Raw genomic sequence first — 144,179 nt, 5'->3', positions numbered from 1 at the left:
TACTCACTAAACTAGTTGTGTTCTTATTGTTTTTTGCTTGTAGGAGTAGGATACACATTAAGGTCTGGCACTACAGGGAATAGGGCCAATGCACGATCTTCCATTGCTTCTTCCAATGTCCATCAAAAGCAGGATATTTTGGGTGATGTGCATGAAGAAGAGGATATATTGAGTGATGTGCATGAAGAAGAGGTGTTCATAGATATTCATGCTACACAAGGTGAATTGGTGGCCCAAAGCATGTCTGAAGCAACCACAATTGTTGCTAAACCTGCCGATCATCCAACAGTATTTGGAAAGGATGTTCATGGTTGAATATTGGAGGAGATTGTAGAGGGTTTTATTGTAAAGAGAGGTGGGGAACCTCCTCGCATTCCTCTTTGCAGATTGATGGAAAATGAAACCATTAGGCGGTGGGTCTAGGCCACTGAGGGCTTGGTGAAAAGGTTTGAGATGTCTGAATACAGTGTGCTTGGAGCTCCATTTCTTGTGTCATTTAAGAAGCCAGGCCATGATCAACATTATGTTTCCAACTTAGAAAAAGATGAATGGGGGCCTATTTGGCAAGAAATAAGCGATGATTTTGATAATTCCCTTCCCCTTGAGTGGGAAGACTTAAGGGGAAAAAAATTTATCGTTTGGGATGGTAATCACCATTTGAAAACTTGGATGTGCTTAATAAAAACCCGTAAGTGATTTCTTTTTTGTTTAATGTAAAGTTGTCTTGTATTACTCTATGCTTTCTAATTTTCTTTTTTGTTGTTGTAGAATTTTCAATGATAAAGTGAAGACATTGTTCTGTCAAGTGTCAATTTGTCTACGTTGATAGAAGTGCAGCGGGGGAGCTTATGCTAGCTTTGCGCTCTCAAAATGAGTAGGCACATTTGTTGTTTTGAAAGATATTGCTATTACTTTATCGATGTCACTCTCTTGCCATTTAATTTAAGATATTGTGGTTTAGGATTGGTAGAACCACTGTGAGCACAAATTTTGGGCAGGAGATCTTCTTGTTCCAAAAATTGGCTGTGGCAAGCAAAGATTCTTTAATGAAATATTTCCCCAAGATTGGGTTCGATGGATAGAGGTAGAGCTTGCTTGTGAGAAGAAGGCATCTAAAGGGAGTTGGTACAACGCTCCTGCTCTTTTATTAGCAATGCTCATATGGAAGGTATATTTTTTTGCCTTAAAGTACACTTTTTATGTAATTTCTAAACCTTGACATTATTTTGTAAAATCTTACTTATTTTTTCATTTGCTCTACAAAAGGAAGACTTTGACTTGTCTCTTATCAAAGAGATGCAAGAGATCAATGATCCCTCGATTTCACTGCCAGAAAAGGAAATGGTTTCTTGAGGAAGAGTAGAAAAAATATTCAAAGAAAGAGATTATAAGGTAAACACTTTCTCTTCTCATCATTCATGTTTGAATTTCTACAAAATTGTAGGTTGACATGTCAATTGAATTTGATTTATTTGATTGAAAAATTGATTTGATTTGATCTCGTGCTAATGCAACATATATGTTGGCCATTGCCAACCCCGCCAATGGCCAGGGGTTCTTCTCTTTGTTATTTAACTTCAATTGGATAAGAGAAAAGGATCAAGTGGGCCTTACAAGAGACAAGGTCCACTCTTTGGCAACTTCTTAAATATCACCAGAGAGGTAATAATTTTTGGATAAAAAATACACATGAAATCATCAAATGAATCAACGCATTTATGGTTTGTTTATTGTTTGCTCTATAGGAAAAAGAAAATATTGCACTCTTTGATGCATTACCGTGTAGATGATGTTACTTCTCAGCATTATATTAGTGCAATGAAATTTAGAATGTACTTGCGTAAAGAGTGGTATTGGGGAAGTATCTTGAAACAATGCTTGAGGATCAAAGGGAAAATGATTGAAGAAATGCCGGAGGGATTTGAAGCATGGTTTCATCACCAATTGAGGGACCACATTGATAAAGCTTTTGTGGAGCTTTGGAGTAAGCTCAACACAAAAGAGTCGGATGAAAAAATTCCAGAGCTTATGGAATCTTCGAGGAGAGTATTATTCAGGTAATACAATTGATATCTTTATGGTTGTTATTCTATTTTTTACTTAGAGTTTGTATAATAAATAAATCACTTAGGAAAGGAGCTCAAATAAAGTTAGCTGCATTTTATGTAGATGGCTAATTCACCTTTATGATCAAACTTTGTTGGAGAAGTTGCCAGTTGTTGTTGAAAGTTGGAGGGACCTCTCTTGTGAGGAGTGTATGTATCCACTATGGATGATAGATTATGGTTTGATTGCTTGGGAAATTGAGTATTGACCTTGGTGGCTAATTTACACTCGAGGCACCTACCCACGTGATGAAGGGAACTTATATAAAGGTTATTTTTTGGCATTTATAAAAACTACAAAATTGTTAAAGTTCTCATACTATTTAGATTATGTTTGTGAGAAATATATTTTTGTTTTTTTTAGAGCACGTTCTTGAAAGAAATGAAAATGGTATTGAGGAGATTGGCTCAGCTTCCAAGAAAGCCACCTCTTCGAAAAGAGTAAACAATAGTACAACCTCCTCTATAAAGAAACGATTGGATTTTGTTAGATCCAAGAAGCCCAAGAAGTCTCCCAAAAAGAACAAAAAGGGTGCTCAAGGCTCCATAGGTAAACTTTCTTGTAAAGATATCTACCTGTCACTTTCTTTCTACTCAACAATTCTTGATGAAATATTTTATTTTTTGATTATGCAGTGCCTTCCATAGATTGTGATGTGATCGTTATTCGCAACATGCTAGATGTTTACAAAATTTCTCTCGATGGTGAGAAATGGTAAACACATGTGAAAAGAAAGACTAACTATGTGTGGTGTGTGTTGTGAATGTTTGAAATACATGTATTTGATCGTATGCAGTATCTTGGATTTTCTTCATTCAGCCCATGTTGATGGGGAAAAGAGCAATGAAGTGGCCTCTCTTTTGTTTGCGGATTTTCCAACAAATTTTAAAGTTGAAATTTTTTCGGAGAACGAGGTATGCATTCTTCAAAACCACAACGGACAATCTATCATCGTTTTGGAACTTTAATTAAATTAACAATGCGTATTATGCAGGTCCCTCCATGGAATCAATTCTCTCAAAAATTAAGTAAGAAAGTGGCCATAAAAGCTTCAAAGTATGTGGCAGACAATGGGTGGAACATCACGTTAAGCTTCACTGATCATTTTGGCCTTGTGTCTAGCCATGCCATCGAGATGGGATTCAAAATAATGCACACCATCCTTATTTTGATCCCCGATGGTTATGTGCAAAAGACCATTGAGATTGAGAGAGAAAGTAAATTTATTTGTTGATTATCTATCGTTTTTTCTAGTTTGTGATTTTTATGGAACGACCTGTGACCATGGTGTTTGGGTGCCACTTTTCGGTATTACTACAGACATGTTGTTGGTACGTGTTGATCGCCCTTATCAATTCAGCCATGATTTCATATTTATTATGCTAGATAGAAATTATTTGAGAGCTTTGGATTTACCAAAGTAATATACCAGCACATTGGCTACTGCACGGAAGCAAGTATGGAATGGGGATTTTTTTTGTTTGAATTTTCATGCCGTTATGCTGCCGAAATTTTGATTGCTTGTCAATATAATCATGCTTTTTGTTCATGTTTGGAAACATAATCATGGTTTCATGTATACATAAAAGTTAGGCAAGCTTCACGGAAGCCCGGGGCAGTCACTTATCAAAAGCTTCCTATATTACGTGCGTTCAAGAGGTTATTAATAATACCTCAATATACATACTATATTTACACTACATGCCTATTTAAAAAACCCCCACCCCCCTCTGTATGTATACATTTTGATATTTTAATAATCCTCTCCGGTTAACTCACGTGATAGCATACACATTCTAAAAAGTGACCGCCCTGGGCACGGAAGCAAGTAAGGAATGGGAAATTTTTTTGTTTGAATTTTTGCACCGTTATGCTGCTGAAATTTTGATTGCTTATAATCATGCTTTTTGTTCATGTTTAGAAACATAATCATGGTTTCATGTATACACAAAAGTTAGGCAACCTTCACGGAAGCAAGTATAGAATGGGAAAGCTAACGAAAGTTAGGCAAGCTTTCATGGAAGCAAGTATGGAATGGGTTTCTTTTTATTTTTCACGTTGTTATGCTGTCAAAATTTTGATTGCTTGTCAGTATTTCTTTACATTGTCGGTCTAAGAACATATATATATATATAAAATATCTTTTTATTTATTTATTTATATATGTGTTTTTACGTACGTAAGTAGTTCTTCAACTTGGTAAAGTGTTTTTAAGTACTTGTTTATACAATATATATAGTTATTTATATGTGTGTGTTTATGTATGCATGCAGTTATTCAACTCACTAAAGTGCTCTTAATTTTTATTTTATATGCAAGAGTCTATGCGTGTATCATTACTTTGAGGTCTCTGCCCAAACAAGTACAACCATCAATATTTTTTAGATTCCTAGTTTCAAATTGGCTTATTAGGCATTCATCCTTGTTTGCAACAACACCTACATGGATAGGAAACAACATTCTACTAAAAGTAGGGTAAATACTAAAGACATGCTCATCTTTTTCTTGCATTATATAAAAAATCACATAGATTTTCTTTACGTTGTGGCTTTCAAACAGCTTGTAGTTACATTTGGCGGTTCAGTTTAGCTAGAAGATATTAACAATACCCTAAGATATGACAGATCTTGAAGATGTGTTAGTAGACCAGGCCGATTAAAAGTATCACAGCTACTTCAATAATAATAAGTCAGTCAGAGGGAGGGGACGGTTCCAAACCTTGACATATGAATTATTCTCGCCAAGGCACTGAAGAGTGGAACACCATCATATAGTTAAAATAAGCATCATATTATTAAAATAATTTGTTTACATGATTAGGTAGGGAATCAAACCTGCACACACACACACACAGTACAACTTGCATCACACTAGTACAATTTATCATGTGCTAGTGCATATTTATTTAAATATATAAAGTAGTGCATAATTATTTAAATCTTGCCTCAATCTTCTACCACATTAGAGCCAGAGATGTCGACCAGGTTGATTGTGTGTTTGCAGACAAGCAAATGGTCAATCTCTGCCTGTAAAGCGGCCCTCCGAGAGCTGTCTATGTACCCTCATGTCTCCCACTTGCCCAGAGATTCTCGTATTGTCTCAAAGCCATCATTGAGTTCCTGGTCTCTAGTGCTGCTAGCGCAATTAAGGTGGTTGAACATCCAGGTTGCCTTGTTTGTGTCACGCTCTCTCTGTGTAAACATCTTCTTTTCTTCAAGGGGTGCGTTGGGGGGAGTTTGTGAATCTCTTCATGGATTTTTCCAACTACCTCATTACCAGTAGTTGCATATCCTATAGGCATTGTATAAGTAGAGGGAAAATGAAAAAATCTCTCTTGATTAGCACCTCCGATTCACTTGTGCAGCATATGCTGCTTGCCTTGTAACATTTATATAGGCTAAAACAACATGCTCTCAAAAAGCATTGATAATGATGGAAGAGTGGCATGTGTTAGTGACATGAGGGGTCCCACTTCTCGAATGCTAACTACTAAATTGGAGCATGCAATAATATATGCATGGTTTGTCAATATGAATATTATGTCCCTATGAATATTATAATCGTCTACTTGTCCACCACTAACTTTTAAAGTGGGGCGTGCAATAAAATATGCATGATTTGTCACTATGATTATTATTCCCCTATAAAATTTATAAGCATCTAATAGTGCAACGAGTATCCACCACTAACTGCCTCGCTAAGGGCTCGGGAAACACTATGATTATTATTCCCCTATGAATACTATAAGCATATAATAGTGCAATGAGTAACCACCACTAATTGCCTCTCTAAGGGCTCGGAAAACATTATTTGTGGACCCGGCTTTGGAACCTTTTAACACGCATATGAACGTGCAAACTCTCTCTCTCTCTCTCTCTCTCTCTCTCTCTCTCTCTCACGCACACACACACACACACACACGTGAGTAGATAACGTGCACACAATCTCCTTCTTCACAACAAAACTCCACTTTTACTTAACTCCACTTTCATCTTAATTAAAATGTGGGATATTTATAAAATATATACATTAAACCAACACATAAATAATTCTATACCAAGTTACTAAATGAAATAATTTGAACCGGCTTGAGAACCTTCTTGCCCAAACTTGAGCCGGACTTTTTCATTTTGAACCTATCTGCCTTAAATCTCATGTGAGATCCTACATGGATAGCATGTAGGAGGCGTATACATATGGTTTTTCTTGAAAAGTTTATGTTAAAACGAAGGGAACTCTGCCGAAATTTCCGTGGGAGCACGGTTGATTTTGGTGCTGCTTGCTTTCTTGGGTAGAGGACAGGCAGTCTGGCTGTGGCTGTGTCCATCTTTTCACTGGGCACATGCCAGGCTGCCTGTCCTCTGCCCAAGAATTTTTTTTCTGTTATGGTTGTCACAATATGCGTCGCTAGGTGCATCGAAATAGGCGTTGATACTAGTGCCTTTCGACGCGTATATCGATACATAATGCGACGTTTTTGCAACGACGGATATTTTGATGGGTTTTTCGACGGAGGGTGTCAAAACCTACGTCGAAGGCCCCCTTTTTTGTTGTAGTGATTGCTTGGCATCCCATGAAAAGGTGGGCTAGGTCTTCACTGGCTATTCTGCACCCCGAGCAATGATCGAACTCGATGCCCCTTTCTTGTATCTTTACGTCCGTCGACAGAGCACCCCACATCACTTTCCAGAGAAATATCTTTATATACTGAGGAATCTTGGCTTCCAGATATTCTCCATGACTCCCTCCCACCGTTTTTCCGTCTAGTGCCTCTTCCATAATTTGTTGAGGGGGCTACACCAATTAGCCTCGTGCATTAATGCATGGTAAATGCCTTTAGACTATGGTTTCCAAAAGAGGCTACTCCCGGGCCATCTCCAAGCATCCCAGACAAAGTGTACAATAATTCTTAAGAGATTTTTTGTGGATCCATACGAGCTTGATTGCATGGTTGTAATATTTTGTAGGTGTCATGGTCCACGTAAAGCAACTTGTTGAGGTTTTTCAATTATCGTTGTTTTTAACTGGTTGCTTTATATTTTGGAGCTCTTGCTTGGGGAAAATGGCATTATGGAGGGGCCTAAAATCCATTTCTATAGTGTAGTATGGCCATGTTAGTTCCTTTTTGCTAGGTGTATTTTCCTGGTCTTAGGACTCTTCATATTCTCACTTACGGGTTGTGGGGTATTGTACAAGAGTTGATCAGCTGGCAAGAGAGAGAGAGAGACACACAGAGAGAGAGGCCCTTTTTCTTGAGTTTGTGTGCAAAAATAACAAAAAGTATATGCATGTTAATAGACTTCATAGTTCAACTTGATTTTAAAAAATAAAGATATAAAGTTTTTTTTGCACCTACCATGCCAATACTCTCATCGTCTTTTGCTTTACATCTTCTCTCCCAATATTTATGTTCATTATCATATCTGGCATCACACCCACCCACATAGGGACACATTGATATGTGTACACACATAAGATTCATATACACCCCCCCCCCCCCCCCCCCCCCCCCCCCCCCCCCCCCCCCCCCCCGCGTGTCCCCCCAAAACACACACACACTCTCACTCATTTGCTCACAATCACACTGACTAGATTGTCACCCTCTTTATCGGCATCAATGTAAGTGACTGAACAAAGGTGACAAAAAAACCAATGTAGCAACACAAATCTCGCATGATATGTGACATGATCATTCTCATTGGACAACACCGTTTTCCCATTACGTACATCATGCAATGAGTCTTTCTCTTCTTAGGCATATGCATGAAGGCATGTTCTTACCAACCCACAATCTCTCACACATACCCACACAAATAGAAACAATGCATTGCATAACATAGAAATATGCATGTTAGTACACTACAAGAGGTACTTCACATTAGCGACGCTTGCACTCTGACGCTCAAAAGTGAAATCCACGGCATTGCGATGAGAGATGCTATGGACGTTGCTATTTTCTTTGTTGCATAGCAACACCGACAGGGGTAAAAAATAAACTGAGAGCGCCCAAAACTCAGATCTGAGTTTGGTGCTCCAACGAAAGAGGTAAACCCGTGCTTTCCCTCCCTTTCTCTTTCTTCCCCCCACACACACACACACGAGGAGAGGATGGAGAGCCAAACATGCTCCTTCCCTCTCCTCTCTCTCATGTTCCCTTCCCCTCTTTCTCTCTCTCTCTCTCTCTCTCTCTCTCTCTCTCTCACACACACACACACACACACACCCACACACACACCCACACACACACACTGAGAGAGGAAAAGAGAGAGAAATAAAGTAAAGAGAGAGAGAGAGAGAGAGAGAGAGAGAAAGCAAAGAGAAAAAGGGACAAAGAGAGAGAGAGAGAGAGAGAGAGAGAGAGAGAGGAGAAAACAAAGAGAAAGAGAAAGAGGGGGGGGGGGGGGGGAGAGAGAGAGAGAGAGAGAGAGAGAGAGAGAGGGGGGGAGAAGAAGAAAAGAGAGAGGTAAGGGGAGAAAACAGAGAGAGAGAGAGAGAGAGAGAGAGAGAGAGAGAGATAAAAAGTAGCGAAAATATGAAAAATGTTATATTAAAATTTAGGGCTAGGTTAGATTACAGTTAAAATTAGGTTAGATTAAGATCTAAGATTAAGTTAGATTACATTTAACTTATATTTCAAATTTACGCTAAATTTAAAATTAGGTAAAACTTAAGATTACGTTAAGATTTAAATTAGATTTAAGATTATGTTAGATCTAGGTTTATGTTGAGTTCAAGATTAGGTTAGATTTAAAATTAGGGCAAGATTTATGATTAGTTAGGTTAGATTTAAGTTAGATTACATTTAGGTTTAGGATTTAAGATTAGATTAGATTTAGCTTTATGTTGATCAAGTTTAAGATTAGATTAATTTGAATTTAAGATTAAGACAAGATTTAAGATTAGATTACATTTACATTTAAGTTAGATTACATTTAGGTTTAGGTTAGATTTAAGATTAGATTGGATTTAGGTTTATGTTGAGTTTAAGATTAGATTAGATCTAGATTTATGTTAGATTAGATTAGATTTAGGTTAGATTTTAGGGCATGTCAATGAAGGCTTTGCCCAAAGAGCAAACACTAGGTACACATTGCAAGTGCATGCACTATGTGTGCAGGGAGGAGCATAGGTGTGTGATGGGCTCAATAGCTGGTGTGGTATAGCGGTTATAGTGATAGTTATTAGCATAAGGGTTATAGTAGTAGGGTTGAAGTGCGCCTGGCTCAAGGGGTGGTGGTGGGTCCTCCACCCCAATAGTCTGCACCCTTGTATGTTGTATAACGCTCTTTTAATTTTGCACTCACATCCTGGGCAATCCATGGCCACATGCAGCTCCACCACCTCGTTTTTTGACTCTATTCTCTTCTCTCTCTCTCTCTCTCTCTCTCTCTCTCTCTCTCTCTCTCTCTCTCTCTCTCTCTCTCCCCTTCCTTGCCCATGAAGGCATCCAATATGCCCGTGAAGGCATGCTACCTTATCAACTACTCTGGACCCCTCTCTCTCTCTCTCTCTCTCTCACACACACACACACACACACTGGATTAGTTAGCGTCATAGCAGTCTCTCTCTCTCTCTCTCTCTCTCTCTCTCTCTCTCTCTCTCTCAAACATGCATACACATACACAGAACAAAAATACAAACTTGCAGAAATACATGTACACTAGGCAAGCCGCAATAGGATTATGCAGCCCATTTCATCTGGACTCTCTCTCTCTCTCTCTCTCTCTCTCACACACACACACACACACACACACACACACACACACACAAGCTGAAAATTTTGAGTTATCAACTTGCCTCTTCCATCAGTCAAGTTGAATAGAAGAAGAATGCGTTCTGTTGCTACCTAGCCTTTGAACATTACAGAGGTAAAAGCACCTTCAAGCTCTAGGTCAAAAAAGAGAGAGATGGTTGGGATTCTTGTAGGCTTAGATTTCCTTGCAAGCTCAATCATGCACTACTTTGAAGAGATGTTAAGATGCTGTGAATTGGTATAGCTAGAGAAGAGACAAAGGGTTTTTTTCCACTACATGCACTATCATGTAGACATGGGTGTGTAGATTTCTCATCGCCACAAATATAGGCATTGACCAATAAAGACGAGATTATAACTCAGTGGTTCTCATCTCCATGCACCTCTAGACCGAGGCGTGCGAGGATCGCACATGACTAGAGAATGTGAGGTAGTTTACAGTGTGAACAAATAGAGAGAGAGAGAGAGAGAGAGAGAGAGAGAGAGAGAGAGAGAGAGAGAGAGAGAGAGAGAGAGAGAGAGAGAGAGAGAGAGAGAGAGAGAGAGAGAGAGAGAGAGAGATAAAAGACGGAAGATGCCAATAGAATATTAAATTTATTTTTAGATTATAAGGTTTTTTACATTCAATATGAGTAGTGACGAGGATGTCGGGCCGTCCAGCCGAAACACCTATCTCTCAAGAAGAATCTTATGTCCTTGTAATCAATGCAAGCATGTTGTGCGATGGACAACACGCATTTCTTTGCAGCACGTTTGTAAATTTGGCGCGTTTGATCCATCTATTATAGATCGAGTTGTTGCCAATTATAACGCGTCGGACTCTGACGCTGGCCAACAGGCAGCAATCTTACTACCCAATAGACGTGCTCAAAGGCACTTTGGTGAAGCAGCATACGTGAGGCCACAAGATGTAGCTTCTGACAGCTTGGACGATGATCATGTAGACCAAATTACCAATGAGGCAATGTTTTAGTCCAAGATTGATGAAATGATCGAGACGATCATAGATTCAAAAAGGCTTATCTATGATGATATGAAAAGTAAAGCTGATATGCCATTGTATGATGGAGCACGTGTGTCTAGATTGAAGGCGCTCTTGGTTCTTCTCAACATGCAGGCAAAGTTTGGATGGAGTGACACTAGCGTCACAGTGCTTCTCAGGTGATCAATTACAATGTGTTTACTTCAATAAAAAACTTTAGTTGTATAATGATCTGATGCCGATGCATTATCAGGCGGGTTTGGAGAGCCTACCAACACTCATGAGCTTCAGATGGTTGCACTACCAATTGAAAAGCACACAACAGTGTGGTGAAGAAGTGACTAAGGAGGAGTGGGAGTTGCACGACCAAGGTAAGTTTGCAATGTACGACTCGCGACTTTCTAGATGTTTGAACGGCCACTCATAATCTTTGTTGGTTGTAGTATAAGTCATACACAGTAGCATGGTGTAAAGGTCGACATTTTAGGGTGGAACCGATTGACAAAAACCATCTTACTCAAGATTGTGGAATCATGGCAAAATTTGAACAGTCTTGTCGATGACGGTCCTCTGATGAAAATCCTGTGGTGGCGGAATTCACTTACTTCGGCTTAATACACGAGATTTTGAGGATCAATTATAGAGGATTTTTGGTCGACTTGTTCGACGTGCAATGGTTTAAGATAAACATGGAGGGTCGCAACGCTACTGTGCGCAGAGAAGAGTTAGGTTTCCTTGAGGTGGATTCAACTAAAAAATGTCTGACCTAAGAGACACTTTTGTACTACTTGAGCATTTTGAACAAGTAAGTATACAAATATACTACAAAGTCTGCATCAAACTGGTGGTACGTCATAGAGGTAGCCCCTCGTAGTGTACAGACGTATGAGGGCTACCATGTACCAATCACAGCGGCATCAATGGAGGAGATCAAAGAAGATTCTCAGTCAAAAGCTGTTGAGGTGGTGCCATATGAGCATCAAGCTGCTACTCTCTATGGGGTGTATACAGAGGATCTACAAAATGAAACGGAGGACATCTGCCTAAATGAAGTGCTCTATATAGACATATGGAGTTATGATGAGCTATGCAAGGATGAGAGAGAGACCTCTTCAGGCCATAAACATTGTATTTGAACAATTTTGCAATGTTTTATAATATATATTGTATTCATGTGGCTTTTTTTCAATTCCTGTCTATATGCTATACTTGAGAAATTTAAATCGTATTTAATCATCATTGCTTCCACTGCAGGTATGCTCCAGGTATGTTCTCACAAGCAGAGACACTCCTCAATGTGTCACGATGCAACACTCTACTCTGAGTGCGATGGAGACTGAGGTTGCAATGGCAAAGGAGGTGATCCGTCTCTGCTCATAAATGTTGTATCTATGAGCACGGACGGATCACCTCTTTCGAGATTACAGCCTGAGTCTCCATCGCACTACAAATTTCATGCTTTTACAAGATATGTAGAATGCACACGAGAGACAAATTCACAAGAACTTCACAGGAATCCCTCCCCCTTTATGAGTCCTCTCTCTCTCTCTCTCTCTCTCTTTCTCTCTCTCTCTCTCTCTCTACACACACAAGAATCCCTCTCCCTATTATCTATAGTATAGATTATAACTTGTCCATGTTTTCTTCTCCATTCAATATTAAGATTAAATGTTTGCGTGTTTAATGAAGGTATGGATGATGATGAGTTTCTTCTTCTTTGTCACCCAGTAGAGGAGGTGGTATGAGGAGCGTCATCGCTCTGGAGCACCATCACCTCTTTCCACTCCTTCAGCGTGCTCCAAAGCTTTGGTGTTGACGAGTTGATCTTCACACTCGTCTAGGCACCGATGCTTAGTGGTGGCGGCAGCGGTTGCTATGGGGATGCCACCGGGCTGATGCCTCGACTACAAGGGGTTCTTCACACTTGTGACATCCATATCAAAGCAGATGAATTTTGTGTTCTCCTTTTGGGACATCAATATCAGCGTCAAAATCAGTGTCGCAAACAAAATTTGATATATAGAGTGCTCTGTGTGCATTGCTATGTATATATACCAATGCCTATATTGAGTGTGATATTGATCCTGCAATATTACCGTGTATATTGATGTTTGCAAATATAAAATTTGGGGGGTGGTACAATTTCGTGGTCTCACCCAATTAACCATTGTAAAAAAATTGACTTTCAAAAAGAATAAAAAATTGACCAACACCAACTTAATTTGAAAACATTGAGATGGCATGGAATTTGTAGAGAATTTTTATTTCACTGATATAAGGGAAAATTACCAAAATACCCCTCTACTTTGTGGAAATTCCCAAAATACCCCTCAAGTTTCAAAAATTTCCCAAATACCCCAATATTTTATCGTAAATTCCCAAAATACCCTTCAAATTTATCAAAATTCCTAAAATACTAATGGTTGTGAAATTAAATATTTCCAAAGATAAATTCTTTCATATATTTTCATAAGAAAATTGTTTTTTTATCAATAGAAGATGCTAGGACATGATTTGAGATGGTTATGTAGGCTTTGGAGATGATTGCTTCATTATTTTTATAAATAATTGCCTTTTTTTCAAGGTAATTTTTGATAAATTACATGTTAAGCACTCAAAAAGGGATCTGAATTGTCAGAAAAAATAAAGATTAGAAAATCTTGACCAATCCAACCAAAATAGATACAAGGGTATTTTGGGAATATTCAAAATTTCAGGGGTATTTTGGGAATTTCCACAAATTAGAGTGGTATTTTGGTAATTTACCCTTGATATAAATGCATTATCTACAAGAGATTGCCATGCTAAATGTAAAAATATTTTTGTACAATGTGAAAGTATACATTACAAAAAAGGGTAAATATCTCAAACTAAAATGACATATAAGAATAAGTAGAACGTTGAGGTACAAAATGGGAGAATCTCATCATTCCTTCTATAGGTATATGTACATAAAACTAAGAGTTATGGTAGTGCATGAGCATGCTACTTTGGTGAGGGGTTTATACCCTCATGCTGCAAGGGCACAAAATTGGATTCTGCAAAACAAAAAAAAGATAATAGAAAAGTTTGGGTAGCAAAACTATATACAAAGGCACAATTTAACATAAATGAAATTAGTGATCAAAGTGTATAGGTTTTATCTCGGCAATCAAGATCTCAAAATCTCCATGATCTCAGCAAGACCGTGGCTTACACCATAACTGTGCTCAATGGGGTAGGATTGTGATGCTTTATTGCCCACTATTTGAATGCATTGAAAGCAACACAAAAAGTAAATTAAGAAATTAAAAATTGATGAACCATACATGCAATGCAGTTCTACTTACAAAATCATAACTGCAATGTAGTTGTACTTGATCACAATGACAAATTGATTAAATGCTAACCATAAATGCAGTGCAATTGTACTTATAAAATCCCTCTCGAAGCTATCCCTTTCCTCACTGTCCACCAAGTAGTGCAAACTCTGTGCTCCACTCACATTTTTTCTACTTCTTGTTGTTTCTTGTACTCGTCAGTAATTTTGAATGATCCTAAATTTGACTTCTTTCAATCTTCTTTGTAAATCCAAGATGGCTTGGGCAGGTCAATCTTCAATTCTTTTCGTACCTTTGTGTAATTTTGCTTCAAGTAGTCGCACATTCATGTATGCATCCATTTAATGGAGAAACAATACTCTTCCTTTTTTACGTGAAAGGAACTATGAAGCATATTGATTGTCTTTTCTTTGAGCTCGCATGATATTTCTTTACACTTCTTCATGAGGTAGTGACAAAATACCTATCCATAGAAGAGGTGCATGGTAGAAGTCACATTCCTACCATTCATCTGCCCAAACCTTGTTGGTGGTAGGATCTACGGTGTAAGGGAGATCCAACCACATGGCCAAGTGTTATCAAGGGGTCACATCGAGAGTCTCACTAGGATGAGTCTAGGAGTGGCAAGCGGTGTGAGGTGAGGTGTGTTCTATGGTATCAAGTTAGAAGTGGTCGACTATTGAGAAAAAGATATAGTACATGGCAACTATGTCGGAAGTGTGAGAGTGTCCAATGAGGGGGCAGGATTGGGCACTCAATGGTGGTGAAGCACTATGGAAGCATTGGTGGTGCCACCACCTCAACATTCTCCTCCTTCACCACACTCAAGCATTACGCACATGATGTCTCATGTGAGTGCCTAGTGGAGATGGATGATTGAAAGCACTGTGATCCGTTCAAAAATATGAACTATGAAAAGTTGATGGTCTTTGTGAAGTGCCAACACTTTTGTGGTAAGATGAAGGGATGGTCAGTGTGCAATGCCAACATCATGTGATGGTTTTGTGGATGATAATTGTGATGGGACAACGCATTGAGGTAGGCTTGAGTGAATGTTCTCATAACATCTCCTTTGTGTGGGTAACAGAGATGCTAAAAACTCATGCATGCCTTTCTCACTATAGCCCCCCATGTGTGAACATGTGTGAAGATTAAACAATGTACAAAAACACATATAAACTTACAACTATTTTTATTTTTTAAAACTAACACAACTTTGAATTGTATCAACATTTTGGACCTATTTTTGAAACAAATATTTGAACTTAAACTTAAAAATAAACAATGTTAGCTAGTTAATGTCTCAAATACAAAGTATTTTCACTTTAAGTAGACTCTCTCTCATCTTCACACAATTCATCATAAATCCCTATATCTATGAAATAATCTCTCACTAAAGACATGTCTTCTAGCTTTGTCACTGCTATCTTTGCAACTTTCCTTGTGCTTTCCTTACCATTTATGTCTATTTGCCCTCCGCATTCTTTATAGTATTTTACTTTGCGGTTTGCTTTGTATTTTTCTCTACATTTCCTAGTACTAGAACATTGTAGCCCTCATAGATGCATACACTTCGTCTTTAATGGTACACCACCAACTCAGTTTTTGCAAAGACTCGGGTCTCAAAAGCAGAATAGACCTCCTCAAGGAAAATTTCCAGGAGTCAGAAAGTTTCAATGCTATTTGTGAAGATACCATCTCTATGTTTCTTGAAGATGTCAATGATAGAGATGAACAAATCCAGAGGTTGATAGAAGAAAAGCAAGATTCCCTGGAGGCAGTCAAAAATTTACAACTCATAATTGATGACTTACAAATTGAAGTGAAGGGTTTGAGAGCAGTGACGGACATACAGGCAAGGGAGATAGAAAGAGAAAAAAAGAAAAAGACGTTGCTACCAGCAACACCAGTGGCCCAACTACAAGAAGACGTGGAGGCACTAAAGAGAGAGCTAGAATTGGAACAAAAACAGAGGTTGATGATAGCTGAAAGTGCACTTAGAGCTGAGCATCAGTTCCAAAAGCAAATAGCAAATTTACAAAGCGAACAACAGCAAGGACCAGCTCAAGACATTGAAAGAGAAAGCCTCGCTTTCAAGTCCATCAAGGAAGAAAATGAGAATCTTCACAACAGAGTAAGGGAATTCGAAGATGCTGCAGTCCAAAGGGAGATGGAATTCCAAACACTCCGAATTGATAATCAATCAATGGCTGTACAAATTGCAAATCTCCAAACTCCAAGCAAACCCCACGGGCAGTTGAGGGTGCACATAGTGCAAGCGGCCACGGATTTGGCTAGCTTGGAAGAACTATATGGGGGTGATGATGATTATGAGGAAGGATCAGTGGACCACGGGCCCCCAGATACTCAGAATGATCAAGTTGACCCCAACAACTAAGAAGAATACGAAGATTCAATCACAAAACTTGAAGAGTAGAAGCTGGCCGAAGAAATGGAAAAGCAGTCAGATATGATGTGGTACAAGGCCATGAAACTAGAGACGGAAACGCTACGAGGAATCTCTAGATCAGGCAAGACAACAACGAAGCTACGGGAAGAGTGGAATGCCCCGATGTTACCATATGCTCTGCTGAAACATGAAACACTGACACATCAAAACGACAGCTAGCAAATGAAGAGCAAGTGTCACTATTTGAAGGAGATTAACAGGTTCGGGAAGAGCAAAGCAGAATCATAGATATCCAGCCAAAGTGGAGGTGTCACTGGCTATTGTATCATCCTAACAACCTGATCCACTTAGTAAATGCACCACTTGAGCTCAGAGATGATAGAACTTTTTGCCCAACACCAAGAACATATACTTACAGCCAACATAAAGCATTACAAAGCAGAAATCCCACATGGCTGAATTATCCAATTTTTCCAGGACCGGCCGAAGCAGAGAGAATATCCGATGCGTACATGGTGAACACCCTTCAGGGTGCCATTGCGGAATTCGGAGGCTCTCTCGACATATCTTGCAAAATGTATTGTAAAATAGCTAGGATGTTTTTGGCCTGTCTCACAGCGTTTTCAAAGAGCTGGAGTTCAGAATTCATGGATACGGAAAGAAACATATCGGAGCTATCATATGATCTTAGTATGCTACCTATAGAGCCAATTTTGTATGCATACTTTAGAAGGCTCATGTTTTTGCCCAGCTACCATCTCCAGACATTCGAAGAAGCATTTTACACCGGCTTCTTCATGTACAAATCACAAATTTTTGGCCCATTAATGGCGAGAGAATCTATGAGATACGATGCCTTTCTACATCAAATAAACAAGGCAAGAAGATAAAGACATTGAAGAGGAAGCCAGTCATGTCGTGGTAGACATGAACTAGGAGGTGGGGAGTGTTGGATCCCAAGAGTTGTATAAAGCCCCTTTGTAATGACTATCAAATTCCCTTTGTAATGCCAATGATGTCTACCATCTTTATCGAATTGCCTGGATTATGTATAGATTTATTAGTTGGCCAGGACGCAATGCGTTTCCACTTTGTAATTATGATGAGTAGAACTCAATTAAAACCCAATGTACATTTTGAGCTAAGGTGACTAAAGTATAAAGGTCACCTTAGAACCATTTTTAAACAGAATTTTTGAATCATTAATTCGGTGTCGTACGAGTTTGTGTGTGAGAGAGAGAGTGTGTGTGATGTTATCCTGTTCGCTATGCGCATCTCCCTCACCGGATTCACAAAGCGACCACAACATCGCGGTAGCCTCTCCGAGAGCTACGTGCCCACGCCATGCATTTGCATCTTCGAGCTGTTCGTGAGCGATCTTCGCACGAGCTTGTTTTGCTTGTAAGTAGCACAAACGGTGTCTGTTTTCAACAATCAAGTAATTTATGGAATGAGGGCGAGATTAGCTATGCATAGATGTTCATAGACTTAGGTCTCACACACTTTTAGGTTATGACCTGTGAGTCTATCGCGATTGTATTTGAGATAGCTAGGGTTATAATCTGGTGATATTGGACTTATAGGTAAGTGTATCCTAGTGAGGGGATGGTTCCTAGCATGTTTGAGGTGATTGCGAGTTCATTTGATGTGTAAACGGTGTTATGAGTGTTTAGGGATAGAGTGGATTGGAGCTAACAAGGATTAGTGATTGATGCATCATAGAAGTGCATATGTGTAGGTTGGTCTCAGCCTGACAAGCTAACGAGATTGCCTCCGTGCACCTACGGGTTAGTCGTATCACCGGATGACAAGTATGTTGTCTGTTTCGTGCTTGTGATCATGAACAGGGGAATAGTTAGCCCCAAAACATTGGTGCCATTTCCGGGGACACAAGGCCTTAAGTAGGGAGATCTACGTCACTCGTGTGATGGTTAGCTTACTTTAGTTTCGACTAGAGAGAGCTTAAATTTTAAGAGAAGATCCAGGAGAGGGTATCCTGAGGTCTAGTGGATAGCCAGGAAGCCTGTGACTTGCTGAGGGTCTACGACTAGTTAGAGGTAGTTAGGTAGGATAAGGTGGAGTTAGGATCTATGGTTCTGAGTTATAAGTGATGTTTGTGTGCGAAAAGTGTAGAAAACACACTGTAAAAATGCAAAACAAACAAAGAGAAGAAACAACGAGACTATTTGCTTTCCTTGAAAGAAAAACCCACACCATACACTCTTTAAGGGTGTGAATAGAGTATATATTTGGATTTATGATCCAGCGCTTGAGAAAACGTTAAAGTTGCGACCAAAACCAACAAAAAGAAACAAGGGATTGCCATAAGAAAACACTAAGTGAACCTAAAGAAGCCAAAAAGAGATATAACCACTAGCCTTGGGTAAACTGATTGTGTCATGATGTACAACTGATATTCACAAGCTTAAGTTTGAATTATCATCAATTTGCATCACTTCAAGTGCACCTGAGCTGTGAATTTGATGGATATGAACCTCTTACTGGATGAGATGCTAGGTTATCTGGTCTATATGTGTTTGACATGTTGCTTGGTGAATGCCAAGTTATGGCACATCAACACTTGGTAGATGTTGGATATCTCCAAGGATGCAAGAGTGTTTGACTCAATTATGGCAACAATAATTGGGTGGGAAATTAGGTGTAGACTCTACCTGTTCACTCTTTTTTGACTAGAGGTACATGAAAAATGTTGAAATATTTTTCTTTTTTTTTCATAGCTGAGTGTCTCGATAAAAATTACACCGACTTTGTAACAATTGTGTCCACCTTGCTGGTTCTTCATTAGGTGCAGATTTGAAAGCTGAGCCAAGTTGACCTTACCTATGGTTGAGAAATGGCGATCTACATTCTAGATTTTGGCAATGTTGAAGGGAAAAGATTTTTGATGCAGTATGGTTGAGGCTAGTTCAACACCAGATATTTGGAAAGATAGTTCTTGGACAGTAAGCTCGATTATATTCATCATCTCTTCCAAGAGCAAAAGGAGGGTATCGAACAAGAGACCGTGATGATAGAACTAGTAGGGAGACTGTTTTTTATCAGAATCTATTTTAGGTGTCAATATGAGCTTGATGAACATGTATATAAGGTATGCTAGTCTAGAGGATGCACACACAATCTTTGAAAGTTTGCTAACTTGAGATGTGGTGTCATGGTCCGTAATTATCTCTATATATGCTTTGCATGGTTATGACATGAAATGCTTGGAGATTTTTGAGGACATGCAGTTGAATGGCATGCAGCCCAATGAGATTTTTGAGGACATGCAATTGAATGGCATGCAACCGAATGAGATTATAGTTCCATATGTTCTCAAGGCTTGTGCAAGTTTGAAGAGACTAGATCATGGGAACCTTTGGCATAACTATCTCTTTATTCTTGGACTTGAAAATGACCATATAATTGATCCATATGTATGCCATTTGTAGAAGAATGGAAGAATCCTTTTTAGCCAACTCCCCTACAATCAAGATGATGTTGTATGGAATGCATGAATGGAGCATATGTTGAATGTGAGCACAAAGCACATGCTTTGCATTTGGATGCACAAATGTGACCAAGGTAAAGCATCAGGGTATATTTAAAGATTAGCTGATGGACATGGACACACATTGGTAGATTTTTGACTAGTTGATATTGCTAAAATTTGTAAATGTTAAGTGGTGTTTATGCCCTATCATTTTTAGTCTTGTTGGTTTAATGTTTTTCTTTATTGCTTGGATTCATTATGGTTGAGTTTGCCTTGCATATCTGAAGCAATGACAGAAACTCAAGTTTTTAGAGCTTCATAATTGTGTGTATGCTCGTGTGTGCATGGGTAGGGTGTCATATATGGTTCTTCCCCCGCTATTGTGCGTTGATGATGTAAATGATGAGGACGTCATAGTAGTTTGTCAATACTATGCATGATGAAACTGATGGTCATTATTTATATAGTCGTGTAATTCACTACCATGAGCTTAAAACTAATTTTTTCTTTGTGGATTCATCTAGGCATGATGTTTTTGTCATAATAGCGGTGACTCTAGTGTACAATTTTCATTTGAAATGTAGTATATTGGTATTTCTTAAATCTTTCCATGTTTAATAGTGTGTATGCTCTGTCATTTGTATCTTTACTGGTTCACTTTTTGTTCATTTACCTTTATATAATGTTTTTCTTTATGTTAAGCATCATTATGGGTGAGACGCAAGAAAGCAATGGAAAAAATTAGTTTGTAGAGCTTCTTATGGGTATTTGCGCACATGTGCATGCACACACACGTGTGTGTGTGTGTGTGTGTGTGTGTGTGTGTGTGTGAGAGAGAGAGAGAGAGAGAGAGAGAGAGAGAGAGAGAGAGAGTATTCATGCTTGGTCTTACACCCTCTATTGGTTCTATTGGTGGCCACTAATGATGTCAGTGGGGATGTCGTAGTATTTTTTTCACTCATGATGGAGTTGATCTTCTGTAGTCTTGTGGCTAACTACCATGAACTTATAGCTACACTTTGCTTTATGGGTGAGTTTTGGCTTTTTAGTGGATTCATCTAGGCAAATAGTTAAGACATTAGCACCCATGTAGATTCCAAAGTTTGAATTTCTTTGTCCAAGTTGTGACTCATTGATATTGTAAAATCTTCCATGTTGAGTGGTACATATGTCCTATGCTGCTTCAACAAAATTTTCTTGATCTAAAAAAGAGAAAGATTTTGATCAAATCCAAAAACTTCGAGAGCTAGAACGATGTTACATTTTCACCATATATCTATAAAAAAACAAGATGCATATATTATTTTTGAAGACTCATTTTGCATAGAGGAAGGGAACCCATGCACTTTTGCATCTCATAACCTTCTTTGTTTCATATTGTAATGCATAGTGATAGTCTATTTTAAGAAGGCTTTATCAAATTTTCAAAGTTCAAACCATAATTAAGTTTTTCATGAGTCTTCATGTATGTATATGTGATTTTTCAATGATAGTAAAGGTCAACCAACCAAAATGCATCATGATTTAAGGATGCTAGTTCAATCTTTTACCAACTAGTAAATAAGCACTCTAACTATGTTGATATATCTATAAATTGTATATTGAGAATAGTTAGCAACTAAAAACAATCCCTTTTGTGTGAAGTATTCAATATGAAATTGAATGGCACTTTAATATATTACCAAGATTGAAAACTCCTAGTACTTTGATTACGTCAATATCATTGCAATGTGAAGTTTTAAAAATGTCAAAACATCAAATTTCACATGTAGCAAAAACTATTGTGATTGACATTTGATTTTAGTTGCATTTGATTGTATAGGATGGATTTAGAAAAACACTTTCTGTTTATATTTAAATTAACTGGAAGTATATAAAAATTGAGCAAAACATCCACAGGAGGGGTATGGTAAATAGGGGAAAAATTTAAAAGAGGGGTCTTTATACAATCCTACGAACGCACGTTATATATATGAACTACTTAAGGTGCACCCCCCGAGACTACAATAGATGAGGAAACACCACCTCCATCTCCAAGGCTAGAGGCAAGTGAAAGGCAACCGACTCCACCTGCCGACTCTCCTCCACATCCACTGGAACAGTATCACACCTTGATAAAGGCAAGCACATAGAGGTAGATCTGACAAGAGAACAAGAAGTTTCATCTTCTCAAGTAATTGAGTTGGGAGCTAGTATCAGCATGGATTTGGGGGCAATGGAGACTCTACTAAACCAAGTAAGACTACAAAGTCGGTTGTTAGCCGATCAGAACAGGGCTAACAAAAAGAGATTGGAGGCAACCCAGCAACAAGTTCTGAAGTTGCAAGAGCAAAGAGATGACAACCTTAAACTGGTCAGCATTAAAGATACTGAGATCTCGGGTCTCAAAAGCCCAATAGACCTTCTCAAGGAAAATTTCCAGGAGTCAAAAAGTTTCAATGCTATTTGTGAAGATACCATCTCTGTGTTTCTTGAAGATGTCAATGATAGAGATGAACAAATCCATAGGTTGATTGTAGAAAAGAAAGATGCCCTAGAGGCAGTCAAAAATTTACAACTCATAATTGAGGACTTACAAATTGAAGTGAAGGATTTGAGAGCAGTGATGGACATACAGGCAAGAGAGATAGAAAGAGCAAAAATGTAAAAGATGTTGCTACCAGCAACACCAGTGGCCCAACTACAAGAAGACGTGGAGGCACTGAAGAGAGAGCTAGAATTGGAAAGAAAACAGAGGTTGATGATAACTGAAAGTGCACTTAGAGTTGAGGATCAGTTGCAAAAGAAAATAGAAGATTTACAAAGCGAACAACAGCAAGGACCAACTCAAGACATTGAAAGAGAAAGCCTCACTTTCAAGTCCATCAAGGAAGAAAATGAGAATCATCACAACAGAGTCAAGGAATTGGAAGATGTTGAAGTCCAAAAGGAGATGTAATTCCAAACACTCCAAATTGATAATCAAACAATGGCTGTACAAATTGCAAATCTCCAAACTGCAAGCAAACCCCACGGGCAAGTGAGGGTGCACATGGTGCAAGCGACCACGGATTTGATTGGCCTTGCAGAACTATATGGGGGTGATGATGATTATGAGGAAGGATCAGTGGACCACGGGCCCCCAGATACTCAGAATGATCAAGTTGACCACAGCAACCAAGAAGAAGACGAAGATTCAATCACAAAACTTGAAGAGTAGAAGCTGGCCGAGAAATGGAAAATCTGTCAGATATGATGTCGTACAAGGCCATGAATCTAGAGACGGAAACGCTACAAGGACTCTCTAGATCAGGCAAGACAGCAACAAAGCTACGGGAAGAGTGGAATACCCCGATGTTACCATATGCTCTGCTGAAACATGAAACACTAACACATCAAAATGACAGCTAGCAAATGAAGAGCAAGTGCCACTATTTGAAGGAGATTAGCAGGTTCGGGAACAGCAAAGCAGAATCATAGATATCTAGCCAAAGTGGAGGTGTCACTTGCTATTGTATCATCCTAACAACCTGATCCACTTAGTAAATGCACCACTTGAGCTCAGAGATGATAGAACTTTTTGCCCAACACCAAGAACATATACTTACAGCCAACATAAAGCCTTACAAAGCAGAAATCCCACATGGCTGAATTATCCAATTTTTCCAGGACCGGCCGAAGCAGAGAGAATATCCGATGCGTACATGGTGAACACCCTTCAGGGTGCCATTGCGGAATTCGGAGGCTCTCTCGACATATCCTGCAAAATGCATTGTAAAATAGCTAGGATATTTTTGGCTTGTCTCACAGCATTTTCAAAGAGCTGGAGTTCAGAATTCATGGATACGGAAAGAAACATATCGGAGCTATCATATGATCTTAGTATGCTACCTATAGAGCCAATTTTGTACGCATACTTTAGAAGGCTCATGTTTTTGCCTAGCTACCATCTCCAGACATTCGAAGAAGCATTTTACACCGGCTTCTTCATGTACAAATCACAAATTTTTGGCCCATTAATGGCGAGAGAATCTATGAGATACGATGCCTTTCTACATCAAATAAACAAGGCAAGAAGATAAAGACATTGAAGACGAAGCCAGTCATGTCGTGGTAGACATGAACTAGGAGGTGGGGAGTGTTGGATCCCAAGAGTTGTATAAAGCCCCTTTGTAATGACTATCAAATTCCCTTTGTAATGCCAATGATGTCTACCGTCTTTATCGAATTGTCTGGATTATGTATAGATTTATTAGTTGGCGAGGACGCAATGCGTTTCCACTTTGTAATTATGATGAGTAGAACTCAATTAAAACCCCATGTACATTTTGAGCTAAGGGGATTAAAGTATAAAGGTCACCTTAGAACCATTTTTGAATCATTAATTCGGTGTCGTACGAGTTTGAGAGAGAGAGAGAGAGAGAGAGAGAGAGAGAGAGAGAGAGAGAGAGAGAGAGAGAGAGAGAGAGAGAGAGAGAGAGAGAGAAAGTGTGATCTTATCCTCTTCGCTATGCGCATCTCCCTCACCAGATTCACAAAGCGACCACACCATCGCGGGAGCCTTTCCGAGAGCTACGCGCCCACACCACGCATTTGCATCTTTGAGATGTTCGCGAGCGATCTTTCCACGAGCTTGTTTTGCCTCTAAGTAGCACAAATGGTGTCTGTTTTCAACAATCAAGTACTTTATGGAACGAGGGCAAGATTAGCTACGCATAGATGTTCATAGACTTAGGTTTCACACACTTTTAGGTTATGACCTGTGAGTCTATGAGGACTGTATTTGAGGTAGCTAGGGTTATAAGCTGGTGAGATTGGACTTATAGGTAAGTGTATCCTAGTGAGGGGATGGTGCCTAGCAAGTTTGAAGTGATTTCGAGTTCATTTGATGTGTAAACGGTGTTATGAGCATTTAGGGATAGAGTGGGTTGGAGTACAAGGATTTGTGATTGATGCATCATAGAAGTGCATATGTGTAGGTTGGTCTCAGCCTCACAAGCTAACGAGATTTCCTCCGTGAACCTACGGGTTAGTCGTGTCACCGGATGACAAGTATGTTGTCTGTGTCGTGCTTGTGAGCATGAACAGGGGAGTAGTTAGCCCCAAAACAATGTCCTTTATTAATTGCTAACCATGGTGGAATATTGTAGTTTACAATGAAAACTGACCATACAATGTAAGATGTTGATCACTCCACAAATGTATTTATGTCATCCATAGCCAAACTGAGGTATAAATTCCTCGCATTATGTAAGAAATCCAACCACATTTCATCAATGTGATTTCAAGGCACACTATCTACATGAATCCTTAGCACATGATTTGAAGATTGATTCTCATTATGCTACAATGCTAGAGTAGCCATGATTTTTATTGGGAAAGATCTTGATGCGAGGTAAAAGAGAAAATTTTATAAACATTATTTGTGATACTTTTTTATCTTGAACATATTTTTGATATCTATCTACTTCACACTCATGACATTTCTCCATGTCTCCATACTCCCCTCTAAATAGCATGCAATTGTTAGGGCAAGCATGAATGGACTCTTAGTTCATTCCTAAATTTTGTAGGACATTTCTTGCATCATCTCTTCAGGCTCACATCACATTACCAACTGACAACATGTGTTCTTTAAATAGCCTATATATACAGAAGCATATTTAGTTGCTTGTAAAAAAACATCATCATTACACAAATAGAGCTAAAACAGTGTCAAGAATCACTTGATTAGTTTTGTAACACTCCTTTTGGTCCTTCCAATTTTTTCTTGAACCAATAGCATCTTCCATTTGGAAACTCTAATTGATTTATGTAGTGGTATGTCAGCCCCACCTTTCATATCACCATAAACAAGTCGTTCTGAGTCCATGGTTGTTTCAATAATTTCCTCAAAATCTACCTCATACATGTCTTGTGCAAGAAGCTACTCTGCATTGTCACCTCCCTTGATGACATTTCAAACATAGCCATGTTTTCTGTTTGAATTATGCATTTGCCATGTAGGTTGTAGGATTATTATATGATGTCCATCGTTTGAGTCCTACACAATTGAAGAATTACAATTTTGAGTACAAATTAAGTTCATAAGTGAGATAGACTTCTTTTACTACTTTTGTTCACCCTTATCACCAAATTGCAATTGGCAATAATTCAATCTATAATTGATGTATCAAACTTGCCATATTCATGGACATGATGTAGTGCAATATATTATGCTTGACGCATTAGCCCATTTTCATTGATTGCAATGGGCATGAAGCCCTAACTTAGGGATAGTCATCTAGATTAGATGAGGTCTCACACCGTCTTAGCTACTCATAATGCTTGTGAGCACAACCGTAAACATAAAATTAATTTCAAACTTATACTTGGATTGAAAAACGATACATAACCCTAAATTTACACGTTATCTTTCAAAGAATGCAAATGGATTCAAGAAATGGATGACAAGAATACAAATGGCTTGCCCAGACCATCAATAAGCAAGTGGGCAAGTGACAACTAGAAACGGTAAGAGGGAAAGCCGTTTTTGGAGTTCGGTTACATTTTTTCTCTAACAAGTGCAAATGAAATTTAGAATCGTCTTGCATATTTGCCATTTTGCTTCTGTGTACATAGATTTCTCGTGTGTCTATTGATGGTTTGAACAAGCAATGTTCAAAGTGGCAAGCACAAATGGAAAGAGGACAAGCCATTTCAAAAGTCCATTTATATTTTAAGAGAAGAGAGAAAACGGGCTCTAAAAATGGCATACTCTCTTGCGGTTTGTGCCAGCAATAATCCTTACGGCTTGCCCAAACCAAAAATAGGCAAGTGGAACAATGCAAATGGACTTCAAAAATAGCTTGCATACTTGTTATTTCTACTTGTCGCTTTGCATACCACTAATAATTGTTATGTGCACAACTTGCCATGCATGCTTTCCGCTTTGTGTTAGGAAATAAGACGTAGCTAAATAGATAATTGAGTAGATTACTTAATGGAGAGAGACAGATTTATATACACGAGATTATAGAGCAGAGCAGAGAGAGAGAGAGAGTACACACGATATACGTGGTTCACCCAATGTGAGCTACGTCCACGGGAAAGCAGCCACTCAATGGCTTTAGTACTTCAAAACAAGAAGTAGTTTACAAAGGGATTATACCCTTAATGGAGCTCCCGCCTTGCTTCACTCTCACCACTTCACACTCACCTTGTTGCATCAACTTCACACTATGAAATGTGTGTAGAAATGGCCTCCTTTTATAGGCCAAAAGGGCTGCCCTCTCTTATGAGAGACAGCCATGTGTAGCCGCCCTTGTGCGAATAAGTCCAAATCGGACCCTCCAATCCGCCCATGTGTGGCCGCCCTTGAGAAGACAAGTCCACTTTTGAATTTGGCCACCGGCCACTGGCCATTGAATTCCGACCACCGGCCACCGGCCATTGACTTCTGACCACCGGCCATCGGCCATTGACTACCGGCCACCGGCCAACCGACCGGTTGTTTTCTGACCACTTTCCGGCCGCCGTCCGACCATAATATTCCGGCGAAAAAAAGTCTGGGGGGCCTCCGCCCCCGAGGCCTTTAAAGTTCCCCCTGATTCTTGTCTGTGAAAATTTTGGTTTTCGGTGAGTGATTTTCCTTCACGCACGATGGCTTCTCCTCATAATGGGGGCCTTACAAATGTGCGCTTTTACCACAGAAAATTACAAGGGTAAATCAGGCTCCATACTTAAGAATCTCCCACTTGGAGACTGATCTCCAAACCAAACCTGTGACTGCCTTCCATTTTGGCTTCTTATCCTTGAATGGCGATTGAAGATGAGCGAAAGCTCAACTTCTCCTTGTTGACCACCTTTGTAAACATGTCTGTAGGATTTTCACTTGTATGCACCTTTCCTAGCTTTAGTTGTCCCTCTTCCAAAAGAGTGCGTATGAAGTGATATCTCACCTCAATGTGCTTTGTCCTTGAATGAAAGGCTGAGTTCTTCTCAAGATGGATAGCGCTTTGGCTATCACTGTACAAGACACAATTGTCTTGTTTGAATCCAAGCTCTTCTAAGAATCTGTGAAGCCACAGAATTTCTTTGCTTGCCTCCGTCATTGCTACATACTCTGCTTCCGTGGTAGAAAGTGAAACCACTTTCTGCAGCTTTGAAGCCCAGCTTACTGCTGCGCCTCCAACCGTGAACACATAGCCACTAGTGCTCCTTCGAGTATCTTTGTCACCTGCCATATCTGCATCAGCATACCCTTCTAGAAAAATATCAGTTCCTCCAAAATACAAAGCATTTGTTGTTGTCCCTTTTAGATACCTAAGTATCCACTTCACAGCTTGCCAATGCTCTTTACCTGGGTTGTCCATGAACCTACTCACAACTCCCACTGCATGTGGAATGTCTGGCCTTGTACAGACCATAGCATACATTAGAGAACCTACCGCTGCAGCATATGGAACTTTAGACATATAGGCTATCTCCTCTTGTGTCTTTGGACACATAGCCTTCGTTAGTTTAAAATGACCAGCCAAAGGTGTAGAAACTGGTTTTGCATTTTTCATTGCAAACCTTTCTAGTACCTTCTTGATGTAATCTTCTTGAGATAGCTTTATTGGCTTCTTCGTCGTGTCGCTTGATATTTTCATACCAAGTATCCTCTTTGCAACACCTAAATATTTCATTGAAAAAGATTTGGATAGCTCCTCTTTTAGGTCTTTGATGTCCTGCATGTTAGCACTTGCAATCAACATGTCATCAACATACAACATTAGGATGATGAATTTCCCATCTCCCAAATTCTCCGTGTAGACGCAGTGATCCGAGTTGCATCTTGTGAATCCATGATCCAACATCCATCAATCAAACTTCAAGTACCATTGTGTTGATGCTTGCTTTAAACCATACAAGCTCTTCAAGTACCATTGTCTTGATGCTTGCTTTAAACCATACAAGCTCTTCTTTAATCTGCAAACCATTTTCTCCTTACCTTTTACTTCATACCCCTTTGGTTGAAGCATGTAGATTTCCTCCTCTAAGTCACTGTGAGGGAATGCCGTATTTACATCCATTCGCTCGAGATTTAGATCATGAGCAGCCACAAGGCTTAAGACAAGCCTAATTGAGTTCATTTTTACAACAGGAGAAAATATTTCATTGAAGTTAATACCTTTATTTTGAGAAAAACCTTTTACCACAAGACTAGACTTGTACCTTTTCTTCCCACCTTCTTCTTCCTTTAGCTTGTACACCCATTTGTTTTGAAGTGCCCGCTTACCTTTAGGCAACTCAACCAACTCCCATGTTTGGTTGCGATGTAGTGAGTCCATCTCCACTTGCATGCTCTTCGTCCATTCTTCTTTGGATTCATGTTGCATAGCTTCTTCATATGATTCCGGCTCTCCAGAATCTGAGATCAAGAGATGGTTGAAGGAAGGAACAAACCTTTCTGGAGGTCTACTTGCTCTTGTAGATCTTCGGGGAATAGGTTGAGGCTCCTCATTTGGTTGACGTTGTTGCACATTGTCACCATTTGCAGTCCTTGAGTCTTCACCGTCCTCAAGCTCCATGTACTCATCACCTCTTTCTTTTGTTTGTTTTCTTTCCAAGTAATCTTTGTACATATTTTGTTCGTTAAAAATTACATCCCTACTCCTTAATATTTTACCATCTTTAGGATTCCATAGGCGATACCCAAAGTCTCCTTCTCCATAGCCAATGAAGAAACACTTTTTGGACTTTGCATCTAACTTTGATCTTAGGCTTCTATCTATGTGCATGAAATCCTCACACCCAAACACTTTGAGAAATGCATAATTCACCGGTTTACCTGTCCATGCCTCTTCTGGAACTCCCCCATCCAATGCCGTTGAGGGTGACCAATTGATTAAGTACACAGACGTACTTACAGCTTCCGCCCAAAGCTCAAGCGGTAGGCCTGCATGTAGCCGCATGCTTTGTGCTCGTTCCATGATTGTCCTGTTCATCCTTTCCGAAATCCCATTTTGTTGAGGTGTCCTTGGGGTTGTCCTTTGCCTCCGAATGCCATTGCTAGCACAAAAGCTTTCAAAAGCTTGGGTGCAATATTCGCCTCCATTGTCGGATCTGAGGCATTTAACCTTGGTACCTGTTTCATTCTCCACAAAGGCTTTCCACCTTTGAAATATGGAAAATACATCGGATTTATTCTTCATGACATAAACCCATGTTTTTCTAGTCGCATCGTCTATGAATGTTACATAGTACAATGAGCCACCAAGTGATGGTGTACTTGCAGGATCCCAAACATCAGAATGAACCAACTCAAGTTTTTTATTTTTTCTTTCATTTCATGATTTTTGAAATTTTACCCTCTTTTGTTTACCATAAACACAATCTTCACAGAACTCTAAGTCCACTTCTTTCAAACCTGGTAGAAGCTTCTTTGTTTGAAGGATTTGCATTCCTTTGGCACTCATATGCCCAAGTCGGTAGTGCCACACCGCACTATCAACTTCTGTAGTTGCTGCACAAGCTGAAGGTTGCGTGTTAACAGTACACAAGTAAAGTGTATCGACTTTTTCACCCTTGGCAACCACCAAAGATCCCTTATATCTTTCACCGTTTGTTTCCGAATGCAATGTTGTGACCTTCATCGTCCAATTGTCCTGTAGAGATCAAAGTTTTGCGAAGAGAAGGAACATGCCTAACATCTTTAAGCTTCCATTCATTTCCGTTAGCAGTTTTGACAGAAACTGTACCTTTGCCGACAATCTCACAAGCTTCATCATCTCCCAAGTATACATACCCAAAATTACCTTTGGTGTAGTCTTGGAAATGTTGCTTGTGTGGTGTCGCATGGAATGAAGCTCCGGAATCTACTATCCAGGAATTAGACACATTGTCTAATGAGAGAATTAGAGCATCTTGCTCTACTTTACCTGCCACATTGGCCTCCGATGTTGGCTTGTTGTCTTGAGACTCTGTCTCCTTCTTCTTCTTCGACCAGCAATCCTTCTTGATGTGACCCTTCTTGCCGCAGTTCCAACATTCAAGAACTGACTTTGTGTGTGACTTGCTCCGCCTTGAGCGATCACGACCCTTTTGGTTTTTGAACCTCTCCTTAAGCCTTCCTCTTGTTTCCACTGATAGTGCAGCACTTGATGATTCTCCTGTGCTTCTCCTTCGCATTTCCTCGCTTAGGAGAACACCCACAACATCATCAAACTTAAGATTATTTGTGCCAGAGATAGAATTACTTACAGCCATCACAAGGCTCTCCCAACTATCCGGTAGAGATGAAGTATAAGGAGAGCTCGCACTTCGTCATCGAAATTGATTTTCACTGATCGAAGTTGACTTATGTTTGTGTTAAAGTCATTTAGGTGTTCTGCAACTGAACCATTCTCTGCCATCTTTAGATTGAACAAGCGCTTCATAAGAAATACCTTATTGGATGCCGATGGTTTCTCGTAGAAGTCGTCAAGTGACTTCATCAAGTCCTCCGTGGTCTTCATCTCCGAAACATTGAAGGCCACCGTTGACGCCAAGCTTAACCGGATTGTTCCCAATGCCTTTCGATCAAGGACAATCCATGCTTCATCTGCCATTGTTGCGGGCTTCTTCGCAAGACCACCTAGTGGCAAATAAAGGTCCTTCTGGTAGAGATAGTCTTCAATCTGCATCTTCCAATGTTGGTAGTTTTTGCCATTGAACTTCTCAATCTTGAGCTTCCCCTCCCCTGCCATAACTCCCACTCAATTCAAGGAATCCTTTCCTTGAGATAATTTAGCTACGCGCAAACCTTGCTCTGATACCAGTTGTTAGGAAATAAGACGTAGCTAAATAGATAATTGAGTAGATTACTTAATGGAGAGAGACAGATTTATATACACGAGATTATAGAGTAGAGAGAGAGAGAGAGAGAGAGAGAGAGTACACACGATATACGTGGTTCACCCAATGTGGGCTACGTCCACGGGAAAGCAGCCACTCAATGGCTTTAGTACTTCAAAACAAGAAGTAGTTTACAAAGGGATTATACCCTTAATGGAGCTCCCGCCTTGCTTCACTCTCACCACCTCACACTCAACTTGTTGCATCAACTTCACACTATGAAATGTGTGTAGAAATGGCCTCCTTTTATAGGCCAAAAGGGCTGCCCTCTCTTATGAGAGACAGCCATGTGTAGCCGCCCTTGTGGGAATAAGTCCAAATCGGACCCTCCAATCTGCCCATGTGTGGCCGCCCTTGAGAAGACAAGTCCACTTTTGAATTCGGCCACCGGCCACCGGCCATTGACTTCCGACCACCGGCCACCGGCCATCGGCCATTGACTACCGGCCACCGGCCAACCGACCGGTTGTTTTCTGACCACTTTCCGACCGCCGTCCGGCCATAATATTCCGGCAAAAAAGAATATTCCGGTGAAAAAAAGTCTGGGGGGCCTCCGCCCCCGAGGCCTTTAAAGTTGCCCCTGATTCTTGTCCGTGAAAATTTTGGTTTTCGGTAAGTGATTTTCCTTCACGCACGATGGCTTCTCCTCATAATGGGGGCCTTACAAATGTGCGCTTTTACCACAGAAAATTACAAGGGTAAATGAGGCTCCATACTTAACACTTTGCATATTGCTTTTCCATTTGCCTATTGATGGTTTGGGAGAGATGTATAAATTCTTGTTCACACAACGGAAAGAGATTAAGATGTTTCTAAAGTTCATTTATGTTTTTAAGAGAAAAACCACAAAATGGCCTTCAAGAATGACTTTCCACTGGCTTTTTGTGCTAACCACTGTGCATATGGTCTTTCTAAACAATCATTAAGTAATTGCATAAGCCATTTGAAAAGAGTCAACCATAGCTAGCAAGAGGACAAGCCTTATGCAAAGTTTTTTTGCATTTTTTTGAGGAAAAACAAAAATAGACTTTAGAGATGGCTTGTACACTTTTTGTTTTGCATATTCCTTGTCCACTTACCTATTGATGGTTTGAGAAAGCCCTAGGCTAAAAGCAAGGGATGGTGGTACAAAATTGGTTGTCCTTGACAGTACCTTTTGATGGTACTTTGACAAATCTTTGCAATGCGATTTATCCAAGTCATAAAAGAAATTAGTTATGATATTATATATCATTGGATAAATCTTTAAAAGAGGAACATCAACATAGAATGTCGGACAAGTTTTGACACAAACTACAAAAATTTTACCAGTCCCCACTTTTTCAGTGGTACCAATAAGGTGGAAAAAAAATTGGTCCTTTTTTTGTACCACCATCTCTTGCTTTCAGCCCCTATGTATTCTTGTTAACGCAAATGGTAAGATGGAAAACCGTTTATGAAGTTTGTTTATGTTTTATGAGAAAAACACAAATGAATTTAGAAATGGCTTGCCATTTTTCATTCATGCTAGCTGCTTTGCATACGGCTTGTCTAGACCATCATAGGTAATTGAGAAAACCATATGCAAAGTGGTGAGAACAAATGGCAAGTGTGATAGTCATTTTTTATATTTGTATACATATTTTATTTTGTAAATACAAGCGGACTTGTTTCTTGGTATACAGCTTGTCCACTTGCATGTTGGTAGTTTGGGCTATTAGCTGCTCACATCACTATCATTTTTATCACCACTTATTGTACCAAAGCCTCATTTATTAATTTGAAATGCCGTAAAGTACAAACTTGTTATATCACAACTATTTGCCAAAGAGTGTAAAGGGACTAGGGGCTTCTAGATTTGTAATTATTTGCAGTTTCTAGCATTATTATTGAGCCAATTAGTTAGGGTTTTATTTCTTGAACCTTGGTTAAGGTATACAAGATAGTTTTTGTAACTCTAGACCCACGTTTTTTGGATATTGAAAGTGAGTATATGCTGCAATATAGTTCAGTGAGCTCTCCTCTGTTTCAATCCTTTGTGTCTTGCTTGTGTGAAGTTGCAATTGTCAAAAATGACTTTTGAGAATATGAGGATGGTGAGGATACTTTACAGATTCTTGGTAGCCAGTTTTTCGCGTTTGAAGTACTATGCTATACAAAATCACCGTATTAGGCTTGCGGTAAGAAGATTAGCTTTTGGTGTTTGACACATACATGAGATTGATCTAGGTGAGAGTGCACTAGACTTGGGTTTTCTAAGAGATTAGCTATCTCTTGTAGCCTCCATACACTAGCTACGTACCATGGACTGACATTTTATGTATGTGGTTATAGCTTTGATAGCATCGATATGGTGAAGCTTAGTAGCCGACCGACATTTTGGTGTTGTTTCTTAGGACGAGGCAACCTAGCCTAGTGAAAATTCAAAAGCAGTTCACTAAAAATTCCATTACTTCCTCTATGTTAAACTAGAGTAAAACACCTTTTGACCTTATCACTATTGAGAGGTGCTGGAGAGTAGGGATACTTGGTGAGGACCTTGGTAGCATTAGATTAGCTGGTAGCATTGGGCGAAGCGTCCTTGAGACTAAGAATTAGTTGAGAATGATAACACCTAGGTAGAATTAGAAATTTGGTATTGGAAGTTGATTTTTTTTAACATGCTTCACTCTCTTTTATGTTCAATAGGAGTAGGGCAAGTTGAAAATAGTCAGGATTGCATTTGATCTAAATTCCTTGGAAAAACACCAAAAATTTGTCAAAGTTATCTTTGTTGCACCAAAGATAAATAGGGGCTTTTGGGAGGTTGAATTTGGGAAATTGAACTTGCAGGGAGTTAGACCACCTTTTTTTGACCTTCCCTATTAATTTTGGTTCAATTTGAACCACTAGAAAACCTGGTTAGGCTCAAAATTTGTAAAAATTGCTATTTGTGAGAAAGTTGGGGAGAGTAAAATCAACTTTATGGACAAGCATTGAAACCAAAATAAGAGTAATCTTTAAACATTAAGGAAAATCAAACTATGAAATAAAATTTTCAAAAAGACTAGATTTTGGAGAATCTTATCTTTGGCGCGTGGAAGATATATTCTCTACGAGAATTTGGTGAAATTTTCAATAATTTAGAACATTATAGAGATTTTGGGCAAGTTTGAACGACTTTGAAACTGCTCAAAGGCTAGAAACACCAAAGAAATTGGAAACCTTAAAAACGGGACCAAAAGGGGTGGTAAAATACTTACATGTAGTCAAAATTTTGAGAAATTCAGTGGAGAGACTTGAAATTACATGCAAAAACCCATAAAAATCATATTGGGAAAAATTCTCTTGAAATAGTGAAATTTTATCTTCAACACACCAGAGATAGAGAGTCTACCACATGGGAGATTTTTGTGATTTGACACTAGGGTTAGCCTTGTCTGATCATAGGGACCCTATTCAAGTGGTCGAAGTCAGAGTCCAACTCTCAAAAAGGGTGTACCCATCATTGACGTGCCTAAGATAACTTGCACACAACTACTCGATTTTGAGCTCAAAGAGTGAATCTAGTGATTAATGATAGCAATTGTTAGATACTTTATGACTTCAGTTTTAGCATTTGTGAAATCACATTTGATTTGAAGTGCCCGTATGCAAGAAATCACTTCTTGGAAGAAAAGAGAAAAGCAGGGCTCAAAAGCATTGTTTTTGAACCAAAGAGTATCTTTCTAGGCTTGAAGTATCTATTTAGCTAATTGCTTGTGTCCATTTATGAACTTGAGATCTCGTGTAGGGTGTTAGGTAATCTTGGTACTTTGGGAGAAAATTTGAGTAGGGAATCCATGGAAGAGAGCATAAACCAAAGGAGACCTTTAGAGACTATAGTGGAAGATGTGCAAGACACATACTCCAACTTGAGTTTTGAGATGTCTTCTTTTTAAACCCAATCGAGGACTGGAACCTCACTCAAGTTCAAACGTGTTCTGACCTTTTATATAAGACTAACAAGCAATGGGCTCATATTTATCTGGATCCTAACGAGGAATATGTCATAAGCGTAGATGACTATACCATGAGTTTGAAGGAGGCTAGAGCCAAAAAGGAAGATGCCTTCCACATGGACCAAATTCTGGTTTTGATTGAGTTATTTGTGTAGCTAGGAAACTTGGCTCAATTGAGTCGGAAGATTGATTTTCTTGACACTATAGAAAGATGTGGATTGGAAGTTGACGCTCTGATTCCAAACATGGCCATGAAGGAAGGACCACCAGTGTTAGAATTGGAAGGACATGACTTGATAGAGCCATTTGGACTTCTCATGCCAAAGCAAGATATTTCATAGATTTGAAAATTAGGTACATTTTCAAGATAAGGGAGAAGGCTGAACAAAAATTCTTGTCCAACTCTTTAGGGATTGTTATAACAAGAACTTTGTTATGATGACTTCAAAGGAGATTGAGTAGACAAAATATCAATGATACTCAATTTGCAAAGTCATTATGGGGACAATACCTAAGACAAAACAAAACTTGGGGTCAAATGAGAGAGCCCATGGTAGCATGCACAATTAGGGGGGGAGGACAATCCGAACCATCCACCTCCTTGATGGAAATGGGGATAGAGATGCAAAAACCATCTTTAATTGGAAAAGAACAACTGACACAAGGATTAGAAGAGGTTCACATGATTCACACCTACCAAGCCACTGGTTCGATGGCTTAATGGGAGGAACACCACTCAAGAGAGGTGGTGTTGAGCATCACCGTAGAGTTAGACCATCAAATTTTCAGAAATGGGTCAAAAAATGCAGTGGGTCAGAAGATCTGTAAACCAACTTTAGCAGAAAAGTTTTGAGAGCTGAATGTAAAGCACACTTCCACATGCAATTTGAGGGGTTTTGGATGACTTTAGAAGGAAAACCTTTGACCTGGTTTCAGACCATACCTCCTAGTTCAATAACTGATCTATCGACTTTGGCTATGAGATTTGTTGTCGCTTTCTTAAAGATGGGAATCAAGCATAGCAACGTGGCACAAGTCTACAACTTCAAACAAAAACATGGAGAAATTGTAAGAGATTGTTTGAGTCAGATGAGGCAATACATCGATAGATGCTTGTAGTTGGAAATTCCAACCAAGGAGAGGCTTGTCACTTTGTTCCTAGAAGGACTACTTAACAAGGATTTGCATGCCATTTTATGTAGTAAAAAACATACAAGGTGGGAACATGCAGCCTAGATGCAATTGACTTGGGGTGAAAGTTGTAAGATTTTCAATGAGAAAAGCATTGTTAAGGATACATATAGTAGGGCCAACTGTGGCAACTCCTGTCAATTATTTGGAGGACATGCTTAACCTCATGAATGACATGACGAACAACATGCAAGGATACCTATGATTGGGCCGAGGCAGGGTCCACCATAGGGACAACCTATGAGACAACATACACCATTGAAATGGTGTGTGATCAAAGTAAAATGAACAAATCACAAAATGAACGTGCTATTACAAGACTAAATATGACAAAAATGTCCAGTATGTACCAATGAAACCACAAGGACAAACCATGTATATATATCCCCCAAACATGCACTGATTCAAGAACTACCTATGGCTATGGAGAGACCACAATCCGTTGACGGACGCAAAGCGGACCCCAAACCCCGATGGCCTCTAAAACGCCAGGGGTCGAATGGGGCGCCTCGCTTGCCACGGTAAAGTGAACAGGGGGCGCCACCTAGCTTTGAGCGGCTAGGACGCAAAACCCATGATGATATGAACACCGCAAGCCTACACGCAGAGAGAGAGAGAGAGAGAGAGAGAGAGAGAGAGAGAGAGAGAGAGAGAGAGAGAGAGAGAGAGAGAGAGAGAGAGAGAGAGAGAGAGAATACTTGCGAATGATGAGAACCCTCGGGGGTGTGAGGGTGAATTATTTATGCAATATTTACAAGGTGGCATGCCGTGGTGGTGGAGAGGTAGGGAGAGGAGGTGTGCAACATACTTGGTGCGTTCTCTAAAGCGGCTCAAAGATTGTGAATACTCACCACCAAGAGCGTGCATACGTGTGTGTATCGGCCATTGGAGTCGAGAGATGGATGTGGTTCCCTTCGTATGGTGCAATTCCCAAGGCAAACCCAACACACAAGCCCCCTCCCCGTGATGGTGATAGTATCAATCCTTCCCTCTACACTCTACCAAATGCTTGGTTCCTCATGAATTGCCCCCCCCGATAGTGACCTCTCAGTGCCAATTTATAGGTGTTGGCTACTTGGATTGTGGTAATCTCAGTGTGGTTAGAGTAAGCTTAATCGGGGAGACAAAGCAAGTGGTGGGCCTGGTGTGGTTGACCCTTTCTTTGTTTTGGGAGGTTATTAAAAGATGGGAATCTCTAGGCGGGCCTTTGTGACCATCACCTAAAGAGAGGATATTTACAAGGAATGGAAATTTACAATGGCTCGGGTGAAAACTGAAGATAATGATGAAAATAACCTATAAATTACTGGGATGGCGTCGTGGTTGCGTGTTGCCGGCGAATGGTGTGCTGCCGGTGCGTCGGTGTCAAGCGTACTTCTTTTCGGAGTCGGCCGGGGCATGCCTTCGGCGCATTTTCTCTTTTTGTTGTTGGCGGCGTGTGCTTTGGATCCTTCTTCTTTTGTTTGTTGATGTCGTAGTCGTTTTCTTCGTTGTATCTGTGGTGCGGTGAGTATATGCGTGTGTGTGTGTGTTTATGTATTTGTGCATGAGGGCGGGTGTGTGTGTTTTGTATAGGCATGTGTGTGCAAAAACGTGCGTGGGAAGGGGGGCTCTATATATATAATACATATATAGTTTTTTTGTTTTTTGTTTTTTTTCTTCTTCTGGCGGATGGCCGCCGGCGGCCTGTACTCTGCGCAAGGCGGATTGGGGGGTGGGGGGGGGTAGAACAGGGGTAGAGAGTGTGTGTGTGGTGTGTATGTATGTGTGTGCATGTAGGTAGGGTGTGTGTGTGTGTGTATTGTGGACTGCGCTGCCCGTGGGGGCGTGTGTGGACTGATGTGCGAGCGTAGGTGAAAGGGTGGGTGTGTGCGCATATATGCGGTCTGCTACGCATAGCGCGATGGGAGAGAGGGGAGAGGGGGGTGATAGTGTGTGTGTGTGTGTGTATGGTGTGTGAGGCGAGCCTATGATACGCTGCCCTTGAGCGGGAGAGAGAGAGTGGATTCCTTGCTTGCATGGCCTAAGCGCCCGGGTGAGAGAGAGAGAGAGAATCCGCGCTAAGAGAGAGAGTGTGTGAGGGAGAGGGAGGGGTGAGGGGGGTTGTGGGGTATGGGAGATGTGTGGGTGAGAGGGAGAGAGGGGGGGGGGGGGATGAGGCAGATGGAGGGTGAGGCGAGCGGGTGGGGAAGAGGGAGGAGGGGTCGGGGAGGGAATATTAGTGGGCCAAAGGGGGGGGTGGGGAAGAGTGGTAGGGGGGGTAATGAGAGGGGGAATGTAAAGGTGAGGGTAATAGTGAGTGCAAGAATACGGAGAGCGGAAGGGGGGGGTTTCCATGCGGCTCACACAAAGGGAGCATGAGAGAGGGGTCGGGAGTTTTTTCAAAGTTTCTTCCTGGCCGGGGAGGGTAAATTGGAAGAGAGAGATATTAGGGAAGGGGTATGTAGGGAAAAATGAGGGAGGGAGAGAGAGAGAGAGAGAGAGATTTTTTATCCAATGCCCGTAGGGCGGGGGGGGGGGGGAGGGGGGAATAAGCTACGATGGGGGGGTTACTGAGAGTGGGGGGGTGAGATGTGTTCTTTTTTTCTTTTTTTTCTTTGATTTCCGAAATTCAGCTATCATTAGATCTCTCCCTTTTGGCTAGAGGGATTTATGCTTCTAGCCCTTCTTCTGCTTCTTCAGTTGCTGTAGAGTTAGAGGGTTCTCCCTCTTCTGGAATGTCTAGCACGAATTCTGGGTCAAACCTAAGAAAATACCTTTTCAGTCTCCATCCATTGACTCTAGTCTTGTGAATTCTCCCATCTGCTTCCATCAGCTTATAGCTGTTGTTCTCGTAGCGCTTCTTGATGATGAATGGCCCTTCCCATCTGGGTTGAAATTTCTTATCCTTCCTAGTGTCAAATCTGTTGTCGTATTGCAGTACTAAAATTCCTTTTTCTAGTCCTTTCTCTTTAAGCCCTTGATTGAAAGTGAGTCGGCGTCGTTCTACCTATGCTGCATAGTGATTGATTGCTTCTTCCCTATCTAGTTGGAGTCTCTCTAGATCCAAGATGTGGTTTCGGAGGTTTACAATTGGACGGTGTGTCTGGCTAGCCAAGACTCGTAAGCTCGCTATTTGTACCTCAATGGGTAGAATTTCCTCCTTCCCATAAACTAGATGGAAAGGAGTGAAACCTAGTGATGTTCGAAACGTTGTTCTGTAGGCTCAAAGAGCTGCCATAAGGTGTTTATCCCAGTCTCCTGTGTGGTTGTTCACCTGTTTTGTGATGATTTTGCAAATCATTCCATTTACCTTCTCTACCATACCATTGCATTGTGGGTATTATGGTGTGGAATGCCAACGTGTGATGCCTAACTTCTTCATGAGTTCTCCCACCAAATCACCTCTGAATCCTGTCCCTCTATCTGATATTATCTCAAGAGGAGTGCCAAAACGGCATTTACGATATGCTCAAAAATGAACTTTGCCACCTCTTGGGCTGTAATGCGAGTGGTGGCCATTGCTTCTGTCCATCTCATCATGTAGTCTACACCCACTATGATGTACAGTTTACCTAATTGGGCCCTTGGTAACGGACCGATCGCATCTATTCCCCATTTCTCAAAAGGACCATATGAAACGATAGGGGTTTGTGGCTCATAGGTTAACGTGCGATCACTGGCCACTTGACAAGATTTACATGTTTTACACCAATGGTGTACATGTCTGTTCAAACTAGGCCAAAAGTATCTTGCCTCTAGAATCTTCCTACTAGTGATATCTAGAGCAAAATGACCGCCGCAGACACCGTCATGGCAACTTGAAATTACCTCTATGATTTCACTGGAGGTTGGCACCCGCCTGAGAATTTGATCTTTGCCCTTACAATACAAGTGGTCGACTATAAGGCGGTACCTAGTAGCCTTCCTTACCAGCCATTGTTTTTGGCCTTTAATGTGTCCTGCTGGACATTCTCCTGTATCTAGAAAGCCGATGATATCAGGCATAGCATCACTACCTTGGAAGCGGGGTAGTTTTAATTTGATTGCTCCTACGGGAACATCTTGTATTCTTTCTTTAGCTAGTGCATCTGCCTCTTGATTTTTTGCTCTGGGGACATGGAAGAGCTTCACTGCTTCAAACTTCTTCAAAAGGTCCTCAACTTGGCGAAGTTGACCAAGTAAAACCTGATTTTTGCACTCCCAAGTGCCATTTGTCTGCCTTATCAAAAGCAAAGCGCCGCCGAACACATTCAAGCGCTGAATTCTTTGTGAAATACATTGTTCCAACCCAAGGATTAGGGCTGCATATTCTGCTTCATTGTTGGAGTGGGAGTGTAATAACTGCCCCATGGAGAATACTCTTTCTGATGTTCATTGAAAATGACCATGCCTGCTGCAGACTGATCCATTATTCTCTTGTATGCTCCGTCAAAGAAAAGAGTGTGAGCTCTCTCTAGCTTAGGACTTTCTTTTGCTGGTGTTTCCTCCTTTGCTTCCGTGTTGACCTTCAGCTTCTTCTCATAATGGCGATGAGTGAGAATTCCCGCTAAACTAGCCCTGGTGGAGTTTCCTACTTGCATGGTGTAGTCAAACTCTTATAGTCTAATTAACCAATTTGAGATCCTAGATGAGACATCCATGTGTCGCATTACATATGGGAAAACCTCTTCCATTGTCAGGATTACAAATGGTCTAGGTAGGAGATAGGAACGGAACTTTGTGGTAGCAAACATTAGTGCCAGAACCATGTGTTCTACTTTGGTGAATCCTTTTTCTGATGGGGTCATGACTCAACTAGAGAAGTAAATAGGGCGCATGAAAGAATATTTGGGATCCTTTTGCATTAGCACTGCTCCTAGTGTATCAATTCTCACACTAGGGTTCACATAAAATGGCTCGTCCCACTTTGGAGGTGAAATAGTGGGAAGCTTAGCTAGGATTTGCTTCACCTCAGTAAATTGCTGCTCATTCTCTTCACTCCATGAGAAAACATCCCTCTCGGTGAGTTGTTGTAGGGGAAGGACCACTTGAGATAGCAGGTGAATGAACCTTCTTATGTATCTTACCTTCTGAAGGAAAGAAACCAGCTGCTTGGCGGTGGTGGGTGATGATAAAGATACCAGAGCCTGAATCTTGCTAGGGTCAGCCTCGATTCCTTTTGCTGAAATTACATGACCAAGGAGAGTGACTTTGCTCTCACCAATGTGACACTTGTCCACGTTGAGTTGGCCACCCAGGGTTTGCATCTTGGGTAAGCCATCATAGACTGCTTAAATGAAGGGTTCGTGAGCTATAGATGCAAAATCATCTATGAAAACCCGTATTGATGTTCCAAAGTAGGGTTGGAAAACAAAAGTCACATAGCGTTGAAATGTGGCTGGGGCGTTAGTGAGGCCAAACGGCATCACTCTGTAGGAAAAACATCCCCAAGGTGTGATGAAGTTTGTCTTCTTCTGATCCTCCTCCGCAATGCTAATCGAGAAGTATCCTGAGTAGACATCGCATACTGTGTAGTGTTCGTGACCTGCCACTTCATTGAGTATTTCATCCTGGAATGGGAGGGGAAAGTGGTCTCTCTTTGTGGCTGCATTGAGAGGTTTATAATCCGCGCAGACTCTCCACTTACCATTTTTTTTTGGTGTGACTACTACTGGGGAGACCCATTCCGAGTCTTCGACAGGGTAGATGAAGCCTGCTTGTAGCAAACTTCTCACTTCTTTAAGAAATGCCTCTTGTTGGATTACTCCAAGTCTTCTGAGCTTTTGTACTACGGGTTTACTGCCTTACTTGAGCTTTAGGTGGTGTTGCACTACTGTAATCCCTGTGATCTTATCATAGCCATCAATAAACAGAGTAGTGAAGTTACCTAACATGGAGATGTACTCCTTACTTTCTTCATTGGTTAACTCATTTGAGAGCATTTTTTGTAGCTTACCTACATCCTCTAATGACTGCATACCTGATGATGCCTCTTGGTTTGCTGAGGTTGCTTCAGATTGTGCTAATCTGTCTAGGATTTTAAGAATGACTCTCATTACTTCGATGCTACTGTCACTCTCGTCGGTGGTGGTTGTGTCTTCTCCTGAGGTAGACGAGTAGTCGCTGGTGGACTTGTCTTTTGAAGCCTCCAAGATCATATTGTGCTGTTTTCCAGTCCTCATGTCATAGAATATGGACTTCCATTTAGCATCCTTCACCTGGATGATCCCGGTGCTCCAGTCTTGTTTATCTTCCATAGCCATAAGCCAAGGCCTTCCAAGAATTATGGGGTAGCCCTCCCCTTTGTGTGGCATGACGAAGATGTCTACCTCCACTTCTGTATTGAATGCTTTTACTTTGACCGCATTTACAATGCCTACGCATTTTACTCTTGCATTGTTTGCCATCTTGGCTTGGTAGGGTGCCGGCCTACTTGCCTCTAGACCTAGATGGTGCATCATCTTTTCACTCATGACGCATATTTGCGCTCCACCATCTATGTAGACGTTTGAAATCCGTTGCCCTTTGATGTGAGCATCCATGGTTGGCAGGATGTCGTCGAGATCCCTCCCAGAGATAGCCCCAGCTATCCGTGGTCTTGATTTCTTGGTACTTACCATTATCGTCCATTGCCTCCTCATTTTGGGTGCAAGCTGGAGTAATTGGGGCCAAGTTATCTTCGGGCCTTGCATTAACATATCCTGAACTAAGTCATAGGGTTGTGCATACTCACCTAGTGACAAGTCCACGATGTCTATCTTCCGCTGTGGTTTAGCTGCTTGCTTGCTAGACTCGGCCTTCCCTTTCATCTTCTCTTCTTTTTGAGAGGCCTCCTCGTGCCTTGCACGCTTCACTCCCATAGCATCCACTTCTTCTACCTTCGCTTTTCCTTTGTGCTTCTCTCGAGATGACTCTTCTACCTTCGCCTTCCCTTTAGCCTCTAAGCTAATAACACTCACCGCTTGGTTCACAGCAGGTGGTGGGGGTAGTGGCGGAATGAGAGGTTGGGGTGGTGGTTGCTGTTGAACAGGTGGTCGCAGGATTTGGACCGATGGAATTGGTCCTGGATGCCTAGGTGGTGGTGGTCTTGCTCTTGGAGGAGAGATCTGATTCTGTCTCCTCTCTCTATTGAAATTCTGCCTCCTTGGGTGTGGACAGTAGTACATTCCATGGACGTCTTCCCCATAGTTGTAACAGTGGTACTCTGGGTTCTACCTTCGTTGTCCCCTTCCTTGTTCTGGGTTTCTGCCAGATGCATGCCCTTGCTGCACCAGATGCACAGATAAACTCTCTAGTTGGGTGGTGATGTGACTCAGTAGGTCTTGCTGTTCTTCTGATGCCTCCTATGGTTGGACTCTATGATTGGTTGTTGTGCAGCCACTGGGGTTGGTCGGTCTGAGCTTGTTTCCTCTGACTCATTTACTCTTGCTTGCATGCGCAGCTTCTTATCTTTAAGGTAGGCTACTTCGATTGCCAACTCATATGTTGCAGGAAACCTTCCCTTCACCTTATCTCTAAGCGGCGACCATAGACCAACAATGAAACGGTCCTTCTTTAGGAAATTAGGTGCTCCTTCGCCTTCCTCCAGTGTGACAACCCATCTCTCCCATAAGTCCACAAACTTTGACTCGTAGGTGGCATACTCCAGCAGGCCTCCCTGCTTTAATTCTATCAGTAGCTACCATAGCTTCTCCGAGGTTGTGCCTCCACCAAACCTCTTTACAAAAGCAGCCCTTAACACATCCCATGCATTCTTGGCAGCCTGGGGCAATGCATTATACCAGGACTTGGCCTCTACTTTCATCAGTAGAGGAAAAATTCTAAGTCGTGAAGCGTCGTCATCTTTGTTGGAGACGACACAAGCAATGTCAAAATCATCCAAAAAGTCAGTGGTGAGATCCTCACATTTCTTTCCACTGAACGTGGGGAAAGAAACACTTGCCATGGTGGTGACTTCGGAAATTACAAACCTTTTACTTTTTCCTCTTTTTTTTTACATCAACAGCAGCGGCTTTTTACAGGGGTGGATGGATAGGTTAAAACAGGATAACAATAGAGACATTAAAGGAATGATGGTAATCTAATATGGGGAGAATGATAGGGTTCGGGGAATTGAGGATTTCTCCTAGTACCGCCGCACCGAATAGGTAAACGATCCTCAGTTGGTAGAAGACTTTCCTATCTACATAGATATTCACATGCATATGCTGCAGGAATCTGAACGGGAATGCCGTCGGCCCGTTTTCCATCATGCACAGAGGGTGGAATACTTACTTATACTCTTACCGTGCCAGTGTTTATGAGTTAGTACATTCACAAGAGGTTGTCACCTTTCATGGGCTCTACCTTTCATTCGTTGCTCAGCACGTACGGGGTGATAAAGACGCATCTGACCACTCCCAGCCTTTTGGCTAATAGCACTGGTAGGTAATTTCCGTAATCGGCGTGTTGCATGAATTCTACTCCATTCAACTGCAGCTCGTCTCCAGCCCACTGGGTCTCTCCCATGGTAGAAAGATTCTTCAGGATAAGTTGTACAGGGAGAGGAGGAAGGTCCTCCACTCGCTTCCCAAAAAAACGAGAGTAGTAGCCGAACCACTCTTCTCTAGGACATGGGAATCTTCTTACCACTTCTTCTTCTAGATTGTCGAAGTGGATTGGTAGCACTCGCATGCGTCGTGCAAATCGGTAGGTGACCTTCTGTCACTTAGCTTCGGATGACTTCTTCTTTGACAAAGTGGGTACAACCCGGCTCTCTGAGCTTGAAGCACTTGCTTGGCTAGATGCCTCTCCCTTTGGGGTCATGTGTTTTGAGGCTAGCCTATCTTCTCCTTGCCTTTGGCTCGAGCAGCCCCTTTAAGCCACTTTGGAGGTATATCTTTGATTGCAGTTTCTTTAGGGAAAAGAGGCCTCTCCGTTTGCTTCCCTTCCTTGACATGAATGATTTCCTTGCGATGAATGTTGATGTAGATGACTTCAGCCCTTTCGTTGCCTTCGTTGCTGGAACTCATCGACCGTTTGCCTTGGTTGACAACAATGATGGAACTTAACCAATCTCCCACTTGACGCTTTCGATTTATAGCTAGAACGAGCGACACGGGATGGAGAATTTACCTCTTGAACGTTGATGACACTGCAGCATGGCAGTAACACCTCAATGAAGGCGGCTAGTGCCTCCTTCGTCTCCTCTTCTTCCGTCCTACAGTTAGAAAATTCCTTCAGCCACTCGTCCATGATTGATAGTGCGCGTCACTTTCAGCATTGTAAACTGAAGGGTCTTAGAAAAACCCTCCTCCGTGGGGGCACCAAATGACGGATGCAAAGTGGACCCCGAACCCCGACAGCCTCTAAAACGCCGGGGGCCGAATGGGGCGCCTCGCCTGCCACGGTAAAGTGAACACGGGGCACCACCTAGCTTTGAGTGGCTAGGACACAAAACCCACGATGATATGAACACCGCAAGCCTACACACCGAGCGAGAGAGAGAGAGAGAGAGAGAGAGAGAGAGAGAGAGAGAGAGAGAGAGAGAGAGAGAGAGAGAGAGAGAGAGAGAGAGAGAGAGAGAGAGAGAATACTTGCAAATGATGAAAACCCTTGGGGGTGTGAGGGTGAATTATTTCTGCAATATTTACAAGGTGGCATGCCGTGGTGGTGGAGAGGTAGGGGGAGGAGGTGGTGCAACCTACTTGGTGCGTTCTCTAAGGCGGCTCAATGATTGTGAATACTCACCACCAAGAGCGTGCATACGTGTGTGTATCGACCATTGGAGTCGAGAGATGGGTGTGGTTCCCTTTGCATGGTGCAATTCCCAAGGCAAACCCAACACACAAGCCCCCTCCCCGTGATGGTGATAGTGTAAATCCTTCCCTCTACACTCTACCAAATGCTTGGCTCCTCATGAATTGACACCCCCCCCCGATAGTGACCTCTCAGTGCCAATTTATAAGTGCTGGCTGCTTGGATTATGGTAATCCCCATGTGGTTAGGGTAAGCTTAATCGGGGAGACAAAGAAAGTGGTGGGCCTGGTGTGGTTGACCCCGGCTTTGTTTTGGGAGGTTATTAAAAGATGGGAATCTCTAGGTGAGCCTTTGTGACCATCACCTAGAGAGAGCGAAGCAGACACTAGAAACAAAATGGAAGAACTACCCCACACTTGACATGGAAGCCTCCAAACTTGAATCTTCCAAACATTTAGTGAAAATCATGCAATCTATACTGGAGAAACAAAAGCCTCAATTGAAATCCTTAAAAAAAACAAGCACAAATTGAAACCAGATGTAACAAAGTAAAAACACATGATGATAAAGAGTTGAGGGAAACTTTAGCAGAAACTGATGCACCTAAACTAATATTTACAGATAGTGAGGAGGGGCAAGATGGAATTCCTTTAGTTGGACAAGATTGGACAAACCACCTTTGGGAACGAGTAAGGGAAGTAAAATACAGGAGTCTGACTCTAAAATAATCTCCAATCAAAGATGTATGCTATATCAACCATCCATGGAATTAGATGAACAACCCTTGTATGGAGATTGAGGATCAAAGAAATCAAGCTTATCAAAAGCTCAAACACTGTAGACACTACCTTCATACCTATGTTAAAATGCAAAAAAATCATTGGTCTATAAAACTGCAGAATTGAATATACCTAAGCAAACTTTAGATTTGGTGAGTTTGGAGTCAATTCTGTAGACTTGTACAATCACACTTGGTGTGCTATTGAAGATAAGACAACATCTATGGAAGGATATTCAATTTTTACCATGGAAAAGATAGGCTTTAGGGAGTGACCCAAGAAAACCTAGTAGATTTACAAGAAGAGGAATTGCGGGCTAAAATTGTCAAATCTATGCCCATAAGCAAAGTTGATGATTACTGTGAGGGACCCTTCCGATACAGTACAATGATGTAATAACCATGGTTGCTCTGGATAGTGGGGCACGCATTGCCATAGAGAGAAAGTTGTCTGGCTTGGGAAAAATGAAAAACCAACAATTAGACAAACATGCATCAAGTTGCAACTGGTAGATAGGCATATTGAGAATCCAATGGGCTTATAGGAAAATTTGATAGTCATCATTTGTGGAATCGACTACCAACACAATTTTGCCACTATAGATTCTAAGAAAAAACTTAATAATGAAATCATCCTGGGAAGATCTTTCATGATACATATACAATTGATATAGGATTGGAAAAATGATTTACGTGAAACAAGTTGAATAAATCACTCGGCTAAATTTGAAGGATCATCCTTACAAGGATATTTTGAGGACACCAATCCAGGAGTTAGATTAAAAAACCTCAGCTAAAAGTAAACTACCGTCATGGATATGTAAAGACACTCCAATTTGGATGTGTGGAGCTTTCAAGTCCCTTTCGAGTCAGGTAGTTTACACAGAGAAGGTTTCACATTAAATCAAGAGGTAAACGATGTTGAATATGTGCCTAAACCCTTTCCTTAGCATCTATTTGAATCATTTGAGTGGACTCAAATTTTGGCTACTATGGATGTATGCATTAACAAATCCACATCCACCCACTTTTTGATAAGAAAGGTTACGACATAATTCCTATTTAGATAGTACCTATTGAAATGATTGAGGAGAAGCAGGTTTTTTGCGATCTTTATTATGGTGCCATGGATGAACTAGAGGACAACACGGTCACAAAGGACGAAACGGATTGTAAAGAAGAACATGCAATGACCAACTGCAATGAGAGGAGAAATTTAATTTTTTTGTTTTCTGAATCAGCATCGTAGATGCCAACAAAGGTATTACAAAAAATGAGAAAATAAATGAAAAGAAAGTAGTCAAAATGAGCAATCAAGAGCAAAACCCGATTCTTGATGATGAAAGATGCATTGGATCACATCAAGGATAAAGTAATGGGAAGATATCAAGGCATGAAAAACACTAATCGATGAACCAAAACAAATAGAAATTGAGCAAGTCTAACAAAACCAAGGAAAAAGAACCTCCCTTGACTTAAATTGAGCACAAATCAAAGTACAAAGATTTGAAACAGACGTTAAAAAAGGTATGGAATATTGAAATGAAGTTAGAGGGTGACAAATTAGGGGCAGTCGATCAGTGTTTCCTCACACTAGAAAAATTACATTTTTGCAAGATCAATGAATCATAATAGAAAATCCATTTTTTCAGTCAAAAGAACTAAGTAAATTCTATGAGGGACCAAAAAATGCCAAATGAATTGACCTTGCAGAGCTATGAGAAGACTCAAAGCCAGCATACATAGCTACAGATTGGTCTATAGAGAAGGAATAAATTCTCATGCGGCTGTTAAAGGAGTATAGGTATGTTTTCACATGGTTCTATATAGATATCAATGGAGTGGATCCTAAAATATGTCAACATATTATCGGTATGAGAGATGATGCTAGGCCAAGTAGACAACAACCATACACCTAGAATATGACCTTTGCTAGGAAGATGAGGGAAGATATCAAGAATCTCAAGGAGTCTAAATTCATCTATGAATTAGATCACACTAATTGGGTATCACCTATTGTGGTAGTGCCAAAAAAATAAAAGCAAACTCAAAGTGTGTGTGAATCTCAAGAAGGTGAATGCAACTATATACAAGATAATTATCCTCTTTCTATCATGGATCATGTTTTAGAATAAGTAGCTGGGAAAGAGGCTTATATCTTCTTGGATGGGTTCTTGGGATACAATCAATTAGCCATAGATCCCAAAGATCAACAGAAAATGGATTTTGGAGTGACCAATGCACCAACAACATTCCAACGACTAATGAGCTATGCATTTAAGGAATATCTGTGGAATTTCCTAGAAGTCTACATGGATAATCTTTTTGTGCATTCTACAAAAAGAGAGAGACATTTCAAACACTTGGAAATGTCATCTACATAGGATTTGTTTAAATATGGAGAGATGTGTATTTATGACTAGACAGGAAAAAATTATTGGACATATTGTATCAACAAATGGTATTGCCGTAGATATGAAAAAAGTAGCAATAATTGACGGAGATGGTTGGACCAAAAAATGTCAAGGAAGTTCGGGCATTCATGGGGCATTGTGGCTATTATAGTAGATTCATCTACATGTATGCAATCATTTTAGAACCCATTTATGTCCTTATTACTCATTTCACTTGGACAAATGAATGTGAGGAGTCATTCCAAAAGCTTAAAGAAACCTTGACATTAGCACCAATATTGAAGACTCCAAAGTGAAACAAAGTTTTCCATGTGCATGTGATGCTTTCAATTTTTATATCGGTTGTATATTAGCTCAGCCAAGAGAGGAGACAATGGATTTTACTATCTCCTATGCCATCAAATAGCTAAACTTAGTAGAAAAGAACTACACCACCACTGAAAGGGAAGGCCATGGAATGGTGTGTACGGATAAGGAATTTTGACACTACTTGCTAGCTAACGAGTTTGTCTTGTTTATGGAACATCAAGCCTTAATCTATCTAGTGAATAAGCCATGCAATACTGAAAGAATAATAAGGTGGTTTATTATCCTACTCGAGTTTGACTTCATAATGGTAGTCAAGAAGGGCACCACACATCAAAGAGAAGATAACCTATCAAAGATCCAATCTTTTGGGGAAACACTAAAAGTGGTAGATAATGATTTGCAAAATGCTTATTTGTTCTTCATGGAAATGGTTCCTAGATGGTTGGATAAACTTGTATCTTTAATGACCATATCCCAAGTAGATTCATAACTACCACTTCCTATCACACCATGATTAATAGAGAAATCTTCCTTATATCAATTGATGGATGAAAGGTTGTATTGAAAAAACAAAGATGGGACTCTACTTTTGTGCATTGGACTTGAGAAACATGCAAACTATTTGAGTCAAGCTCATACAATGGTTGTAGGACTCCACTTTGCAAAATATTAAACCTTACGATGATTAACTGGTTAGGTGTTTATTTGCCTACTATGAGGAAATACATTCAAGATTATGTAAAATTTTTTTCTCAATGTAAGGAAAAAGCCATCATACCCCATGCCACATTATATTAAATCTATGTGACACCACAATGGAGTAGATATCTGGTAGAATGTCTAACCAATAGGATGTCCCCTAAAGATATGAATAAACATAGACAAAGAGAAATCAAGACAAAAGAAACCAACTACGTGATGATCAGATGTCAACTCTATCGAGGGAAGGACCAACAACTCAGACTATGTGTCAGTGAAGATGAATACCTTCCTATCTCAGAACAAGTACATGTTGTTCTTTCAAGAGGTCATTTCTCTCATAAAACTATAGCTAGAGCAATATTGATGGTTGGAATCTTGTGTTCAACTGTGTTTGCTAATGAAAAAGAATTTTTTCAATGATGTGATTCATGTCAACGAGCAAAATAGCCAACAAGAATCGACAGTATGCCATCGCGACCACATGCCAACAAGCAATATTGATGGTTGGAATCTTGTGTCCAACTGTGCTTGCTAATGCAAAATAATTTGTTCAATGATGTGATTCATGTCAAATGAGCAAAGTAGCCAACAAGCATCGACAGTATGCCATTGCGACCGCATGCCCAACAGCATCCCATTGCAACCTATGATGGGAGCACGGGCCTTTGCTAAGTGGGGTATAGACTTTGTCGGTCCAATACAACCACCAACATATAAATCTCAAGTGCAATATATTATTGTGACCCATAGACTGCTTGACCAAATGGGCCAAGGAAAAAGCTAGTAGAAAGAACGATGCTTGAACCACTGGAGGATTTTTGTATGAGTGCATATACATGGGGTATGGACTCCCTATTGAGCATGTAAGAGATAGAGGAACACATTTTCTTAATGTGGTGATAGAAAACATGTTGAATAAGTTTATGGTGATCCATAACAAATGTGCTCCCTATCATCCTCAAGAAAATGGTCAAGAAAAACATACAAACAAGATATTGAGCTCAGTACTTGCCAAGATTGTTAGCTCAGGAAGAGTTCATTGAGAAATGCCTCTTCATTTTGCCTTGTGGTCTTAGAGAGTGTCATTCAAAACAGTTTTGAATGCTACTCCCTTTAACTTGGTCTATGAACAAGATGCAATATTTTCCATGGAATTCTTGTTACCCACTCTTAGAGTTCCACGCGGATTGGAATGGAAAGGCCACGAGTTGTCAGAATAGCTAGAGGATTTAGAGTGGCTAGATGAACAAAATCCAGTGACCATAGCTTATATATATGAACAAAAACAAAAACAAAAATAGTTCTTTGACTCATATTTGTTAGCAAAGCTCATCAAACAAGGGGATTTGGTACTAGTTTACTCACTGAAACAACATATCCCTAATTTCAAAAAGAAGGGACATGGCCCAATTTTCATTGAGAATGTTTCGCAAAGTGGGGTTGTTAAACTAGATACCTTAGATAGAGAGGTTATGGAAAACTAGATTAGTGGATGTCTTCTTTGAAAATACCATCTACCATTAACTAATGACCTCTTGCAAATAATGCATACAACAAAAGAACGCAATCTCAAATGACAAAATGTGATTGAATAAGCTCAAGAAGAGGCATGCATTTGGATTCTGAGGTGAAAAACGGCAATGCGACCAATCCCTGAAGTTTTTCCACTCGATACCCTTCAAATTCACCATCACTACTTTACTCAACCCCTAGCCAACGATGAAGTGGATACAAGTGATGAATGGCTCGATAGAAAAGATATGAGAATAAGAGTGACCCTTAAAGATGGATTCAAAGTCAAAGCAATAGCTGGCACAAGTGCACGACTCAATGCCATCAACTCTTCAACATATGAAAGAACGACAACCTAGCCTCTAGAATACTACAAAACTAAATTCAAGGGTTGTCATAAAGAATTCACAGATCAACATTGGGTTTAATTAACCTCAACATCTTTGTGCATAGATTTTTGTGCCACACACCTCTTTTTGAATTCCCGATGACCATATGAACAAAGATATGGTGCTAGGAGTCCCATGGATGCAAAATTATAAAGCTGTCCAAGACTAGGATGATAAGGTTTAAGCTTTAACACTCAAGGGTGGATATTTAACAGTGTCATACCGCTCAAGTCCCACCTCTTGCGACACATAGTGTTTAAACTTGCATTACCTTCAATAGCATGGTAGATCCAATCGTAGCTATGTATAGACATGACATAGTTGCCCATGCAGTTCACAAATTGGGCTACACTCTGCTACCCGTGGGACTTAGGCAAGGAGGGGGAAAGGCATTCTAAATACAGACCCATATATCTGAGGCAGATTAGGAAAAGGGCAATGTTCTAAAGTGCTTGAATGTTAACGTGTAGACTTTGTAACTTGTAAATAAAATGTCCCCCATGAGTAATCAAAATGGGAAATATATAATATGATAGTCTGTAGGGGTGTATATAGTGTAAATATCTCCAAAAAAAGAAAAAATATTGCAATTTTTAGTCTTTTAATGTGTTCTTTGGCCAAAAAACATGATCAAGCAAGAATGCCAACATTAAAATCTAACTTGAAATGCAAAATTGCAGAGCACAATGGAACAACAAAGAATTTTTTTGGAACAATTCTGATCAAATTGATCGACGGCCACTTTGACATACTAAATTCTTTGGACAACTTTTTGCAATAAGGTCTTCAGATGTCAATTTTCAAAAAAATTCAATCTGGGCATACATTGTGAGGGTTACTTGACTCAGTGATTAGCTAAAAGATGGGGAGTGTCTGAAAATTCTAGGTATGTATAGTTCACTAGGCCATTTCTACCCTCATTTGCATTGTAGTCCTTTGTGTGAAAGCTCTAGCTAGTGGATTTCAATGATCTTTTGCGAGCTTCTACACGTGTTCTATCAGCTCTTACTCACTCCATCCATGAGGGTTAAGTTTCTAATTGTTACATAAATCATTTTGATTACCACTTTGTCTACCACCAAGGTTGTAGGAGGCACAACAACACATGGTATACTTGGAGTTTCTGGGAAGAACAATACTTGCATTGGCCACACTAGGAATTTAAATCACAAAAGACTTGAACCATGGGCTCACCTCAAATAAATGAATAGTAGGAAGGGAATGGGGTCTAAGGGGGCCTCTTTATTTTCCATGGGATTAAAAAGGAGATTATGGAAGGGACAAATGCGTGGATGCCATGTGTAGTACTGAAATGGTGGGTATGGTAGGGCCTAAAAGTAAGTGGTCAAACTTGTACTCTCTTATAAAATATAAAGAGAAAATCTCTTTTAATTCAAAAACTAAACTTTTCTCAAAATAGTTGAGTAAAAACCACTCCTTTCTCTCTCTACTGGTTGCGAGTTTCTCCCCCCCCTCTCCTAAAAGGGGGTCGCTCCAAAAACGTGTTGATCATTCCCTCCCTCTCTCTCCAGTGTACCATCTCTCACTTTTCTTCACTTCACCTTGTTTCTCTTTCCTTCCTTTCAGTTTTCCCTCCCAAAAGTTTTGCAACAGAAGTTTGAACCTCCTTTCCCTCCTCAAGCTTACTGCATTCTTGAGGGCTGCATTCTCCTCAAGCTGAAGTTCTCCATTTCTCCATGGGCTTCACTAAACACCTCTAGCTAAAGCTAAAGAGTGTCATCGACTCCATTTCATGCAACAATGTACAAGACGACAAATTGGGTGGCGATGGAGTTAAAACAAATGATGTGGGTGACAATGCAACTTAACTCAAGAGGTGCACACAAGGTCTCAAGGAGACACATGGCTTCTTGAGCACACCAATGGAAGGGAAGAATCATGGAGTTCAAGAAAGCACAATACGACAAGAGGCTTGTGAGGGTGCAGCATGTGTATGTTGCTTCACAACTGAAGCTAGAGACAGTAGTGGCTCCATCGAGGTTTCCTATAAATTGTAATTTTTACTCCTCTTTCAAGTTTTTTGGTTATCTATTTAGTATTTTTGCCTTGTGTGTTTCTTTTCATGACTATAAGATTTCCATTGCTGTTTGTTCATGTTTACAAATGTTTTTCCATCCGATTTTGTAGAGTGGAAGCGAATAGAGTCCTTCACAGGAACTTTTGAGGCCATCCACATTGAGCTTGGAAAGTTGCTCTATGCTGGTTGTCAGTCCTCTGAGCTTGCCTCACGTGACATTTTTTTTTATAATCATACTTGTATCACACCTAGGCGGAATGGATATGGTAATCTATCTTTGGTTCACTCACCAACCTTAGAGAGTTTGGAATGGACTAAGCTAGACAGTGCCTTGATAGCAGCAACCAAAAGGAGAATCGAGGTGGATGTGCAAGCAACAAAAAAGTGCACCTATAGTTCCCATAAATCCACGGTAACATGGTTTAAGTATCTTCATGTGTTTGTGTTTATATTTCGACTTCAGAGTGTTCACATGACACCAACAATGTGGACTTGAAAAGAGGGAAGTGTGATCAATGGGTTTCTTGCAGCAGCTGGATGGGAAACTAAGGTGGTCAACCATCAGAGAGATAGAATCAAGTGCTCTGTAGTTGCTGACAAGTTGGTTTTTAGATACCATATTGCGAACCAAAGCTTGTCAATGGTCTTTCCCAATAGAAGATGGAAGCTGACGATGGGAGAATGGGAAGCACTAGACTCTGAGGTTGCTGCTAGAGAATCAGTTGACTTGTAAATACATCTCCACAATGACGCAGTGCACCAATTACAATGAACAATGACTGGCATCTCAGTCACCTTCGCAAGCATCTTAATCTTAGATATACCTTGCCCAAGCAATATCTCTTTGTAATCAATGAAAAGATTGTTCACTCGAGAAAAGAGAAGATCTTTCTGTGTGAGAACGTTCCGTTTCCGTGATGTATTTTTGTAAAAGCTTGTAACTGACATGGATTCTGTCCACATTAGTACATACGGTGTTTTGAATCTCGTTTCTACGCATACTTGTTTATTCTCAACTTGTTCAAGTTTTGGATTGAAACGTGCAATTTATTTGATATGTAGCACATATGTTTTCAATGTTGGTGTCTTCAATGCTTTGTCGCGTGATTTTGTTTAAAATTAAAATTTTAAGTTATTTTGACATTAATTTAAGTGTTTTATTAAAAGTGACTTTGGGTATATAAGTGATTTTCTAGTTTTTAAACTTCATTTCTCACGTTCACAAAACTCTAGCTCTAAGCTCTCTTCGCATCTTCCTCGCAAATGAACCCATGTCAACGTCTACTGATGCACTTCTCACTAAATTAGAAAAGGTAGGACTTGCAGATCGAGAACATGAACTACTCGGTGTGTTTGAGGGGACAATTAACATGCAGGCCACTACCAGCCTTCATACAGAGGCATTCAGAAGCTTTCTTGACTATATGTTGCAGCACATGGAGGAATATGCCATAATCTTTGAGGGATCGGACATGGCATGGTTGCGAATTGATTTCTTGAAGCATCTCTATGCGACTGACAAAAACTTATGGTTTCACTTGTTGAGGTTTATTGAAGGTCTCACGGAAGGGGACTACAAGATAGAGGATGAGGATGATCTCATGGATTTGGGCATGGGGTGCATAGGCAACCAATTTAAATCATGGGACATGGTTCTCGCATTACTTGTGCTTGAGGGCATGGACAAGGGAAAATCAAAGGAAAAGGTCAACCAAAGACCTCCTGTGACCATTGTGGAGGAATCAAATGAAGTTATCAAAGATATAGATCCGAAGCATCTATGGAACTCGTAATCTTGCAAGATCCCAGCTCCACTAAGCAGGAAGATCGAATTATAGAGGGAGATGAGGTGCTGGAAGCGGTCCCGAAACTCCAAATTCTCACTTCGCATCCGGTGGTGGTGGATGATCGTCAGTTTCTGTTCCTTGATGACATTGCCGAAATTTTAGGACTCAGAGAAGATGAGTCGCTTGCAATGCTTGCTATCTATGCGGGCATGAAGGGTCCCAATGGAAAGGAAGAGAAAGTTAATTTTTCAAATTGACTTCAAAGACTAGGATATCCTAGAAAGCCTCTCTTTCCTCCCCAGTGAAAACGATCAATAGTTGGTGCAAACAGTAGCAAGTACACTAGTGGAAATAAAATCATGTGCCTCTTTCTACAAAAGCGTACTGTAGAGTGCATTTTATCCACACAAACAACTGATTTCAATTGGTAGAGATGATCGATCTAGCATCGATCTTACAAATAAAAATCTTAGAAGTCTAAAGAAACTGAGGTCACAAATCTTAACCTACTAGAATTTCTATTATTCCTTACTAAAAGTGATAACACTAGTTTTGTAATTGGACACTTAAGTGTCCTGAGACACTAAAGTGTCTTGTTGTCTTTCCAAGTTTTGGCAATTTATTTGTCAAGCTACAAAGAAGTTTTGTATACCTTTCTTCTACCATAGGTTGTTTATGAGGGAAAGAAAACATTCAATTTTTATCCATGTCAAAATACAATCCATATGGACAGAATTTTGGTAAGTTCTAACTCATAAATTATAGTAGAATTCAAGCTGTTTTGCCCAAAAAAATCATAGAATTCTTATATCTTTTTGTAGAGATGGCCTTTTTTATGTTTGTAAAAGCCAAGTATAAGTGCTTAGTGTTATAAAACAATGGAATGCACTTTAAAGACAAGTCTCCAAGTCATAGACATAATTTCATACTTGAGCACATGCTGAATAAGAGCATAATTTTGGTCTTCCAAAGCTCCCCTCATTGAATTGGGGCTATTCTAGTGCAATTTGACAACTACAAGTGACTTTAAATGTTGAAACCAAGAAACTACATATTTTTGGGGCTCCTAACTCAATTAAATTTCATTGCTTGAACTCTATCTTAAATTTTTTATCGTGCAAAAACTCATGAAAATCTTGAGTTTTCCATAATAACATTAAAACCAAGGTTTTGGGCACCCCAATTGTGTATGTACCACGTACTTTGATACATTTAGTTGATCCACATAGAAAGTTTGATATTATTTAAGGTTTTGAATGAATATGTCTCAAGAATGAAAGTATCAAAGTTCTTTCTTCTGCAGTTTTGAATATTTAAAATAATCCAATAATTATTGCATACCATAGCCCTTCTACTTTCCACCTTGAGTCCTCAATGGAAAGGGTAAGCAATGTACCACTTTCTAAACCTCACAAATACATCAAAAATATATTTTTCTTTGTTACAACGATATGCTTGAAATGGCTATATCAAACACATAGAGCATTCCATTATTTTATATACTCCCAAGTCAATTTCTATATACTTTCAATTATCTATAGCAAAATTGTGGAAAAGACACATAAAAGTTTCTACAAGGTCGCTTCATTTTTTCTTGAGCTTATAAAGTTGATTTCTTCAAACCATCAATCATAGTCTTACGAGGGTCAACTTAATGAGTATAGTTCTTGATCATAGTAGATTCTAAAATGCAAGGTTATATTTTTAAAAGACCCTCTAGCTAGCATATATAAGAATATCAAGAGGTTTTTCTTAAATAATCCGTCTAATGCAAGTAGCATTTAATTTAAATTTGTAAAAAAAGAACACTTAAGTGTCCTGTTTTGGTTCCAAACTAGTGTTAATATCAATTAAAATGCTTTGTAGACGGCTTATCATGTTGATAATTTTGCAATGCGTATTGGAGGTTCGCGCAACGTCTCCATGGGTAGGGATAGCTCTCTTTGGCACTACCCAAGCCACCTAGGGCCATCGATTCTTAGAGTTGCTCACACAGAGTTCTCCAAGAATGGTTCTCCAGAGCTGCTAAAGTCTAAAACATTAAGTGGAATACTTGTTGAATATTCTCTCACCCTAAACGCTCACAAATGTATATTGGTGGACCAAGAGGCAGCATTGTATGCCTTTACCTCGGTCCTCTCCCACTGCGCTTTGAGCCTAGGTCAAGGGTTGACAAACCCAGAGGAAATTGTAAAATCCCTTGGCGCCAAGTCATCCATTCACCCCATACCCACAGATGTAATTCGTAGAAAAAACAGTCGACCATGATGTAATATCCAAATCAATAAAGAATAATTGTTTTTGTCAATGATTTCTTGTCACCATTTTTTTTTTCATATTGTTCAATAATTTCCATTTTTGCACCCGAGGCACACACATGCACAAAACCTCAAACATGCAGCCACCAGGTGGCCGGGGGGCGCATCTCGGTGATACTTTTGTTAAACAGGGCAACGGGGGGGGGTGTACGAAGCCAACAAGACTAGGTAACACATCGGCGGTGTGGGGAGGGGTCAGGAGAGGCAGAAAAAACCCTGTGCGCCATGGTGCAATGCAGGAAGCAATTCTGGGCCAAAATTGCTCTTGCATGCCGTGGCACACATGGGTTTTTTTTGCCCCTCTCAGCACCACCGATGGGTTACCTAGTTTTCTTGACCCTGTAGCTCCCCGTGTCGGCCCGTTTTGTAAAATTATCACCAAGACACGCCCCTCGGCCTCCGATGGCTGCATGTTTAAAGTTCTGTGCATGTGTGTGCCTCAGGTGCAAAAATGAGAGCCATGGTGGTCAACTTAAATTTAACATATTCAACAATTCAAATATTGATAAAAAACAATGTACAAATTAAAATTGAACAATTTCACGGAATGGTTTTCCATTTGATATTATAGACGAAGATTAAAAATCTCATGAAGAGAGAGTACATGAGATAAATTACACCTTATGAAGGCATCCTTCATTTCTTAAATTTTTTGCTAAGGCTAAATCCATATTTTTTAATGTTACATGCTTTGCATGTGTCATTACAGGAGATGACATTCTAAAAAAGTTGCACCAAAATGTCTTCAGCGGCATCCTGTAGGGCCTGTAAAGTTGCACGTTGTATTCTTGTAACGGAGTTTCTATATTCATCGATCATCTCTCTCACCACCCGAGAGAAGGTCGCTTTGGGTATGATTGGCTAAGTGCTCTTTTGATATATTTCGTTCTCATGCAGAGCCACTGTGCCTGGCTTCCATCTCCGCTTTTTTTGTGTTGTTGGTGGTGGTGTAGGAGCCGCTTGTCTCTCCTATTGAGGAGGATCATCTTTATATTTTTTCCTCCTCTCCTCTTGGGTTTTTTTCTCTTTAAGTGTCACCTTGTCCCTTTTTCTTTTTGCACGTTGCTTGGCTCTGAGGGATTTTTGAAGGCCTTGAACTCCCATCCTTTGATTGTTGGGTGACTTGAGCTCTATGTTGTGCCACCTTTGTCCTGCCTTTGCTCGTGCTTGTAAGTTGGCCAAATGAGCTCTCTCGGTCTCAGCTCTCTGCCTTTCCTCTTGCTCTCTCTGTCTTCTCTGCTCTTCCTTCTCAGCTGCCTCTTTCTTTTGCTTCTCCTTTTTCCTTTTCCTCCTCTTTGCCTCTTTTTCTTTAGCAACCAAGTCTCCTGGCATAACCTTGATTACTCTTTCTTTGATTCGCGATGGAAACTTTGGTGGCTTAGTAGTTGAGGTGGCCTGAGTAGTAGTGGTTGTGGCAGGAGGCGATTGCGGTGGATTTTCAAGCGTACATCGATATTCTTCTTCTATTTCTCTAGTTCTTGCATTTCTCTGTGAAGAGTTGAAATTGGTAGGGGATCTGGCAGAGGTGTGCGATTGGCATGGGTTATATCGCTAAGATATTCAAATATGTGTTGCATGTTGCTTAGATTATCTCGATTTGATGGTTGGGGAGGCTTTTGGGTGTTTGGAGCGGGATGGGGTGTTGGGTTATCCACTTGTGGTTGCGGATATGGATTTGAAGCCGTAGATTCTTCATGGGGTTCGGACTGTTGATTTTTTGCAGTGTGAGGGGCTGTGGTGGTCTTGTTGTGGGCAGTGCTAGTCTGCTCGTGTGAATCGTCCATGTGGTGCAAGATGTAAGTGCGTGTGTGTTTGTGCGTTTTGACTTATAAAGTACTATTTTTTTAAAAAAATAATAATAATCAAGAATACCATTAAAAATAAAAAATAACTCCAAAATTATCAAAAATTGTTATATGGAACCATTGATTGAGGCATCAACAAATCATGTGGCATTACAATGTTTGCCAAATATGGGAATGTTTAGTGTCAAAAATTTATTGGTTTTCCACCCAACGTCTGCCATTTCGTCGCCTTGTCGCCAACCACCACTGGAATCGATCTTTTGCACTAGAAGCATGATATGATTGCAATTGCCTCACGCTAACCACAAAGTTCATGCTAATAAATTCCTATTTCATTTGGGGAAAATCTAAAGGATGTAGTTTACCTAGAATCTTCCGTATCTCCACCTTAATCCTTTGACAAGACAAACACTACTTGACATAGAGAAGTACATTTCCCTTCATACCTTGCCTCTATTCTGCATTTCAAGCTTCTTTGCACTCTAGTCTTCTTCCTTTCTCTCCCAGCTAAAACTCTATAGAACCAATTGAACATTTTGTGTAGGGCATTGCTCTTTTTCCTCCCACCTACATGCCTTGTATTTTGAAAATACAATGCTTTTGCTTGATAGTGTGAACGCTCCATTCCTTGGCTACTCCAAATGACCAATGAACCAAATGTGTTGAGAAAAAATGAGCTATGAGCAAAAAGAATGTGCTGCAAAAATATAAAACTTTAGTTCAAACAATGATGTTTGTTTACTGCAAAGACAAAGTGTTCAACCCACCATGTAATGTGTTATGTGTGTCTCCCCCCAGGCATCCACCATTTGCGCTCTGAAACTATTGATTACAAATTCTCAACAGAAGTTAGATTTTCCTTTTCAATCAAATGAAAAATATCACCTACAGACTGCCACACACGAGCACAATTAATTCCTAGGGCTGTTTCGTTACCTCTGTAGATGGTAATGTCACACGTCTTTTTCAACAATTGAAACTCACTAGAACTTTGGGAGTCAAAATAGTCTAAAATCATATGCCTAGCCTTACTACCACCCATACATATTTTATTAGGACGATTCTGTATAGTTCTAGATGCCTTCCTGTCCTTTGATAGCTCTACTACACCACCATGTAGGCCAACGCTTGATAGAATAGATTCAAGTTCTCTAATACACTCTTCCCTTATTTTTGCAAGCTCCATATTCCAAGCATAATTAATATGGAGCATAAGCAACTTGTCAAGAATTTGTAGATGGGCATGAAGAGTGCACACATGCACATTTAGTAGAATTGCATCCCAATTTGGATCGTCCATGTCTTGATTAGGGGGTACACTCTAGTTACAACTGAGGATACCTTGAAACCATTGTTGTAGTGCTTTACCCATTTTTTGTGTAGTGGTCACATCTTTCACAGAATTGATTGCAGCTTTTCCACCCTTACCCTTACCCTTACCTTTTGCAGAGTTGACTGCAGCTTTTCCACCCTTACCCTTACCCTTACCCTTACCCTTGCCCTCAATTCCTAATGAGACTTTACTGTGGCAACAATAAATGCATGGAAAGAGGGTCATTGCACCTTGCTTGCATCCTAACATATACTTGAGAGTTTTCAAGTCTCCTGCCAAATGCTACTCCACTTGGAACATACCCAGACCTGAAACTTGAAATCGTTGTCCTTCTTGTTGTTTCTGAATGACGTCAACAATTGGGGTGTGATTAAAATACCATTTGAGGGACTCATGTGTCTCATGGGGGAGATGAAAAGCTTCCAGCCACCAAATATTATTCTTGGACTGAATACCTAAACACGTGTTTCCCTTCTTGTTGTCATCTAGCTCAACATCGATGCCCACCAAGGATCTGTTCATAAGCGTAACGCTTACCCTTTCTAGTCGCTTTCCTTTGACAATCTGGCACTCATCAAGCTTCATCACAGATATAACTTTGCCATCACACTCTTCCTCTGTCAACCATAAAATCTAATCATTGACTCTTGGAGCTTCAACAAGTCAACAAACATTATTGAACTGGTTTTAACGAAAGGATTTGTTGTGTTCTAATGGAATGGCATCCTCCATATATTGAAATCCACCCAAAAAGCTTGCAACATAATTATTGGTGCACCTTTTTGCGACGCTAACACTGTAAGGTGTTGGCAACAGCCTAAACAAAACTTTTTCTCTATGATCGAGTGTGACAAGTCTATACAAAGCTTCGTAGGCCTTGAAACCTATTCATGCACTGTTGCACACCTCAATCATCTCTTAAGGTGAAACAATGCTCTTTCGCTCACTAAAATACTTCTGGCGCAAAACTTTAGCAATGCCAACATTGGATGGATCATCCAATAGCTCCACCAACTCCTTTGGTTTGGTGATATGTTGCAACAAAGTATATGCGATTGTTTGGTCCAAGTTTAGTTTACTTTGGTGCACTAGACTGTTTGCTAATATGGTCATTTTTTCATCTTTCTACCGGGAGGATATCTTGTTGACCTAGAGTTCTTCTTGGCTATCCATTTGATAATCCAACAATAAAACAAGTTTGTTATTAGGTTAGAAACTTACCCTCATGTCTCATGTGAGACTTGCATTGTGGGGTCCATTGGAAGCTCGTAAATATGCGTAGAAAAGAGGTCTTTGTGAGAGCTCTCTAAAAAATTATAAGTGAAAATGAGACTATATTTGGCCTACTTGCCCAAGCATTTATATTTCTCATTAAACTCACCTTATTGGCATTATGGATATCGGTCAAAGCATTGCCAAACACAACAACTTGCATGCATGTTTATCAAAACATTGCAAAACACTACACCTTGTCATGTTGAGCATAATCTTGCATTCAATCTACTCCAAGAAACTCCGTTTCATAAAAAATCTTTTTAAAATATTTTTAAGAGCTCCAAATTTAGCTTACATATCGTCCAAATCATTGTTAAGTACAACATATTTTGCCTAAAAACTGGCCAATACACTACAAAGTACAATTGCTTGTGTTGTTGGGCATGATCCTATAATCAACATAATCCAAATGACACCATTCCGGTCAATAAACTCCTCAAGGACTTATTGTGCTCTATGAATCTCACTAAATTTGGCATATATATCTACCACAACAAGAAAACAATCACTAATATCCATTATCACTTTCATATAGGCATTCCTTGAAATCATTACAGTAAAAACAACATTCTTTTGCCAAAAAAAATTAACTAAAAAATTCTTATTAGTATTTTTTCTTCTCTGCTAGTGGATACAAAGAATGACAACATCCACCTCCTCTGAACTTGCACATCCGTTGGCAAGTATATTTCCTCATCAAGCCATTGTCCCACTTTAAGCATGGTATCAATAACCTCCCAAAATTTGACTTCATGTAAGCATAAACCTCCAAGATCAAAGGAAAACCTCAAGAATTTACCTTCAGAGAAGAAAAACCATCCAATATAATTAAATTTTCTACATCAATTAATTTTACAAATAAATTCCATAACCTATAATAATCGTGAGACTGCCAATTGGATCACATGGAATATAAATCAACTTCCACAAATCATCCACAACCATGTTTGCCTGTATCAAATTGAAAAAGAAAAAAAATTGCTCAAAATTGGAGCTTCATAGAATCCACATAAGCATACATTAATTTATGGCTACCGACATCATATATTCTTGGCGTAAGATTGCTAATCATGGATCAAACATCAACCGAGGACATTATGCATGAAAAAGAACCCATCCTATCGAGCCTACTTCTAAAGATCCATAGAATCTCTTGGATCAAATACCATTGAGAGAAAATAATATCCACGACCTCCACAATAAAGTAGAGCTACCCTTGAACCACATTGCAACACCCACATCTCATAAGAATTTGGCACCTTTTTCTCATTACTTGCAAGCATTTAGGAACACTCACTCCTTTCGACCAACATCCATAACATCATTGACACAAGCATCAATAGAAAGAGAATTTAAACCCAACCATACCTACTGCATCCCTTGCAATAACCATAGTAATCAATAATCAAATGTTATATTCACTTGAGATTTCATCCATGAAAAATGAAAATGATGCATGTACTTGACATTTCCATCCATGTACAATACTTTACAATGTCAAGTAAAGTTATAGTCAGCAACAAACAACTCTTATCCTGCTTCAACTTGACAAATAGTCTCAATGCATATATGGCCATATTCTTCTGACTTGATGTGTGAAGAGGTGCATTTATGCCAAGGTGTAAAATTTGGATCAAATGTATAGCGTACGTTGGGACAGAGATTTGTACTATGAGAACTATTTATATAGCCTGACACGTTTCTTTCTTCTACACAACCAATAATGTATGATTGATCTTCCTCTTCTTCTATGTTTGGATCCTCTAGAAGAGAATATTTATAAGCTCTTGGAAATATTTTGCATATCTTTTTCCAGTCTTGAAATCTATACTTATGCCCTCCATAGTTTAGAATAGTCAAACCACTTTCCAGGGTAGTATGCAAAAATAGCCCATAACCAGCTCCTTGAATACATGAAGGTCGCACTTCAAAATCCACAACGTTAATATGGAAAATTACATCTTTGGGAATAGTAAAAGTTGGTGTCCCAAAAGGATCTGCATGCCAATCATAGTGTGAAATACATCTAGTTTTTATATCACTTAACTCCCTTGTGTCTGCAAAAAGAAGAAAATATTATGCATAAAATAATGACAAGATCAAAGAAAGATATCATCATTTTACAGTCCATTTGTATGGAAAACATAGAGTGCCTCTTACATGGTGCCTCCAAGGTTTCCAAAAAATAAAATCATTGAAAAAAAAAGGCCACTGTGTCTCCAATCTATTGCCCATTTGAAGCATAGAGAGAACCAAGGTCCACCACTTGTCCAAGTTAGACAAGGAGCATTGACACAAGATCCAACACTTATTCAAGAACGCTATAGTATATGTGGTAACATGGGATGCGTTGATGCAATAAAAGTAGTCTAGCCTCCTCATCCATCTCTTTTTTCTTGTAGCCTAGAGGGACTAGTTTCAAGGTCTATCACTAGTCAAAAACTACACATAGAACATTGATACAAGGTTCCACCACATGTGAAACCTATTGAGGCGGTCCGGGGCGGGCAACAAGAGAGGCGACCTCTAAACACCCCTCAAGGCTCCCGTGCTGCTCAATTGGGGCTGGGGCAACCACAAGCACAACACAACAACAAACCCACAGCCAAACCCAAACAAGATAGGGGCACCACCTAGTTATGGTATGCGAACTAGGACGCAAGAGAGATTTTGGCACAACCAAGAAGATGCACCACACAACACACACAAACAACCTCACACCAAGACACACACAAACTGGACCAGAGAGAGCTAGAGCAAAGGGAAGAGAGAGAGAAAAGGATCTTGCGTAATACCTTATTTGTGACTTGCAAATGGAGATGGTTCGTTATGATGGTATTGTAGAACTTGTATAAAACTCACTCAATGCTTAGTGATTGCTAAACATTGCCAAAACACACACACACTGTCTTAGGGTGTCGGAGACCTCTCACCACAATACCCTCTTACAATGGACACAAAACTGGCAATGAAAAAACACACTAAAACACTTTCTAAAATCAAGATCAACTAATAAAAACTCAAAATACACAAGTCACCTTGAATTCACCAAACCGTATTGCACAAATGGAAGGACGAAGATTTGAACGTCGAATCACGCCTTTGATGCACCAAACCTCAATTTATTGATGATAAAGGATCATATACAATAGTGGTTTTGAGATTTGTGAAACTCACGCTCTCTCACTTGCAATGTGTAGCTTGAAAGCTTCTCTCACACCAAGAGTGAAGCTCACAAGTGGTTGCTACACCTAAGTCTCTCCTCACGCATAGAGTGTTGGGGTGCGGGTGCTATGTGAGATGTTGGAGGTTGTTTTACAAGAAGGAGAGGGGCCTATTTATAGGTTGGAGACCCCTCATTAATATTATTGGAAATCCTAATTTACAAGCTAACAAATCAGGATTATGATTTTTTTGAATATCAAAACATTGCGGGCCTTCTTTCTCTGCTTGAGTCATGGGTGTGGGCTCAAAAGAGAGCATTATTGATGGTAGATAAGGTGAAAGTAAGTTTTAAGGAAGGGGGGGGGGAGAGAGAGAGAGAGAGAGAGAGAGAGAGAGAGAGAGAGAGAGAGTTACTATACATGTCTTGAGGTGAGGTGTCTTTTATGGTTAGGTCAATGCTATTTTGTGTTAGTATGTTAGTCGTTAGTAATCACTAGAAAGTTAATGTTACATTTACAATGGGTAGAGTGAGTTGATTTGATGAAGGAAGAGGGGTGAATTAAAAGAGAATCATTGAGATGGTGAAGCTTTGAAGAAGCTTGAACTCACCCTTGTGTAGATTGTGGAAAAAATGACCGCTGGTCTTCTTCTTCTTCTTCGCTTCTTTACGCCGCCGCCACGGTTGACCACCACGATGAAAAGAGGATTTGTTGATGAAAAATCCTCAATTTGCAGAAGTTATCATGGTTAAGATGCTGAATTTTAGATATTTTAGGAGAGGTAAATGAAATTGTAACATAGAAGCAATAGAGAGAGACATGGAGAGGGTGTATGTAGGTAGAGGTTCATAAAAGAACTATAGGGATGAGAGAGAAGGGTAATGGTGAAGAGGGTGGGAGAAGCCATGGAAATTGCAGGTTTGAGTGAGGGAAGGAGAGGGAGGGATGTGTAAGAGTGAGTAGGTGTGTGGAAGGGTGAGAGAAGACTAAGGGCTACTTGTGAGAAAAGTGGGCAAACTGGGGTCCACTCAAAAAATTATAGCTCACCGCTGGTAGCTCCAAAAATCATGAAAAAATTTGAGGTGATTATTCAGAGCGTAGGTTACATTTTCTCTTTTGACCACCGCTCCAAATTCGGAGTGGAGATAGGTGTCAAAATTCTCACCAAAAAGCCTGTTTTTTATGCCTGCAAAAGTCTTTTAGTGGCCCCCTCCTTTGTTGAATTTGTACAATGCATCCAAGAGTGAGCCCCTCCTTTGTCATATTATAATACAAAGCATTCAAGTTTCCCTTGACCCATGCATGGAGGAGGATTATTGGTGAAATAAGAAATATATACATGGTGGGACTAGTGTATGGACTATTCATGGACTTTAGCTCAATGAGCACATGGTGTTAGAATAATGAGTAAAAATAATAAAAATATGGAGGAGTTATGGATATGGAAAGATATTGGAATCATATGATATGGTCCCTCCTTGAATTATTTTGGGTGAAAGAGAAAAATGTATGCAAGTAAATAATATAATAAAAGAAACCAATGAGTAAAAATCAATTTTTTGTTTTCACGAGGGTGAGGGTGAAAATGTGGGAGTGATTTGTATAAAGGAAAAATATGAGATTAGAGTATGTACATATTGGCAAAAAATATAATTATGGTGTAAGAGGATGAAAGAAGGTGTACATAGGTTTAATAAAACACACACCTAAGTAGAAATATTTAAATAAAATACCAAAATAATTATAAAAAATCCCTATATTTAGGCCATATATACAATGAAATATTTACACACAAAGAAGCCATAATATACTTTTATTTTTTTATTTTTTTTATTTTTTTTGGCTCATCTAACCCAGTGACTAGCTAGCTGAGGGTTTTTAAGAAGATATGGGAAAAGCCCCCTAACTCACACACGCCTATGTACAGTGAAATGGTAGGGATAGCCATAGCGTTTGGGTGAATTTGGTAGGGTGGAGTAATCTAGTATGGCAATTATGGAGAGCCGAAAAACGGCTATCACTATCATCTCTAGTAGCATGGATGGTTTGATATCAAGGTTCACCACGTGTCCTACCTATTGTAGCATAGAGATTCTTGTTTGGTGGTACTACACTTGTCAAAACTTGCTTGTTGTTGATATCTGGAGGTAATCAAGGGTCCTCCACTTGTCCAACTTAGGCATATAAAACAGTTGCAAGGTCCACAATGTGTACAACATATGATTGATTATAGCATGCATGGTCTTATTTCATGGGCAACCATCTTCTCTCCAACATGTGTCCAACCTCTGCTCCATTGAAGCATGGAGAGAAGCAAGGTCCACCACTTATCAAAGCTATTATTTTCTCCTAGTACTTTCAAAACCCATAATACATTGTACATGGGGGGGGGGGTTCTTGTTTCAAGGTCCACCACTTGTTGGCTAAGATTGGATCCATTGAAACATAAAGAGAAGCAAGCTCTACCATTTGTCCAAGCTAGGTGCCATTGAAACATGAAAACCCCATAATATATTGTATACGGGGGGTGTTTTTCAAGGTCTACCACTTGTCTAAGCTATGGTCCATTGGAACATGGAGAGAAGCAAAGATACACCACTTCTCTAAGCTAGGATCCATTGAAACATGGAGAGAAGCAAGATTTATTGTTTGTCTAAGCTAGGCTCCATTGGAACATGGAGAAAACAAGCTCCACCACTTGCCTATTATTGCATAGAGATTCTAGTTTTAAGGTCCACCACTTGTCCAACCTTGCCTTCATGTATGGAGATAATCAAGAGTTCAATGCTTCTCTAAGCTAGGGACATAAAAGAGTTTCAAGGTCCACTACATATACGATCTATGATGGGTTGTAGCATGGGAGGTTTCATTTTAAGGTTCACCACTTCTCCAGCTCCGCTTGTCCAACCTCAGATCCATTGAAGCATGGAGAAGAAAGGTCTACCAACTCTCCAAAATAGGCAAGAAAATCTCTATAAAACCCATGAATTGTTAATATATGCTATGCTGTGGAGTTTTGTTTGAAGGTCCACTCCTTATCCAAGCTACAATCCATTGAAGCATGGAAATAAGTAAGATGTATCTCTAGTCCAAGATAGGATCCATTGAAACATAGAGAGAATCAAGGTCCACCACTTGTCCCAGCTATGCATGGGTAATTGATATAAGGACCGCTACGTTTTCACCTATACTATGCTCTATCATGGATGGTTTCATATCCCACCAATTTTCCAACCTATTTAGTAGGTTGTATTATGGGGGTTTGGTTTCAAGGTACTTCACTTGTCTAAGGTGGGTTCCATTGAACCATGGAGAGAAACAATGTCTACCACTTGTCCAAAATATGCTCCTTTAAAACATAAAAGCAAGGTCCACCACTTGTCCAAGCTAATGTTTCTCTCCATTGAAGCATGGAGAGAAACAAGGTCTACCACCTGTCCAAAATATGCTCCATTGAAACATAAAAGCAAGGTCCACCACTTGTCCAAGCTAATATAACAAATGGGTGTTGGTTACAAGGTGTACCACACTTGTCTAAACTAGTCTCCATGAAAGGCCCACCACATGTCCAAGCTATATGAGCTTGGTTTGAACGTCTACCACACCTCTTGAAATTAGGATCCATGTAAGGTCCACCTTTTGTCAAGCTATGCCTTTAGTGAGTACTAAAACTAAGTAAATTGCAGTACTTAAATACCTTTCCAAGCTCATTAAGATTTTGGTCTCTAATGCCACCACCACATGTCTAATCTATGCTCTAATTGATTACTTATGCTAGTTCTCATAGTCCAAACATAAGCTCCCTTGTAGCAAGGTTAGTTTAAATTTAGGCTCCAGCACCTGTCTAAACTAGGTTCAATTTATGAAGCATCACCATTTAACCATTCTAGGATCTAATGTATCATATCAAGGGGGTATTGATAAAAGGTCCAAAACTTATTGAGTTCAAGCTCTTAAGTAATTAAGTCTTTGTGAGTATTAAATGTTATAGTTTTAGTCTAAAGATCCACCATTCAAAAACTCAAGTAATTTACTATTTACATTCAAACCTTGAGTGCTTGAGATAAAAATTACAAACTCAATCAATACTATATAAAGCAAAATCTAACATTAAGAATATCAAATCAGTAACAAGAAACACTAACATGCACAAGAAACTCAAAACATACATGTCTCCATTTCCAAAAAGTCCTCCATTGACAAAGGATGTTGTTGTTGTTCTTCTTCTTCTCTTCGTGGAGAGCACTCCTCTGTAATAGGCACAGTGTCTTCTGATTGCGAAGTGGATTGTTGAAGTCCAGCCCATTTTTCTATATCTTCATGAGACTTAACAAAGTCTAGCATCATGGTCTCCACGTTTTTTGCCTCCTCCACACTATCAACTAAGCATATAACTTCTTTTTTCTGTTGTATTCCTTCTTGTGCAACCAAGGAGCCATCACCAAAAACATCAACAAGCTTGCGGTCTTCAAAACAATATGTACGAATGTAGTGCTTGACCAAAGCTCTTTTTTTGGCCTCCAAATATTGCAAATCTGACATATCGTTATCTGCTACTTGAAAAAGAGAACAATCAATTGGCATGGGATGTTCCTCTGATCTTCTTCTCAGGTCTTCAAATGCATTGCCTTGTCCCAAGAAGGCAATAACTGTTAGGAATTGAATTGCTCCTTTGCAAGGAGCTGATGGAAAGTGATGCAATGCACCACAACAATGGTAGCTCAGATTATCTCACATGGCGTGAAAGGCACATTGAAATTTAGTGAAGTAAGTGAAATCCACAAATGCAAGAAAGACAAATCCGGGATCTTTTGACCCTCCAGCAATAGCCAAGATCCCATCCAAAGCATTGTTAAATGTCTCCTCACTCCACTTCAAATTGCCACCAACGTTTTTTGTCATATCTAAAACACATAAGCCAATAGGCACTTTATTATTGAAGTGGCGCATCAAGTAGAGATTGCCTTCCATTTGTAGGCTCACCACATAGATTGACCATGGCAAATCTCTAGGCTCAATTTTCTCCTTTTGAAGGTGAATTGCCCATTGCATGTATTTTATTGCTCCATCTGGAAAATCCATTTTCTTTGTTCCACGCATCAAACTAGATCTGATTTATTCCTCGCATAGCCTTAAAAGTGTTTTATAAACAACATCATTGATGTTATACATTTTGACCACCTCCTCCCAGTCTTTACATGGTGAAGACTCATTCAAATTGTTGAAGCCTTCAAGAAGTGCATCTTGAATCAATTTGTCTTTCTTCAACTGCTTAATTCGATCATACATGTCAGTTGCATCACCATCCTTTGCACTCTTTGACAGTAAAATCTTCTCATCTCTAATATATTCTTGAATAGTATTTACCTCTGATTCCTCAAGGTCACAACGGTATCTAAATACAGTTGTTGGGGGTTTCTTATTCTCCTCTTCTAGACTTTCAATGATTTCTATCCAACAATCATAAAATTAAATCAGAGTACGTGACCATGTGTGCCTGTTTAGCAATCCAACTTGCTGTTGCACTCATTCTTGCCAATCGAAGAAAAGCCTAGAAAGAAATAGAGAAATAATTAAACTATTGAGCAAGATTTTTTAATTAAACACTATCAACAAGACAAAGAAAATAACTTCCATCCCATCCGGCACGAGATGCATGTCCCTCTGCAATTCCACTTGCTGCCTTTGGTGGTCGTCCTAAGAAGATCCATTGACTCCGTAAATGTCTCAATATTTGGCTGTAAGGTTGCTTGACATACAATGCCTAAGCCTCCTCATTTGCAATGTGAGATATAGCAATTGCAACAAATGGAGGAGCATTCACAACAATGCGAGCCTTTCTAAATTTATACACGCTAATCAATCTTTCAAATATCTCTTTGTTGTTTTGTTCATTGTGAAGCAAAACTTTTGTAGCATAGATTGAATGCTGCCCATCAAGAATCCAATAATGATAATCTTTAATTTTTTGCTCTTCTACCTCTTCTACTGCCAAAGGAGTCCCCTTCTTTGACTTTCCATTTCGAACAGGCATCAAATATGCACATGCTGCAGGCTTGGTCGTACTCCGTGAAAATCCAAATAACACACTTTCAGCGTGTTTTTTATCAATAATACGTGCATTATAGTGATCAGGAGCAAGCCAACAATTTTGAATAGGGATATCAAATTCCCTATATTGGAAAGGAAAATAGTTTATGTACTTATTCATTCCACGTGTATCTTTTTCTTGTCCTTTCATGGCCTCAGCTTCTAAAACATCTGGATCCACAATTCTCATCTTTGACATTAAACCCTCTGTTGATGAGGATGCCAAAGATGCCTTGTCTACATCCAAAATGGAACTAGTTTGCTTAGCTACTACTTTCTGCACTTTTGCTTGCTTCTTTGTGGATGGTGGTCGTGAAGTTTTCACCTTTTTTCATTGTAGTGTGGCAATGATGGAGCTTTGAAGTTGATCTGCTGTGATATTTAGATTTGATTCTACAAACTTTCATCCTCGAGAAAACATTGTCTCTTCTTTGTTTCTAGACATGCGCTCCAATGCATATGCTCCTGGAGATAGTTGAAATTCTAGATTCATTGGAACTAGAATGTCAATGCATTCCACCTCCGGATGACTATCAACTACAGAGACAGATGCTTCCACAACTTGTGCAACATCTTCAAACAAGCTGTCATTCTCCTTTTTGGCAATAAATAGATTCACCTTATGAAATTGTGCACCCTCTATACCATGCATGTCCAAATACCATTTCCTAAGATCATTGCAAGTATAGTCAACTGAAACAGCAACCCTTTCAACTTGTTCTTTTGGAGCCATCTTTCCTGAAACAAAAAAAAACCAAATGTTATTTTAACAGATACTTTTTTGTAATGGATTAAGTTTGTGTGAATACAAGGTCCACCACTTGTTCAAGCTAGATCTAAGCAAGTATACATAGTGATCTTTTAAGCTAGTAAACTAAGGGAAGGGAGAAGTAAGGTCCACCACTTGTCCAATCTCAGCTCTAGACAACATGGAGAGATTCGAGGTCTACTAATTGTCTAATATAGGCTAACTCTATTGAAACATAGAGAGAAGAAAACGTCCACCACTTGTCCAATCTAGGGTCCATTGAGATATGGAGAGAAGGATGCTCCACTATATGTCCAAAATAAGCTCCATTGAAACATGAAGAGAAGCAAGTTGCACCATGTCTCCGAGATGCAAGGCTCCATTGACATACCTTAAACCCACGATATTTAGTATATGCGGGGTTTAAATTCAATGTCCACCACTTGTCCAACCTATTATCCCTAGTAGCATGAGTGGTTTGGTCTCAAGATTCACCACTTTTCCACTCTATGTAGTATATTAAGAACATCTGGGTGTTAAGGTCCACCACTTGTCCAACCTATAAGGCTATATCTTAAATGGTATTATTTACCAGCACTTGGAATGCACATGATAGGTTTTACATAGGGGTTTGGTTCCAAGGTCCACCACTTGTCCAAGCTAACTCTATTGAAACATAGAGAGAAGCAAAGGTTCACCACTTGTCCAAGCTAGGCTCCATTCAAACATGGAGAGAAGGATGCTCCACCATTTGTCCAAGCCAGGTTCGATTGGAACATGAAGAGAAGCAAGCTGCACCATGTCTCCAAGATGCTAGGATCCATTGAAATATCTTAAACCCATGATATTTCGTACATGGGGGGTTTACATTCAAGGTCCACCATTTGTCCAACCTATTATCGCTAGTAGCATGAGTGGTTTGGTCTCAAGATTCACCACTTTTCCACTCTATGTCATTATATTAAGAAGATCTGGGTGTTAAGGTCCACCACTTGTCCAACCTATAAGGCTATATCTTAAAGGGTATTCTTTCTCAACACTTGGAATCACCATGATAGGTTTTATATGGTGCTTTGGTTCCAAGGTCCACCACCTGCCCAAGCTAACTCTATTGAAACATAGAGAGAAGCAAAGGTCCACCACTTCTCCAAGATAAGGTCCATTGAAACATGGAGAGAAGAATGCTCCACCATTTGTCCAAGATAGGCTCCATTGGAACATGAAGAGAAGCAAGCTGCACCATGTCTCCAAGATGCTAGTCTTCATTGAAATACCTTAAACACACGATATTTTGTACATGGGGGGTTTACTTTCAAGGTCCACCACTTGTCCAACCTATTATTGCTAGTAGCATGACAGGTTTGGTCTCAAGGTTCACCAATTTTTCACTCTATGTCATTATATTAAGAAGATGTGGGTGTTAAGGTCCACCACTTGTCCAACCTTATAAGGCTATATCTTAAAGGGTATTCTTTCTCGCCACTTGCAGTGACAATGATAGGTTATACATGCGGGTTTGGTTCCAAGATCCACCACTTGTCCAAGCTAACTCTATTGACACATAGCGAGAAGCAAAGGTCCACCACTTGTCCAAGCTAGGGTCTATTGAAACACGGAGAGAAGGATGCTCCACCATTTGTCCAACATAGGCTCCATTGAAACATGAAGAGAAGCAAGCTGCACCATGTATCCAAGATGATAGGCTCCATTGAAATACCTTAAACCCACGATATTTCGTACATGGGGGGTTTACTTTCAAGGTCCACCACTTGTCCAACCTATTATCCTTAGTAGCATGAGTGGTTTGGTCTCAAGATTCACCACTTTTCCACTCTATGTCATTATATTAAGAAGATCTGGGTTTTAAGGTCGACCACTTGTCCAACCTATAAGGCTATATCTTAAAGGGTATTCTTTCTCGCCACTTGGAGTGACCATGATAGGTTTTACATGGGAATTTGGTTCCAAGGTCCACCACTTGTCCAAGCTAACTCTATTGAAATATAGAGAGAAGCAAAGGTCCACCACTTGTCCAAGCTAGAGTCCATTGAAACATGGAGAGAAGGATGCTCCACCATTTGTCCAAGATAGGCTCCATTGAAACATGAAGAGAAGCAAGCTGCACCATGTCTCCAAGATGCTAGGATCCATTGAAATACCTTAAACCCACGATATTTCGTACATGGGGGGTTTACATTCAAGGTCCACCACTTTTCCAACCTATTATCTCTAGTATCATGAGTGGTTTGCTCTCAAGATTCACCACTTTTCCATTCTATGTTATTCCTTTAGGAAGATCTTGGTGTTAAGGTCCACCACTTGTCCAACCTATAAGGCTATATCTTAAACGTTACTCTTTCTCACCACTTAGAGTTACCATGATAGGTTTTACATGGGGGTTTGATTCCAAGGTCCACCACTTGTCCAAGCTAACTCTATTAAAACATAGAGAGAAGCAAAGGTCCACCACATGTCGAAGGTGGGCTCCATTGAAACATGGAGAGAAGGATGCTCCACCATTTATCCAAGATAGGCTCCATTCAAACGTGAAGAGAAGCAAGCTGCACTATGTCTCCAAGATGCTAGGCTCCATTGAAATACCATAAACCCACGATATTTCGTACATGGCGGGTTTACATTGAAGGTCCACCACTTGTCCAACCTATTATCCTTAGTAGCATAAGTGGTTTGGTCTCAAGATTCACCACTTTTCCACTCTATGTCATTATATTAAGAAGATCTGAGTTTTAAGGTCGACCACTTGTCCAACCTATAAGGCTATATTTTAAACGGTATTCTTTCTCACCACTTAGAATGACCATGATATGTTTCACATGGGGGTTTGGTTCCAAGGTCCACCACTTGTCCAAGCTAACTCTATTGAAACATAGAGAGAAGCAAAGGTCCACCACTTGTCCACGCTAGGCTCCATTGAAACATGGAGAGAAGGGTGATCCACCATTTATCGAAGATAGGCTTCATTGAAACATGAAGAGAAGCAAGCTACACCATGTCTCCAAGATTCTAGGATCCATTGAAATACCTTAAACCCATGATATTTTATACATGTGGGGTTTAAGTTCAAGGTCAACCGCTTGTCCAAGTTATTATCCCTAGTAGCATGAGTGGTTTGGTCTCATGATTCACCACTTTTCCACTCTATGTCATTATATTAAGAAGATCTGGGTGTTAAGGTCCACCACTTGTCCAAACTATAAGGCTATATCTTAAAGTGTATTCTTTCTCGCCACTTGGAGTGACCATGATAGGTTTTACATGGGGGTTTTATTCCAATTCCACCACTTGTCCAAGCTAACTCTATTGAAACATAGAGAGAAGCAAAGGTCCACCACTTGTCCATGCTAGGGTCCATTGAAACATGGAGAGAAGGATGCTCCACCATTTCTCCAAGATAGCTCCATTGAAACATGAAGAGAAGCAAGTTGCACCACGTCTCCAAGATGCTAGGCTCAATTGAAATACCTTAAACCCATGATATTTCATACATGGGGGATTTACATTCAAGGTCCACCACTTGTCCAGCCTATTATCCTTAGTAGCATGAGTGGTTTGGTCTCAAGATTCACCACTTTTCCACTCTATATTGTTATATTAAGAAGATCTAGGTTTTAAGGTCGACCACTTGTCCAACCTATAAGGCTAGATCTTAAAGGGTATTATTTCTCACCACTTGGAATGACCATGATATGTTTTACATGGGGGTTTGGTTCCAAGGTCCACCACTTGTCCAAGCTAACTCTATGTAAACATAGAGAGAAAAAAAGGTCCACCACTTGTCCAAGCTAGGCTCCATTGAAACATGGAGAGAAGGATGCTCCACCATTTGTCGAAGATAGGCTTCATTGAAACATGAAGAGAAGCAAGTTGCACCATGTCTCCAAGATGCTAGGATCCATTGAAATACCTTAAACCCACGATATTTTTTAAATGTGGGGTTTAAATTCAAGGTCAACCACTTGTCCAAGCCATTATCCCTAGAAGCATGAGTGGTTTGGTCTCAAGATTCACCACTTTTTCACTCTATGTCATTATATTAAGAAGATCAGGGTGTTAAGGTCGATTAGTTCACTACAAGAGGCTATTCATATTAGCGACGCTCACACAGCGACGCTCAAAAAACAAAATTCTCGGCGTCGCTATGAGCGTCGCAAATTTCTTTGTAAATTTGCGACGCTCATAGCGACGCCGACTGGGCTAAAAAAATAACAGAGAGCACCCAAAAACTCAGATCTCAGATCTGAGTTTTTCGGCGCCCTCAAGCAAGGAGCAGGTAACGCTCTCCCTCTCTCTCTCTCTCTCTGTCTCTTTCTTCTCCACACACACACACACACACACGAGGAGAGGAAGGAGACCCAGGTATGCTCCTTCCCTCTCCTCACTCTCATGTTCCCTTCCCCTCTTTCTCTCTCCCTCTCTCTCTCTCTCACACACACACATACACACACACACATAGTGTTTTTGAGAGAGAGAGAGAGAGAGAGAGAGAGAGAGAGAGAGAGAGTACAAACATAAACAAAAACGCACACACACATACATAAACAAAGAATGCACACACACATTGAGAGAGGAAAAGAGAGAGAGAGCATGCATAAACAAAAAACACACACATTGAGAGAGGAAAAGAGAGAGAGAATATGCATAAACAAAAAACGCACACATTGAGAGAGAAAAAGAGAGAGAAAACATGCATAAACAAAAAAACGCACACACATTGAGAGAGAAAGAGAGAGAAACTAATTTAACGTCGTAGGAAACTAATTAAAATTAAAAGACCTAAAGATCTAGCCGACGAGGAGTTGAACTCAAGACCTATTATTCAAGAGGGAAATGGCATAACCAATCTATCATACTTGGCATGGGTGATAGAAAGGTTATACCATTTATCTCTTTTTATTGGCACACACATCCACACACGCACACACACACAAGAAGAAGAGAGTTATAACGTCGTAGGAAACTATCCTAAAAGACGTTAAAGATTAGGTTAGATGTAGACTTACGTTAAATTAGATTTAGGTTTATTTAAGTTAAATTAGATTAGATTTAGGTTTATTTTTAATTAGATTTACGTTTGTTTACGCTAGATTTAGATTTACGTTATATTAGATTAGATTTAGGTCTCCATAGACTGCGATGCCTGTATGAAGCGGGTGAAGAAAGCCCTCAGTGGAATATAGGGTATTGCTGCCTTCACTCATGGTGGGCTCCGTCAATCCAAAAGTACTGGTGAAATGTCTTCAGAGATAGGGAAGAAGGTGGATCTTCAGGGCGGCAAGAGTCACTACATCCCCGACACAATGACCATCTAGACAACCTCTAGTCATTCAACAGCAACTTCAAAGTTAGTAACAAGAGCAAGAACGGTCTAAAGAGCCAATTGCTGTCGTCAGATGTGGATGGAGATGAGGCAGCGTCACTGCCGGAAGTTAACTCTCACATCTTTAGTGATGAGAATGCCAACTCTTGCCGAGTTATGTGAAAAATTATGTGTTAAATCAGTTTTAAGGTTCTTATAATCCCTGTTAGTTTAGTTCTTTGTTTTTAATATAGCATAATTTACGTTAGATTTAGATTTATGTTATATTAGATTAGACTTAGGTTTATTTAGGTTTATTTAGGTTTACCCACACACATACACACACACACACACACACACACACACACACACACACAAGAAGAAGAGAGTTTTAACGTCGTAGGAAACTATCCCAAAAGACGTTAAAGATTAGGTTAGATGTAAACTTACGTTAAATTAGATTTAGGTTTATTTTTAGTTAGATTTACATTTATTTAGATTTACGCTTATTTACGTTAGATCGAGTCCACGCAAGAATTACTTACGGTTTAGGGTTTAGAGTTAGATGAACAGTGAAAAGATGTTAAGATGCTATGAAGTGCTACAGCTAGAGAAGAGGCAAAGGGGTTTTGTCCACTACATGCAGTATCATGTAGACGTGGGTATGTAGATTTCTTGTACCCACAAATATAGGTATTGACCAATAAAGACGAGAGTATAACCCGGTGGTTCTGATCTCCGTGCACCTCTAGACCGAGGTGTGCGGGGATTGGACATGACTAGAGAATGTGAGGTAAAGAGAGAGAGAGAGAGAGAGAGAGAGAGAGAGAGAGAGAGAGAGAGAGAGAGAGAGAGAGAGAGAGAGAGAGAGAGAGAGAGAGAGAGAGATAAGACAAAGAATACCAATAGAATATTAAATTTTTTGTCCAGGTTATAAGATTTTTATCCTCATTATGAGTAGTGACGAGGATGTGGGACCGTCCAACTGAAACACCTATCTCTCAACGAGGGTCTTATGTCCTTGTAATCAATGCAAGCATGCTGTGCAACGGACAAGACGTGTTTCTTTGCAGCACGTTCGCGAATTTGGCGAGTTCGATCCATCTATTATAGATCGAGTTGTTGCCAATTATAACTCGTCGGACTCTGACGCTGGCCAACAAGCAGCAATCTTGCAACCCAATAGACGTGTTCGCAGGCGCTTTGGTCAAGCAGCATATGTGAGGCCACAAGATGTAGCCTTTGACAGCTCGGGGGATGATCATGCAGAGCACATTCCCAACGAGGCAATGTTTGAGCCCGAGATTGATGAAATGATCGAGACGATCATGGATTCAGAAAGGCTTATCTATGATGATATGAAAAGTGAAGCCGATACGCCATTGTATAATGGAGCACGTATGTCTAGATTGAAAGCACTCCTGGTTCTTCTCAACATGCAGGCAAAGTTTGGATGGAGTGACACTAGCATCACAACGCTTTTCAGGTGATCTATTACAATTAGTTTACTTTAATAAAACTCTAAATGTATAATGATCTGATAGATTTTTACACGATTGTATCGTATTTTTATGTTGTGTAGATTGCTTAAAGAGCACATACTACCAGCTGACAATGTGATGCCAGATTCCTGAGATGAAGCAAGAAAGATTTTGCGAAACTTGGGGATGGATTACAATTCTATCCACGCTTGTCCTAATGACTGCATTCTTTTCAGAGGGGAATACATAGACATGGAGAAGTGTCCGAAATGTGATTCCGAAAGATATCGAGTAGATCTCCACGGGACAAAAATTCCACAAAAGGTTTTGCGAAATTTTCCTCTGCTTCCTCGCATCAAGCATTTCTTCGAATGTAAGTCCATGGCCGCCCTAGCATCATGACATGAGGAGAATAAATCTTCGGATGGTGTGCTATGAATTCCTGCAGATTGCGCAGCCTGGAAACATATAGATGGAACATGGTCGGATTTTGCCACGGAAGCTCGAAATTTGCGCTTAGGCCTGGCTATGGATGGCGTAAATCCATTTGGTCAAAGATCAACATCTTAGAGTGTATGGCCCGTTGTCATCGTCAACTACAACATTCCCCCGTGGTTGACTACGAAGAAGGGGCACCTATGGCTAAGCTTGATTGTGCCAGGGCGATATAAAGTGGGGAATATGGATGCGTATCTTCGTCCACTATTGGAAGAGCTACAACAATTGTGGATTGGCATAGAGGTGGTGGATATGAGCCGACACACAGGACGACGGAATGCTTTGATCAGAGGCATTCTAATGTGGACCATGCATGACTATCCCGGGCTAACAGAATGCTCAGGTGATCTATTGACACTCCTCACTCAGACACTGTAAATCTTGTTTTTTCCCATAGTTGATCTATTATCATGTGTATACATGCAGGGCTTCAAACAAGCGGATACAGAGCATGTGTCACATGTGGACCTATACTGAATGCACGTAGGGCGCCCTCACTGAAGAAGCAAATCTACGAAGGTCATCAAGCGTATCTTCCAGAGAATCATGTGTTACGCGACGGCTTTTTGGGAAGAGAGCCACCAAGGATGTCTGCACAAGCATGGTTAGAGGAGAAGGAGATGTGCGATGATGGATTGCCTCCAGGGATGAAGAGACTATCTCTATGGTACGAGTTACCATACTGGCCCCGACTCATGATCAATCACTTGCTCAATCCAATGCACATATTCAAGAATGTGGGTAATCTACTATGGGACCATCTGACCGGTAAGAAAGATACTTTGGGAGCCAGAGTTGACCTTAGAAATGTGGATCGTATGGAGCAATATTGGCCGCAAACAGTGTCTGATGGATCGATAAAACTCCCTAAAGCACCATGGATTTTCACAGGAGCCCAAGAACGCAAAGTAAAAGAGACCATTTGATCTTTGCGGACCCCCACTGGCGTAATGCACTCGCTCCGAACGTGTTTTACTAAAGAAGGAAAGCTTACCGGTTTGAAGTCACACGATTGGCATAAAATGTGTCAGGTATGTTCATAGTTGACTTTAATATCATTGCATAAAATGTGGACTTTAATATCATTGCTGCACATACTTTATAGTTTATTTTACCGGCTGCCATTGAGGGATGTTTGTCTTTCGACATCCGTAACACAATCTACAAACTTGCAAAGATGGTGCAATGGATCTCACAAAAGGAGATCAACGTAGACTCCATACCATTCGCCAAACTAAATGCTGCAGAGCTTGTGTGCATGTTTGAGAAACATTTTCCTACTACCATGCTAACCATTCAGGTGCATCTTCTTGTTCACATAGTTGATGAGGTGGAAATAGCTGGCACAGTTCATTCCAGATGGATGTTCTTCTTAGAACTGCGTCAAAAGGCACATCCGGAGGGTAGCATGGCAGAAGGTTGGTTGGTATCAGAGTCCCTAGTGTACATTGGAGAGTGGCTAGACGGATTTGATAAAGCCCGGGACATGCTATGGCGAACCATAGATGATGAGCGCATGTCTGGAATTGTCATGTGCAATCTCGGTGTTGAGAAGAAGATGACGGAAGATCTACAGGCTAAAATCAACCGATTTTGCATGCTTCACAATCCAGTGATGCAAAAGTGGATTTCACAATATGAGGATGCAAAGCAAGAGCGACAAAGGGCACGAATCGAGTGGAGACGGGGAAGACGACCACCGATGCACTATCCGACGGTTCTGGAGAGCCTACCAACCTTCATGAGCTTAAGATGGTTGCACAACCAATTGAAAAGCGCACAAAAATGTGGTGACGAAGTGACTGAGGAAGAGTGGGAGTACTCTCGGGGTTGCGCGACCAAGGTAAGTTTGCAATGTACGACTAGCTAGTGACTTTATTTCTAAACGTTTGAACGGCCACTCATAATCTTTGTTCGTTGTAGTATAAGTCATACACAGCAGCATGGTGTAAAGGTCGACATTTTAGGGTGGAACGAATCGACAAAAAACGTTTTACTCAAGATTGTGGAATCATGGCAAAATTTGAACAGTCTAGTCGACGATGTTCCTCTGATGCAGATCCTGTGGTGGCGGAACTCACTTACTTCGGCACGCTGCAAGAGATTTTGAGGATCGATTACAGAGGATTTTTTATCGACTTGTTCGACGTGCAATGGTTAGATAATCATGGAGGGTCATTACGTCATTGTATTTAATGGTCTTTGCGTCATTGTCTACTCTATTCATTCAATATTAAGTTTAAATATTCGTGTGTTTAATGCAGGTATGGATGATGAGGAGTTTCTTTCTTCTTTGTCACCGCAGCAGAGACAGTGGTACGTGGAGCGTCATCGCTCTGGTGCATCATCGCGCGTTCCTACTCCATCCGCATCTCCCTCTATTTTGGAGCATTCGGCGCGCTCCGAAGCTTCGGCGTCGACGAGACGAGCTTCACACTCGTCTAGACACCGGCGCTCTAGTGGTGGCGGTGGCCGTTGTTGTGGGGATTCCGCCACCGATGCCTCCACACCGCCTCATGTTCGACGAGGCTCTTTACCCTCCCCTTCTTTGCCTGCCCCCACACCAGCCACAGCATCGCCATCTACGCCAGGTTTTGCACGGATGACTGTTCCTAGCAGCTACACACCTCTACCTACTCCGCCAGGAGCCACCCCACTCGACACTCCTCGCTTCGGGGCCCAGACGCCGGTGGAGACACCTGACGTCCGTACCCCCATCGCCACGCCGCTAGAGACCCCTGCCGGGACACCCAGGTTCACGCGTCACCGGCCAAAGGGCTTGCCTTACTCCGTCGACTTCAGCGGCGGAATCATCATGGATGATGACGGCAAGAAGGTGATCTCACGCATGCGTGGTCTTTGCTCTCAACTGTTTAGACACTACATACTAAACAAATGGAGTGAAGTACCAAGTGATTTAAAAAACAGAGTCATCAGCATACTTCATGATGAGTTTCCCGTTCCAGCACGGGATCAACGCTTCAATGAAGACCTGATGAAGATTCAAATGCGCGAATACTGCAAACACAAGCGTTCCGAAGTGCAAAAAGAAATCAAGCATGGGTGGAACAGGCCAGATTGGCTAGCCAAATTAGAAGATTGGAAGAATGCGAAGAAAGCAGCGCGCGAGAATCCCGACAAGTGGAAGCAACAAAAGGATGCAGCCAGAGCGCGAGTAGAGGCAGGGAGCTCGCACCACTTGGGGAGCGGTGGATGGGCATCATTTGAGGCCGATTTTGTAAGTGTTTTCGCATTTCTCTTTATGTTCGATAGTTTAGGGTTTATGAGTTTTTTAATTCTAACATAATGAATTCTTTGTATGTTTTGACAGTGGTCGATGACAGGACGTGATCCCACACCGTACGAGCGCGAGTACGCAGGAAGGAAGGGCTTAAACGCCCTGATGGACATTCTCAGTTCTCGCGGTGGCATGGTTAGTATTAGGGTTTACTCTTTTCTTTTTTTTGTATTGTTTTATAAATGTCGTTATATGTTTATACTTATTGAAAGCTGTCTTATTGTCTTTTTTTGCAGAATCCGACAGATACGCCGCTTGGACGTGATGAGACGTCTGACTAGACGACGTCAGTTTAGCCGTAGCTAGATAGCATTAGTTTAAGGTTTCTCATAGCTTATGTATCATGAGACGGAATTTATACGTCTTTTTGAACCATGTATATTATTACATTTGTCACCGCAGTTCATTTTGCCAATCAATTATTTATGCCTATGATGTTGTACAATTGTCATTATTACATTTGCCAATCAATTCATTTTGCCTATGATGTGTACAATTGTCAATTTTACGCTTGTCAATTTTGCAAACAATGCGTCTTGTGGGTGACTATTTTGGGTCTATTATCTACCCTTGCACTTTTTTTAAAAAGTGAATCAAGTACAATATGGTTGATGGGTGGCAGGGCATTCAATGCCCTGTCACCAAAAACAAATTCTCTCGGGCATCGCTATAACCGTTGCTATTTATGGCTCTGTAGCGTCGCTATGAGCGTCGCTATAGACTTCTGTGTAAACGTCGCTATAATCGTCGCTATGACCGTCGCTATGAGCATCTCTATATAGCGACGCATATAGCGACGCTCTCGTAGCGACGCTATTAGCGACGGTTGTAGCGACGCTGGGGGTTATAAAAACCCAGTGTATTTTCGTCACTAACAGCGTCACAAGAGCACACAACCTCTTGTAGTGCTTGTCCAACCTATAAGGGTATATCTTAAAGGGTATTCTTTGTCACCACTTGGAATGACCATGATATGTTTTACATGGGGGTTTGGTTCCAAGATCCACCACGTATTGAAGCTAACTCTATTCTTCTCATAGAGAGAAGCAAAGCTCCACCACTTGTCCAAGCTAGTAGGCTCCATTGAAACATGGAGAGAAGCATGCTCCACCATTTGTCGAAGCTAACTCTATTGAAAAATGGGGGGTTTACGTTTAAGGTCCACCACTTGTCCAAGCTATTATCACTAGTAGCATGAGTGGTTTTGTCTCAAGATTCACCACTTTTTCACTCTATGTCATTATATTAAGAATATCTGAGTGTTAGCAGTAGGTTGGTAATGGGACACTTTTATGTCCTGGGACACTTTTATGTCATGTTAAGTGACCATTTTCCTTGAATTATGTCAAGAGTTTCAAAATGGATTTGGAGGTGATATCTGTCTAGAAAGTTGTCTCATGAGCTGAAAAAAACTTGAAATTTTTTTGGAATATCAATTCCATCTTTAACCTTGTCCTTGCACAACATTTCACAACCTAAACTGTCTGAAAAAACGGGTCCTGTTTTTGGCTTTTTTCAACTTTTTGCAACTATACCACTCTAGAATTAATGTTTGTGAGGTCTATAATGCTAAATAACTATGTTTAGTAGTCCTCAACATGGCTTGATGCTTCTAGGAAGAAATAAATGTTAAAGTTGTAAGTTATGACCATATTACAAAAATTGTCAAATCCTGTTATTTAGCAAATTTTAGCTCTTCTATGATTTTTTTGGTGGCTTTCATGATATCCAAATGCAGTTTTGATTTTCTATGTCACATATTGTAACCTAAAGCTAATATTCCTTGAGTTTTGGGGCACCTAATACCCTATTTTGCATAGTAGACAACGATGGTTGATTTTTTAAATTATAGAAGAAAACGAAACATTCTAGTATATCACAAATAGCTTTTTCAATATTGTTAGTTTCTTGTGACAACTACATGCATAATGTTGAACCCAATTTTTTCATGTTTGCTGTATTTAGCACTTCATCTTTGTCCCCAAGATTCCCCTTGTTAGGAGATGTATTATTCTTTTGACATGCTCCATGGCTCCCTATGAACCTATAGGACAATAGGAAACTTAGAAAACATGCATATATTATTTGTATTGAGCGTGGTTATAGAAACTTTGATGATAGGTTTGCAGAATGGTAAAAAATCAACTTTTTTGTACCTATTTCTTTTGGCAAAACAAAAAATAGTGAGTGAGAAGCAATCATATGTTCTGATCACCAACCCATTGAAGTTAACTAGGGAATTTATCTCAAGTCATACAAAAATCCCTAATCTTAGTTTTATGCAACAAAACCTAAGAAATGACTGTTTTGATGAAAATGTACTGGTCCATCAACTTTGGAGGCTTGGTGTGACCAAAAGATGAGAAATTTTACAAGTTTCTTATTTTCTCCATGTGTAGTAGGCCTTGAACTATAACCTCATGAAAGGATTTTACAAAATTAGTGGATCTACTATGGTTTTGGAGGTTTGTTTCAAAACCCTGAAAGGACACTTTTATGTCTTGCTAGGTTACCAACTTAGTGTTAAGGTCCACCACTTGTCCAACCTATAAGGCTATATCTTAAAGGTTGTTCTTTCTCACCACTTGGAGTGACCATGATAGGTTTTACATTGGAGTTTGGTTCCAAGGTCCACCACTTGTCCAAGATAACTCTATTGAAACATAGAGAGAAGCAAAGGTCCACCACTTGTCCAAGCTAGGGTCCATTGAAACATGGAGAGAAGGATGCTCCACCATTTGTCCAAGATAGACTCCATTGAAACATGAAGAGAAGCAAGCTGCACCATGTCTCCAAGATGCTAGCCTCCATCCAAATACCTTTAACCCACGTTATTTTGTACATGGGGAGTTTACATTCAAGGTCCACCACTTGTCCAACCTATTATCACTAGTAGCATGAGTGGTCTGCTCTCAAGATTCACCACTTTTCCACTCTATGTCATTATATTAAGAATATCTGGGTGTTAACTTCCACCACTTGTACAACCTATAAGACTATATCTTAAAGGTTATTCTTTCTGACCACTTGGAGTGACCATGATAGGTTTTACATGGGGGTTTGGTTCCAAGGACCACCACTTGTCCAAGCTAACTCTATTCAAAGATAGAGAGAAGAAAAGGTCCACCACTTGTCCAAGCTAGGCTCCATTGAAACATGTAGAGAAGGATGCTCCACCATTTGTCCTAGATAGGCTCCATTGAAACATGAAGAGAAGCAAGCTACACCATGTCTCCAAGATGCTAGGCTCCATTGAAATACATTAAACCCACGATATTTCTTACATGGGGGGTTTACATTCAAGGTCCACCACTTCTCCAACCTATTAACCTTAGTAGTGATCTGAGCCTATTACAAATTTTTTGTTTACTATATTTTGTTGGTTTTCCCTACTTCTAGAGGTTTACAATAAAAGAAAGAGTGAGAATAACCTCTTGGAAAAAATCAAAAAATGACTGGATGGGAATTTTTCCTTGACTAGTTCACCAGAGGGGAAAGGTAGAACCTAGTGGTAAAAGGAAGGGAAAATATGTAAATGTGAAAATAAAAGATATAATGTGGTTGTGGAGCCATGCACCCATGATTCAAGGGTCATGAGTGGCTCATATCATCATGCCTTTGGAGCCATATGATGATTCAAACAAATGGGACCCAGGTGGAAAACTTGGTAAAGGAAGGAAACAGACACATGATTTTTTTGGATTTTTAAAAAATACTTCCACTCCGATCCAAGAAAAGTTGTCTTCATCAACGTTGTAGCTTATGAGTTGGAGATTCTGACCATATTTGTTTTATAATTTTTGCATCTACACTCTAGGAGATATGGCCAAAATGGCGGACTTCAGTTTTTTCACCTGTGGTGGAGACCACCCCCTCTACCTTTACACACACACCCTTCCTTTTCCACATTGAGTTCTTCTCTAAAAATCAGCCATTAGTCTTCTCACCCTCCCCTCCTTCCTCCTCTCTCTCAAGCTCATAAAACCATCACAAATTCCTCTTCTAATCACCTCTCAATTCATGCTTAATCTTGTTGTAATTCATAAGTTCTCATTCAACCCCTTTCTATTATTACTAGATATGCATTGATTTTATGTAGATTCTTTACATTTTAAAATAAGGAAGCTCTTGGACTCAAGCTATGGAGGAAGGAGTGAAGACAACACAAGTGATGATGGAGCCAATTAGTTGCAAATTGGTCAACAAATCACTTGGAAGGAGCTTCTTCATTGGTGGAATGTCCCTAATCAAGCTTCATTTGTACAAATTGCACTTGGATCTTAACCTCACTCCTAATCACTCTCTTTCCTATATAAAGAGGCCCCACCCTTTGTAATTTCAAGTCTCCCTCAGCCCCATTGAGTCTTTATATCACTCATCATGAGCCCATAAAGCTCATTCATTCACTCTATTCTTGCACATTCTAGAGTGCAAATTATTTTATGCTAGTAACCTCCCCTCCTCTTACTTATGTTAATTAAGAGAGATCTTTTATGTGTGTGTGAGAGTGCTTGATGTGATTTTGGCTAATTCTTGAGTTGTTGTTTAGTAATCTACATGCTATTTGTGTTGGGAGTGCTTGAAGTTATCCATTCCTTGTACACACACTAAGGTTAATGCTTCATTCATAGTGATATCTCTCTCTCTCTCTCTCTCTCTCTCTCTCTCTCTCTCTCTCTCTCTCTCTTTGTGTAGCGGTCCTAGTCCACGCTTCCAAGACTAGGTGGTGCCCTCATCTCATTTCCCTTGTGGCGGAATGGAGTTTGTTTTGGTGTAGAGGCCGCCATTCCAAATTTCCTTCGTCATAAATTGGTGCCCCCACGGAGGAGTTATCAAGCAGCGCTCTGTCAATCCTATGAAGGAAGGTCCATCAAATTCTCCGAGACTTCCACTATGGTCTCCCCAAGAAGCTCAAGAAAAGAAGCGTCTTTATTGACAAACGGCACGTATGCGGGTAAAGAGAGTAAACTACATACACCCTTCTTTGCTTCAAGGAAAATCTTGTAGTCATCAAATCCCTAGGTCAAATCATTGTGTTGAGTGCTTCGTGGCTAGTGTGAAGACACTTCCTTTGAAGCCTCGACTTCAGGTGGTGAAAGCACTCTCAAAATCGGGTATTAACAAGTTTTTGGAGGGGGGGCTACACATCAATGGTGTGTGGTATTGGCAAGAGGCTACATATGGTGATGCACTCCAACTACTACTAGCAAGAAGGCTCAAGGTGGTTGAGAAGGTAACCATTGAACCCTATGAACTTTACAAAGCTGAAGATGGTCACACCAAAGCTAGGCTAATCACTGGTGAGCAAATTCTTTGCATCTCTCAAATGGTGGGATCCAAGAGAGATGAACTTCAATGAAGTGCTTCATGGAAGTTTGTATTTAATGTACCAATGAATAATCCCATTTTCTACAACTTTCAATCAGTTCAAAATATTAGGGTGAATGTGTGCATTGATAGAAAGATTTTTTTCCAACAAAGATTGGTCTTCTATTTTGGAGCTGAGAGGTTGAGAGAGATATTGTTGTCCTCTGACCCTATAATATTTCCTAGTTTGGAGTATAATGTATCTTTTGATGTTCACATCTTCATCTTGCTTTAAGAATATTGTATGAATCATAGGGATTTATATGGACCTTTCCAACCTCTTGCTAGACAAACGATGCATATAATAGCTAGCACAAAGCTTAGGTTCCAAAACATCATAAGGAACTTACTAGGCCCTCGTCGTCTAGCTGAGATTAATGCATCTATCAACCCATTTATTCTACCCTTAATAAGATATGATTTGGGCCTAGACGTTTTCATCTTTGTGCTGTATTGAGAGGAAGGCAACCCATTTTATCATGGCTTTCCCTAATTTTTTTGGGCATAGTGGGGAAAATGCTGGGGATTTTTTGGATAACTTGGAGATGGCTTTCCTTGTCTCTGGGAGGGATGATGAAGCATTGAAATTGAGAGCTTTTCCTTTGGTGCTCAAAGAAGAAGCTAGGGTATCGTTCCAGGCTCTAGATCCAACCCAAAGAGCTGAATGGGAGGGATTGAAGGCGGCTTTCCTACGAAGATTTCAACAAGACAATTCAGCAGAAGAACTATGGAAACGGCTTATGGCCCTTCATCAAGTTGACCCTCATGGTTATGCAACCTATGAGGAAGTTTTTCTGAAACTTTGGGGGCAATGTTCAGACTCACTAAACCCTGGTGAGCGAGCTCCCAATTGCCTCCAAAAGGATTGATTTATCTCAGGTTTGTACCCCTTGCTAAGAGAGAAGGTAAAGAGAAAATTTCCAAATACTTTTGAAGATGCCTTAAGAATTGCCAGGGAAAAGAATCGAAATATTCTCTATCAAACCCAAGCTGGCCAGCTAGCTTTGGGAGGCAATATCACAACTATAGAAGCTTCTCACGTACCTCTAAATGTGCCTAATGCACCAGGCCTCAATAGAGGTCAACAAGAAGATATGCTTCAACAAATAAACAATCTCACAAACCAGCTAGAGGGTTTGAGAGTAAATCTTGTGCAGGGTGCAAGAAGGCCTATTGAGAGGAATGGTGGGAATCGGCCACCAATGCGACTTCAAGCAAGGGGAATGTTGTGTTACAATTGTGGGGAAAATGGCCACGGAATGTATAATTGCCCTCATCCCAGAAGATATGACTACCCTGTCAGAGGTCCTCGACAACAAGTAAGTCCTCCCCATGCTAGAGCTCAAGCATAAGAGCAACTACAACCTCAAATTTTGCAGCCACCTCATGCTCAGGCTCAAGCCCCTGCTACTCAACCAAATGTGAGCATCATAAGGATGGAGGAGGTCGTCAAGGGTAGAAGCAACCAAGAAGAAATAGGTAAAGGGAAGATGAAGAAAGATGAAGTGTCTACAATGCCTATCAAGCGTGTGCATGTCCAAGATGAAGTAAGTAAAGAAACAAGCAAAGACGCAAGTAATGAAGCAAGTACATCTCGGGCAACTAAAGATGAAGCCAAGAAGAGAAAGACCCGTACTAGGTCTCAAATTGACATCTCTGATTTCCCTATGGGATCTCGGACACAACCTTATGACTTGACAGCTGATGTGAGTTCTCAAGGACCAAAGATTCTTTGGCCACAACTACTTCATATCTCCCCAAAGCTGCGACTACAGTGGTCAAAAATGGTGAGCACGAGGGCAAAGCGAAGTAAGCTAGTAAGTGTAATCAAAGCCTATGGTCTCAAGGATATAGTGCCTTTGGTGGAGGCTCAAATCAAGGGACAACGAATTCCAAAAACGTACATTGACAGTGGAGCAGAGGTTTGTGTCATGACAGAAAAGCTAATGCATCAATTGGGGTTAGAGGTAATGGAATCATCAAACTTTAGGGCAAAAATGGCCAATAATGTCTCTGTCACTTGTGTGGGTGTAGTGAAAGCTTTGAGAGTTTTTGTTTTTGGAATCACTACAGAGGTTGATGCTTATGTGATGCCAGTGAAGGGAGAAGGATACCCCCTTATTTTAGGACGACCTTGGCTCATGGGTATAGGAGCTAGGCAAGATTGGGCAACAGGAGACTTGGAGTTGAGGGCTCGTGTGGGTGTTCATAGTCGGAAGGTGGTTTATAACTTGAAGAATGGGCGATAAGAGAACCTTGAACTAGAGACGTCATCTGATGAGTGGAGCTCAAGTGGATGCTCCTCATCCATGGACGAGGAAGAGATTTCAAGTGAAGAGAGTGATAGCACTCTCGAAGTCATGGGCATCACCATAAAGGAAACTACCTCATCAGAAGACAACCCAAGGATCAAAATGGAGAATGTGTGGGATGCCAGCCTAGAGAAGATTTTATCCAAGGATATAAAGGAAGAAGAAAGGGAGGGCTATGTAAATGTTCTCAAGAAGCATGCATCATTGTTTATTTCTGATTAGACTCACATTACAGGTGTCACTGCAGTGAAGCATCATATCCATCTAAAAGAAGGGAGCAAACCAGTAGTACAAAAACTAAGAAGATTAGGAGTTGTGCAACAAAATGCACTATTGTCCGAGGTGAAGAGACTCTTAGAAGCAGGATTCATATACCCAGTAGAAGATTCAGAATGGGTCTCCCCAGTAGTGGTGAGGCCAAAGAAGAATGGTAAATGGTGAGTGTGCGTGGATTACAAGCCACTAAATGCTGCAACAAAAAGGGACCACTTCCCTCTCCCATTTCAAGATGAGATTCTAAATGAAGTAGCAGGCCATGAGTGATACACAGTGTGTGATGGTTACTCCGGCTACTTTCAAATACGCATTGCAGAGGAGGACCAGAAAAAGACTACTTTCATCACACCATGGGGCTGTTTTGCATTTCGAGTCATGCCTTTTGGTCTAACTAACGCTCCAACCACCTTTCAACGATTCATGAATATGGTCTTCCAACCTTACTTTAGTAAGTCCGAGTCCTACCATAGCCCGAGCAAGATTTTGCGAGCAAAGAAAAACTCGAGCGAAGATCTATAGTTTCCATTGTACATGAAGCACTATTTCAAAAATAATCATAAACCTTCACGGCACCTCACATGAGGATTTTAAACCTTAACCATATCCATCAAAACAATACATACTACTTATCCACAATCCAAAATATTAGAACATCTGTAGTTGTGGTATTATCACCGCTCGAAAAAATAATAAAAAAGGCCATAACCATTATGCTTCTCTCACGAAAAACAAAGTACTTTTTTAAAAAATTGGACATAGTCTCCCTTGTATATGAAGCACTATTTCAAAAATAACCATAAACCTTCACGGCACCTCACTTGAGGATTTTAAATCTTAACCAAATCCATCAAAAGAGTACATACTACTTATCCACAATCCAAAATATTAGAACATCAGTATTTGTGGTATTATCACCGCTTGAAAAAATAATAAAAAAGGCCATAACCATTATGCCTCCTCTCACGAAAAACAAAGCAAAACAAACAAAGTACTTTTAAAAAAAATTGGACATAGTCTCCCTTGTATATGAAGCACTATTTCAAAAATAACCATAAACCTTCACGGCACCTCACTTGAGGATTTTAAATCTTAACCAAATCCATCAAAATAGTACATACTACTTATCCACAATCCAAAATATTAGAACATGAGTATTTGTGGTATTGTCACCGCTTGAAAAAATAATAAAAAAGGCCATAACCATTATGCTTCCTCTCACAAAAAACAAAGCAAAACAAACAAAGTACTTTTAAAAAAAATTGGACATAGTTTCCCTTGTACATGAAGCAATATTTCAAAAATAATCATAAGCCTTCACGGCACCTCACATGAGGATTTTAAACCTTAACCAAATCCATCAAAACAGTACATACTACTTATCCAAAACAAGACATGAATTTGAATTTTAACATCCACCAATGTTATAAATCCATTGTTCTTATGATGACTCGCACTCATCATCGATGAATACGTTATGTCTCTGATACCTCTCAGGGATGCAAGAATTGTACCGCGTATCACTTGCCATGGTTCTAGCCATCTGCTCTGCGTAGACCGGCAATGCACTTCCATTAAAAAAAAAAAGATTGTGAAGTTAAACACCAAACAAGTAATATAGGCAGTATCGATGATCAATAAATACCAACGCTAATACAAAAATAGTGACAAAAAAGATGAGAGCAATGTCAATGTCAAAAGTAAGAGGGACCCTTACTAGTCGTCAAAGGGATTGACATGCGATGGCATGTCACTCTCATCATCAATATCTAAAGAGGTGGACGCCTCCTCTCTGCCCCTCTTTCTAGGGCGAAGCAATGATAACACATATCCTGAAATCAGTGGCTCATCAATGTCGACTACAACACATGCTCGTCCTGAAGCCAAGCAAGCTGCTAGTACAGGGGCTGTGCCACATCCAAGCTCCAAACAAATACCTCCTTGTCGGCAAAGCAGCTCCACAAAACATGCAATGAAATAATGGCTCCGTTGCAGTCCTCCTCGCAATGGCTTGCCTGATAATGATCTAACCTGAGAGAGCTCTGGAAGGTGATGCACCATAAAAGAATCCAAAGAGTGCATACCAAGACGGGAGAACAAGGCAGCGCTTTCTGATACAAAGCAAGGTGGACGCATACCCACTCTGTGAATCATAAATAGCATAGAGAAATTACGCTGCAAAACAAGACACACGATTAGAGCAAACAACAAGACAAAGTGCTGAAATATTGATGTAAAAACAAATGTATCACCTCCACACGACCACCAAAACTCTCCACATAACCATATGCTCCATGATGGAGCACTACAATGCGACGATGAACCACCATCTCTAAAGCACGAGAAAATCTCTCCACCCAGCCAACGGCCTCTCCTGTTATTTTAACTAAATATCAATAATAAATACCACAAATATTACAATTTTTTTGCATGAATATAAACAAGATAGACCTGCCAAAGAAACCATGATCAACAGCCATCCACTATCCGCCAATGTCGAGAATGCCAAATGAACGCCAGCACGTACATGATCCTCAGTGCAAATGTCCCAATGAGGTGAAGTAGAGGAGCCTAAGAGGGACCCACCAAATGGAAGATCTAAGAAAATCAAATCTGTAGCCCATGAAACTGATTTCGTGCCGCGGGTATACAAGATAGAGTCAGAGCGTGCCCACACGAGATGCTCGTGTACAGGGACCCATGCAAGATTACGGATCCCCGCCCTATAGTCTGCAACAATGGCAATGTAGTCCCCAACAATAGCCATGCATCAAGTATCCATAGAACTAGAGAGACAATGAGATGGAGACTCCATAATATAAACAAAAGAGATACTCCTTCGAGCCACGATCGTGCCAGGAGCAACTGAGACATTACAAGGAGGTTTAATAAGCCATGCATCAACCACGTGGAAGGAAAGCATTAACAAATGCAATTGTAGTTTACCTGGCGGTGGCTCCACCTCCTCGTCAATGATCTGATCCAGAACCCTCTCCTTTTCCTTTTGTGAGTTGCGCATTGCTAAAATAGATAACTTCAAATCAGAGCACTGTAACTTTTAGATAGGCAAATATGAGCATGATCAAACATACCTGCACGACTCTCTTCTACTGTGTCTACTGGAGGAACCTTCATCGCAGCATCCTTCGATATCATCTCTTGTAGCTCTCTTTCACGTCCAAAAACATGGCCCTTCTCCATATCTATCCACCATAGACAATTATCTATCTCCCAAAGAGTCAATGTGTGCATACTAGAGGGATACATGCTTGTGTCTTGGATCGCTAGCTGAGTCCACTGTCTAGCCAGAAAGGACATGGCAAGAAAGACACTCTTGGCAACCAAGAACATGAATAATCTACAAAGGTCAATTAGGTGACACGAATGTTACGAAACAATAACAACGAATATTATATATCTAAGTCAGTTAGTGATTCACCTAAAAGCCAAACGTTGTGCTGCCATTCTCAATGTATCCACCTTCTTTAATGCCTACTTATCGATATCCTTAGTCTTCACTCCAAGAGACACCTCTATTGGAAATAGATAGGGCCTCTCCTCAAATTTAATTTCTTCAAAGTAGAATGCAAGAGTGCAGTCATGCTGCAAAGGCACCACGGCTGGAACATCCAAAAGATCTGACACAATCTTAAATGCCCTCTGAAAAACCCGAGCCAAAAAACCCTCTCTACGAAGCCAGCTACAATCCCAAATAAAAAGAGGAGACAAAGTTAGACTTTTATATAAATTCATGATATATTTAGTACTTTTAATCTTAGCTATACTTACATGCGAAAGACGTGATCTCCCTTTTTCAGACCATATGCACTCCTTGTAATCTTGTTTGCTTCTAATAATGAAACCCAATGAATCCTGTTTTGCACAGGGGCATCTTGAAGTGCTATTAAGTTCAGCTTCTCCAACGTAGCCCAACTATCAAGACCCCATTTCAAAGACAAAACTCTTGCTAGCCAATCCGTCCCAAGATTGGGATCAACAATGTTAAGCAACTGAAAATTCAATATTGTATATGACAAGTACTTAAGTAACTTTTTTCACATTTTTCTCAAGATAATGCCATGAATTCATGTTATCTACATACCTTTCCAATTCCATCCTAATATTTGTGAGTAATCTCCTCACAAATTCTCTCTTCTTCTTTCTGATGCTCTTCCGCAGACAAGCTTTGTTTAATAAGAGCAACTTTCTTTTCTTTTTCTTTTGTCATTTGAATCTAAAATTAAATATACGTTAATAAGCTTTGAAATCATGCATTTAAATGAGAGTAAAAATCATTTAGTTTGACACATACATCATAGACCAATCTGCCAAGGTACCGTCGAGTAAGTGGATACCAAGGTTCTGTACCTTTGGCATTCTTCTTCCGTACAGCGGCAATACGTTTTTGATCTCTATCTGGAAAAACCTTTAGATACATTTCATGGTCCTCTATACAAATATGTGTCGTATTGACAATCTCATTACAAAGATGAGTGAAAACAAGAGCATGAGTGTTCATGCTGCATTGAAAGACCAAAAAACCATTTGATACTCACATTCAAGTGTTAGCAAAGATAGAAGAAACATCAACACTTACAAGTTCATTCGTTGTAAACTGCTTAGCAAGGCAATCTTTGGCACCTTAGTGGGATCTATAATGGTGCATAGGACTCGACACTGTTTCTCCTTTGAAGTGGAGAACTTCTCTTTTATCGCTTCCCTCCAAGCCACGGTGCGATGATTCCCTTCCCAAACATAGAACATGTGATTTGTAAGATCTTGAAACTTTCTTTGTTTTTTTAACTTGGCTTCAAATTCTTCATTGATTTCATTCCAAAGAGGATTCCATGTAGCCTTTATCTCATCTAGAGCATTCACAAAGTCAAACTTCAAACAACATTCACAACACATGGACATCAATACAAAAATGAAAAGTGTTAACACATACCATTCACAAAACTCTCCTCTCTTTTGCATGTTACCAAAGAGACAATGAATGCTCCTTTCTCTTGCATATAACCTTCTTTTGCAAAGGCCGCCTTCAATCCACTGAGATCATCTCTCAAACCTCTCACTCTTGCATATGGAATCAATCTACATAAAGGAATGGAGGGACAATCAAAGCAACTAAAAACACGTGTGATTTCAAGGATGTCTGCACCTCTATGCATAAAGATATTTTGCTCATCTTCCATCTCAGACGTTTCGGTAACCTCATCCATTATCTCCCATGGAACAATATGTAAACCATTCTCCTCGGGGGCTAAAGTATCATCAACTTCGTGTAGAGAGCTCTGTCCCATTTCCGTGGAAAGAACCTCCTCACCTTGTGTCTCAATTTCCTCTATCATGTCGGTAGCTGAGATTGAAGATATTTGATCACTAGCATCTACCTGGCCATAAAGAGAAGCATTGTTACTCCTCCCCCTTCGTGATCTTCCACGTGGTTTCGGGCTGTTTCAACATCAACAAGAAACATGGAGACAATAATTTTACAAAAGAGTCAAATTATATATGGCACCATATTGAAATAAAACACAACAGAAATCTTAAAAAAATTTGGACAGAGCTACCTTTGTACATAGAGCATTATTTCAAAAAATACTATAGCCCATAATGGCTTCTCACTTGAAAAATTTTGGTGTTTAAAATTCTTTCATAAACATAATTCATGAAGCATAAATTAAGGTCCACACATCTATCAACCAAGCATTAATTTAGGACCTTAAACATAATGTATCTTTAGCCCAACACATAATGTATCTTTTTTAAAGATCTTAAATGTATAGGTTTTTTCTAATTTAAGCTCAATTAAAAGATGTTTTACAAACTACCTAATTAGCCAGGGTCTCAATACATCAAATGCATACAGAACAAGCTGATATTACATTGTGCAATATCCCCCTTCAAAACCAAGCTAATATAGAAGGGAAATGTTAAGATAAGTTCAGGATGTATTGAGCATCATTGAGCACCTTGTAGGTGGACGACCCCTTCGAGCCAATGCGGCGTTTCGGCTAGCCATTGACACCTCTCAAAGACCTTTCTAAATCCGGAAGCCACAATCTTTTGAAATCGAAATCCATGGACCTCATAAATGAACTTGCAGAACAATTTGCTTTGCTGAACAATTTGCCTTGCTGAACGATTTGCTTTGCTGAACACCTGAATTACTGAAAGCTATGCCTAAACTGCTGAGCCTGAAAACTACTCCTGAACTGCTGCGCCTGAACGCCTGAGCTTGAAAGCTGCGCTTGAACTGCTGCGCCTCAACGACTGAACCAGCCTGCCTGCTCGTTCTGCTATGTCTGAACTACCGCGCGCCGGCGTGCGCTCCTACGGGCAGGTTGCGTACAGCACCTCACACGCACGCACAACAGAGCATAAGCACGCTCTCAAGCAGAAGCGCAACAGAGAAACCTCCCAGCTGGACAATACACAGAGGTAGGGCTCGTAAAAAACTTTTTTCCAAAACTTGGAAAACCTTCGTATGTGGACCAAGATAGCTAAATTGACAAAGTTTGAAGGTTTTTACATCAAATAACACCAAAAATTTAATGTTAATTTCAAAATTTGTAGGTTTGGATTATACTAAACATAGGTTTTTTTCGAGCACTGCGTGAAAGAGGCCCTATTGTAAAAATTTTAAAAGATTTTGGACATAAGTCATGCTACTTAGAGGACCAATATACTAGATTTTACAGATTTTTAATTATTGACAAGATTTTAAAGAATTTTTTAGATTTTGAACCGGATTTGCTTAACGTTTCGGTGATCATCTTTTATGAATGCAAGCCGTCTGCACCGCTTTTTGAGAATGACGCGCGAAATAACGACTACCATCTGTACCTGATGTTATTTATCAGTCTAGACTCTACACTTACCTTAACTTGTCTAAGACGATTGCTTCCAATGTCTAGACACATTACAGTATTCGGACCACAAGTTGGTCAAAAGCTTGTCCTTATTTTTGAAGGCAGCACATATGCGCTTTCTCTCATTTCTGTGAAATAGCATTTTGAGTTAACTAATGCGTTTACTTTACATTCACTTACACTAAGTGGAGGACAGGTAAAAATAGAAGTTACTGAGTCTATTAGTGGTGAAGAGGTCTTCCTTCTGAATCATGATGTCTGTCAGTTCTTCAAGGTTCGCTTGTCAGTTCCTGAACTTGACAGTGGAATTAAGGCTCCTCCAGTAATTGTCGATCTAGAATCAGATGCCGAGTCACGTGGCTGCTCTAGAGTACTTGATATTATACGCTCAATGCCTTTGCAGAGCAACTTGTACTGGGCCCTAAAACAAGCTAAAGATATCATTCAAGTTCAAGAGCTTCCTGTGTTTTATGATGGATATGTTGCATTTGAGTTGCCCTCTCTAGGTCACACTAATGGAATGATTGGGATGGAACAGAGACATGATAGCCACATGTGGACTGAATATGTCACATGTAGCAGTGATACCTTTCTAGGGGTCGTTAGGTTCAGTCGATGCTCAGGTCACTTATGTTGTGTCAACATTGATTGTCCATATTACTCGAGGAAAGGACTCTACAATGAGGTTCATTGGCGAGGCTGGCTTTCAAAGTCATATCCAAAAGGCATGCTGACACGTGAATATGGCACCTTGATATGCAATCATTGCTCTGAAATGCCAGAGTGTGTGGCAACCTGTCCTGCAGTTATTTATTATTTTATGCCAAGGGAGAAACAAAAGTGGACCCGTTGTGTGCTGCATCTAGGTGAGCATCAACATCCTTGTGCGAAAGGGAGGTCAAGAGTAAATGAGAAAAAAGTAGAATCAGTGCTTCAAGCTCGTGCTGCTCAAGAACCATTCACTACAGCCAAACAGCTCGAGCGCATGACTGCTCAAGATATGATCATGGGAAAGCTTGTAATGGAAAATGCAGACAACACCGAATATATTGAAGATTGTGAGTTTGTTGAATTTCTCGACACAATCACACCTTTGTCAAGTAGACGAAGGATTGAACGAAGCTTGGAATGCGCCAAAAGATCAAAAAATATAAGTGCAAAAGGCTTAGAAGCAGTGCTTGACTTGAAGAGTAAGAGTAGGTATCCATATATACATGATGTTCTCTTCCCTGGTCAACTTGGAAATGCCCAGCAACCACATGTGTTCAAGATGTCAATAATTGGGCCCAAAAGTGGAGTTGATCTGGTTAATCGAATGCGTCCGGGTGGAAATCTTGAGCAGATGTGGATACACTTTGATCATGTGCATCGTGTGCAAGGCTGGCCCACAATGTTTGCACATCTTTATGATCCGTTTGTGCGTGAACTTATGACAATCGCAACATGTGAGTTTACTGTGGAGAATAAGTTTGCACAAATAGAGTTTCAGAAGATGCTCAATAAGGTGGTTCAAGATGAAGGATTTGATAAGCATGAGTTCAGAGGTTTCATGTCTGATGAGGCTAATGCAAATTGGATAGCAATCAAAACAGTTTACTTTGGGGGTCCCAACAAGGTTGTACCATCTAAGGAAAGGTCTTGCGGGTTTCATTGGGAGCAATCCATGATCCGGCATACTACTAAATGTATCAAACCTTCCTCACAAGAGGAACACAAAATTAAATGGCAAAAATGGCGAAATGCACCATCATAGAATCAAGCAGATATTTGCAAAGGAGAGCTTTGTCGCTTTTGGAGAGCATGACATGCTGTTGATGGTGAAGTTTCATGTTTGGAGACATGGTTAGCTTGGTGGGATATCAGAGTTTCACATTGGGGAGGAAGATTTGTTATGCAAGATGAGTCTGGCATTTTTGTGCCAAACACTAACTTGTCTGAGAGTAAACATGCTAGCATGCCGGAATGCTTTGGTTTCAAAAAGAAAATTAGTTTATATGAAGCCACAGGGGCAGATATGGCAATGGCTGTACTACAAAGTGTTAAGTACAATGCATACCTTAAAGGTGCAAAGAAATGTAGTGGTCCCGGAATACAAGACCTTGCGCAAAGATTTTTAAATCATTCATCCATTGCCTCTGCTGCAAACAAGTTGGTCCATCTTACACACTGCTCAATGGACGAAATGGGTTTGCAAAGTCCAGAGATGAATAGGTCAAATATAAGAGAGAAGAGTGTAAAGAAAAAGAGACCAATCTTTGTGGATGCTCGTGTTGTGCTAGAGGATGATAGCCACAGGATCGAGTATGTCACGGTCACTCAACCCATTGGTAGAACAAAGTATGCATGTGCACATTGGGAAACAAAGTATTGGCCTGAGGTGACTGTTGCAAAAACGGTGTGGGCAATTAGGAGAACTGAACCTGGACGTAAAATGACATGTTTTGGAATTTTGCAATATCAAACAGATAGATGTGAACGATTAATTAATCAAGGCTCGCCTAATATTAATTCTGGGGTAGCTGCATCGTGCTTTTGGGGTCGAAGAAAATATCCCTCGTCAGGATCAAAGCCTGGGGGGATTGTTGAGGGTTATGTATGGTTCTGCAATGCTAGTAACATGCACACATGGAAGATTCATGACATGGTAGTGGGGTCACCCGGACCTGCACCAGGGGTTTGGAGGGTCGCAGAGGGTACAAATCTACTACCACATGAGGCAGAACAGCTCCAAGCAAATGGATTTGTACTTCAACAACAACATGGGGTAGAATGTGAAACTGTGAATGGGGGCATTCAAGCAGCAAATAGAGTTACAAGTGCCTTTCGGCCCAAATACAGGGATGGCAAGGTTATTTAATGGCGCTCAAAGCTGACAAAAGAATTTCAGACCAGAATTGATATTGGAAAATGCATGGCAGCAACATTAGTTAAAGAGGTTATTGTTGTGTGCAATGAAACACATGTTTTCTACATTAGCACAGAGGGGTCAAGGGCAAAGGGAGTTTCATACTCTGTGACATTGTCTGATTTTCCAAGATGTACATGTGAGGACTTCCAAAAGAGAGAGTCCAAGAGGTTGACATATGTACCATGCAAGCATATTTACTATGTGTTTCTCCAAATTTTGGGTTTGGACTCTCATGCCCATGAGTTCATGCACCAAGCATCCCTATCGAAGGTGGAGTTGTTTCAAGCTTTGGGAGGATTGCGGCCAAATGTGCAGCAATAGTTAAAGTGCCTCTAGATGTAAAGGCTTTGTGTGGTATGTAGTTTGAAATGCATCGGTGTTTTGTCTACTTATGATAAGCCCTAGTTTGTGAGAGATCAGCCCTATGATAAGCCCTAGCGGTATTTTGTCTACTTATGATACGCCCTAGTTTGTGAGAGATCAGCACAAGTTTTGAGAGTGCATTCTATTAATAGTTTCTTGTAAATTTCATATGTGTTTGGAAAAAAATGAACAATATTTTGTTTTAAACAATGTAAGATGCAACGGGTTTGCTACAGAATCTTATTGAAGATTGGGGTTATGTTCTTCATTCAATTTCTTTTGTCAGTTTTTTGGTGGCTAGGTTGAAGTGCCTCTCTTAAATTTTCCATCTACGTTTGCGAACAAATTAACATTATGGATCTTTTGTTATAAACAAAGTAAGATACAACAAGTTCACTTATCTAACCTATCTTGCTCGGTTTTTTGTTTGCTCGGAAGTACTTGCTCGGGGATGGGGATTCCTCGGTAAGTCCATAAGGGTTTTCATAGATGACTTTTGTATTTACAGCTCCAAAAGTATGCATCTCGGCAAGATTGATGAAGGATTTACTCGTTTAGCTAAGCTGGGTGGACAACTAAACAAGGACAAATGTCACATTGGGAAAAGCAAGGTTACACTATTGGGTCATGTAGTGTACATTGATGGAATCGAGGTAGATCCCGAAAAGATAGAAACATTTCTAAATCTACCTTCCCCAACTTCCATCAAACAATTAATCTCTTTCTTACAAAAGCTAAGATATTTGAGTAGATTCATACACTTACTCTCCCAAGTGATATTTCCTCTACAACAGCTGACCCGTCAAGAGACACTTGTTTGGAGTGAAGAAAGTGATGGGAATTTTAGAGAGATAAAAAAAATGTTAGGGTCACTCCCTGTAATCCTTCAACCTTGTTGGGAAGAAACATTATTTGTAAACCCTAGTGTGGGAGAAGAGGCCATTGGTGCTACCCTCCTACAAAAAGATCCAAAAACATCCTTTATGAGGCCTGTGTATTTTTCTAGCCTCCTCATGGAAAACACAGAGAAGGCCTACACCCTGATGGAATAGCTAGTGTTAGCCCTCATGTTTGCGGTAACCAAATTTCAGCCATACTTGCTGCCAAAGAGGTTTGTAATTATCACTGTGGAGGATATGTTTCCCTATGCACTACAACATATGGAAATATCTGACAAAATAGCAAAGTGGGTGGTGCGACTTCAAGAGTTTGATTATACAATACAGGTTGAAAGAACAACTCGAGCATGCTTAGCAGACATTAGAACAAACAAGTTCTATGAAAAAGTTTTCCATTTGAAGAGAAAGTAACTACCACCACCTCCAGCTCTAGAGGCTCTGGTCAATGCTTATAGCCTCTACTTTGATGGAGCATACAAGAGAACCAAGGATAAGGCAGTTGTAGGCATCGTGGTTTTATCTCCATTGGGAGAGAGGATCCATGGTGAAGGGATCACTCTAGAAGATGTCCACTCCAACAATGAAGCAAAATATCAAGCTCTAATTCATGGCCTTTGTTGGTGCCTAGATAATTCAATTTAGAGATTAAATGATTTTGGTGACTCCATGCTTTTGGTAAGGCAAATGCAAGGTACATGGGCTTGCAAAAATGCCAGTCTCTCTACTAAAATGAGAAAAGCCAAAGCTCTTATGAGGAGATTTAGGGAGGCACAAGTACATCATGTGCCAAGAGACCAGAACAAGGATGCAGACCACCTAGCATCATCGAAGTTAAATGAGTCAATAGTGGGAGCAGTGTCCATCCAACTTCCACTTCAGCAAGGCAAGGAGGACTTAGAAGATATTATGCACATTGTGGAGCAAGGAGAGGCTCCTAAACACTTGAATGCAGGGGAAAGGCGATGGTTAGATAGGAAGTCTACCAGGTATCGCATAGTAATTGATAACTTGTATTGTGTTGGTAAGGATGGTGTGCTTAGGAGAGTGCCTTTGAAGAGTGAAATTGAAGAGATTTTAAAATCTTGTCACGATGATATGTGAGGAGGACACTTTGCACACGACATCAATAGTAGAAAGGTTCTACAAGCTGGGTTTACTTGGCCAAGTCTTCATCGTGATGTCAAATACTGGTATCAAACATGTGATGAATGTCAGAAAGCAGGACCACGACGGCTCATAGCTGAACCTCAGAACCCAATAAAGGTATATGGGCCCTTTGAGAAGTGGGGAATTGATGCCATGGGGCCTCTGCCACGCACTCAGTCAGGTAAAGAGTACATCATTATGGAAGTAGACTACATGACTAGATGGGCTGAAGCTATGCCGACCAATAGAATTACTGCTAAGGATGTGAGTCAGTTCATCTTTGACCACATCTGTTGCCAGTTTGGCACCCCTCTTGAAATACTATCTGATAGAGGACCAGGGTTTAGAGTAGACTTGGTAGGAGAACTCATGCAGAAGCTAAATATTCAACATCAACAATCTACTCCTTACTACCCTCAGTGCAATGGCTTGGTGGAAAAGGTAAATGGAATCATTTGCAAAATTCTCACCAAACAGGTACATGCCAGGCGCCAAGATTGGGACAACCACCTAAATGGAGCTCTATGGGCCTATAGAACTTCCTTCAAAACCGCATTAGGGTACACACCCTTTCATTTGGTTTATGGAAAGGAGGCGCTTTTGCCCATTGAAGTGAAGTTAACAAGTCTTCGAATATTGGGTAGCCAAGTAGGCTCTCAAAAGGAGAAATTACATCAAAGGATCATGGATCTAGAGAGGCTGCAATTGGATCGTGAAGAAGCCATCAACCACTATTATCAAGAAGCAGAGAAGCGCAGAGAAAAGTTCAACAAAAAGCTAGCATCTAAAGACATCAAAAAGGGATCTCTGGTGCTTCGATATGACAATCGCTTCGACACTCGTAAGGATGGAAAGTTTCTTTTTCGATGGGAAGGCCCGTTCTTGGTCACCAAAAAGTTCAAAAATGGCTCTTACAGACTTCAAGACATTGAGGGTAAAGTGCACAAGACCAAGACAAATGGATGGCGTCTAAGGCCTTATCACATCAAAATAAGGTCAGCTCAAGATCAAGGAAAGTAGGCTAGATGCATAAATACCTCTAGCCAGGTTTGGGGGGGGGGCTATGATCCGAGCCTATCACAAATTTTTTGTTTACTATATTTTGTTGGTTTTCCCTGCTTCTAGAGGTTTACAATAAAAGAAAGAGTGAGAACAACCTCTTGAAAAAATTAAAAAAATGACTGGATGGGAATTTTTCCTTGACTAGTTCACCGTAGGGGAAAGGTAGAACCTAGTGGTAAAGGGAAGGGAAAATATGTAAATGTGAAAAGAAAAGATATAATTTGGTTGTGGAGCCATGCACCCATGATTCAAGGGTCATGAGTGGCTCATATCATCATGGCTTTGGAGCCATATGATGATTCAAACAGATGGGACCCAGGTGGAAGACTTGGTAAAGGAAGGAAACAGACACATGATTTTTCTGGATTTTAAAAAAAACCTTCCACTCTGCTCCAAGAAAAGTTTTCTTCATCAAAGTTGTAGCTGATGAGCTGGAGATTCTGACCATATTTTTTAAATAATTTTTGCATCTACCGTCTAGGAGATATGGCCAAAATGGCGGACCCCAGTTTTTGAACTATGCTGGAGACCACCCCCTCTACCTTTACACACACACCCTTCCTTTTCCACATTGAGTCCTTCTCTAAAAATCAGCCATTAGTCTTCTCACCCTTCCCTCCTTCCTTCTCTCTCTCAAGCTCATAAAACCATCACAAATTCCTCTTCTAATCACCTCTCAATTCATGCTTAATCTTGTTGTAATTCATAAGTTCTCATTCAACCCCTTTCTATTATTACTAGATATGCACTGATTTTATGTAGATTCTTTACATTTTAAAATCAGGAAGCTCTTGGACTCAAGCTATGGAGGAAGGAATGAAGACAACACAAGTGATGATGGAGCCAATTAGTTGCAAATTGGTCAACAAATCACTTGCAAGGACCTTCTTCATTGGTGGAATGTCCCTAATCAAGCTTCATTTGTACAAATTGCACTTGGATCTTAACCTCACTCCTAATCACTCTCTTTCCTATATAAAGAGGCCCCCCCCTTTGTAATTTCAAGTCTCCCTCAACCCCATTGAGTCTTTGTATCACTCATCATGAGCCCATAAAGCTCATTCATTCACTCTATTCTTGCACATTCTAGAGTGAAAATTGTTTTATGCTAGTAACCTCCCCTCCTCTTACTTATGTTAATTAAGAGAGATCTTTTATGTGTGTGTGAGAGTGCTTGATGTGATTTTGGCTAATTCTTGAGTTGTTGTTTAGTAATCTGCATGCTATTTGTGTTGGGAGTGCTTGAAGTTATCCATTCCTTGTACACACACTAAGGCTAATGCTTCATTCATAGCTCTCTCTCTCTCTCTCTCTCTCTCTCTCTCTCTCTCTCTCTCTCTCTCTCTCTCTCTTTGTGTAGCGGTCCTAGTCCACGCTTCCAAGACTAGGTGGTGCCCTCATCTCATTTCCCTTGTGGCGCAATGGAGTTTGTTTTGGTGTAGAGGCCGCCATTCCAAATTTCCTTTGTCAGTAGCATGAGTGGTTTGTTCTCAAGATTCAACACTTCTCCACTCTATGTCATTATATTAAGAAGATCTCGGTTTTAAGGTCAACCACTTGTCCAACCTACAAGGCTATATCTTAAAGGGTATTCTTTGTCACCACTTGAAATGACCATGATATGTTTTACCTGGGGGTTTGGTTCCAAGTTCTTCCACTTATCAAAGCTAACTCTATTCTTCTCATAGAGAGAAGCAAAGGTCCACCACTTGTCCAAGCTAGGCTCCATTGAAACATGGAGAGAAGGATGCTCCACCATTTCTCGAAGCTAACTCTATTGAAACATGGGGGGTTTACGTTCAAGGTCCACCACTTGTCCAAGCTATTATCACTAGTAGCATGAGTGGTTTTGTCTCAAGATTCACCACTTTTTCACTCTATGTCATTATATTAAGAATATCTGGGTGTTAAGGTCCACCACTTGTCCAGCGTATAAGGCTATATCTTAAAGGTTGTTCTTTCTCACCACTTGGAGTGACCATGATAGGTTTTACATTGGGGTTTGGTTCCAAGGTCCACCACTTGTCCAAGCTAACTCTATTGAAATATAGAGAGAAGCAAAGGTCCACCACTTGTCCAAGCTAGGGTCCATTGAAACATGGAGAGAAGAATGATCCACCATTTGTCCAAGATAGGCTCCATTGAAACATGAAGATAAGCAAGCTACACGATGTCTCCAAGATGCTAGGCTCCATCGATATACCTTAAACCCACGATATTTTGTACATGGGGGGTTTAAATTCAAGGTCCACCACTTGTCCAACCTATTATTGCTAGTAGCATGAGTGGTTTTCTCTCAAGATTCACATTTCCACTCTATGTCATTATATTAAGAATATCTTGGTGTTAACACTAGGTAACCTAACAGGACATAAAAGTGTCCTTTTAGGGTTTTGAAAAAAAACTCCAAAACCATAGTAGATCCACTCATTTTGTAAAATCCTTTCAGGAGGTTATAGTTCAAAGCCTACTACACATGGAAAAAATAAGAAACTTCTAAAATTTCTCATCTTTTGGTCACACCAAGCCTCCAAAGCTGATGGACCAGTACATTTTAATCAAAACAGTCATTTCTTACGTTTTGTTGCATAAAAATAAGATTAGGGATTTTTGTAGGACTTGAGATAAATTCTCTAGTTAACTTCAATGGGTTGGTGATCAGAACATATGATTGCTTCTCACTCACTATTTTTTGTTTTGCCAAAAGAAATAGTTACAAAAAAGTTGAATTTTTACCATTCTGCAAACCTATCATCAAAGTTTCTATAGCCACGCTCAATACAAATAATATATGCATGTTTTCTTAGTTCCCTATTGTCCTTTAGGTTCATAAGGAGCCATGGAGCGTGTCAAAAGAATAATACATCTCTTACCAAGGGGAATCTTGGGGACAAAGATGAAGTGCTAAATACAATAAACATGAAAAAACTGGGTTCAACATTATAAGTTGTAGAATCCCATAGAAACTATTCAATATCTAGCCAAATTTGATCCTTATGACTAGATATGGTTACTACCTACAAAATGCATGTAGTTGTCACAAGAAACTAACAATATTGAAAAAGCTATACTTGATATACTAGAATGTTTCGTTTTCTTTTATAATTGAAAAAATCAACCATTGTTGTCTACTATGCAAAATAGGGTATTAGGTGCCCCAAAACTCAAGGAATATTAGCTTTATGTTACGATATGCGACATAGAAAATCAAAACTGCATTTGGATATTGATAGCCGTTTTTCGGCTCTCTGTAATTGCCATAGTGAGTTATCTCACCCTATCAAATCACTCAAACACTGTGGTTACCCTCACCCTTTCACTGTATATAGGTGCGTGTGAGTTAGGAGACTTTTCCCATATCTCCTTACTGAAATAAAAAACCCTCAATTAGCTAGTCATTGGGCTAGTTGAGCCAAATATATATATATATATATATATATATATATATATATATATATATATATATAAAATATAAGTATATTATGGCCCATGCGTATGTAAATATTTCTTTGTATATAGGGCCTAAATAAAAGATTTTTTCATAATTATTTTGGTATTTATTTAAATATTTCTACCTAGGTGTGTGTTATTTATGCTCTGTACATTGCCTCACCATTACCACAATTTTTCTTACCATTTTTCATACTCTTTATTCCATATAGAAATATTTTCATGTAAGCTTCTCTTATATTTGGTGTAACTCCACCCCAACAAAAATCCAAAAAAACTAGTTTTATTTATGTGTATAATTTTTCACTATTGTGATTTTTCCCTTCCTACATCTATTTTGTTTTTTTCCTAAAAAATTAGAACACCAAAAAAATTAATCTTTTTATGGTAGCTTCATAATGAGAGAGATTTCTTTTGACCCCTTTATATTTTTTTCACTTATATTATCTATATTTGACATGTACATATTTTTTAGACCCCTCAATATTTGATTTTCTTAGTTGTACTATTCACTTATATCATGATGTCAATAATATCATCAATTATAGACCTACCAAATAAGGTCAAGGGTAGGTGGCATGCATACATGCACTATGGAGGGCTCACTCTTGGAGGTATTCAAAAGAATCATCCAAAGAAGGACCCCACAAGGACTTTGTGCAGTGGAAAAAAACAATCGGTTTTGCTGAATTTTTAAAGTTCACTTGCTCTCCGAATTTGAAAAGGTGATACAGATAAAAGTTGTAGCTCGTGGGCTGAACTTTTGCGTCATATTTTTTCATATTTTTTTGAGCTACGAGCTGTGAGCTATGATTTTATTAGTGGACCCCAGTTTTCCCATGCTATGTAGCCACACTCTCTCTTCCACTTTATCATTTTCCTCTTTCACACACACTTCTCCACTCATCATCCCCACCTCTCTCACCACTCCTCTCTGCACCCTACTCACCTTCTCCTCAACCTTGAAGAATAAGAGAAACCATGGTGAACTCATACCTCCCACACACAATTCCATTCATAAATTGACCACCTAGTCTCATTTTTCCTCCTCCAAATTACCCAAATCTATAAAAAAAACCACAAAATTCAGCCTCTTCTCTTAAAAGACAGCATCATGGTGGTTGATTACTCAGCTTCAATTACCTTGTCTCTCAAGGAAGGTCAAGAGTGGAGAAAAAATGTACCGTCAAAGCTAGTGGACCGTCAACAAGCGTCAAAATTGGCCCTACTCAAGACACTTGGAGCATCAACCTTGTAAGAGATCCACCTTTTCTTACCTCTTAAGAGTTTTTCTTCCTTATTTGTATCCTACATGGATACTCCCATTGTAAATATCCAATTCCATTTGTAAATTAATACTAACTCTACTAACACTAACCCACTATGAAAAGTCCTATCACCTCCATTTCTCTCCTCTCTCTTTCCCCACCAACTTCTTGATAATTCCAAGCAAAAGAAATTAGGTAAATTTCTGAAAATCTAACCCAACCATGGTTAGAGGAGTAACCCTAGCCTTCAAAATTGCTATAAAAGGAGGGTGTAGCTAGCACAAAAAAGGGAGAAGAAAGAGCACTATGCTATAGCTTGAGAGGCCAAGCTCAACCTCTTGAGAAGGAGCTCTTGAGTGGAATCTCATTGGCATTAGGCATATGTATGTGTTGTATTAGGGGTGATTATCAAGAGAACTCTATGCCATTGTAAGAGAGAGTGATCATTAAATTGAGAGTAAGAAATCTATCATTTCTCCTACTAGTGTGCCCAAAATTTGCTGAATCTAGGAGGGTGAATTTGGACTAAGCATGGATACCTTGTCTCCCTTCCAATGTGAAGTCATGGACAATAATGATGTGTAAGTGTCTTGGTGTTTTATTTAAGTTCTTGATAGCTTGTCTCCGGGTATTGTTATCAATTTAGCCATAAATCCCACATGCTGTAAGAGGGCGACAGGGTGGAGAGGACTCCCCTGGCCTTAAGACAGTGATTGGGGTGGCTTTTTTCTTGTGATGTGTTGTGGTGTAATTTACTCAGGCTATGTTGAACAAATACTAATCTCACTTTGATTGGTCATGACAGATTCGTAAGAAGGCATTAGTGCAACAAGCACCCCCTTCCCCCTTCTCTCTCTTTCTTACATATATATATTTATGTTTGCTTGATCATTAACGATACACTTCAAAGCAGCCCAAGCACCATCTCTCTCTCTCTCTCTCTCTCTCTCTCTCTCTCTCTCTCTCTCTCTCTCTCTCTCGCTCTCTCTCTCTCTCTCTCTCTCTCTCTCTCTCGCTCTCGTGTTTTAGTGTGTGAGAGTGTTCCATTGGTGTTAGGGTTAGTGTAAATTCCTTGCTTGTTTGTGGGTTGCTCGAACGATTCTCCTCTTTTGCGTCGTAGTTCTCTCTTAAACTAGGTGGTGCCCCTTGTGTAGTTGGGATTTGGCTGGGGGTTTGTTGTTTTGGTTTGTGTTGTGTTGTGCCCCAGCCCCATTGAGCAGCACGGGAGCCTTGAAGGGTGTCTAGAGGTTGCTCTTCTTGTTGCCCGCCCCGGACCGCTTCAAATTGGTGCCCCCACTGAGGAAAAAAACTCGTGTAGGATCAACTTTTAGCATAGTCAAGTAGTTTGCATGAATCACGAGAGTTTGTATGATCCTTTCATTCCCATTGCAAGGCAAAAGATACACTAATTGTTAATACTAAGTTGAAATTTCAACGGATAATTCGTAGGATTTTAGGTCCTCTTAGGTTAGCCGAGATAAACACTTCGGTAAATCCTTTTATTTTGCCTCTCATTAGGTACGATATTAGCTTGGACGTCTATATTTTTGTGTTATTTTAAGCATTAGGACATGCATAGGCCATGGATAATGGCCCAAGAATAGAGGTTTTTCCCTTTCATTTTACTTCACACATTAGAATAAACGTTGCAATTAGTAGAAAGATCCATTTTCAACAACGAATGGTGTTCATGTTTGGTGCCCAAAGAGTAGGAGAAATTCTTGCATCACCAGACCCTCTCATTCTACCTCTCATCAACTACCACACTTCTTTTGATGTACATGTGTTCATTTTATTTTAAAATGAAGTGCAGCCCGGCAAAATAGTGTGTATGTTTGTTTTTTCTTTGTCCAAGTTGTTACAAGAAACAAAAAACGATCATTTGTTCTAACAGGGAATGTGTGTGCAGTGAAAGTTCAATCCTTAGAGATCTAGCTCTATTACCAATTGAGTTGCAGGAGCAAGTAGTAAGGCGTCTCCCTCATAACAAGAGGGTGGTGAAGTTAAGACGAAAGGTCCTACGCGTGGATTCCATTTTCCTCTTGTTGTTGGGCACTAAGAAAGACCGCACATTCATCCAACTAGTGTGTGTCCTAAGATTGGTAAATAGAGTGAAATTTGGCGTTAGGCGAGTGCATTTCACCATTGAGGAAGACTCTTCAGGAAACTTGCGGCCAGAGTTCATGCTTCATAGACTCACATTTGGTGAATTTTTCCCTCATTTGCGTCTTATTAATAGTCTTCCTTTCGCTTTCAACAAAGGAGATAGGGAGCTATTCAGAGCTTGTCTTAATAAAGAGAGCATAGAGAAGATTGCAAATTTGTATAAATTCTCATCCTTCTCTACTTTCTATGACACTTTGTTCATAGAGACATTGTAAATCTCTTTATGCTTTTGAATGATTTAACCATAATCCTAAGGAGTTTTTGTCCAGGAATTTTGTAAGCAAGTGGAGTCTTTAAATCTTGCAAACTTGATTGGACTTGATGAGGATGTTCTTTATGAAATTGTGAGAAGGTTGCCTCACTCCCACTGTGTGGAACTCGAAGGAAAGGAGCTCCTAGTCAATTGCTACTTTCTCACGGCCTTCGACGAGCATGAAGATCTAGTTTTTATACAAACCGCTTGTGCGTTGGGAATTGTAGAGCAAGTGCAATTTATCACTTGGGACGTGGTTGCTCTTTTGGATCCAGAAAATGAAGTTCTAGAGATTTCTGCTTATCGCCTTAGCTTTGAAGAATTTCAACCCTTCTTAGAGCTCATCAATAGTCTACCTTTTTGTTTTGATCAAACAAATCGAGACCTCATTGAAGCTTGGATAGCTGAAGAAGAAAACATAGAGTGGTATTTTCTTACTTCTTCATTTGCATGCGAGTGGTTCTAAATCTCTATTGTATCCCTTATTGTAACTCGTGTTGTAATCTTTCATAATAATGGAGAGCCAACGCCAAATGTCTAGATATCCTCTTTTCTTTGGAGATCCTGGAGAGGATGCAGAATTATTTTTAGCAAATTTCAAGATGTCTTGCCGTATCAAGAGGATAGTAACCGATCAAGAACGTGTAGAAATGTTTGAGGTGGTCCTTAGGAAAGATGCTAGTACTTGGTTTGACTCTTTGCCTGAGGAAGTTAAGGGGAATTACACAGAAGTTTTGAATCGTTTTAAGAGATACTTCTTTGATCCCCAAAACACTCAAAAACTATGGCAAGACATTGTTTCTCATAAGCAAAAAGACTTAGATGACTACTACTTGTACAAGCAAGAGTTTCTACGTCTTTGGGCTCTATGGATACGAAATGTTGCTAACCCTGGTGATGGTGCAAAATTTTTAAAGAAGGAGAGGTTCATAGCCGGACTCTTTCCTGACCTTAAGGTAAAAGTTGAGGCGGGTGCACCTGCTACTTTTGATGCAGCTGAAACTAGGGCTGCTAAGAAGTATAGGAAACTCAAGTGCTTAAGGGGAGAGGTTCCAATAGAAGGTCTTAGACCCAAAGGTAAGTCACAAGCATCAACATCTAGGGAGCTTCCTAAGGTAACGGCTAAAGTGATTGAGAAGTTAAATGAATCATTAAGCAGCCTGTCAATTCACCTTGCACAAGCTGTAGGTCCAAAAGGACAAGCAAAGAAGTCAGAAGAGAGAGAGCCACAAACTAGGAGAGTCTTGCAATGTTGGAATTGCGGAGAGTCTGGACATGGGATGTATAATTGTCCTTGGCCCCGTGGAGAGCCAGGGAGACCTAGCTTGAATTACCCAGTGATGAACGCAGGAGAAGGAGCTGGTCAACAACCAAGGCTTCTACAAAGGCCAAATGGACCAAGACCACCTCCACAAGGGGTAGAAGGAGTTCCACCTTTGCCAGATCCAAATGTGCATGTGGTAGAGGTGACAAATTCAAATGAGGTTGACATGGAAGCCAATGGCATTAAGCGTGGCCGAGGAAAAGGTAAAGAGAAAGAAGGAGTCACATCACAGAGTGGCCATGGACAAGGCAAGAAGGCAAAGGAAACCAAGGAAACCAAGAGGACTCAACGTCGTATCAACCTCCAAGACTTCCCTCTTGGACATGGTATGGCTCCGTACAACTTGTTGGAAGACATGAGAGGTAAGGGTCCTGATATTTCATGGCCTCAATTTCTTGCATTATGTCCACAAGTTAGGAGGGATTTAACAAGGGCAGTTAGCACTAGGAGAAAGGTAAAAGAGAGTGTGCCTGTTGTAAAAATTGCACAAGCTGAAATGAATGAGGACATTACACCGGTCCTAGACTGTTACATCAAAGGAAGATTGGTTAGGAAAGGTCTAGTGGATGGGGGTGCACAAATTTGCATCATGACATAGGGACTCATGCAAAGACTAGGCATGCACATCCATGAGACACCTGAAATCAAAGTCAAGATGGCAAACAATAGCAAGGCTAGGTGTGTAGGCATTTGTAAAAATGTCTTTGTAGAGGCCTTTGGCATTAAGAAAGCGGTGGATTTTTATGTTATGTCGACCAAGGGAAGTGGTTATCCATTTATCCTAGGAAGACCATGGCTAATGAAAATGCGAGCTTTGCAGGATTGGGAGAGTGGGAAATTAATTTGCAGGAATGACAATCATAAGAAGGTTGTCTTTGACATGAAGGAGCAACGCCAAGAGGAGCTCCATGAAGAATCATCTCAAAGTGAGACGGAAGAAGGTTGGACCGATAGCACTTCAGAAGAAGAAAGTAGCAGCAGCATTACTGAAGAGGAGTCTTCCATCGAAGTCATGGGGGTAAGGTTTAAGCCAAGCAACCAAGAGACCTCTTGTCAAGGCTTGGAGGAGGTAGGTCCTCAAGAGAACGAAGGTGTTCAAGATGAAGGGATGCTGGAAGGTATGCTATCAACAACACTTACAAAGGATGAAAGAGAGGAGTTCAAATGTGTGTTAAGGAAGTTTGCTAGGCTTTTTGCTAAAGACTACACCGACGTGCGTGGGGTAGATGTTGTTCAACACAAGATTGAGTTAAAGCCTGAGGCCACACCTAAAGCTCAGAAGCTACGAAGGCTAGGAGTTATAAAGGAGCAGACTCTACTCAAGGAGGTAAGAAAGCTTCTAGCAGCAGGTTTCATTTATCCAGTGGAGAATTCAGAGTGGGTCTCTCCTGTTGTTGTCACTCCTAAGAAAAATGGCAAGTGGAGGGTGTGTGTGGATTACCGTCCCCTCAATGAGGCAACAAAAAGAGATATCACTTTCCCCTCCCATTCCAGGATGAGATACTAAATGAGGTAGCTGGTCATGAGAAGTACACTCTGTGCGATGGTTACTCAGGTTACTTTCAAATAGGGATTGCATTCGAGGATCAATTGAAAACAACCTTTATCACTCCTTGGGGTTGTTATGCTTTTAGAGTCATGCCATTTGGTCTGACAAATGCTCCTGCAACATTCCAAAGTTTCATGAATATGGTGTTTCAAGCATTCTTTGGAAAGTCAATTAGGGTGTTCATTGATGATTTCTGTATTTATAGCTCAAAATCATTGCATCTACAAAGGGTAGAAGAAGGTTTAAAGAAGCTCTACGACATGGGAGGTCAACTCAACCCCGACAAGTGCCATATAGGTGAGGACGAAGTAATCTTGCTTGGTCATAAAGTTTCTTACAAAGGCATTGAAGTGGATCCTTCAAAGGCAAAGGCTCTTATTGAGCTACCATCACCCAAGAGTCTTAAGGAGGTCATCTCATTCATTCAAAAGGTGAAGTATATGTCACGCTTCATTCAATTAGCCTCGGAGTTACTGCACCCTTTGCAAAAGTTGACACAACAAGTAGAATTTGCATGGTCTGATGAGCTTGAAGAGTACTTTTGTAACATTAAAGCCATTTTGTCAGAGCTACCAACACTCATGCCTCCTTGTTGGGAGTACACATTCTTTGTTAGCTCTAGTGCTGGGAAAGAAACAATTGGTGTAGTTTTGCTACAACAAGATCCCTATAGTACCAAGATGCGGCCCATCTACTTTGCTAGTAGGGTCATAAATGCTTTAGAGAGAGGCTACACGGAGGCAGAACTCATGATGCTTTCTCTCATGTTTGTGATAAGGAAGTTTAGATCCTACTTGCTCCCAAACCTTTTGTAATCCTCACCACAGAGAATTTTTTCCCTTGGGTGTCATCTCAAATGAATCTTAGTACTAGAATCTCAAAGTGGATTATGGAGTTGCAAGAGTTTCAATACTCTTTCAAGGTAGAAGATAGTGTGCGTGCACAATTGGCAGGGATTCTCACTTATAGGGTGCATGAAAAGGAGATTAAGGTGCCTGAAGTAAAGACCCTACCATTGCCACCACCAAAAAGTATTCCTAATGCTTTTACCTTGTTCTTTGATGGAGCTTTTCGTCCAGCCACAGGAAAAGCAGGGGGAGGGCTAGTGTTGCTCAACCCAATTGGAGAGGTGGTCATGAAAGAGAAGTTCAATCTACCAAGTTCAACTAGCAACAATGAAGCAGAATATGACACACTACTTCATGGTTTAAAAATATGCATTGGCCATGGTATACAATGTCTCATGGTAAAAGGGAATGCACTTCTCATTGTGAAGCAGATTTTAGGCATTTGGGCATGCAAAAATGAAAGACTAAGGGCCAAAGTTCATACCATCCGTAGGCTATTTAATCAATTTGAGGAGGTGCAATTATATCATATTCCTAGGAAACAAAATGAAGATGTTGATTTACTTGCACAACAAGCCGTTGCATGTGTAAAGAAATAAGTGCAGGTCATCATGGTGGCGGCTGTTGTGAAGCAACTGAGGTACCAGGGATTGGAGTCATTGGCTCCCATCATTGGCTACATTTTGGAGGGTGAGTTTCCACCAGACTTCACAAAAGCTCAGAAGAGGAGACTCATGAAGAAGGCAAGCATGTATCTCTTCCTAAAAGGCTCCCTCTATCAAAGAGGGAAGGATAAAGTGTGCAGAAGAGTACCAACTATCGCGGAAATTCCATCCATTCTAAAAGGTTTGCATGAAGAGGCATGTGGTGGTCATTTTTCCCAAGAATTAACTGTGAAGAAGATTTTGCTTGCGGGGTATGTTTGGCCAAGTCTGCATGTGGATGTCCAACATTGGTGTAAAAGTTGTCACAATTGTCAGGTAAATGGGAATAGAAGATTGATTTATGGTCCAAGGTAAATCGTGCTTGCAAATGGACCCTTTGAAAAGTGGGGCATTGATGCTATGGGTCCTCTGCCTAGGACAAAAAATGGTAAACTCTACATTCTAGTGGCTGTAGACTATATGACTAGGTGGGTGGAAGCACAAAGTGTGGCAAAGGTAAATGAGAGGACAGTGAGCAAATTCGTCTACACTCACATTTTTTGTAGATTTGACACACCTTTGGAGATTGTTTCTGATAATGGTCCAGGGTTTAGAAAGGGATTGCTCACAGAAGTCTGTGAAGAACTTCACATTCTACATCGTCACAGTACACCCTAATATCCCCAATCAAATGGTTTGGTAGAAAAATCTAATGGTGTCATTGCAGGCATCATTAGAAAGATGGTGAAAAACAAGACAAAGTTGTGGGATGACTTCTTGGATGGTGCCTTGTGGGCGTATCGAACCACATATAGGGAAGCCACGGAGTTCACACCATTTCACTTGGTCTATGGTCAAGAGACTTTACAGCCAATTGAGCTAAACATTCCAACAATGCCACTTCATGGCAAATCAACACAAGATGATCAACAAGCATGGATGGATCGACTTCTTACCTTAGTTGAGCTTGAGTGGAAAAGAGAAGCAGCATACGAGTGCTATAAGAGGAAAGCCACACAGACAAAGGAGAAGCTTGACAAGAAACTGAAGGACAAAGGCATCAATGAAGGAGATCTTGTACTAAGGTATGACAATCGACTCGATAATCGTTTTGATGCCAAATTTGAAACAAGATGGCAGGGGCCATACATAGTCAAGAAGGCTTTCAATTCAAGTTACTATCAACTTATAGACTTGAATGGGAAAGAGCACTCCAGGAAGCTAAACGGCTATCGCTTGAAGCCTTACTTGAGTCACCTTCTACCAACTATCTCATGTAAAAGACAACTATCTCATGTAAGTATTGTTCCATGAAGCATGAGTGTAACACAAACCAAAATTCCGAGGGGCCAAACAATGAAGATCTTGTCAAGGACTCTGAAGCACTCTCTTTGGAAAAGATTCTTTATAATGGTACATGAATATACCATCATCCTGGGGGAGGGCTAATGATAGCCGTTTTTCGGCTCTCTCTAATTGCCATAGTGAGTTATCTCACCCTATCAAATCACTCAAACACTGTGGTTACCCTCACCCTTTCACTGTATATAGGTGCGTGTGAGTTAGGGGACTTTTCCCATATCTCCTTACTGAAATAAAAAACCCTCAATTAGCTAGTCATTGGGCTAGTTGAGCCAAAAATATAAAAAATATAAAAAATATAAGTATATTATGGCCCATGCGTATGTAAATATTTATTTGTATATAGGGCCTAAATAAAAGATTTTTTCATAATTATTTTGGTATTTATTTAAATATTTCTACCTAGGTGTGTGTTATTTATGCTCTGTACATTGCCTCACCATTACCACAATTTTTCTTACCATTTTTCATACTCTTTATTCCATATAGAAATATTTTCATGTAAGATTCTCTTATATTTAGTGTAACTCCACCCCAACCAAAATCCAAAAAAACTAGTTTTATTTATGTGTATATTTTTTCACTATTGTGATTTTTCCCTTCCTACATCTATTTTGTTTTTTTCCAAAAAAATTAGAACACCAAAAATATTTATCTTTTTATGGTAGCCTCATAATGAGAGAGATTTCTTTTGACCCCTTTATATTTTTTCCACTTATATTATTTATATTTGACATGTACATATTTTTTAGACCCCTCAATATTTGATTTTCTTAGTTGTACTATTCACTTATATCATGATCAACAATATCTTCAATTATAGACCTACCAAATAGAGTCAAGGGTAGGTGGCATGCATACATGCACTATGGAGGGCTCACTCTTGGAGGTATTCAAAAGAATCATCCAACGAAGGACCCCACAAGGACTTTGTGCAGTGGAAAAAAACAGTCGGTTTTGCTGAATTTTTAAAGTTCACTTGCTCTCCGAATTTGAAAAGGTGATACAGATAAAAGTTGTAGCTCGTGGGCTGAACTTTTACGTCAAAGTTTTTCATATTTTTTTGAGCTACGAGCTGTGAGCTATGATTTTATTAGTGGACCCCAATTTTCCCATGCTATGCAGCCACACTCTCTCTTCCACTTTATCAATTTCCTCTTTCACACACACTTCTCCACTCATCATCCCCACCTCTCTCACCACTCCTCTCTGCACCCTACTCACCTTCTCCTCAACCTTGAAGAATAAGAGAAACCATGGTGAACTCATACCTCCCACACACAATTCCATTCCAAAATTGACCACCTAGTCTCATTTTTCCTCCTCCAAATTACCCATATCTATCAAAAAAACCACAAAATTCAGCCTCTTCTCTTAAAAGACAGCATCATGGAGGTTGATTACTCAGCTTCAATTACCTTGTCTCTCAAGGAAGGTCAAGAGTGGAGAAAAAATGTACCGTCAAAGCTAGTGGACCGTCAACAAGCGTCAAAATTGGCCCTACTCAAGACACTTGGAGCATCAACCTTGTAATAAATCCACCTTTTCTTACCTCTTAAGAGTTTTTCTTCCTTATTTGTATCCTACATGGATACTCCCATTGTAAATATCCAATTCCATTTGTAAATTAATACTAACTCTACTAACACTAACCCACTATGAAAAGTCCTATCACCTCCATTTCTCTCCTCTCTCTTTCCCCACCAACTTCTTGATAATTCCAAGCAAAAGAAATTAGGTAAATTGCTGAAAATCTAACCCAACCATGGTTAGAGGATCAACCATAGCCTTCAAAATTGCTATAAAAGGAGGGTGTAGCTAGCACAAAAAAGGGAGAAGAAAGAGCACTATGCTATAGCTTGAGAAGCCAAGCTCAACCTCTTGAGAAGGAGCTCTTGAGTGGAATCTCATTGGCATTAGGCATATGTATGTGTTGTATTAGGGGTGATTAGCAAGGGAACTCTATGCCATTGTAAGAGAGAGTGATCATTAAATTGAGAGTAAGAAATCTATCATTTCTCCTACTAGTGTAAGCCCAACATTTGCTGAATCAAGGAGGGTGAATTTGGACTAAGCATGGATACCTTGTCTCCCTTCCAACGTGAAGTCATGGACAATAATGATGTGTAAGTGTCTTGGTGTTTTATTTAAGTTCTTGATAGCTTGTCTCCGGGTATTGTTATCAATTTAGCCATAAATCCCACATGCTGTAAGAGGGCGACAGGGTGGAGAGGACTCCCCTGACCTTAAGACAGTGATTGGGGTGGCCTTTTTCTTGTGATGTGTTGTGGTGTAATTTACTCAAGCTATGTTGAACAAATACTTATCTCACTTTGATTGGTCATGACAGATTTGTAAGAAGGCATTAGTGAAACAAGCACCCCCTTCCCCCTTCTCTCTCTTTCTTACATATATATATTTATGTTTGCTTGATCATTAACGATACACTTCAAAGCAACCCGAGCACCATCTCTCTCTCTCTCTCTCTCTCTCTCTCTCTCTCTCTCTCTCTCTCTCTCTCTCTCTCTCTCTCTCTCTCTCGTGTTTTAGTGTGTGAGAGTGTTCCATTGGTGGTAGGGTTAGTGTAAATTCCTTGCTTGTTTGTGGGTTGCTCTAACAATTCTCCTCCTTTGCGTCCTAGTTCGCTCTTAAACTAGGTGGTGCCCCTTGTGTAGTTGAGATTTGGCTGGGGGTTTGTTGTTTTGGTTTGTGTTGTGTTGTGCCCCAGCCCCATTGAGCAGCACGGGAACCTTGAAGGGTGTCTAGAGGTTGCTCTTCTTGTTGCCTGCCCCGGACCGCTTCAATATCATGAAAGCCACCAAAAAAATCATAGAAGAGCTAAAATTGCCTTAAAAAACAGGATTTGACAATTTTTGTAATTTGGTCATAACTTACAACTTTAACATTTATTTCTCCCTAGAAGCATCAGGACATGTTGAGGACTACTAAAGATAGTTCTCTAGCATTATAGAACTCACAAACATGAATTCTAGAGTGGTATAGTAACAAAAAGTTGAAAAAAGCCAAAAAGAGGACCCGTTTTTTCACACAGTTTAGGTTGTGAAATGTTGTGCAAGGACAAGGTTAAAGATGGAATTGATATTCGAAAAAAAATGTCGAGTTTTTTTCAGCTCATGAGACAACTTTCTAGACAGATAGCTCCTCAAAATCCATTTTGAAACTCTTGACATAATTCAAGGAAAATGGTCACTTCACAGGACATAAAAGTGTCCCAGAACATAAAAGTGTCCCATTACCAACCTAGTGTTAAGGTCCACCACTTGTCCAACCTATAAGGCTATATCTTAAAGGTTATTCTTTCACCACTTGGAGTGACCATGATAGGTTTTACATGGGGGTTTGGTCCCAAGGTCTACCACTTGTCCAAGCTAACTCTGTTGAAACATAGAGAGAAGCAAAGGTCCACCACTTGTCCAAGCTAGGCTCCATTGAAACATGGAGATAAGGATGCTCCACCATTTGTCCAACATAGGCTCCATTGAAACATGAAGAGAAGCAAGATGCACCATTTCTCCAAGATGCTAGGCTCCATCGAAATACCTTAAACCCACGATATTTCGTAGATAAGGGGTTTACATTCAAGGTCCACCACTTGTCCAAGCTATTATTGCTATTTGCATGAGTGGTTTGGTCTCAAGATTCACCACTTTTCCACTCTATGTCATTATATTAAGAATATATGGGTGTTAAGGTCCACCACTTGTCCAACCTATAAGGCTACATCTTAAAGGTTACTCCTTCTTACCACTTGGAGTGACCATGATAGGTTTTACATGGGGGTTTGGTTCCAAGGTCCACCACTTGTCCAAGCTAACTCTATTGAAACATAGAGAGAAGCAAAGGTCCACCACTTGTCCAAGCTAGGCTCCATTGAAACATGGAGAGAAGGATGCTCCACCATTTGTCCAAGATAGGCTCCATTGAAACATGAAGAGAAGCAAGCTGCACCATGTCTCCAAGATGCTAGGCTCCATTGAAATACTTTAAACCCATGATATTTCGTACATGGGGGGTTTACATTCAAGGTCCACCACTTGTCCAACCTATTATCCTTAGTAGCATGAGTGGTTTGGTCTCAAGATTCACCACTTTTCCACTCTATGTCGTTATATTAAGAAGGTTTGGGTGTTAAGGTCCACCACTTGTCCAACCTATCAGGCTATATCTTAAATGATATTTTTTCTCACCACTTGGAATGTGCATCATATGTTTTACATGGGGTTTTGTTCCAAGGTCCACCACTTATCCAAGCTAGATATATTACATATATATTATACATACAATATTCAACTAGATTCCCTACCTATCATGTCCAGTAGCATGGATGCTCTGGCTTTAAGGTCCACCACTTGTCCAACCTATACTTTCTTATGTAAGGGAGATCTCGCTATAAATTCAAAACCTTCCCGCCTAAATTTAAAATTCAAAATCTTATCGCCTAAATTTAAAATATCTCTCCCAAATTTTAAATATCCCGCCTAAATTTTAAAATATCCCGCCCAAATTTTAAAATTCAAACTTTTTTGTAAAATTTAAATTTTACCACTTAAATTTAAAATAGTCCACGCGAAATTGATTTTAAATTCAAGTTTACCACAAAAAGATATCATTATCCCACCTAAATTCAAATATGCAAACCTCAAATCATTATATTGTACATAAATTCAAACAAATTCAAATTAACAAGCCTAAACTGATATTAGTTTTCATAGATATGAATTTATCACACCTAAATTATGTCACCATGTTAGAGAGAGTGGTTAGAGAATTGGAACAAGGTCCACCACTTGTCCAACCCAGATACCAAGAAGGATTGAGTGTCCAAGGTATTGTTTGGAGGTCCTTATAGTCCACTTGTCTCAAGGTCCACCACTTGTTGTAAGGGTCACCAAAAAGTGTATATATTCATCCAAAGAAATACACGTATTTTTTGTCTACATGTCCTAGTTTCAACCATTTATGTCCATTAGGTGTATCACTAAACAACACTACTTTTGTTGAAAAATAGAAGTTACAATCATATCTATAAATGGATTAGAGGAAAATCAGCTCAGCATACATCCAGAACTCGCTACAAGAATCGACTTTAACAGTCACGCAAGTAAGTCTTCCATTCAAGTTCACTAGTATTACAATGTGTTAGTTATTTGTGATATTTATGTATGTATATATACTATGTGTGCATATCGTATTTAAGTGTAATTGTGTATCTACATTATGTTTGAGTATTACACGATGAAATAACACAAATATACATACATACACATAGATAACACAGACGCACACATACATGAGCATGTATTTTCAAGAGAGAGATAGCAAGATACAGAGATAGATAGATAGAGAGAGAGAGAGAGAGAAATACCTGTTTTCTAGAGAGAGGAGAGAGAGAAAGATAAAAGATTTCACTGTGTTTATGTATGTGGAAGAGAGGAAGACGATGTATGGGAATATGTGCACGTATTTTCAAGAGAGAGACAACAAGATAACATATTTCACTGTGTTTATGTATGTGGAAGAGAGGAAGACGATGTGTGGGAATATGTGCATGTATTTTCAAGAGAGAGACAGCAAGATAACAGATTTCACTATGGTTATGTATGTGGAAGAGAGGAAGACGGTGTGTGGTAATATTGTATGTGTGCGGAAATACTTTTAAACTATGTATCTCTGTCTTTTGACGAGAGAGTGTGTGTGCAAGAAAGAGTTACAGAGAACCATCTTCTCTATATGGAGAAAGACAGAGAGTGAAAGAGAGAGAAATACCTATTTTTTCTCTATTCGTGAGGTGTGCAATGTCTCCTGAGAAGAAGCTATGCCCGATCCTGCCCTTCTGGAAAGCGTTGCGTACGATGCTGTTTCTTTATCTTGTGCGCGAACTGTCGATCCTGTGCGCTCCACCTGTGGGTTGTGTACGATGCTGGGTTTGCTCCTCTACGCGTGCGTATACTCCAACTGTGTGCGGTCCGTGTGCGCTTTCTGTGTGTTTGCTGCTCGCCTACTTTCTCTGTGTGCATTGCTCGTGCGCTCTCTCTGTACTTAATCTTGATAGGGTTTATTAGAATGCCACGTATGCTACAAGTCCATGTTTTATCATAGGATTAAAAAAAACAAAAGCATTATAAAACATTAACCAATTCACACGGCCAAAATTAAAGAAATCATGGTTGAAAATATGCAAAACATGCGTAACTCTATATTAGGAATTCACTTTTTTTAAAAAAAACTATGGGCGCTGCCTCGGACCACACCTGGGACGCTGCTGCCCCGGACCCCGCCTAGGGTGCTGCCCCAGGACCCTGCCGGGAACAATATCCCAAAATTAGCCTCCCAAGCCCCGCCATTGAGAGCGCTATATTCCATATCCCCATCAAGAGCGCTACCCCCAAACCTCACGTGGAAGCGCTGCCTCGCCAGATGCACCCCATTGTGGCATTGCCCTAAGACCCCGCATCTAGAGTGCTAAATGGGAACATTCTTCATTAGTGAAATTTTGAACATAAATTATATTTAGCATATACTTAAATATAATACAAATATTAACATATTAACTATACTACTAATTTACTATAGCAGTTCTAGATTATGTCCCATACTATATTTAAGGTGCCAAAGGTTTGGCCTTATGGTCCTAGATTTAGCCAAGTGGTCAACACATATAGGACCAAGTGCACACTGTGCCACAAAACTTTTCCACCACTTCACTTGCCAAAGTTTAGGCCACATGGTCAATCTTAAGTTTCCAATGTTCTTATTATGTCATAAATGTTCTTATTATGTCATAAGAGACAACACTTCTTTTTTGTCACCTTTTGCCTCGTGGAAAACCTAGGCTTGTTTTCACATACTCAGGCACTTCAAGCAATAATAAATTTTCATTACAGGCTTCGGCAACCCTTTTGTTCAAGTATTTGAAAAAATGTTGTTGAAGGCCACCCTAAACCATTTTCATTTTGGGGTGTCTAATGTTAAGTATGGAGCCTGATTTACCCTTGTAATTTTCTGTGGTAAAAGCGCACATTTGTAAGGCCCCCATTATGAAGAGAAGCCATCGTGCATGAAGGAAAATCACTCACCGGAAACCAAAATTTTCACGGACAAGAATCAGGGGCAACTTTAAAGGCCTCGGGGGCCGAGGCTCCCAAGATTTTTTTTTTCGTCGGAATATTCTTTTTCGTCGGAATATTATGGCCGGACGGCGGCCGGAAAGTGGTCAGAAAACAACCGGTCGGTTGGCCGGTGGCCGGTAGTCAATGGCCGGTGGTCGGTGGTCGGAAGTCAATGGCCGGTGGCTGGTGGCCGAATTCAAAAGCGGACTTGTCTTCTCAAGGGCGGCCACACATGGGCGGATTGGAGGGTCCGATTTGGACTTATTCGCACAAGGGCGGCTACACATGGCTGTCTCTCATAAGAGAGGGCAGCCCTTTTGGCCTATAAAAGGAGGCCATTTCTACACACATTTCATAGTGTGAAGTTGATGCAACAAGGTGAGTGTGAGGTGGTGAGAGTGAAGCAAGGCGGAAGCTCCATTAAGGGTATAATCCCTTTGTAAACTACTTCTTGTTTTGAAGTACTAAAGCCATTGAGTGGCTGCTTTCCCGAGGACGTAGCCCACATTGGGTGAACCACGTATATCGTGTGTACTCTCTCTCTCTCTCTCTCTCTCTCTCTCTCTCTCTCTCTCTCTCTCTCTCTCTCTCTCTACTCTATAATCTCTCTCTCTCTCTCTCTCGCTACGTCTTATTTCCTAACAACTGGTATCAGAGCAAGGTTTGCTCGTAGCTAAATTATCTCAAGGAAAGGATTCCTTGAATTGAGTGGGAGTTATGGCGGAGGAAGGGAAGCTCAAGATTGAGAAGTTCAACGGCAAAAACTACCAACATTGGAAGATGCAGATTGAAGACTATCTCTACCAGAAGGACCTCTATTTGCCACTAGGCGGTCTTGCGAAGAAGCCCGCAACAATGGCAGATGAAGCATGGATTGTCCTTGATCGAAAGGCACTGGGAACAATCCGGTTAAGCTTGGCGTCAACGGTGGCCTTCAATGTTTCGGAGATGAAGACCACGTAGGACTTGATGAAGTCACTTGACAACTTCTACGAGAAACCATCGGCATCCAATAAGGTATTTCTTATGAAGCGCTTGTTCAATCTAAAGATGGCAGAGAATGGTTCAGTTGCAGAACACCGAAATTACTTTAACACAAACATAAGTCAACTTCGATCAGTGAAAATCAATTTTGATGACGAAGTGCGAGCTCTCCTTATACTATCATCTCTACCGGATAGTTGGGACAATGTTTCCAGCCTGTGCTTGAGCCCTTGTGTAGTACACTCTTCCTACTCTCCTGTCTCCCTCTGACATACATCATTACTTGAAAATAAACGTTAACCCAGCGGATCGCCAAATGTGTTGTGGGTTAGGTCAACACATGAACATCATACACAGCAAGAATAACCATCTACTCCACCATACTTCATCAACAACAATTCAGACACAGTAAACATAACTACTCAAAGAATATCAGAGTAAGCAGAGACAATACACTGAATAGTTGCTACACTGCACCATCATCATCACATTCATATCAGAGAACAGATACATCGTGCGCAGATACATTCCCCACTTATATAGATAAATCCGACTTAACTACCCAGTCACAAGACATTCAGCAAACTGCAACTGAAAGATAGTTACATCCGACTTAGCAAAATACAGCTCAGTAAATATCCGATAAGTCAAAATCCGACTTAGCTATTCAGAGTCAGTTTCTAACATGTGCCTCTCAACAGAGAGGTTCAAAAACCAAAAGGGTCGTGATCTCTCAAGGCGAAGCAAGTCACACACAAAGTCAGTTCTTGAATGTTGGAACTACGGCAAGAAGGGCCACGTCAAGAAGGATTGCTGGTCCAAGAAGAAGAAGGAGACAGAGTCTCAAGACACCAAGCCAACATCGGAGGCCAATGTGGCAGGTAAAGTAGAGCAAGACACTCTAATTCTCTCATTAGACAATGTGTCTAATTCCTGGATAGTAGATTCCGGGGCTTCATTCCATGCGACACCACACAAGCAACATTTCCAAGACTACACCAAAGGTAATTTTGGGTATGTATACTTGGGAGATGATGAAGCTTAAAGATGTTAGGCATATTCCTTATCTTCGCAAAAAATTGATCTCTACAGGACAATTGGACGATCAAGGTCACAACATTGCATTCGGAAACAAACGGTGGAAGATCTCAAAGGGATCTTTGGTGGTTTCCAAGGGTGAAAAAGTCGGTACACTTTACTTGTGTACTGTTAGCACGCAACCTTCAGCTTGTGCAGCAACTACAGAAGTTTACAATGCGGTGTGGCACTACCGACTTGGGCATATGAGTGCCAAAGGAATGCAAATCCTTCAAACAAAGAAGCTTCTACCAGGTTTGAAAGAAGTGGACTTAGAGTTCTGTGAAGATTGTGTTTATGGTAAACAAAAGAGGGTAAAATTTCAAAAATCAAGAAATGAAAGAAAAAATAAAAAACTTGAGTTGGTTCATTCTGATGTTTGGGGTTCTGCAAGTACACCATCACTTGGTTGCTCATTGTACTATGTAACATTCATAGACGATGCGACTAGAAAAACATGGGTTTATGTCATGAAGAATAAATCCGATGTATTTTCCATATTTCAAAGGTGGAAAGCCTTTGTGGAGAATGAAACAGGTACCAAGGTTAAATGCCTCAAATCCGACAATGGAGGCGAATATTGCATCCAAGCTTTTGAAAGCTTTTGTGCTAGAAATGGCATTCGGAGGCAAAGGACAACCCCAAGGACACCTCAACAAAATGGGATTTCGGAAAGGATAAACAGGACAATCATGGAACGAGCACGAAGCATGCGGCTACATGCAGGCCTACCGCTTGAGCTTTGGGCGGAAGCTGTAAGTACGTCTGTGTACTTAATCAATCGGTCACCCTCAACGGCATTGGATGGGGGAGTTCCAGAAGAGGCATGGACAGGTGAACCGGTGAATTCTGCATTTCTCAATGTGTTTGGGTGTGAGGCTTTCATGCACATAGATAGAAGCCTAAGATCAAAGTTAGATGCAAAGTCCAAAAAGTGTTTCTTCATTGGCTATGGAGAAGGAGACTTTGGGTATCGCCTATGGAATCCTGAAGATGGTAAAATATTAAGGAGTAGGGATGTAATTTTTAACGAACAAAATATGTACAAAGATTACTTGGAAAGAAACAAACAAAAGAAACAGGTGATGAGTACATGGAGCTTGAGGACGGTGAAGACTCAAGGACTGCAAATGGTGACAATGTGCAACAACGTCAACCAAATGAGGAGCCTCAACCTATTCCCCGAAGATCTACAAGAGCAAGTAGACCTCCAGAAAGGTTTGTTCCTTCCTTCAACCATCTCTTGATCTCAGATTCTGGAGAGCTGGAATCATATGAAGAAGCTATGCAACATGAATCCAAAGAAGAATGGACGAAGAGCATGCAAGTGGAGATGGACTCACTACATCGCAACCAAACATGGGAGTTGGTTGAGTTGCCTAAAGGTAAGCGGGCACTTCAAAACAAATGGGTGTACAAGCTAAACGAAGAAGAAGGTGGGAAGAAAAGGTACAAGTTTAGGCTTGTGGTAAAAGGTTTTTCTCAAAAGAAAGGTATTGACTTCAATGAAATATTTTCTCCTGCCGTAAAAATGAACTCAATTAGGCTTGTCTTAAGCCTTGTGGCTGCTCATGATCTAAATCTCGAGCAAATGGATGTAAATACGGCATTCCCTCACGGTGACTTAGAGGAGGAAATCTACATGCTTCAACCAAAGGGGTATGAAGTAAAAGGTAAGGAGAAAATGGTTTGCAGATTAAAGAAGAGCTTGTATGGTTTAAAGCAAGCATCAAGACAATGGTACTTGAAGTTTGATCGATGGATGTTAGATCATGGATTCACAAGATGCAACTCGGATCACTGCATCTACACGGAGAATTTGGGAGATGGGAAATTCATCATCCTAATGTTGTATGTTGATGACATGTTGATTGCAAGTGCTAACATGCAGGACATCAAAGACCTAAAAGAGGAGCTGTCCAAATATTTTTCAATGAAAGATTTAGGTGCTGCAAAGAGGATACTTGGTATGAAAATATCAAGGGACAGGACGAAGAAGACAATAAAGCTATCTCAAGAAGATTACATCAAGAAGGTACTAGAAAGGTTTGCAATGCAAAATGCAAAACCAGTTTTAACACCTTTGGCTGGTCATTTTAAACTAACGAAGGATATGTGTCCAAAGACACAAGAGGAGATGGCCTATATGTTTAAAGTTCCATATGCTGTAGCGGTAGGTTCTCTAATGTATGCTATGGTCTGGACAAGGCCAGACATTGCACATGCAGTGGGAGTTGTGAGTAGGTTCATGGACAACCCAGGTAAAGAGCATTGGCAAGCTGTGAAGTGGATACTTAGGTATCTAAAAGGGACAACAACAAATGCTTTGTTTTTTGGAGGAACTGATATTTTTCTAGAAGGGTATGCTGATGCAGATATGGCAGGTGATAAAGATACTCGAAGGAGCACTACTGGCTATGTGTTCACGGTTGGAGGCACAGCAGTAAGCTGGGCTGCAAAGCTGCAGAAAGTGGTTTCACTTTCTACCACGGAAGCAGAGTATGTAGCAATGACAGAGGCAAGCAAAGAAATTATGTGGCTTCACAGATTCTTAGAAGAGCTTGGATTCAAACAAGACAATTGTGTCTTGTACAGTGATAGCCAAAGCGCTATCAATCTTGCGAAGAACTCAGCCTTTCATTCAAGGACAAAGCACATTGAGGTGAGATATCACTTCATACGCACTCTTTTGGAAGAGGGACAACTAAAGCTAGGAACGGTGCATACAAGTGAAAATCCTGCAGACATGTTTACAAAGGTGATCAACAAGGAGAAGTTGAGCTTTTGCTCATCTTCAATCGTCATTCAAGGATAAGAAGTCAGAATGGAAAGCAGTCACAGGTTTGGTTTGGAGATCACTCTCCAAGTGGGAGATTGTTAAGTATGGAGCCTGATTTACCCTTGTAATTTTCTGTGGTAAAAGCGCACATTTGTAAGGCCCCATTATGAGGAGAAGCCATCGTGCATGAAGGAAAATCACTCACCGGAAACCAAAATTTTCACTGACAAGAATCAGGGGCAACTTTAAAGGCCTCGGGGGCCGAGATTTTTTTTTTGCCGGAATATTCTTTTTTGCCGGAATATTATGGCCGGACGGCGGCCGGAAAGTGGTCGAAAAACAACCGGTCGGTTGGCCAGTGGCCGGTAGTCAATGGCCGATGGCCGGTGGTCGGAAGTCAATGGCCGGTGGCCGGTGGTCGGAAGTCAATGGCCGGTGGCTGGTGGCCGAATTCAATGGCCGGTAGCCGAATTCAATGGCGGACTTGTCTTCTCAAGGGCGGCCACACATGGGCAGATTGGAGGGTCCGATTTGGACTTATTCGCACAAGGGCGGCTACACATGGCTGTCTCTCATAAGAGAGGGCAGCCATTTTGGCCTATAAAAGGAGGCCATTTCTACACACATTTCATAGTGTGAAGTTGATGCAACAAGGTGAGTGTGAGGTGGTGAGAGTGAAGCAAGGCGAAAGCTCCATTAAGGGTATAATCCCTTTGTAAACTACTTCTTGTTTTGAAGTACTAAAGCCATTGAGTGGCTGCTTTCCCGTGGACGTAGCCCACATTGGGTGAACCACGTATATCGTGTGTACTCTCTCTCTCTCTCTCTCTCTCTCTCTCTCTCTCTCTCTCTCTCTACTCTATAATCTCGTGTATATAAATCTGTCTCTCTCCATTAAGTAATCTACTCAATTATCTATTTAGCTACGTCTTATTTCCTAACATCTAAAACTAGCTTTTTGGCAATTCGAGAAGAAAATGGTCAAAGTTTTATACTTAGTTTTAACCACTTGACCAATTCAAATATTGGAAATCAAGGTCTTGTAATACTTTCCTTTGGACATCACACATTAAAATTAGGTCCCTCACTTGTCCAAGCTATGCTCTAATACAATAAAGGGCTTTTGGTTTCAAGATGCACCACTTTCCCAACCTTGATTCCATTAAAGAAGATAGCTCTACTTAGACATTTAATAGCAAGGTCCTGTAGTAGTTCACATTGAACATTTTCCATGACAGCTAGGTCCACCACTTATCTAAGCTATGCTCTAATAGAGTAAGGGGGTTTTGGTTTCAAGATCCACCACTTGTCCAAACTTGATTTGGGAAGCAAGGTCCTATAATAGTTTGCTTTGGACATTCACTATTACAACTAAATCCACCACTTCTCCAAGCTATGTTCTAATACACTAAGGAGGTTTTGGTCTCAAGGAGAACCACTTGTACGACTTTTGTTTTGGAAGTAAGGTCTTTACATAGTTCACCTTGGACCTTGGACATTGGATACTACAACTAAGCCCACCACTTGTCCAAGCTATCCTCTATATATAGCCAAAGGGTTTGGGTTTCAAGATTCACTACTTTTCCAACCTTGATTCCATTAACACTAGAATGGTAACCTAACAGGACATAAAAGTGTCCTTTCAGAGTTTTGGGAAAAATTTCCAAAACCATAGTAGATCCACTCATTTTGAAAAATCCTTTCATGAGCTTATAGTTCAATAACTACTACATATGGAAAAAATGAGAAACTTGTATATTTTTTTATCCCCTGGTCACTACAAGCCTCCAAAGTCGATGGACCAGTGCATTTTGCCCAAAATAGCAATTTCTTATGGTTGATTGCATATAAATAAGAGTGGAGATGTTTTTAGGAAATGACATAAAATGCCCCGTTAACTTCAATGGGTTGGTGACCAAAACATATGGTTGATTTTACCTCACTAATTTGTTTTTGGGCAAAAAAAATAGGTACAAAAAAGTTGAATTTTTGCGATTCTGCGGACCTATCATCAAAGTTTCTATACTCACGCTCAATAGAGATACTATATGCATGTTTTCTTAGTTCCCTTTGGGCCTCTGGATTCAAAAGGAGCCATGGAGCATGTCAAAAGGATAATGGATCTCTTACAATTGGAACCTTGGGGGCAATGATAAAGTGCTAAATACAACAAACATGAAAAAATTGGGTTTAGCATTATGACCTCTAGAAACCCATAGAAACTACTCAATATCTAGCCAAGTTTGTAGTCTATGACTAGATATGGTTACTACCTACAAAATACACACAATTGGCTTAAGACACTAGAAATATTGAAAAAGTTATGCTTGCTACTCTAAAATGTATTGTATTCTTCAGCAATCAAAAACCTCAACCATCATCATATACTATGCTATATAGCATATTAGGTCTCCCAAAACTCAAGGAAGATTAGCTTTATGTTATACATTACACTTACACAATCAAAATTGAATTTGGATATCAAGAAAGCCACCAAAAAAATCATAAAAGTGTTAATTTTGGCCAAAAAAACAGGATTATGCAATTCTTGTAAATTGGTCATAACTTTCAATTTTCACACTTAGCTCTCCCTACAAGCATCAAAAAATGTTGAGAACTATAATTCCTAGCCTCTAGCCATCTAAACCTCACAAACATGAACTTTAGAGTGGTATAGTTGGCAAAAATTGAAAAAAATCCAAAAACAGGACCCGTTTTTTCACACAGTTTAGGTTCAAAAATGTTGTGCAAGAGTAAGGTTAATGGTGAGATCGATACTCAAAAAAAAATGCTAAGTTTTTTTAGCTCATAAGGCAACTTTGTGGATATATAGCACCTAGAAATTCATTTTCATACTCTTCAAATAATTCAAGCAAAATGGTCACTTAACAGGACACAAAAGTGTCCAAGGACATAAAAGTGTCCTGTTACGATTCTAGTGTTAAAGAAAGGAGGGGCATTATAACTAGGTCCACCACTTGTCCAAGCTATGCTCTGATATAGAAAGGGGATTTTGGTTTCAATAATCCACCACGTGTTCAACCTTGCAAGACTCAAGGAATACTTGGACATTGGAAAGCATAGTCCTATAGTAGTTGATAGGTGGCAGTGGGTATTACAACTAGGTCCAACCTATGCTCTCATATAGCAAAGAGGCTTTGGTTTCAATGTCCACCACTTGTCCAACCTTGCTTCCATTAAAGAAATGAGGGGCTACGTAAACATTGGCAAGCAAGGTAGCAAGGTCCTAAGGTATTTCACCTTGGATATTGGGCATTATAACTAGGTCCACAACTTGTCCAGGCTATGCTTTGATATAGAAAGGGGATTTTTGTTTCAAGGTCCACCACGTGTTCAACCTTGAAAGACTCAAGGGATACTTGGACATTGGAAAGCATATTCCTATAGGTTGATAGGTGGCAGTGGGTATTACAACTAGGTCCAACCTATGCTCTAATATAGCAAAGAGGCTTTGGTTTCAAGGTCCACCACTTGTCCAACCTTGCTTCCATTAAAGAAATGAGGGGCTACGTAAACATTGGCAAGCAAGGTAGCAAGGTCCTAAGGTATTTCACCTTGGATATTGGGCATTATAACTAGGTCCACAACTTGTCCAGGCTATGCTTTGATATAGAAAGGGGATTTTCGTTTCAAGGTCCACCACGTGTTCAACCTTGAAATACTCAAGGGATACTTCGACATTGGAAAGCATAGTCCTATAGTAGTTGATAGGTGGCAGTGGGTATTACAACTAGGTCCACCACTTGCCCAACCTATGCTCTAATATAGCAAGGATGCTTTGGTTTCAAGATCCACCATAATTTCCAACCTTTCTTCCATTAATATAGCAAGGAGGATTTGGTCTGAAGGTTCACCACTTGTCCAACCTATGCAAACCTTTTTCATGTTGTAGCATGATTTTTTGTTTGAAGAGTATTTTTCTATAACTATGGATTTAACAATGTAATCTTTCTCACTTACAGGATGGACTTCGAATCTGGGGAGAAAGTACATATGATACTTGACAATGAATTGTTGGTATTGGTTGTGTGTGTAGAACAGATCCAGATTCCACTTGTGGTGGTACAAAGATAGGGCAAGGAAATGTCTCCATACTAGTGGAGGAATGCTTGAAGGATGTGGTCCTACCTTTTCCTACAATGGATACTTCATCTCTCCAAGGCTCATTATGGAGTGTTGTTCGATGGTCAAAGCTTCTTTTGCAATCTTTTGTATTAAATGGGAACTTAATTGATCCACAGGGAAGCTACAATGGTGATGAAGAACATGATCATTCTGATCCTCTAGTTACAGATACAATACCTATGACAAGCCTAGAATTTGAAGCAGTGATTTGAGAGTCTTGGAGAAATCAGAGGGTCCTTTTAAAAGATGACACAATGATGCAAACCGTGAATGAAGGGACCATCTTATATGTATTTCCACATGATTATGTCAACTTTCAGGAACTTGGTCATGATTGTGTGGGTGTGGGTATTGAAAGAGAAAATGCAAGCATTGATGATGTGGTTGAAGTGGGTAGCATCACTTTGCTAAAGTGTCCCATCAAAGCAGACAACAATGTTGAATGGGAGCCCATTACAACGCTTTGTTCCTCTTGATGGCATGCATGCTACATATGAGGATGTATCCAACGATGACAATGTTGGAAAAAAACTTGATGGGAGTAATGTTGTCCAGTTGTCAAGGAAGAGACGATACACTTTCATGAATAGGACTCAAAAATCAAAAGCAGCACCAGCTTCCACTTTTTACCTTTCAAACAAATCAATTCAAAGGGTATCATGCATTGATTGGTGTGCACAAAAATGTTGCCAGTTTGCAGATCGTGATATGGTGACAAGGTTACGACAACAATTTTGGGGAGAGTCTCAAAAATCACGTACTAATTATGTTTAAGATGTTCTTTCTATATGTTATCAAAAAGATGAGAAGTCACGATACCAATTCAGGCTAAATGGCTCTATTGTTTGTTGTAGAGCATGGTATAAGCTACATGGAATACCAAAGACATCATTTTATCGATACAAGGAGAACTTTGAAAATGGTGTCCGCCAATATGTACATGGGAACACATGTACATTGAGAAGGGGACTTCAACATACTATTTTAGCAAGAGCACTACTAAATGAGTTTGTGGAAAACAACTCTGAGAAGATGCCACATAGAAGTAGAACACTGCTAGATGGCTCAAGAGAGACTCAATTGGTGATTCCATCAACATACAAACAAGTGGATATTTTATGTGAAATCAACACGACACTTGACCAAATGGGCTATGAGAAGAAGCTATCCCAATCTTCTTTTGGTAGAATTTGGAACAAAGAGTATCCACATGTCACTTTAACAAAAACGAGTGAGTTCTCTAAGTGCAATATTTGTAGCTCAATCAAGGCAAGGTTAGAAGCTAAACCTTCTCTTGAAGAGAGAGCTCTTCTCTTGAGGGAGAGAGAAGTTCACATGGCACAACAAAAGAGTTGTAGAAGCCTATATTATGCATGGCGCACGTATTCAGAAACTCAACCACAAATATGTATGCATAATCCATGATAAGATGGATTAAAAGAAGACTGCCATTCCTAGATTACGCATTGTTCCTAAGGGTGTGGATTCAGGATATAATTTACATGTGGCATTGATTGGCATGATCACTCATGGACATGGAGAAGGTCATTCCGGACACTTTGTCTTGAATGGTTTGTGGCTAGCTGATCCAAATCTTACAATTGGCTCAATTGCTAATTGTTTACATAACCTAGAGAGGATAGATCAGCATCCTCTTGGTGATCTAGTAACAAATGGACTTCCAAGGAGCAATATTTCACTACTACATGCTTTGAACTCAAGGGATGCCTTGGACTACCATAACTTGAGTGATGGAAAAGAGCCCATTGTGCAGTCGTCATAAATTGCAGAAGAGGAATTGGGGTCAACATTTCGCAGGTTGCCAGAGAACTTGTTGCTACAATTGGATAATTATGCAGGGAAAAACAAAAATCGATACTTATTTGCCTATTTGTCAATGCTTGTTGCAAGGGGTGTTTTCAAAACCATCCTGCTGGGATTTTTAATGGTTGGGCATACACATGAGGACATAGACGCCATGTTTAGTAGGTTTTCAGAGAAGTTGAGAGTTACACAAGCCTATACTTTGCCACATTTGATGGATACATTACGAAACAACTCATCTTCATCTCCAACTCCATTTTTTCTCACAAAGATCCCCAATTTCAAGCAATATTGTGATGGCTATCTTTGTGATGGTGGACAAGACATACTTGTTCCAGACATTCCAAACCGCTTCAGTTCAGGTTCTTTATGCAGGATGAGACACCAATGATGCAATATAAGGCACATGTAGGTGTATCAAGTTGGAGTGGAAGTATTCACCTTTGGAAAACAGACATAGAAGGCAAGCCAATGTTACCACATGGAGATCCACCTCTAGTACCAATGGCGGAGTATGTCAAGGCCCACGAAGAAGTCATTTTGGGGTTAAAGAACTATATAAAATTTTGGAAAAATTTATGGATGGTTCAAGTATTCCGCGATATTATAGACCCGTGATTGATTATTGGAGTAAGGTAATTGAAGAGATTGGAAAAGCAATCATATCAGAGGGAGTCTTGTATAAATTTTTTTGGCCAAAAAATCAAGAATATTCTCACCTACAAAGCACTACAATGAATTTGCAACAAGGAGCAGAAAGATTCCTAGGCCTTGAAGAGTTGAACGATCATTTTTGTGGGCCTCAACGAGATAGGCCAAGGGAAGAGTTTGACCCTATGTTTGATGTGCGCCAAGGTGACTTTCTTATTCTTGTTCCGAGTGACACAGAAATCTATCCAGTGTGGCATGCAATGGCTTTATCTGACATTGATAATGAGCCTACATCACCAAACTACAGAAAACTCTTGATTCAATATTGGGCACCTTGCGCGAGAAAAAGTGGGATGACAGATACTCAAGCTTACAGTAATTGTTGGAAGGATTATTGGGCTGTCAACTATAAGGACCCACAAGTGTGGGAAACTGTAGATGCAATTGTTTGGTCCTGGAGACCCAACAAAGAAGGAACATTTTCTAGAATAAAGATTCCAGAAATGCATGCTCTAAAAGCCAAAGAAGGCCTCACTCGTGCACATCAACCACACTTGGATCAAAGTTCAGATATGGTATCAAATGTGTAGTAGAATTATGTGGAGCTTCTATTGTGACTATACTAGTCAATTTGTAAACAAAATCTTTTTTGTATCTTCCTTTGTTTTATGTAATTCGTAGTTATTATTCAAATCCATGTGTTGTACATCCTCTTGACTTTTGGTGTTTATCAACACCACAATCCTATGAGATTTTCACTTTATTTACTAACCACACACCTCAATTTTTCCCACTTTAAGTGGAAAATTCCCAAATTACATGAATTTAGTCGATTTGGAGATTCCCATAATGTGAGATTTTTACCAAAATACCTTATATGGTCTTATGTGTTAAATTTGACGAATAAGTGCCAATACTAACACCACTATTACTAATCAATGATAGGTAACTTCCACAAAATTTCACAACCATGAATATAATCATGCATATTCCCCCCTCTTGGTAGTGTATTTGTCTCAATACCTACATCTCTCTATTTCATGACTTCTCTCTCTCTCTCTCTCTCTCTCTCTCTCTCTCTCTCTCTCTCTCTCTCTCTCTCTCTCTCTCTCTCTATATATATATATATATCTTCATCTCTACCACTCTCTTATCAACCCATTTCATCATCTCTCAATTCTTGCCACTCTGTCCTTACTCCCCTTGCATTACTTTCTACTTTCTATGTCTATTTCTAATTTCATGCTTATATATGTATGTATGTATGTATGTGTGTGTGTATGTGTGTGTGTGTGTGTGTGTGTACACACACACACACACACACACACACACATATATATCTACCTCCATATGTTTAATCTCATCCTTACTTCCATTATTTGTTCCAAAATCTTTTTTTTTCATTTTCATCTAAAAATTTTAAAGTGGTAATGTCTAGACCTATGCATGTATCCTCATGTGCGTGCAATGTGTTAGTCTGTGAGAAAAAGCGAATATGTGTGAAATGAAAGTAGTACGTTTATGCATGCATTTTTATGAGTCGATGTGTATGTGGCTAGTTGTGTGTGCATTTATCTTTTGTGTGTGTGTGAATGTGCGTATGTGCGTGTATGTGCATGCATTCTCGCGCGCGCGTGTGTGTACATGCACGCACACGTGCCTATGCATGTGTGATAGATGGAGGGAAAGATCTAGTGCATAGAAGGAACAAGGAAGAAAGGGTTGAGGTAGTATTACCTCCCCCCCCCCCCCCCCCCCAAAAAGAAAATAAAAATAAAAATAGATCTCACCACCTATGAGCTTAGCATGGGCTCACAACGGGCTTTGAATTTTTCTCACTACTAACAACATCGGAATATGCATTGGTATCATAAACTGGTTAAATAAACCCATATCTTGACACAAATAGCAATGTCAGTTTGTAGTATATATAGCATTGGATTATTTGAGCTATCTATGTCTAAATAGTAAAAGATATAGAGTTTTTTCTAAGTGTATTAGGGCACACCTCATTTCTTATATTTTCAAGTTTTATTTTCTAGGAAAATATTGTGCCATTTTTGTACTACTCAAAATTTTCCTTGTAACACTATGTCCTTTACTGTTGCTTAGTGTGCAAGTCAATTTCCTCCTTTTAGTAGGTTATACAATGCAAGACCATGCATGCACACATTTTTCACCAATCCACTACAATGGCTATCATTAGAGAGAGCCAATGGCTACAATGGCTACATTTCAAAGATGAGCGAAAAGGTATGTATCAAGTTTTCATTGTTCATAGGGTTGTTACTTGTATATTATCTCTCTCTCTCTCTCTCTCTCTCTCTCTCTCTCTCTCTCTCTCTCTCTCTTTCTTTTCCTTTGTGTATGTATATTGTGTGATAGAACCACGAAAGATGGGATAATCCTAGAGGAACAACCAACATTGGTCCAAACAAATGAAGAAAGAGAAAAACTTACCAACGTTGGTCTAAGCGGATCTATTGGTGCATATTTAGGCATACATGTGGATTTGTGCATCTATAGTTGCACATATAGTCTTGAATGTGTCCGCGCCTTACCTTATCTAGATGGCCCACAAAGATGGGTATCTTTATATTAGAACCTACAAACTTGTAAAAACACTAAATCATCATATACTAATTTAACATCACTCTTAATCAATGAGTTTAATTCAAGATATTAATGCATACCATTCTTGTTGTTGCAGCAATTCAAAGAAACTCAATGTAGAACTCAAAAACTCAAAATGTTTTTACAAAACCCTTTAGTTCATTCCATCTCAAATCACATTTGGATCTCAAGTGATCAAATTTGGTTTCATATGTACCTTTCTTTGCTTGCATAAAAGTAGGCACTCCTTGGCTATGCAAAAACCATTGAAATGGACAATAAAAAATTCTACTTATATAGCTACCTATTACTTTTATCATAAGAAGTTAGTAGTGTTATTGTGTGGTGAATCTTGCATGGAAATTTCGGTCAGTCATGAGTGATGATGCCTCCTTTGTGTAGCCATGCCCATGTTGTGTTCTTTGTGTGCAACACTCTATACTTTAATGCTTGTGTGCCAAAGATAGTTGGCTAGGAAAGAAAAGAAGGTTACTTTACCATATTGTGGCATAACTAGAAAAGAACAAGCAATAATAATTCTGGCACCCTTCCAATCGACTTTGTTAACTAAGCTAAAAAAAAAATTGAATGTGACTTGCAGACCAGGTTGCTACTTTCTAGATATATCAGCGGATGGCATAGTGTCGCTGGACACCATGGACATTGCCACATTTAGGGTTGCACTTGGTCTTCCTCAAAATGTAGCTACAACTTTACAACTTATTGGTTGGTTGTTCATTTTAAATTAGTTGATGAAGATCTATAACCATTGGCTTATGAGAAGTCTTACTGTTGGATTGAAAAACAAAATGATGAATGCCTACACTACTACCCGCTCTTTAGCCTATCGACAGAAAAAGAGAGATGTCTTGTGGACTTCCCCATGGAGTTTATATTTGTATCAATATTTGCATTGATATGTGCATGTTTGATATCAATTGTGATATCGATACAAATACGGACTCTGCTATCGACAACCCATGAGGGGAAAAAAATTCCAACTAGGTCACGAGCTCATTTTGAGCTATTTGTGGAAAGAAGCAGATCCAAGGAGCTTCATCTCTCTCCCTATACCTCTCCCTCTCTCTCTCTCTCTCTCTCTCTCTCTCTCTCTCTCTCTCTCTCTCTCTCTCTCTCTCTCTCTCTCTCTCTCTCTCTCTCTCTCTCTCCATGTTGTGTGGTTGTGCACACAAACGAACACACACACACACACACACCAAATCTACATATACATAATGTAGATCTACATAGACATAAAAACACAAGCACATCCTCACAAAAATTATAAGTCCAAGATAAAATTCTTAATTTAAATTTTACTATTAATTTTTAAATTTAAAATGTAAGATTTAAAATTTTATTTTGTTATCAACTTGTGTTAAGCTTAAAGACTAAATTTAAATTTAGGGTTTATATTTTTGAATTTAAATATAAGTATGATTCAAATTTTTGTTTTATTTAAATGGAAATTTTAAATTTATATCTATATTTTAAATTTGAATTTAAATTATAAGTTTAGGTTTGCATTTAGTGTAAAGTTTAAGTTTAAAGTCTAGATTTTACATTGTGTTAAATGTAATTATCTTTAAATCTAGTTTAGGATCAAAACACCTTGGTTAGATTTAGGTTCTGTATTAGTTTAGTCATTTGAGTCCCCTTAGGATTAACATATTAGAGTTAAGGATTTATGGTCTAGCCGCTTAGAGCTAGTGACTCTAAATTGTGTGCAAAACAAAGCCACTATAAACAGTCTTCTTAGAGCTAGCCACTAGGAGTCGGCCTTGTAATATTGTTTAGGGTTGGCCACTTTAAACTCGCTTAGGGCTGCATTGGTTTGACCATTTTAATCCGCTTAGGGTTAGTAGCTTATATTCCACTTTGAGTTGGCCACGTAAAGATACTTAGGGTTGATCACTATTAGGGCCATTTTTGTTTGGTTGTTTTAGTCCACTTATGGCTAGCCTCTTAGGGTTGGTGACTTATGGTTTGGCCACTAGAGTTGGCCATGTAACAAAGCTTAGTATTCGACACTCTAAACTGGCTTAGGTCTACCATGATTTGGCCATTTTCAATCCGCTTAGGGTTAGAGCTTATGGATTGGCTGCTTTGATTTGGCCTTGTAAATCCACTTAACGTTGACCGTGTAGACCCACTTAGGGTTGGATGCTTGAAACTGCCTTAGGGCCAAGGTGGTTTGGCCATTTTGGTCTGCTTAGTGCTAGCCTCTTAGGGTTAGAGACTTATGGTCTGGACACTTTGAGTTGGTCGTGTAAAGTTTCTTAGGGTTGAATGCGTAAAACAAGTCAGGGTTGGCTACTCTAAATCGGCCTATGGCCATGTTTGTTTAGTTGCTTCAGTCCACTCATGTTGGCCGACTACTAAGCCTCACCATATTGATGCTAGCAAAGTGGGAACCACAAATATAAAATGTCAATCCGTGGGACGTAGCTGACCCGGCTAGTGCATGGAGGCTATAAGATATATCTAATCTCTCAGAAACCCCAAGTCTAGTGCGCTCTCACCTCGATCTCTCTCAAGTGTGTGTCAAACACCAAAAGCTAATATCCTTACCGCAAGATTAATATGGTGATTTTTGTGTAGCGATAGTGATACAAATGCGACAAAACTTACTACCTAGAATGTGCAGGGTATCCTCACCATCCTCATATGTTCAAAAGTCATTTTTGACACTTGGACAAAATCCCCTTAAAGATAAACAACCTATTTTAGGTAGGTCGATTTTCGCCTCCAAAGAAATATATAGCTTCCTTAGGACGTGCTCTATCTACTCTTATGGTTGAAAACTAGTTTTGATGTGCGTATGGAGCATAAGGAACGAAAACATATCGTAGATAAGAACTAGTAAAAATATAACTTCTTCACAAGAGACTTACATAGAAAGAAATAGCTTCACATGTAAGTGTGTTGGTATGCTAAGAGCTACAATGCAACTTTACACGAGGAAGACACAAAGGATTGAAATAGGAGAGATCTCATTGAATTCTACTGCAACATAAAATCATTTTCATTATCCAAAATATTTAGGTCCGAATTTACAAAAATTGGCTTTTATACCCTTGCCAATGTTTTAAAAATAAAACCCTAACTGACCAGCTTAGTAATAAGGCTAGGAACTGCAAATAAGTACAAATCTGGAAGCTTGTGGCCCCTCTACTCAAGTGATGCTCCAGTACTTGCTAGTACTTGAGCCTCAACTCTTTATCTCCTGTAGACATGAACTGCATAGTAATTATGTTCTTGTGCTCAATGATTGAGTGGCTAACAAATCTAGCTCTTAAGTAGGCAATGAACAGGCCAAAGATCTTACTTTTGTAAGTGAAAAATCCCATATAGAATGCATCCTTGAAGATCTACATGTAGTAGGAGTATAAGAACATTACCCTGGCATAAAAACCGTAGAGCACCTCCTCTGAAAAGTCATAGCGCAAGCATTGATTGCCTTCAAGAAAGGACATCCATGTTGCATCTGTCTGTTGAGCTCAATGAAATGTCTATAAACATGTGAGAATCATCTTGGAGATTTTGACTAGCATGATGCATACCAAGTCTTGTATCTCGCGGAAAAAGTGTATTGTGGATGGATTCTACACCATATAAGATTCAGTTGGCTTGCCATTTGGTGGTGGTGGAAATTGCGGGTAACTAAGCCAAGTTGGTCACTTTTGCTTGATGATGGCATGCTTTTTTCAGCTATGGACCCTTTGGATTGGGCACTGCACCGGATCTTGTCTAATGTCCACTAGGGCATTGGTATACAGAATGAGATAATTAGGGTGCCGATTTAGCCAAATGTTGTGCTACTTACGATGTACCATTGCTGGATTGGTGGAAAGCTGCTTGAGTAGCCTCTCTTTAATTTGCAACACTTAGAACTTGATGCCACTCTTCATTGATACTGTCTATTGTTAAAAGGTTGACATTGATTGAATGAATAATCCTCTTCATTGATACTTTCTATTGTTAAAAGGTTGACAATGAATAATCCTCTCCTCCCACTACACGGCATCCTTCCATACTTGCTCAGTTTCATCTTCTACTTGTTTTTTAAGAAGTCTCTTTTTCTACAATCAAACTTTTTGTGGTATAGAGGGGCCGGCTTCCCCTTCTTTAACAATATCTTGGGTATACTTACTTCTATGGTTGGTATGTCTTCAAAACTCATGAATTGCAAAGTGTATGTATCCCTAGTGCGGTTTCTAGTTGGTCCTCCCTTGAAGTATATCCTTGAGTTTTTATGGCCTCTTGAGATTTTCTAAGATCTTCCTTGAGTTTTTCTATCCCTTTTGATAGCCTTCTTATCTTTGCATAAATCCAATGGAAAGCTCTTGGCATTGCACTTTCTTATCTTGACTTTTGTTGCCATTTCTTCAGTATTCTGCTCAAGGGATTTGTATGCTTCATCAATATTTTGCAATATATCTATGGTGGGGATGTCTGCAATTTATTGAGTGGCTAAGATTGCCCTTGGCATTGAGACTCCAATTGTGCTAAATGAGCATTGGCTACATGTAGCTGGACCTGTACTTTCTAAGCAAATGAGCTTGTGTTTTGAAATGTCGTGTTAGCTCTTTCAAATGCTGCTCTTTTGCTGCAATGTTACCCTTAAGACTTCTATTTCTACTTCACATTTGGCAGTCATTTCTTCTATTTTGTTGTTGGATGTCTCCATTGCCTCGGTAAATTCTTCATTGAAAGACTCTGCTACTCCAAGCCCCTCCATTGTGATCTTTAGCTACTACTAGAGAAGATGGATCTTTTGGTGGTGAGCATTAACGTCATATTTCATTCTATCCATAGCCTCATGCACATATCTAGCATATTCATCTATTTCCTCCAAGTCCTCAACTTGTTCAAAAAAGCTTGGCTCTTCTTGTGGAGGTC

Source organism: Adiantum capillus-veneris, chromosome 21 (assembly GCF_014529385.1).
Source record: "Adiantum capillus-veneris isolate H3 chromosome 21, ASM1452938v2, whole genome shotgun sequence".
Taxonomy (NCBI): Eukaryota; Viridiplantae; Streptophyta; class Polypodiopsida; order Polypodiales; family Pteridaceae; genus Adiantum; species Adiantum capillus-veneris.
This window is presented reverse-complemented; position numbering follows the sequence as displayed.